The 119,998-nt window shown below is 43.2% G+C and overlaps 3 protein-coding genes across 11 annotated transcripts; all 3 read left to right on the top strand.

Moving 5' to 3' along the window:
* The first annotated feature begins 20,823 nt into the window (after positions 1 to 20,823).
* LOC110141276 (zinc finger protein 585A-like) lies at positions 20,824 to 37,634 on the top strand. The gene is made up of 3 exons (XM_020900115.2): positions 20,824 to 20,912; positions 24,836 to 24,962; positions 33,131 to 37,634. The coding sequence occupies exons 1-3, from the start codon at positions 20,880 to 20,882 to the stop codon at positions 36,226 to 36,228; spliced, it is 3,258 nt and encodes a 1,085-aa protein (XP_020755774.2). The 5' UTR covers positions 20,824 to 20,879; the 3' UTR covers positions 36,229 to 37,634.
* On the top strand, positions 20,824 to 76,550 carry LOC110141288 (zinc finger protein 418-like). Of its 4 annotated transcripts, none has more exons than XM_070451593.1 (5): positions 20,824 to 20,912; positions 39,931 to 40,333; positions 48,960 to 49,918; positions 53,319 to 53,445; positions 54,965 to 57,449. In XM_070451593.1, the coding sequence occupies exons 3-5, from the start codon at positions 49,877 to 49,879 to the stop codon at positions 57,010 to 57,012; spliced, it is 2,217 nt and encodes a 738-aa protein (XP_070307694.1). In that variant the 5' UTR covers positions 20,824 to 20,912; positions 39,931 to 40,333; positions 48,960 to 49,876; the 3' UTR covers positions 57,013 to 57,449. The 4 variants fall into 4 exon arrangements, with proteins under 4 accessions (XP_070307694.1, XP_070307695.1, XP_020755820.2 ...); XM_070451594.1 differs by lacking the exons at positions 20,824 to 20,912; positions 53,319 to 53,445; positions 54,965 to 57,449 and adding exons at positions 24,873 to 24,962; positions 67,663 to 67,789; positions 72,611 to 76,550; XM_020900161.2 differs by lacking the exons at positions 20,824 to 20,912; positions 39,931 to 40,333 and adding an exon at positions 24,882 to 24,962.
* A 93-nt stretch (positions 76,551 to 76,643) lies between these two features.
* LOC110141093 (zinc finger protein 154-like) lies at positions 76,644 to 114,636 on the top strand. Of its 6 annotated transcripts, none has more exons than XM_070451588.1 (5): positions 76,644 to 79,906; positions 81,220 to 81,346; positions 111,804 to 111,912; positions 112,398 to 112,536; positions 113,801 to 114,636. In XM_070451588.1, the coding sequence occupies exons 1-4, from the start codon at positions 79,862 to 79,864 to the stop codon at positions 112,462 to 112,464; spliced, it is 348 nt and encodes a 115-aa protein (XP_070307689.1). In that variant the 5' UTR covers positions 76,644 to 79,861; the 3' UTR covers positions 112,465 to 112,536; positions 113,801 to 114,636. The 6 variants fall into 6 exon arrangements, with proteins under 6 accessions (XP_070307689.1, XP_070307687.1, XP_070307686.1 ...); XM_020899850.2 differs by lacking the exons at positions 76,644 to 79,906; positions 81,220 to 81,346 and adding exons at positions 99,760 to 103,023; positions 104,781 to 104,907; XM_070451586.1 differs by lacking the exons at positions 112,398 to 112,536; positions 113,801 to 114,636 and adding an exon at positions 106,197 to 107,940 and having other exon boundaries at positions 111,804 to 111,893.
* Positions 114,637 to 119,998: the final 5,362 nt, after the last annotated feature.

Here is a 119,998-nt window from a genome sequence, read left to right as displayed (position 1 = left end):
CTGATGTGAAGAGCCGACTCATTGGAAAAGATCCTGATTCTGGGAAAGATTAAGACAAGAGGAAAAGAGGGTGGCAGAGGATGAGATGGTTGGATGGCATCACAAACTCAAGGGACATGAATCTGAGCAAACTCTAGGAGATAGTGAAGGACAGGGGAGCCTGGAATGTTGCAGTCCATGGGTTCTCAAAGACTGAGTGACTGAACAACAACAAACCTTATTAGCACAGAAAGGCCACACTGGAAAATGGCTTTAGAGTCCAGGGAATATGCTATCTCCTTGTTCACCCTGACAACTCCCCGGAGTAAAGATCTGAGCATGGGCTTTGTAAGAGAGCCATCAATCAGAAGTGACACTTTATACATATGAACACTCACAACAGGAAGGCTCTCGACGAGCACCCTACGTGTGAGTTGCTTTCAGGAGCTGTGGTGCACATTCTATACTAAGTGCCTTTGCCGGTGGTAGAGGGCATCCTGCATATGGGACAAGTCCCACAATGTGCGTTGGTTACAGGCTCAGGCAGACCGACTTCTGCTGTCTCCCCAGTCCCTGGGAGGAGTCAGGAGTAGCCTCAGGGGCCCACAGGGGGCCTTATTTTCCCCTTTTACTGCATTCAGTATGGAAAGGATCAGCACGTGTGTTCTCCAGAAAGCCTGCAGAGATTTACCTTTGGGATGTCTTGGTCTCGTTAGGAGTGTAAAATACAGTCTCCAAGTTCCCCAGCCTTGGAACCATGAGCCCCACACCTGCTCATTTTAGAACAGTAATAAAGTCCCTACTCTGAGCTACCTGTAATCTTGAGGGTTCTGTTTACTGTGTGGAGTCTGTTAAGGACACAGTTGTGTTCTACCAGTGTGAAAGGGTAAACAGATTTCATGAGAACCCTCAGATTTCTGTGCTTCAGAGAGCCCAGTATGATGGCAAAGAATAGCTGTCCACTTTTGGCCCAGTTTGCATTGCTGTCAAGGTATTATAGGACTGACTTCTGGGTCCCATCAGATACATGTGGCCTCAATGCTAGTTTTATTTGTGAGTATGAAGAGAGCCATATGGTCCCTTGTTCCTGTAGAATGTTCTCAAGCATTAGTAAGAAGCAGTTGGTCTCCGGTATCTGCCAAGGAGTCTGAGTTCAGAATTTGGGAGGTAAGTGTCACTAGCTGGGTGTCCTACAGGAACCACATTGGTTCAGAAACACTGAGTATGCATAATAAGTAGTTGGAGAGATTACAGCACCCTAGAGGGATGTACTTGCTAAAGGTACCTCCTCAGATATTCCCATACTATAGCTATACAGGATGAGAGGGTAGAGAAATTGTCAGGACCTCCAGTGCTATGTTTCTTCTATAGTCAAGTTCATTTACATGACAATCTATAAACATTCTGTGGATTTGCTTAAACTTGATGAATCAGTATTTTTTTCTTTTTCAAAATCACACCATGCAACATGTGTGATCTTAGTTCCCTCACCAGGGATTGAACCCACACCCTTGAAGTGGAAGTGCAGTGTCTTAACTGCTGGACCTCCAGGGAAGTCCCTAGACTCGATGAATCAGGTCAAGTCTATTGCTGTGCAGCCAGGAAAATGGGGGCTGAGAGAATGAAAATCTAGAATTCCAGAGATATGGGTTTTGTGACTTACCCAGTGTTTTTGGTAACTCCTGTTGAAAGAGGTTTAATCGGTTGTCAGTTTGCTGCCCTGACTCCCAGGGTAGGAGGATATGGTGGAATAATCATACAGCTGCCAAACATAGGATTTAGTTTGTCCTTTCTGTTTTCTTAAGGTGAATAGTGTCATTTATTCAAGAACTTGCACCTAATGTAGTCACTTGTTCTATCACTCAGGCATGTCCAACAGTTTCGACCTCATGGACTGTCACCTACCAAGCTCCTCTGTCCATGGAATTCTCGGGCGAAAATGACTGGAGTGACTATATTCCAGCATCCCAGAAATTTTGCTGTATTGGGCATTTGTTTTCATGTAAGACAAAATTTGTTTTAAAACTGAACCAAAACAGTTCTAGCTTTGTCTCTAGGGACTTCTAAATATCTGGCTTTGACATTTTGCTAAGATAAGAATAACAGGATTTATTATGTGTTGTTTAATGTTAAAAAATCCTGTGATAGTGACTTCCCTGGCAGTCCAGTGGTTAAGACTCAATGCTTTCAACTTGGAGGTCACAGGTTTGATGCCTAGCTGGGGAACTAAGGCCCCACACACCACACAGCATGGCCTAAAATCCTGTGATAACACTAAGGTCAGTTTGATTACTGATGGTAATGGTTAGGCAGTCTGGCTTGACTGTTATCAGAAAGGCATAAAAGTCCCTGCTGATATCTTCTGACTTGAGCCTTCCGAAAGTCAGGAGTCATCACCCAGATATCTATGGCTTAATTTGGAAGTGTATCACAACACTGTGTGGGTAACAGTCTGTGAAACTGCCTGGAGGTCCCTGACCCCCAATGTAACTGCATTTTCTTTGTCTTTTTATATAACATGCTGTGCTTTTTTTTTTTTTTTTTTTAATTCTTTGGCCATGCCAAAGGGCATGCATAATCTTAGTTCTCCCATCTGTCGTTGAACCCACACACCTGCAATGGAAGCCCAGAGCCATTTTAATTGCTGGATCGCCTGGGAAGTCCCTCAGACTGAACTTTTAAGAGGCCTTTCAAGGCAAGGGAAGCCATACCAAGGGACTGATGTCAGAGATCTATCTAAACAGTTGGATGAATTCCTCTGTTTCTTATTCAGATGCTAAGTTGTGTCCAACTCTTTGTGACCCCATGGGCTGCAGCACGCCAGGCTCCCATGTCCTTCACTATCTCCCGAGGTTTACTCAAACTCATGTGTGTTGTTGGTGATGCTGTCTTTACAGCACTGGACTCTACTTTCACCACCAGTCACATCCACAGCTGAGCATCCTTTCCCCTTTGGCCCAGCCACTTGATTCTTTCTGGAGTTATTAGGAATTACCCTCCACTCTTCCCCAGTAGCATATTGGACACTTTCCGACCTGGGGGGATTAATCTTCCTCCTCCAGTTGACCAGATTTTGTCATAACTCTTCACTATGACCCCTCTGTCTTGGGTGGCCCTGCACTGCATGGCTCCTAGCTTCGTTGATTTACGCAGGCCCTTCACCACACGGCTGTGATCCACGAAGGGGGAATTCCTCTCTTGTCAAGGTAACCAATATCATGTGATTCCTGAACTTGCCAGGAGGTGGCAACACTTACCTGTGAATCCTGTAAGCAGAGTGTATAGTCGTGTGCTCTGTAGCTAAGTAGTGTCTCTTTGTGACCTTATGGCCTGTAGCCCGCCAGGCTCCTCTGTCCATGGGATTTCCCAGGCAAGAATACTAGAGTGGGTAGCCATTCCCATCCCCAGGGGATCTTCCTAACCCAGGGATCAAACTTGAGTCTTCTGCATTGCAGGTGGATTCTTCAGCATCTGAACCACCAAGGAAGTACCATAATGCCATGAGAATAAGATTCACTAAGAGTGTCCAAATTTTGGAGGGATCAGCTGGGGAGAAAAGATTTATCAAGTTGCTTTAAATCACTATTAGCTTAAAGGTAAATATTTGCTTTTATCTGGGAAACAAAGATTAAAAGCTAGTAATACTTCAGACAAACCCATAAAATTATATCTGTATTCATCAGTTCACTGGGTCCCATGTAACTAATCTTTGATCTTTTGTTAACAGCTTTATAAAGCCTTTAGGAGTCCCACTAGAATTTAATTTCTTACCAAGTTCAGTGGCATGATCTGAAAGTTATTGGAAATCTCGATACAGATGTGCACAGAATCAGTCTAAGGAGAAGACCACTATCTACCAGCCAAAGAGAAAGGGCTCAGAAGGAACCGAAACTGAAACAAGTTCAGATTTCCTGACTCTAAATTTGTGGAAAACGAAATTTCTTTTGTTGAAGCCACCCAGTCTGTGGTGCTTTGTTATAGCTGCTCTAGCAGATAAATACAACCAGTAGGATACATATCTGGGCTTCATGGTCTTAATTTGTGGTTTCAATACCAGAATATTTTGCGGGCTCAGAAGTCGTCCTGTGACTTCCCTGGTGGCTCAATGGTAAAGGACCTGTCTGCCAATGAAGGAAATGTGGGTTCGATTCTTGATCCAGGAAGATCCCACCCACCTCAGAGCAACTAAACCCCTGTGCCACAGATACTGAGTCTGGACTCTAGAGCCCGTGCTCTACAACAGGAGAAGTCACTGTGATGAGAAGCCCACGCACTGCAGCTACAGAGTAGCCCCTGCTCTCTACAACTAGAGAAATGCCCGAGCAGCAGGGAAGACCTGGCACAGCCAAAAATGAATAAATTACTTTAAAGATCACTCTGAAGAGGGAGCAGTTGCCACAAGCTCCAATGCTTCAAAACACCATGAATGTTTTGCTTGTTCTGTTGACATCACATCGTGCTCAGGCTACTGAGTGGAATCTCCCCCAGATCCTGCAAAGGAATCACCTGCCCTGAAAGACAGAATTCACTGGTAACACTAAGGGGCGGGGGGACCATAATTAGCAATCCAGAGGCTGGATTAAGAGGGAGTAGAGGAGGCTTCAGCCATCCAAATGGAGTGCACCTCTTCTAAAAGTGTGTCCACAGGGCTTCCCTGGTGGCTCAGTGGTAATCTGCCTGCCAATGCAGGAGACATAGGTTTGATTCCTGATCTGGGAAGATCTCAAGTGCCTTGGAGCAACATGTACATGTACAGCAACTACTGAGCCTGTGTTCTAGAGCCCAGGAGCTGCAACTACTGAGCCCACACCCTAGAGGCCTTGGTTCACAACAGGGGAAGCCATCGCAATGAGAAACCTGCACATGCACACCACAACAGGGAGTAGACCACACAGCACTGAAGGCCCAGCACAGCTGAAAATAAATAAAAAAAGATAAAAATGTGTCCACAGATGTTCTGGTGACTATGGCTATGCAAGATCATCGTGCACAGAAATTCTTCAACCTTCGGATCCATGGAAAGTGTGACAGAGGTCACTGTGAGATAAAATAATCTAAATTTTTTTAGATTCCCATAAGGCTATTGCTGTGCAGGCAGGAAAACAAGAATGAAGAAAAGGGAGATCTCAGAGTCCAGGTGTATGGATTCCGAGGCCTGGTCCAGCCAGCATTGGTGTTGATACAAATGAAAACACCCTTCATTGCTTCCAGCAATGGACATGAAACTGACCTGTCTAGGGGGAGAGGTTATATAGAATCAATATCGGGTTACCAAAGCTTATTTTCTGAAAAGAGTGGGAGATTTAGGTTTCTATTTTGAACTACTTTTAAAGGACTGTTAAAATATAATTGATAGAAATTAAAGTGTGCATGTTTAAAATTTACAGTTTTGAAAAAAAATTTACAGTTTGAGAAGTTTTACCATACATATGAACCTGTAAAACTATGATCATAATACCTGTCGCTTATGCATTTACCTCATGCACTTTTAAAAAAAGACTTATGTATTTTATTTTTGGCTGTGCTGGATCTTTGTTGCCACCGGAAGGCCTTCTTCAGTTTCGGAGAGTGGGGGCTACTCTCTAGTTGTGGTGCACAGACTTCTCAATGCAGAGGTGTTTCTTATTGTGGAGCCCAGGATCTAGGCATGTGGGCTTCAGTAGCTGTGGCTCACGGCTCTAGAATGCTGGCTTATTAGTTGTGGTGCACAGGCTTAGTTGTGCTACGGCACGTGGTGTCTTCCCAGACCAGAGATCAAACCTGTGTCCCCTGCATTGGGAGGCAGATTCTTGACCCTTGAACCACCAGGGAAACCCTACCTCATGCACTTTTATAATCTCTCTCCCTGCATTTTCTGACCCTCCCAGCAACCATCAACTTACTTTCTCTACAGCAGATTAGCTTGCATTTTCTAGACTTTTATTTGATTGGAATCATGAAGTGTTTACTCTTTTTTCCCCTAAATTCATCATGATGCTGTCTTGTTTTGAGAGTGATCAATATGCCTTATATTAGTAATTCATTCTTTTTCTTGTTAAGAACTGTTTCATTTTCTGGATATGTGTTCATGGTCCGTCGTGTTGGACTCTTTGCAACCCCATGGACTGCAGCCCATCAGACTCCTCTGTCCATGAGATTTCCTAGGCAAGAATACTTAAATGGGTTGCCATTTCTTTCTCCAGGGGATCTTCTGACCCTAGGGATCAAACCTGGCTCTCCGGCATTGGCAGGCAGATTCTTTACCACTGAGCCACCAGAGAAGATTACATGTTAACGTTCAGCCTGCATTATTAACCATCACCATCTTACATCCAAGTATTCAGTAATATCATTCAGTTCAGTTCAGTTGCTCAATCCTGTCTGACTCTTTGTGACCCCATGAATCACAGCACGCCAGGCCTCCCTCTCCATCACCAACTCCCAGAGTTTACTCAAACCCATGTCCATTGAGTCGGTGATGCCATCCAGCCATCTCATCCTCTGTCATCCCCTTCTCCTCCTGCCCCCAATCCCTCCCAGCATCAGGGTCTTTTCCAGTGAGTCAACTCTTCGCATGAGGTGGCCAAAGTATTGGAGTTTCAGCTTCAGCATCAGTCCTTCCAATGAACACCCAGGCCTGATCTCCTTTAGGATGGACTGGTTGGATCTCCTTGCAGTCCAAGGGACTCTCAAGAGTCTTCTCCAACACCACAGTTCAAAAGCATCAATTTTTCAGCGCTCAGCTTTCTTCACAGTCCAACTCTCACACTCACATCAGTAATACCATAAATCTAGCAAATTTCCAAGGTATAAATGCTCCCACCATAAAAGTGGGCTGTGTTCAAAGAAGGAGCTGAAAAATTCGATTTGGGGTCCCCTGGATGTTTGGTAGAAAACTAAGCTTAGCATGTGCAGGAGGAGACTTTACAAGGCTGGGCAGATATCAGCATCTGGGCCTGCGAGCTGTTTGGAGGTTTCGGAAGCCTCACCAGCTGGAAAGAAAATCTCAGCCAGAGGCGAGAGCCCTCCCTGAACAGGTTGGAGGATCAGCAGAAACCCAGAGCGGCCTCACCTTAGCAGCCTCAGCAGCCATCTGGTGCTGGAACACATACGCAACCTCCCCAGAGGGACAGTGGGTGGAGGGTCGGGAGAGACTGGAGGGCTGGAAAGGTGCCCGACACAGCCACAGTCCTTGCATTTACCGGGTTCATTGGAAGGGCTTCTCACCCTCTGAACATCTTTCCTCAGCGTTCTTTTCATCTCTCTTTCTGTAATTACTGACTGATGGTCTCTAACAGGTAGCTACCCTCCATGGACCTCACCACCGTTTGGGACTGCTTTCCCAGACACCTCAATTGCTGGTCGGGGTCCCTGTGGGCCTCCGGGCCCCTGGTGAGGTTTCTCAGGAGGGCTGGCGCCCAGAGACACCCGGTGGAAGGTGCTGCAGGAGCCCAGGGAGAAGGTTCCCGGCCCCTGGGCCACATCTGACTGGAGATCGCATCTTACAGGGGACCTGCAGGAGGAAGTTGCGAGTCTGGTGGGGTGCAGGGTCGGGCTGAGTCCTTTGCCGGGTGGGAGAACAGGGGTGGCGCGGGGACCCGGGCGACACACAGGAGTGTCCGGACCCTGCCAAGGCGATTTATCAATAGGTAGGACCTTCCAAGCTGAGTTCTCCCTTCTTCTGGGTCGAATTTTCTACTGCGTGGCCCAAAGGCGATGCCCTGCCCAGAGTTCGGGCTCACTCTTTTCTGGGGAGGCCCTGGAGGGTCTCAGCCCGGTCCTCGCCATCTGCGGACCCCTCCGCCCTCCGCCCGCCGGAGCGCCGGGAACTCTGGACCAGCCCACGTCGCTCCCAGCTCAGGCGCCTCTAGGCGGCAGTCTGTGCAAGTCAGGGCCAAGCGCTTCAGCAGGCGGGTAATCCATGATTCACGGTTAATGGGGAAAATTACAGTGCAGTCGGGTAAAGAACGACTTTCCTGTACTAAGAAAAATACTGTGCATAAGGACATGTTGAACACACAGACACACATACAGCCATTAGTCCAGGGCAAAAGATATTTTATTGGCAAATATTGTTTTCCTGTACCAAGTATAATGATTAGAGGTTTTTCACTTTCTATGGTTATAAAGGAGTAATAATCCAAACTCGACATTCTGCACTTCAAATTTTTTCTTTTAATTGTGCAGCTGGTGATTCAGGATCCTAGGTTCCCAGCCAGTGATCAAACTCTTGTCTCCGGGGAGTGAAAGCACAGAGTTTTAAGCACTGCCAGGGAAATCCCTACACGTTAATTTAAAAAAAAAATTAATTGGAATATAATTACATCTCGTTGTGGTTTCTTCTTTATGCCTTTAGCTGTAGATATTTTTCTGTAGGTTACAGTTTTTTTTATCCATAGTTGTTCAGCAGTTAGTTGTGATTTTGGTGTGTTCCTGAGAGGAGGTAAGTTCAAGGTCCTTCCATTCTGCTTCCTTGAAATTTAGCTTTTTAAATTAAGATACCAAATGTGCACTAATAAACTTTTGCAACCACAGTTCTAAAATTCTGCAGCTATAGAAGAGGTTTGGGCTTCCCTGATGGCTCAGTGGTTAAAAAATTCACCTGCAACGCGAGAGACCCAGAAGACCCAGGTTTGATCCTTGGATGGAGAAGATCCCCTGGAAGAGGAAATGGCAACTCACCCGAGTATTCTTGCCTGAAAAATCCATGGACAGAGGAACCTGGCAGGTTGCAAAGAGTCTGACAAGCCTGAGGGAGTAAGCGCAGAGTAGATTTATACTACTGACAGGAAGCTCAGGCACCCTGGCCACGGGAAACTCAGTGTGAGAATGGAATGTCTTATTGAAACAATTTACCACAGACTGGGACTTGAACCCACATGGCTGGGACTGGAACCCAGCCAAAACCCATGGTACCTGGTTTCAGGACCTAATGGAGCTCAGGTTCTTGATGTCTCCTCCCAGAGAGAATTCAGTGAGAAACAAAGTGATAGGTAAGAAGTGGATTTATTCAGATTCAGAGAGAAGCACACCCCTCAGACAGAATATGGGCCACAGCAGAGTGCAGTGTAGCCTCAAAAATGCGATCTAGTTAGTTTTTATAAGCTGGATAATTTCATATGCTAATGAGCAGGAGGATTATTCCAACGATTTTGGGGAAGGGAAGGAGACTTCTAGGCTCTGGGCCACTGCCCGCTCCTTGGTCTTTTAACAGTGTCTTGGAACTGTCGTGGCACTCTGTATGTGCCATTTCACTTGCTGATTGAGGATCAAGGTCTAGTCTTGCCTGCCATCTTGGTCCCATTTGGTTCTAATCAGTTTATGTTGGATCACTTGGGCTATGTCATTCTTTCAAAAGTTGTCCCCTGCCCCTTTCCTTCCTGTTATATTACTACTTGTGTTAATAAACACAATTCTTCTTTGGAGATCTAATTGGTTTTATAAGGCGATCATGACCCACGTAGCAACTAAAAGGATACTCAGATGGGTTGTACAAAAAGGAACATGAGAAGAAGGATGATATTAGCAAAAGAAAAAGATTACTTTAGAGACAGAGTATCTTGGGGGTGGAATGGGAGGAAGGGAATGGTGAAGGTTTTATCAGGTAGATAGTTCTTCTTCCTGTGGGGGATGGAGAGGGCATTAGTGACAGATTGCCTCGTGGCTGCCAACCAGAAAATTCTGGAGTCATTGGTTAAGATTCTTCAGAAGGCCAATACTGCACTTAAGTCATGGTTTACTGCCATAAGGAGTAAATGACTCTACTTTATGCCTGTTCTTTTTTAACATATGCGTCTGTGTCACCTGAGGTCTTCTTAAAACACTGATACAAAAACAAACAACAACAAAACTGATACATGGACCTTGCTCCCAAGGTGTCTGAATTTGGGACTGAGAATTAGCTTTTCTAATGGGTCCTTAGGTGATGCTGGTGTACAGGGTCAGTGCAGAAAGGAAACTGTGAGAAGTTGTTCAAGGAAGGCTGCCTTCCTCCCAGCCCCAGACCATGGGGCTATTGATCTGCAGACTCAGAGAGCAGCAGGGTTAAGGTTTCTAATGGACATCCCCTCCTCCACCCCCAGTCTCTGCAGTGATCCAAGTGGACTCAAGGCTAAAATGACTGGAACTAAAAAAAAAAAAAAAAAAAAGGACCAGACCTCTACTGCTGAGGACAACTGTGTGAGCCCCACACACTGAAGGTATGTAGCCACCTGCTTCTTTTGCTTGGAAGTGTAATTAAACAAGAAAGCCATGAGAAGGAGTTGGTTCCAATGCTTTAACAGCCTTGTAAGCAAAACAAAACTTGAGCCAGAGTAAATTCTTGTAAATGCCTCCAAGGAGAGAAATAGAAACTTAAGAACAACCAATCACAAACACCCCCTTAGACTTTCCCAAATAAGACTATTCCTTAAGCTACAACCAATGGGATTATTTCCTTACTTTGCATCCCTTCCTGCTCTCCAAAATCCTTTCCATCAGTTAGGTTTGGAGCTGTCCAGTCTGAATTGATGTTTGCTCAAATGATCTCTTCAAAATCTTAATGTAGGACACTTATCTTTTAACAGACAACAATGACATAGAAACCCACAGGGCTTATCCTTGCTCAGTGCTGCTCTTATTAAGGAGGACTCACTGTTCCCTGTGCTATTACCTCCCATCCCTTCTGTTCAGCAAAACCACCTCTGTTTCCATCGCACCTGCCATATTCCAACATACTATGTAATTTATATCTCTTATGTTTCTTGTTGTTTTCTTGAAACATAATAGAAGCTGCACCGAAGCAGGGCTCTTTGTTTCTCCTGTGCCTGAATTTCTCCCATGCACCTAGAAAAAATTCCTGAAAATCAAGTGTCTGCTCAATGATCATTTGTTAGAGCAGTAAATAAACATGATGTGGTGACCCAAAGATGAAGGAGCAGATAACCACGGAGGGTTGGAGTGCAGGAATGGAAAAACCAGACCCTTATTGTCCTTCCCTTCCCCATGTTGTAACTATTAATGGAACAGTATAACCCATTTCGCCTCCTACCCCATAGGGAGAAGATATTTGCAGTATCCCCCCCAACCACCGCCACCAACTCAGTATATGTGCCTCATCTAATCAGCAAATGACCTGCAAGGCCCCTACCCCACTCCTTGTACCCTGGGTGTAAAACTGGACTGAGGACGTTCAATGTCGGCTTTCCCTTGACCTGGCCCACTATTCTAACAGCACCTCCCACTCCAATAAACTCTATTTTCCCTTCATCCTGTCTCATGTCTGGAAATTCTTTTCCAACCCATGCCCAGACCACGACACATGATGCCTCAGTTTCCTTCTTATTTTTACCATTCCAAGTACTCTTAATGTCCTCTTTAACTCTCACTGCAAAGTAGTATTGCTCCATGTTTTCAGGGATGAAGAAGAATCACGTTTTGAAGACAAAATTCACACAATGACCAAAGTTTAAGACAATCACATGCTTGGCTTGATTCTGTATTTCCTGACTTCACAGAGCCTCCTCCAAACCTTGAGGTCTTAATTTTTTTCAGCCTTTGTTATAGCCATGCTTTCCGGAAAACAAACTCACTCAGAAGGACAATGCAGATAGTGGAGTACAGTTTATTACACCGGCGGGCCCAAGACAGAGTCTCCTCTTAGCCAAGGATCCCAACCAGCATTTGTGAAAATCTCTTATACCCCATGTGTACGTGTCCAAACCCACCACCCCAATTCCCTTGAGACTTACATAAACAAAGGAAGGGTAAATACAACTACAATAACCCCATCATTCAGGTGTTATGTGTTCAAACAGACAATAATTAATAACCCCGCAGCTACATTCCAAACAGTTAATAATCAATAAGGTTGTGGTCACGTTGCAACCAGTTAATAATCGATAAGCCTGTGATTACATCCCGATAGATACGGAAAAAGTTTATGACCTGTCCGGAGACAGGGGTGATTACGGTATGTTTCCTCTTGGGCGATGAGTAACCTGGATGTGATCTTCAAGATTCCCCTGTCGGGAGGGGGTCTTATCCTTTCACTGTCGTTCCCACAGGCACTAAGCAGAGAGTTCAGAGTCCACTGGAGAAGCAGCCGAGCATAATCCGCACAGATAGGACTGAGATGGAGTCCTGGCCCTATGAATTCCTTCTTCATTCCCCCCTCTTGATGCTCTTAGTTTCCGTAATGAGCATCATTCATTGAGATATGTTGTACCTTAGCCCTCCTGCCACCCACATGAGAGAATGCTATCAACCTCTGGGTCACAAAATTCACAAGGCATTGTGGGAAGCAGGGCCCACAGAGCAGTATGATCAAGGTTACCATAGCAACAGTTACCATGGTTTCCCACCAGTCTCCCTTCACCCAGGAGAGGACTGAAGTCCAAAAGGGAACATTTTCATTAGACATGGCTTTCACTTGATTTTGCATATCCTCCAAGGCAGTAGATATATTTCCAGACAGGTCAGGGATGTACACACAGCATTCGACTTTAATTATGGCGCGAGTCCCTCCTTGGGCTGCTGTGAGTATGTCTAGTGCCATCCTATTTTGAATTACTGCCTTCTTCATCTGAATCTGTTCTTCGTTAACGGTTTCATGCCTCTTGAACTCTCTCTTCAAAGTTCTTTTCAACTTTCCCTTACGGTACTTGTTGACTATCAGTCTTGTGCCGGTATTTAGCCTTAATGGCTTTAGTACTGTCTACGAGGGCCTGTTTAGTGAAATTAGTTAAGGCCTCTACCTTAACCATGTTATCTGTTGTCCCTACAGAGGGTACAAATGAGGCAGCAAGATAGTCATCGTGTCCATCTTGCATGCAGATAAGGCAGGTTACTGGAGGCTGGTGTAGGCTAGGCTTAATCCTAATGTGCGATGCCCCACCCAGCCAACTGGTAACCATGGCCATAAATTAAGCCCACAGAGCCACTGGGTCCCATTGGGGGCTACCCAGCGGATTCCAGGCTTATAACCGGGCCACCGAGCAGACTGATTGGGATGATAGGTAACTTCCAAGATTTCTTTACATTGTTTAGGGGACAAATAACAATTCTTTTGGGTCTAGGGGATGGTCTCCAAATCCAACTTTCTGTTCTTTTAGTTCCCAGCAAATAGTAGCAGGGGCAATCAACTGTACTTTCTCAGGAGTCATCCAGAAATATTCATCCCAGACCTGGTAGTATTGCTCAAGGTACCGGGAGACCTGTCCCCCTTTTGTAAGGGAGCCCTTTTCCTCTTTAAGTTTCCTATATGAGGTATAAGCCTTTGTTATCTCCTTAAGGCTGGTGTTCATGTTAAATGTAACCCTATGTCCCTGGCCCATTGATGGCTTCTTCTTACACCAGGAGAGCAAAGAAAGGTTATGGTTGGTGAGAGAGAGGAAAGTTCCTTTCTGTTGTTAAAGTCCCCATAATGGAGTGGTGATACCCACCAGGGAAGTCTGTCCACTACTGACAGGGGCATAGCCCCACATACCCAAGTTCAGAATTTCATTGAGGAGGCCGAGCAGCAGGAGTCGTTTACCCAGCTCCATCCTGTAGAGGGCTTGTCTGGGACCTCGTTTTCTTCTTCCTCCTCAGAATGATCTTGGTTTCCCGTGAGTCGGTGGGGTGCTTCTGGGTGGTCCACTCGGCGTCCTCCTCGCTCTGGTGTGATGGATCAAGGGACAATACCTGCAACTTTAACTGCAGTGGGGGTAGTTGGAATAATATAAGGGCCCTTTCACCAAAGGGCTAGCAAATCATGTTTCCAATCTTTGACCCATACTTGGTCACCAAGTGTAAACTCATGAATCTGTTCCCCAAGGAGGGACGGCACCCTTTCTTGTACAAACTTAGTTACCCGATTTATTACCTTACCCGGTTCCATCTGCTGTGAAATCCTATCCCCCCTTACCCGAGGCAAATTTGTTGACACCTGTTTTATTATGGGAGGAGGACTCCCATACACAATTTCGTATGGAGAATAGCCTTGGGACTGTGGGGTCATCCTGAGTCTGAGCAGAGCCATCGGAAGCAAGTCCACCCAGGAGCAGTCAGTCTCTCTGATCCACTTGGAGAGTCTCTTTAAGTGTCCGGTTGGTTCATTCCACCATCTCAGAACTCTGGGCCTATATGCAGTGTGCAGTTTCCATTTGATGTTTAAAGTTTTGCTTACTTGTTGTACTAAATCAGCTGCAAAAGCCGGGCCATTGCCTGATCCAATGCTGGTAGGAAATCCAAATCTGGGAACCATTTCCCTAAGCAGGCACCGGGCTACTTCTGATGCTCTTTCAGTCCAGGTAGGAAAAGCTTTTACCTATCTCAAGAACACACATACCATGACCAGCAGGTAACGGTAGTGTTGGTGAGGTTTCATTTCAGTGAAGTCCACTCCCAGGTGTTCAAGGGGCAGTTTGCCTTTCAGCTGAATACCCGGAGGTTTTTGTCTGAATACCTGAGAGGCAGCATTAACCTGTGAGCAGGCAGCATGGCCTAGGTGGGTCGCTTGGTGTGTTTGGCTTACCAGAGTGTGTGCCAGCTCCTCCGGTACCAGTAATTTGCCACTTGACAATTCCCACCATCTCTTTTCAGTCTTGATGGTCCCTTCCACTTTGCCTAACCTGACAGCCATTGTCCTTGTTTTATCAGGCTAGTGCCATCAGTATATAGGACCCAATTAGGGTCTGGAACCTTGAGCCCTTCTTTAAAACAAACCCCAGATACCTTACTTCCTCTTTGTAGACTGTGCCTTCTTCTTCGACACCCGGTGACCTGCTTCCATCAACAGCTGGAGCAGCGCATTTGTCCCTTTCCAGCATTTTTCCTTGGTCTCAGGCAGCTAGCAGCAGGTCATCCTCGTATTGTAGGAGCTGACATCCATACTCTTCCGGATGGAATGAGTCCAGATCAGAAGCCAAGGCTTCCCCAAAGATGGCTCTGGAGTTAGCCTTTGTTATCTGGTGCTCCTGACTGGATCTTCCCATTCAAAGGCAATGATGGGCTGTGATGCTGGGGCGAGGTGTATGCAGAAGAAGGCATCCTTGAGATCTAGGCAAGTGTAAACTTGAGTCCTCGGCGGGAGGAGGCTAAGCAAGGTGTAGGGGTTTGGAACAGTGGGGTGTAAAGTCACAGTAGCCTGGTTGACTAGCCTGAGAGCTTGTACAGGCCTATAGTCCTGTCCTCCTTCCCTTTTGACTGGCAGGATTGGCGTGTTCCAAGCCGACTGGCACTCTACTAGAATGCCTGCTTGTTTCAATCTATTGATGTGGGGCAATATGCCAGTTCAGGCCTCCATCCATAGCGGGTACTGGCACCCTCTAACCGGGATGGTGCTTGGTTTGAGTTCTATTATCACTGGGGCGTGATGTTCAGCCAGCCTAGGGGGAGGGGGGTTGTCTTCCACCCAGACCTCAGGGAATAATTGAGTTAGCTCCCTCATGCTCTTCTGGCCCACCCGGCTCTGCCTTCAGAGGCTCATGCAACCTCCACTCATCTTGGGTTGGTGTTGAGAGAGAGGGCAAATAAGTCACAGAGTCCGTCCAGAAGGTGGGCCTCTCCTCAGGGGAGAAAGTCACTGGTGCTCCTAGTTTGGAGAGCAAGTGTCTTCCCAACAGGGGTGCTGGGCACTCAGGAATGTAGAGGGATTCACGAATCACTTGGTGCCCCCCATCTGACATTTTCTGGGCTGGCAAAACAATTTAATCATCTCTTCTCCCGATACCCCAGTTACAGCGGTAGTCTTTTTGGACAGGTGCCACAGGTTTTGTTACTACTGACAGTTCTGCTCCTATATCCACCATGAAGTCAATGTTTTGGTCCCCCACTTTTACGGTTACCATGGGCTCTCGGGGACCTGATATCTCTGAGCCCCAGCAGTCCTATTTAATTTCCAAGTCAGCAAGCCCCACAACTGCGGGAGCTTCCTCTTCCTTCCTTGCCTTAGGACATTCATCCTTCCAGTGGCCAAAAGCTTGGCACCGGGCACACTGGTTTCGCTGTAACGGGCCCAGGGCCTCCCTTGGGACCGGCTGAAGGACTGTCCTGTCCCTGGGGCAGATGAGGTTTTCCGGAGGGCCCGAGATAGACTTTCCCAGAGCAGCAGCTTGCACTGTAAGTCTCTTGTCTGTTCTCTTTCATTCCCTCCGGCTCTCTGGCAGAGCGCAGTCTCTGCTTAATTCCAACGTCCCCCTCCCCTTCTTGTCAGTACTCACCGGGAGAGGCGGGTATAGCTTGGGCGGTTCGGTTGGAGCCGGATCCTGGAAGTGTTGGCCAGAGGCTTCTGTCACCGGGATCGGAGCCTGCCCAAACGGCGGCTCTACGACCTCCGGGAGAGCTGGCGGAGGAGCAGCGGCTGCTGCAGGAACTTCCCCTGGCCCTGGATCGGGCATTAAGGCGGCCTCCGGTCCTGGTGAAGCACTGGGAGGCAGGCGCATCATTATCCAGCATGGGGGAGGGGGCAGGCCATCCCCGTCCAAATCCTGTAGAGTTTCCTTTTTCATCATCAGTCAATTTTTGTGCCATTAATATTTTTCCCTTTCCCTTCTGGATACAGAACCTTGTCCAAGTGGGAGGGTCTCAAGCTAACCCTAGCCGTGAGTCAGTAGATGGATATTGATCCATGTGTCCTGGCTCTCCTGTGACTACTGTATAGACTGCTTCCACTGTTTTTGAGTTCATGGTGTTCTCTGGTGGCCATCCTACTCCCATAGGGGGCCATTCGACCTCACAGAGTCTGTGGAGGTGGTTAGGCTTCATCTTCACCCCATAGTCTCCTCCTAATCCCTTCTTTAAATTTTTAATCATGCACTCTAATACAGTTGCCTTAGATTCACTTCCCCCCATCTTGCTTACCTTCTCGGACCTTCTTCTACTTTTCCTTTTCATTCTGTCTACGAAGTTCTCAGTACCCTATGTACTTCTGATATTTCCACTCAGTGACACTTAAATTGCCATTCTGCCTCCTTCCTAATTGGGGTGAGAAGAGCCTTACCTGCCAGATCCCAGAGAGAGAAGGGGGATCAGCGTGTCTTCACCTGCCGGTCAGCACAGCTGAATCAGAACATCACATGGCCCAAGACTGTTTCTCCCTTAAAGTCCATTCTGCCTTGGTGGGCTTGATCAGGTGCCAGTGAAAACACAGATGGGTTAAATATCGCATGTCCCAGGCCATCTCCGGAAAAGCCAATTCATACTCACTTCTGTATCCCCCTCCTTCTAGCCTAACAATTCCGAGGAGGTCAAGAATTTCACAGCAGACAAGACACCTCCTGGAGGAGGGCAGAATATGAGCATACAAGAACCAGTTTCCTATCCTAAAAATCCCCTGGTGATCGCTTGGTAATAACTTTCCCTGAGACGGCATGGACACACCTCCTAAATGTCCTTCACAAATTTCCTTCCTAAACCCTAGCACGCTCGTCAACCTGTGTACCAAGCAATCGCCGCCTGCCTATTCCAGGCTCCTGTGGGTCCCCGCTCCTTCTAGTCCCTCCCAGGGGGGTGATCAGGCCCCCTCTTCCACCCTGCTGGGTGGGTTCCTCCTCACCTGAGCGCTCAGTTCCCCTGCTGCCGTCCACTACCTGCTGACGTGAAAGGTCCGGGCGTTGAAAAGCAGAATCCTTCCAGAGGGGCGAGGCGTCTTCCCCCCTCTAGGAGATTCAAGCTACAAAGCCTCGGGGTGGCCTCAAATGAGACCTGTCTCCTCAAAGCGAGGCATTTCCCCATGCACCAAATGTTATAGCCATGCTTTCCGGGAAACAAACTCACTCAGAAGGACAATGCAGATAGTGGAGTACAGTTTATTACACTGGCGGACCCAAGGCAGAGTCTCCTCTTAGCCAAGGACCCCAACCAGCATTTGTGAAAATCTTTTATACCCCATGTGTACGTGTCCAAACCCACCACCCCAATTCCCTTGAGACTTACATAAACAAAGGAAGGGTAAATACAACTACAATAACCCCATCATTCAGGTGTTATGTGTTCAAACAGACAATAATCAATAAGCCCACAGTTACATTCCAAACAGTTAATAATCAATAAGCTTGTGGTCACGTTGCAACCAGTTAATAATCGATAAGCCTGTGATTACATCCCGATAGATACGGAAAAAGTTTATGACCTGTCCGGAGACAGGGGTGATTACGGTATGTTTCCTCTTAGGCGATGAGTAACCTGGATGTGATCTTCAAGATTCCCCTGTCGGGAGGGGGTCTTATCCTTTCACTGTCGTTCCCACAGGCACTAAGCAGAGAGTTCAGAGTCCACTGGAGAGGCAGCCGAGCATAATCCGCACAGTTAGGCCTGAGATGGAGTCCTGGCCCTATGAATTCCTTCTTCACCTTTACTGATGTGTCCTTAGAGCTATTTCTGCTACTTTCTTTGTTGTTGTTTACTAAGTTGTATCTGACTCTCTTGTGACCCTGTGGACTCTCATCAGGATCCTCTGTTCATGGGATTTCCCAGGCAAGAATACTGGAGTGGATTGCCATTTCTTTCTCCAGGGTATTTTCCTAAGCCCAGGATCAAAGCCAAGTCTCCTGCAGTGGCAGGCAGGTTGTATACCACTGAGCCAACAGGGAAGCCCTGCTGCTATCTTTAAAGAACTACATAAACATTATTAACTACTTTCTGAAGTGCACATTTTGCGGCAGTTTTTCTGATATAATCTCAACCCCACATACAAAATGTTACACCAAGGCTTGCAGAAATAATGATCACTGCCTAGAAGATGAGATCCAGGGGTTCAGAAATGCTTTTTTTTTTCAGGGTTCAGATGCTCCCTTTTGCACATGCACTCCAACTGAAAATCAAAGCTTCTATGTAGTGCCCAAAACTTCAGTCAAGTTGCTTTTTGTTTGATTGCTCAGAGCAACTGCATGTATCTGGAATATGAATTAAAAGTATTACAACAGATAAAAGTGTTCGTCGATGAGTGAGAAAATTCCTAATTGTGCGGGCAAGAGAGAGGTTTTGTGTAGGACCAGAAGCAGACCTTGTTGTTTACTTCAGGGTGACCCACCATCTGTTCACAAGAAAACCACAGGCTGAATACGAAATTACTTACAATAGGCCGTGACAGCAAACCGTGACTTAATACCTAACCTAATCGACTCTTCCACTTTCTCTGGAAATGTAGCCTTAATGAATCAGTTAAGAATTTTCTGGTTGAAATGAAGACCTACTGTATAGCACATGGAACTCTACTCAATGCTATGTGCCAACCTCGATGGGAGCAGTTTTGGGGGAAAATGGATACATGTATATGTATAGCTGAGTCCCTTCACTGTTCACCTGAAACTACCACAACATTGTTGATCAGTTACACCCTAAAACAAGATAAAAAGTTTAAAGTTTGAAAAAAAATAATTTTCTGGTTGTTACCAATGAGGTAATATGTCACATGGGGCCCTCTCCATCTCCCTCAAAGGAAGATGAGGTAATCTGCTGCCTAGACCCCTTCCATTCTCCATAGGTAGGTTATCTAAGCCTGCAGTCATCCTATCTATTGACGACTTCCTTTTCCTACTTTAAAAAACGTTTTCCTCTCTGTAGCCCTTCAGAACTCCCCCTTGCTCTGTAGAAGGGTTGATGCTTAATTCGTGAACCAATCAATAAAGACTGTTAAACTTTTAAAATTTACCCAGTTGATTGTTTTTTTTTTTCTTGCCAGTCGGGACCTGAAAGGGATCTTTCCTATTGTTCCTAATGATTCACACTGAAACTCACAAAAGTGATGCTTCAGGCTACAGACATTTGAGAGCAATAACCAATTTTCTAGCAATCCATGGACTCATTTTTGCCTGAATGGCTCTATTGAATGATGCCCCTCACACCTCAGTTGTGGATAGAAGTAGAAGACATAACATAAAAGTTGCAAGTTGTTCTATTCAGGGATGTTACTAAAAATTTTAACTCTAGTAACAATCTCTCATACAGCTTTGAGAAGCTGCTCCATAGAGGTAAGGGAGAAGCTGGGATATAGAGAAGGTGGTTTTTTTTTTTTTTTTTTTTTTTTTTTGCTGGAAAAAACAGGCAGTTGACCATTAAAGGATCACTGATAATCACAAAGAACAGACAACTCAAGTTAATGATTTTAGTGCTTTTCTTCTGTGTATGAGAGGATGCAAGAATCTGGGCTTCTTAACATTAGTCCTTAGATATGCATCTTAACTATTAAGGGTCATTGTCCCAGGCACAGAATGCTTCCTGTCTGTCTGCATCCTGATTTCCCCTCAGGGAACACCTCTGGGGAACAGCAGTAGTGGCTGTGGCTTTGATTCTTTTAGAACTGGAATGGGATCTGGATTGCGGGCAGCATTGCCTTCCCACAATAACAGAATTTGGAAAAGTCTAAAATAATAGACTTGTCCTCTGAGAGCAGGTTGAGCTTGGGAGGAGTCTAAATTAAAGTCTCTTCACGTCTTTAAGGAGTAAAGCTCCTCGCTCTGGGGAGGAGAACCATTTCCCCGCATTCTTCCGGGTAGCTTACAGGAAATGCTCTGGAAATTAAGGATGGCAAAACACCCTTTCCTGGGGTCTCCAGAGGACCCAGAACCTCACTACCAGGAAGAGCCTAGGCAGAGCGACACCAGTTGTTGAACCAATGAGGGATGAGGATGACGACTTTCCCCCAGTGAGCATGCGTCAGGGGAGGGATTTCTGAGGGATTTCCGGTCTCTCCTAGCGCCCAATTTGCTTAGAGGATCCGTTGGAGCAGGGTACGCTCCCGGGGAACTGTTGTGCTCCGTCCGGCATGGTTGTCCTCACGGAACGGTGAGGGGAGAAGGGGACACCCGCCTAGCCAGCCTGGTTACCCCCCTTGCTTGGCGTCTCTCCTGTTGGCCCCCCGGTTGGGGACGGGAGGGTCCGAGAGGAGGCTCTGTCCTCGCTGCACAGCGCCAGACCCGGGATAAGGACCGACACTCCCGTCCCTCTCAAGGCAGAGTCCGATGGCTGCGGCGGCGCTGCGGGACCCACCTCAGGTAAACGCTAGTCCTCCCGGCCCTCACCGCCCTTGCTCCGTGCTTGCGTGCTAAGTCGCTTCATTCCTGTCCGACTCTTTGCGACCACATGGACCGTAGCCGTCCATGTCCTCTGTCCATGGGATTCTCCAAGCAGGAATACTGGAGTGGGTTGTCATGCCCTGCTCCTGGGACCCGAAGCAGGGATCGAGCCCGCGTCGCCTGTGTCTCTTGCATTGGCAGGCGGATTCTTTTTTGGGGGCGGGTGGATCCCTGATATATAAATTGTGCATCAGTTCTAGGGAACAAATGGAGAAGAACTTGTTCTCCAGGAACTTAGTGGGGAGGAAGGAGGCAAGTGTGTACTGGCGTTTGGCATTCAAATAGATAATTTCAGTATAATTTTGTTAATAATTATAGATACAAAGATTGTTATGAAAGCACTGAAAAAGGACATTGTTTTAAAAGTTCAGGACAGTTTTTTTGAGTCAGGTTTTGAAAAATGAGAAGTATTTTGCCAAGTGAAGGAAGAAAGAAAATACATCCTGAGCAGAGGGACTAGAATATGTAAATAACAATGGTGTTAATAACGGTCACAAAAATAACAGTAAACACACAGTGCTTACCAAGAACTATTTTAAACCCTCAATATATGTTATTTAATCTTAATAGTAATCATGTGAAGTAGGTGGTAACTTTTATAGAGGAGGAAACTTTAGGACAGAGGTATTAAGCACATTGTACAGGCTCATAGCTGGTGTACACTACCCTAGAATTTAATCTCAAGCAGTCTGCCTCTTAATAGTAATCATGTGAAGTAGGTGGTAACTTTTATAGAGGAGGAAACTTTAGGACAGAGGTATTAAGCACATTGTACAGGCTCATAGCTGGTGTACACTACCCTAGAATTTAATCTCAAGCAGTCTGCCTCTTACTCCATGCTGCTGTTCTAAGGAAGGAAAGCAAGAGGCTACATTTAATACATTTTTTTTTTCAGTTCCAAGCTTCAGACATAGAAAAGGCTTTCTGAATTATAACACATTTTTAAAAATTTATTTGTTTACTTTAATTGGAGGCTAACTACTTTACAGTATTGCAGTGGTTTTTTACCATACATTCACGTGAATCAGCCGTGGGTGTACATCCTGAAAACCCCCTCCCACCTCCCTCCGCATCCCCTTCCTCAGGCCATCTCAGTGCACCAGCCCTGAGCAGCAGAATTCTTGACCACTGTCGCCACCTTGGGAAGCCCATGCTGCACCAGACAGTTAAGTCTGGGGCCCATGCTCACTTGCCCGCAGCTCAGGCCCCGGGATTCAGGATGGTGAGGCGGTCGTCAGGCCGTTTCTGACCGCATGGTGGAGAGTGGGAGAGCATGACAGATGGAGGGACCCCAAAATGCAGAGGCTTGTAGGTCAGACTAACCAGAACCACGTACAACTTCTCTGCTTTCATTTAGAAGCCAGATGCGGCGGGGCCAGATTCAGGCATGCAGTGTTGCCGCCTGAGAAGTTGGCAATTTGTTACACAAGTAATGAGAGGTTTGAATCGCAGGTAGGAGGTAGTCTTTCCGAAATCAAAAGAAGCTCCAACAGGTTGCAGAGACCAGACTATAGAAGTAAACAGTGGGAGGGGCAGCAGGAGGCATGGAATGATTAATTGTGATTGCCTAGTTGAGTATTCATGGACCAGAGGGACTGCCCTCGATGTCTCAGGAATTCTGGATCCATTTTTGGAGACGGGCCAAGCCAAATTGTGGGTCTGTTGGTGACAGAAAGGAAGTAGCGAGGGATGACCCTCAGGGTTTTGGCCTTAGTTGATGAAGGGATGGAAGGCCCATCAACTGGATGGGGACCTTAGCAGCAGATTAATTTTCCTTGGAAATATTATGTTTGTTTTCGCTCTGTTAAGAGTCTGAGATGTTTCAGAGAAGACTGAGTGTAGGCAACGATTGGACAGTTGACTAGGCAGGTCTGGAAAACTGGGAAGGTGTTCAGGAATGGAAACTTTCAAAAGTGATGACTGTTGTGTGGAGCAGCGTGGAGCTGTGGATCACATTTAGGAGGGGAATGCAGGTTATAGTAGGCATGATATTAGTAGGTCAGAAGACGGGTGTGTCTTGAGGAGTGGTTCTTTTGCTCAGGGCCTGGATATGTTTGTGGGCATTGCAAACCCAAGTGAGGTAGCGAAGTAGCAGTGGGAACTGTGTAAAAGAGGTCAGCCTGGCAGGTGGCGAAGGCTTGTGTGGGATGAGTGGAGGAAAAATGGCTGAGGAGACCAGGAGTAATTGAGACAAGAAGGCAGTGAGGCTGGGGCTGCTGCTTATTTAGTACTATATGGCTTCTTCAAGATTTTGTGATGAATTTTGATGGGATCTGGGATGTTTTAGTCTTGCTAGTGGATGAGGTCTGGGGCAGATGTCAATTATGAGTTACTATGTCTGGCTGAAAACTCAACATTCAGAAAACTAAGATCATGGCATCAAGTCCCATCACCTCGTGCCAAATAGATGGGGAAACAATGGAAACAGTGACAGACTTTATTTTCCTGGACTCCAAAATCACTGCAGATGGTAACTGCAGCCATGAAATGAAAAGACACTTGCTCCTTGGAAGAAAAGCTATGACAAACATAGACAGCATATTAAAAAGCAGAGACATTACTTTGCCAACAAAGGTCAATCTAGTCAAGGCTATGGTTTTTCCAGTAGTCATGTATGAATGTGAGAGTTGGACTATAAAGAAAGCTGAGCAGTGAAGAACTGATGCTTTTGAACTGTGGTGTTGGAGAAGACTCTTGAGAGTCCCTTGGACTGCAAAGAAATCAAACCAGTCAATCCTGAAAGAAATCAGTCCTGACTATTCATCGGAAGGACTGATACTGAAACTCCAGTACTTTGGCAACATGATGCCAAGAACTGACTGACTGGAAAAGACCCTGATTCTGGAAAAGATTGAAGGTGGGGGAAGGGGACGACAGAAGATGAGATGGTTGGATGGTATCACCAACTCAAAGGACATGAGTTTGAGTCCACTCTGGGAGTTGGTGATGGATAGGGAAGCCTGGCATGCTGTAGTCCATGAGGTCGCAAAGACCTGGACATGACTGAGCGACTGAACTGAACTGAAGTGATGTCTTGTGGGGAGATTTTTAGGGCTGGGTTTTTTACAAAGCTTGAGTGGAGAGACGAGTGTTGTGGTGGTTGAGGGCAAAGCTGGCAGTAAAGAAGTTGAAAAGAGTTGTGGGAATGTGAAATTCACGTATGGTTTTAGGGTGGCAAATATGGAAGGAAGGACTGGTGGCAGGTGGTGAGATTTTCTAAGCAGTATTTGTGGCTTAGTTTGGCATTAGAGTTATCAGGGGAGTGAGGTTGTAGTGAATCTTCCTTTAATTTCTCAAGCATTTTCTGGATGCCAAGCGCCAGATGTACACATATGTTCAGGAAGAATTCTATGGTGTGGTGCAGGGAGATGGCAGTGCTGTGGAAGTGCAACTGTGAGGTCTGAAATTGTGAGAGAAGTGCCACCTACAGAATGATGTGCACATAGAACGTGTGAACTGGTGCCCCCCCTGCCCCTACCGCCAGGCCCTGGTGTTGAGGTTACAGGTGAAACATGAGTTTATCTTTGTCTGTGTCTGGTTTCCCACAATTTGAGAGTCTCCAGGGGAATCGCTTGGCTGGAAGGACGGGACATTGCACACCAAGCCCAGAGTTTAGATGGCATCTGTGTGTACCACCACCCCCTCCACCCAGTGACTGCTGAGGGCTGAACACATTGGTTAATGGCTTTGAGGAGTCAGCAGCATCTGTTGCACCAGGGCCTGGCATCTTCTCTCAGGTTGGGAGCTCTGGTGGACAGTGTCTGGAATGAATGTGTGCAGAGATGGATTGTAGGTTCTCAGAGGGATAATGTTCGAGCTTTCATCTGTCCCCTTCATGACAGGGTGGTGTGACCTTTCCAGATGTTGCTGTGTGCTTCTCCCAGAGGGAATGGAGGCTCCTTGATGAGACTCAGAGACGCCTGTATCTGGATGTGATGCTGGAGAACTACACACTTATATCCTCACTGGGTAAGACTCAGCCTTCCCAGTGACCTGGGCTGGGCTCTGTATCCTGCCTCACCCTACCTTTCTGAAGGAGGTGCTCTGTCCTCACGTGGTATAGGCACTGCTAGTTTCCCCAGTTTTCTGTATAGTTGTTGTGGTAGGTAGAAGGCTGGGGTGTGGGCACTGCCCTCTTTTCTCTCCAACCCCAATCCTTGCTGTACTGGACTCTAATAGGGCAAGTGGTTTGGTTATACATATATATGTATACATCCATGTGTTTTCAGTTCTTTTCCATTAAATAGTTTACCATAAGTTATTGAATATGGTTCCCTGTGCTATACAGTAAATCGTTGTTTATTGTATACATGGTAGTGTGCATCTGTTAATCCCATATTCCCAATTTATCCCTTCCTCACTTCTCCTTTGGCAACCATGAGTTTGTTTTATCTGAATCTGTGTCTATTTTGTAAATAAAGTTCATTCGTATTTTTTTTAGATTCCACATATAAGTGATAGCACATACATTTGTTTTTCTCTTATTTACTTCACTTAGTATGATAACCTCTAGGTTCATCCATGTTGCTGCAAATAGCATTATTTCATTCTTTTTATGACTAGTATATAATCCCTGCCCCCGCCCCACCACTCCCAAACACACCTCAAGGCTTTGGGATCTTAGTTCCCTGACCAGGGATTGAATTTAGGCCCCAGCAGTAAAAGTGCCCAGTCCTAATCACTGGACCTCCAAGGAATTTGCTGTAATTGCTTTTTGACCATTTTATTATAATATGCTTCAGTGAAGTTTTTGATTGAACCCATGAGCCTCATGTATCTGGATATCTAATCTTTTCTCTCTAGTTAGAAAGTGTTCAATCATTGTTTCTTTAAATCTGCTTGCTACCCCTTTCTCTCTGTCTTCTCTTTCCAGGACTCTGAAAATGCAAATAATGTTTTGCTTTATGTTTCATAATCCATGTATGCTTTCTTCACTTCATCTTTCTCTTTTTTTTCTCCTCATTGAATAATTGAAACACCTGTTTTCAAGTTCCTAGATTTTTACTTTTGCGTAATAAAATTTGGCTGTTGATACTGTCTTCATTGTGCTTTACTTCATTGTATTCTTCAGCAACAGAATTTCTGTTTGGGTCCATTTGTTTGTTTGCTTTCTTTTTAAAAACACATTTTTATTTGGTTAGTTTTGCCTGTGTGGGTCTTTGCTGCAGTGAGTGGGAACTACTCTTCCTTATGGTGTGTAGGTTTCTCATTGCCGTGGTTTCTTTTCTTGTGGAGCAGACTCTAGGAGCATGGGCTCAGTAGTTGTGGTGCAGGGGCTTGGTTGCTATGGGCCATGTAGAATCTTCCTGGACCAGGGATCTTTGACAGGTGGACTCTTAAAGACTGGACCACTGGGGAAGCTCTTGTTTGTTTGTTTGTTTTCAATGAGTGTCATCATTGTATACTAAGGTAAACATAATACCCAGCAGATGAAGGTAATTCTACCAACTCAGAATTTTTGCAAGTACATGAAATTTCCATTTTTATTGTACAGTTTTCTCAGACTAGTCAAAGCATTTCTTACATGTATTCCAGTGTAGCTGCTTTGGAGTGATTTTTAATAGCTGTAACATAAAAATATACCAAGGACCTTGAATCTAAATGGAATTCCAACTGACTGATTTTTAGTTAAACAAGGTAATAAATAGAGAGGCTCAACAGGGAGGGGATATATGTATACATATGGCTGATTCACTTTGTTGTACAGAAGAAATTAATACAACATTGTGAAACAATTCTACTCCCCCAAAAAAGATTGTTAAAATCTTCAGGTTATTGATACTATCCTTTTTCAAGTTTTGCCTGTGTGGGTCTTTGCTGCAGTGAGTGGGAACTACTCTTCCTTATGGTGTGTAGGTTTCTCATTGCCGTGGTTTCTTTTCTTGTGGAGCAGACTCTAGGAGCATGGGCTATATGCTCATATAACATGAGTTATATGTTTGAACATTCAAAACACAAAGACAGCACAAAAAGACAATAAAAGCTTAAGCCCATAGTCATAATTTTTTGACAGAAACTTAAGTATCTTTCCTGCAAATTGACTGGTTCTCTCGTATTTCCATCTAGTTTTCACTTAGTTAAAAATAGATGCCTAAGGGATATACATTGCAAAGAAACAGAGGAAAACAATAGAATGGGAAAGACTAATTTTCTTCAAGAAAATTAGAGATACCAAGGGAACATTTCATCCAAAGATGGGCTCAATGAAGGATGAAAATGATATGGACCTAAGAGAAGCAGAAGATATTAAGAAAAGGTGGCAGGAATACACGGAAGAACTATACAAGAAAGATCTTCATGACCCAGATAACCACGATGGTGTGATCACTCACCTAGAGCCAGACATCTTGGAATGTGAAGTCAAATGGGCCTTAGGAAGCATCACTATGAACAAAGCTAATGGAGGTGATGGAATTCCAGTTGAGCTGTTTCAAATCCTAAAAGATGATGCTGTGAAAGTGCTACCTTCAATATGGCAGCAAATTGGAAAAGTCAGCAATGGCCACAGGACTGGAAAAGGTCAGTTTTCATCCCAATCCCAAAGAAAGGAAATGCCAAAGAATGTTCAAACTACTGCAAAATTGTACTCATCTCACATGCTAGCAAAGCAATGCTCAGAATTTTCCAAGCAAGGCTTCAGGAGTACATGAGCTTCCAGATGTTGAAGCTGGATTTAGAAAAGGCAGAGGAGCCATAGATCAAATTGCCAACACCAGTTGGATCATAGAAAAAAACTAGAGAATTCCAGAAAACATCTACTTTTGCTTTGTTGACTGTGCCAAAGCCTTTAACTGTGTGGAGCACAACAAACTGGAAAATTCTTCAAGAGATGGGAACCCAGACAACCTTACCTGCCTCCTGATAAATCTGTATGCAGGTCAAGAAGCAACAGTTAAAACCAGACATGGAACAATGGACTGGTTCCAAATTGGAAAAGGAGCACATCAAGGCTGTATACTGTCACTCCGCTTATTTAACTTCTATGCAGAGTACATCATGCAAAATGCCGGGATGGATGAAACACAAGCTGGAATCAAGATTGCCAGGAGAAATATATCAATAACTTCAGATATTCAGATGATACCACTGTTATGGCAGAAAGCAAAGAGGAACTGAGGAGCCTCTTTATGAAAGTGAAAGAGGAGAGTGAAAAGGCTGGCTTAAAACTCAGCATTCAGAAAACAAAGATCATAGCATCAGGTCCATCACTTCATGGCAGACAGATGGGGAAGCTGTAGAAACAGTGACAAACTTTATTTTTGGGGGCTCCAAAATCACTGCAGGTGGTGACTGAGCCATGAAATTCAAAGATGCTTGCTCCTTGGAAGAAAAGCTATGACCAACTTAGACAGCATATTAAAAAGCAGAGACCTTACTTTGCCAACCAAGGTGCGTCTAGTCAAACTATGGTTTTTCCAAGAGTCGTGTGGATGTGAGAGTTGAACCATAAGGAAAGCTGAGCAGTGAAGAATGGATGCTTTTAAACTGTGGTGTTGGAGAAGACTCTTGAGAGTCCCTTGGACTGCAAGGGAATCAAACCAGTTAATCCTAAGGGAAATCAGTCCTGAATATTCATTGAAAGGGCTGATACTGAAGCTGAAGCTCCAGTAATTTGGCCATCTGGTGCAAAGAACTGACTCACTGGAAAAGACCCTGATTCTGGAAAAGATTGAAGGCAGGAGGAGAAGGGGATGACAGAGGATGGGATAGTTGGATGGCATCACCGACTTGATGGACATGAATTTGAACAGGCTCCGGGAGTTCATGATGGACAGGGAAGACTGACATGCTGCAGTCTGTGGGGTCACAGAGTCAAACACGACTGAGTGACTGAACTGAACTGAGCTGAAGGCGTATACCTCATATATATACTACCTTGGTTCTCCTAACTTTCGTTATTCAAGTTTTTAATACTCAGAAGTCCAAAGGTACTTAAAAAAGTAACAGTAGGAATTGTCGATCTTGAGTATGTTTCTGGAATTTAACTTGTAACAAATATATTCTGTTATGTAAAATGTTTTTACCTTATTTTGAAAGCACTAAATATGTAGGGATGTAAAAAAAAAGAAGTCCAAAGGTGTAAGAATACATAAACTGTTCTGGTAATAGGTAAGAGCAGTCTGTAAAAGTGTAAGTTGTTTGTGCTATTTCAGCTCAGTAGAAAGTTTTCTTTTGGAGACCAAGTAGAATAATTCTGCTAAAAGATCAGTGCAATACAGTCAATGTAGAAACAGCCTTTCCCACATATTAGTTGACACTGTACTGGTATTAAGAGGATATATTTGTTCTGTGTCTGCATGAAAGTGTTTGATTATAAATATATGTAATGATCTTGTTCCATTTCTTATTTTGATATGTCTTCTTAGCTCCCTGTTGTATCATAATGTTAGGTAGTTAAAGAGGGAAAAGGAGTCCAAAATGGCGATTGCTAAAAGACAAGGGAGGGACAAGCCCGTGAAAATAGAACAAAGGAAGGTCAAAGAAAGGAGTGAAGACCTCAGGCAGAACAAACAGCACTTCTGGCTAAGCCCAATTTACATAGGGCAGGCCCAGGGGGAGGAAAAAACATAAAAGGAGGAGCCAAAGTACACCCCCCCCCCCCCTGCTCACTCTATCTCCCAGGTGTGTGCGCTCGCGCTACCCCCCCCCCTTTGTTCTCTCTCTTTCTCTCTCCTGCACACTGTCATGCTCCTCCACTCTCTTCTCTCTCTTCTCTTTGCCACTTTGGGTTGGCATGCCCTCACACTTTGAGGATGGATCCTCCCACTATCTTGTAAATAAAATAGAGCTATAACACTGATTTGTCTAAGAGCTACAGCATGGTTTGCCTAAGACCCGAGAGCTGTGACGAGCCGAGGGCTTTAATGTCCATCGCTCCAAATCTTTGTTGTGATGAGACAGAACTAAGGAGCATATACTCGCCTGACAATATTAAGAATCCCATCAATGATGTGATAGGCATTTCCCACATATTCATTTATCAGTTTATCTGTTGATTCTTCACATCTGAGTGCCTTTTTGGAGAGTGGGCATACCAGAACCTCTGGTATCACTGGTTGAAAGTGTGGGGTGATTCTTCAGTCCTATTCCTCTCAGCCAGCCTTCATGAGTTCAGTGAGTGATGGTATCGTTAGTCACTTAGTCATGTCCGACTCTTTGTGACCCCATGAACTGTAGCCCACCAAGCTCCTCTGTGGAATTCTCCAAGCAAGAATACTGGAGTGGGTTGCCATTTCCTTCTCCATGGGATCTTCCCAACCCAGGTACTGAACCCAGGTCTCTTGCATTGGAGGCAGAATCTTTACTGGCTGAGCCACCAGGGAAGACCTGTAGACAACTGTGGAAGATGGTGTACCTGTCCCCTGCAGCTCTTGGGTGTGGCAGCCAGAGACTGTCCCTTTGGGCATCCTTGGCCAGTCTGTTTTGTTCTTTTTCATTTTTGTCTCTTTGTTAAACAACTTGTTTGGTTTATGTATTATTTACCTTACTTTGTTGAATTGTCTGTGCTTTGTTGTTGCTTCAATGAACTGTGGTGAAACAATTATTTTGAACTCTTTGACCCTTTGTAGGTCTCCATTTCCTTGGGTGTGGTTTCTGATAAATTATGGTATTTCTGTGTTGGTTTCATGTTTTGATTTTTTGTGTGTTTCCTGTAGCCTTGTATTTCTTTATGCTGATTTGATGGTGTAGTCATTTCTTCCAGGCTTCACATTACAGTTTTTGGTGTGGGAAGACCTCAGTCTGTGGTGGGTTCAACTTTGGGCTGTGGCTATTCTGGCTCTGGAAAGCCCAGCTATGTTCTCTGTGCCGTCCCTTCACCTGAAGTCAGTGTCAGTAAAGATAATCAAGATTATCAAGATTCCTCAATCAGCAAGGCTGAGGGTGTCCAAAGTGGTGGAGAAGGCTGCTAGGGAACTCCTGATCTCTTTTTCTCCCGGAGGACTTTGTCACCAAGGGGATCCTTCTTGGTGCCCTGTTGACTGTTGGTCACCTGATTGGTTGTGGTAACACTGGTGTCTGAGATGTATGTATCTGTCGAGGATCTACAGACCTGGGGTGTTGTATACAGGCACTTTCAGAGTGACAGTGATTATGGGGTCTGGGTCATTGGATAGCCTCAGCAACCTTGGCTTTGGTTTGAGATATGTGGCTGTGCAGGGATCAGCCATGGAATCTGCCTGGCTGCACATGTAGACAGTGGCTGTGATTCTGTCAAACTGGCATGTCTATAGAAAAGTTGTTTCTAGTGCCTGAGACACAGGAGTACATGGTGTAGTGGTGGAGTCAGGGTCTGGAATGCCGGCACAGGTTTGGGGGTTGTGGCAGCCCTGCTTCTGGATCAGCACAACAGCTCCTACTGAGGGTGTTGACCAGTAGCTTCATACTCACCAGGGCATCCACTCTGACCATGAGTGTCAGATAACTCAGTGGCAAAAGTTCCAGTGTCCTCTGTAGAGCAGGCAGCTATGTCTTCTGCAGCAGAGGCCACTGGGACTGCAGTGGCCCTTGTCTTGTGGCTGAGAGAAATAGCCCAGTGGCAGCCCAGCCCTCATTTCCTAGTCATTTCCAGATGTCTCTTTTAAGACACTTTCCAGTGATCTTTTCTGTGTGCTTATTTTTTTTATTATGTTCCACTGTGGTGGTGGTGGTGGTGGTGTTCAACACTTAGGTTGTATCCTACTCTTTACAACCTCCTGGACTGCAGCACTGCAGACTCCTCTGTCTTTCACTGTCCCCGGAGTTTGCTCAAATTCATGTCCATTGAGCCAGTGATGCTATCTAACCATCTTATCTTCTGCTGCCCCTTTCTCCTTTTGCCTTCTATTTTTCCCATCATCAGGGTCTTTTCCAGTGAGTTGGCTCTTTGCATCAGGTGGCCAAAGTATTGGAACTTCAGCTTTAGCTTTAGTCCTTCCAATGAGTATTCAGGGTTGATTTCCTTTAGGATTGACTGGTTGGATCTTCTTGCAGTCCAAGGTATTCTCAAGAGTATTCTCCAACACAAATCAAAAGCATCAGTTCTTTGGCATTCAGCCTTCTTTATGGCTCAACTCTCACATCCATACATGAATATGAGAGTCAGTTCTTGACTGGACTCTTGTGTCTTCCAAGGCTGATTTATGTCCTTCATGGACAGTTGTTTATTTTTCATTGGTGGTAAAGGGTGGTATCTCCTATTCTACTATTTTATTGATGTCACTCAACTTGTGCTTTTTCCTGGGTCTGCTGTAATGCTGAGTTGCTCTAGAACAGTACTGGCCTTTCTCTTTTTCTTTTTTTGCCTTCAGTGCTTCATGTACCCAGTAATTGCAGTTATGACTTTCTTAGGGAAAGGAATCCTTTGTGTATAATGGGATGGACATGACTCTGGCCATGGCACAGTGAGTTCAGTGGGCCTGGTCCTGCTGAATTATAGCTGGGGAGACTGTGACATCAGGGCATTGTTAAAAATATACCGGGGGGGGGAATAAATATATATATATATATATATATACACACCAGGAAACTGTCTTTGTTCAATGAAAACTTTGGTATTATTGCCAGTGACCACACCCCATTTCTACCTTTACTCCTCCACTGTTGACTTTTTGCCGACCTGTCATTTCTGTTACTTTGTCATTTCTGCTATGACTTCCAGCACAGGGATCATCTCCACCTCTCTGGACTCAACATCTTACCTATTTCTCTTACCTCGCTTTCTCTATTACTCTCTGAACTTTGCCCATCATGCATCATGCTGTGAGGTATGAATATATGCTTAAATTGACCTTGAAAAGCAAATAAATTGTGATTGTGTTTTCGTGGCTGTGATCACACCCTTCTACTGAGCTTCTACTACCTGTAGAAAAGGTCCTACAGGAAGCTATGGACAGAGAAATAAGCACTAGACCTTGCTTCTCTTCCTTGTGTCAGTGACAACTGTATTTTTGCATCCTTTTCTTGTTGAAGTCTCCACCACTTTCAGACCCAGTAATGCACAGCAGCTGCTGCTTAAACTGATTTCCAACTCCCTAGTCTTAAAAAGTATCCCATTTCTTTGAAGGTCGTTCTTATATGAAATGGCTATACATTTATGGTGAACTAGTTCCCTCCCTAGGAGGTCAATGTGCACTTGACTAATGTTTCTTTGCATTCAGGTTGCTGCTGTGGAGCAGAAGGTGAGGAGACACCCTGTGAAAAAACTGTTCCTGTAGGAGTCTCATGGACTGGATCTCCCACAGCAGCTCCATTTTCTCAGAAGACCCATCCCTGTGAGAAGTGTAGTTCAGTCTTGAGATATGTTTTCCAGTTGGTGGAGCAGCAGGAAACACAATACAGCCAAAAACTGTTGAGTTGTGGGGCGTGTGCAAAAAAATTTTATATGCCTTTGAGAAGCTGTGTACATGAGGCTTTATCTTTTAAGAGCCCCAGATTCCATGTGTCAGGGAAGCCTCTTACTTCTGGGAAAATCCTGGCCAGCATGGGACATCTGCAGGCCACTTATACTGTCGAGAAGCTGAATACAGCCACCCAGTGCAGATCAACTTCACCAAGTAGAAGTCATTATACCTCAGGAGATTGTGAGAAAGCCTTCAGCCCTGAACACACACTTGTTCAGGACTGGCGTGTCTACACTGAAAGGCCATGTTTTGTGTGCAGGGAATGCGGGAAAACATTCAGGTACAAATCAACATTTATTATGCACCAGAGAGTTCATCCTGGGGAAGGTCTTCATTTGTTTATCAAAAGTGGCAAATCTTTTAGACAAAACTCAACTGTCAGTCAGCATCAAAAAATTTATACTCATTCAGGATCGGAGAAGTGCAGCAAATGTTGGAAATCCTTAAGCCACAAATCAGTCCTCGTTTCTCCCCAGAGATTGTACAGTGGAGAGAACAGTTCTGTGTGCAGTGAGTGTGCAGAGTCTTTTTACCACAGCTCTGTGTTCATTGGACATAAGAGAGTATTTCCTGGAGAACGTCCTTATAAGTGTAGTGACTGTGTGAAATCTTTTACATGTAGATCTGCCCTCATTTATCATCAGAGATCTCACACAGGAGAAAGGCCTTATCAGTGTAGTGAATGTGGGAAATCCTTTACCACTAACTGCATCCTCCGATCTCATCAGAGATCTCACACTGGAGAAAAGCCTTATAAATGCTATGAATGTGAGAAATCTTTTACCTCTGCCAGTGCTCTCCAATATCATCAGAGATCTCACACTGGAGAAAGGCCTTATAAATGCTATGAATGTGAGAAATCTTTTACCTCTTCCAGTGTTCTACAATATCATCAGAGATCTCACACTGGAGAAAGGCCTTATAAGTGCAGTGAATGTGAGAAATCTTTTACCTCTTCCAGTGTTCTACAATATCATCAGAGATCTCACACTGGAGAAAGGCCTTATAAATGCAGTGAATGTGGGAAATCTTTCATCTCCACTAGCACTCTCCAATATCATCAGAGATCTCACACTGGAGAAAGGCCTTATAAATGCAGTGAATGTGGAAAATGCTTCACCTCTAACGTCAACCTCCGTAATCATCAGAGATCTCACACAGGAGAAAAGCCTTATAAATGCTATGAATGTGGGAAATGTTTTACCTCTACCAATGCTTTGCAATATCATTGGAGATCTCACACAGGAGAAAAGCCTTATAAATGCTATGAATGTGGGAAATCTTTTACTTCTACCAGTGCTCTCCAATATCATCAGAGATCTCACACTGGAGAAAGGCCTTACAAATGCAGTGAATGTGGGAAATCTTTTATGTCTAGATCCTCATTCATTTGTCATAATAGATCTCACACAGGAGAAAGACCTTATGAGTGCAGTGAATGTGAGAAATCTTTTACCTCTAGGCCTTCACTCAGATATCATCAGAGATCTCATCCAGGAGCAAGGCCTTATAAGTGCAATGAATGTGGGAAATCTTTTATTACTAGTTCCCATCTCCACCGTCATCAGAGAATTCACACTAGAGAAAGGCCTTATGTGTGTGGTGAGTGTGGGAAATCTTTTACCAGTAGCACTAGTCTCCGTTATCATGAAGGCACTCACACTGAAAGGCCTAGTGAGTGCAGTGAATGTGGGAAATCTTGTATTACTCCTGCTGTTCTTCGTTACCATCAGAGAATTCATTCTAGTGAATGGCCATATAGGTGCAGTGAGTGTGGGAAATCTTTTACCTCTAAATTCAACTTTCATTATCATCAGGGGATTCATTCTGGACAGAGGTCTTATGTAAGTTGCAATGAATGCAAGAAATCATTTACTACTGTCAGTTCTCTCCGTAATCATCAGAGAGTTCATTCTGGAGAAAGACCTCATGAGTGCAGTGAATGTGGAAAATCTTTCATGTCTAGGTCAGCCCTTAAGCGTCATCAGAAATCACATGCAGGGGAAAGGCCTTTCGAGTGTAGTGAATGTGGGAAATCCTTTATCATTAGGAGTACCTTAATTAAACACCAGAGAGTTCACACAGGGAAAAGTGCTTATGTGTGTAGTGAGTGTGGGAAATCTTATAATAGTAAGTGTAGGCTTACTGAACACCAGAGTATTCACAAAGGTGAAAGGCGTTATGAATGCAGGGAATGTGGAAAATCTTTTAAATTTAACTCCGCCTTTTACTATCATAAGAAAACTCACACTGGAGAAAAGCCTTACAAATGCATTGAATGTGGAAAATCTTTTATTACTAATTACCTCCTCCGTGTTCATCAGAGAGCCCACACTGGAGAAAAGCCTTTTGAGTGCAGTGAATGTGGGAAATCTTATACTCTTAGTTACCTCCTTCGTTGTCATCTTAGAGTTCATACTGGAGAAAGGCCTTACAAATGCACCAAATGTGGGAAATCTTTTACCACTAATTACCAGCTCCATATACATCTGAGAAGTCACACTGGAGAAAAGCCTTATGAGTGCTGTGAATGTGGGAGATCCTTTAGCAGCAAATCTGGCCTCCGTTATCATCAGAGTGCTCACACTGGAGAAAGGCCTTATGCGTGTGGTGATTGTGGGAAAGCCTTTGTCCAGAGAAATCATCTCATTGTACACCAGAGAGCTCACACTGGAGAAAGGCCTTATAAGTGCACTGAATGTGGGAAATCTTTCACTCATGGCAACAGCCTCTATTATCATCAGAGAGTTCACCTTGGAGAAAGGCCTTTTAAATGCAGTGAATGTGGGAAATCTTTTATTAACACCACTAAGCTGCACTGTCATAAGAAAGCTCACACTGGAGAAAGGCCTTAGGAATGCACTAAATATAGGAAATCTTTTACAGGCAAATCACTTTGAAAATTTGAGAGTTTACCCTAGAGGAAGGCATAAATGTACAGGGAATGTGCAATTTCCTTGTTGAGTATAGGGACACTGGAGGAAATTGAGGGCCATTGGTCTGAATTGAATCTCATTTCAAGTGTTTCTGAATCTTTATTCCTTATTCAGATTAGAGATTATAGGGTATTGAGGCACTATTGAAAGGTATGTATTCTCCAGGTCTAAAAAAAACCATGTTTCCTGATGTCCACAAATCTTTGAGCTAATCTCATTATTTGTATGACCATTGGGTCCAGGGGAAACCACAATTGGTACAGAAACTCTGGTTTAATAGGGAGTGGGGGAAATTGCAGGCAACTTGATGGAATTTACCTCTCCTAAAAGTGCATCCTGATGTTTATATGACATTGACTGTGCAGGATCAGTTTATATGCTGATTCTAGTGAATTTCACTTCAAGAACCTCATTACAGAGGCAAGAAAGGAAAAAGGGATGTGACTCTTGTGATCTAGGCAGCATTCCTGCTGACTCAGGTAGAAATGTACTTCATTGTCTCCATCTTCGCTACCACTGACAGAAGACTGATCCCCAGAGGACATGAGGAGTGTGTTAGTGGGTTCAGCATACAGTTGCAGAACCTATTTTCCAAAAAGTGTAGGACATACATGTTGTTTCCATTTTGAGCCAATCTTTAAAGCTATATCAAAGTATAATTTACATTCACCAAACTGCAGCCATGAAGTCAGACCATTGTTTCTTGGCAGGAAACCAATGACAAATCTAGACAGTGTTCTGAAAAGCGGAGACATTACTCTGCCTACAAAGATGTGTATAGCCAAGGCTATTGTGTCCCCAGTGGTCACTTTTGGTTGTGAGAGCTGGACCATAAAGAAGGCAGAATGCCAAAGAATTGATGATTTCAAAATATGGTGCTAGAGAAGACTCCTGAAGGTCCTTTTCACAGCAAGGAGATCAACCTTGAATATTAGCTGGAAGGACTGATGCTGAAGCAAGTCTTCACCTAGGTATGAACCTTGAGTCCTGATAATGCTCATATCTGTCAATGGCATGTTTACCTCTCCTTGCCCTTCCCACCTCTCCAATAACCATTGATGTAGTTTCCCTTAGAATAGATAACATGTGCGTTTTCTTGAATTTATCTGATTGGAATCATAAATGGCTATTTTTGTTTTCCTTTGTTTCATAATTGTTTCAGATTCATCCATGATGTGTACAAGTATCTCATCTCTTTAGTTTTTGATGACTAGCATTCTTATATTTAGATGTACAACTGTTTATCCATTCATCTTTTTCTGAGTATTCAGGTTACTTCTAGGTTTTCATTCTTGAAAATAAAGCTGCTCTAAACATTTGTGTCACTTCTTTATGTGGATGTATGTTCCTTTTATTGATAACTCAGGGCAATGTCTGAGTCACTTTGGTAGATGAATTTTAACACCTGATGAAACTAAGAAACTCATTTAAAATGACTGTTTCCCTTTGCATTTCCATCTGCATTGTAGGAGTTCCAGTTCCTCAACATCTGTACCAGTCATTAATATCAGTCCTTTTAATAAGTGAGTAGTGCTGTCTCAATGAGCTTTCAATTGGTTTTACTACATTTCCCTAGAGATTCATGATTTTGAGCATTTTTAATGTGCTGTTTACCAGCTGTATATCTTCTGTATAATTGCTGATCATATCATTTGCCTTTTTTAATATGTATCATCCCTGTTCCCATCACTTAAGTCTAGGCATTCAGTGAAACAATAAACCTAGCCCTGCCTTGTAGCTTTTGCCAATTTTTAAAATTCTTAGGTTGTGAAAGTGGGATGGACTCAGGGAAGGAACTGATAAATTCTGCTTGGGTCCTCTGGGTGTTTGGTGGAAAACTAAACTTAGCATCCAGTCTTTATGTTGTTCAGTCACTCAGTCGTGTCCAACTCAAACCCCGTGAAGTGCAGCACGCTAGGCTTCCCTGTCTCACCATCTCCTGATATGGGCTTCTTATGCTCTGAACACTCTCTTCAAGGTTCTTGTCATCTTTCTCTGTAATTATTGACGATGGCATCAGGTATTTTCCCTCCATGAGGTTCACCACCACTTGGGGTGCTTTTTTCAGACACTCCAGTTGGTTGATGGGGCCACTGTGGGTCTCTCCATCCCTGGTGAGACTTCTCAGGAAAACTAGAGCCCAGGAGGTTCCCCAGTGGAACCTGGTGTGGCCTTTTTGTCCAAGGCCTATATTCTCCAAGCCACTGGCCATGTTTGATTGGAGCTGGCATCTCAGGAGAGGGAAAGGGGTGAGCCAGGTGTGGTGCAGAGCAGGAGGTGGCAGGAAGGTAGTGTTGGTAATGAGGACCCAGGAGAAACCTAGGTGTGTTGGCATCCACCAAGAGAATTTAGATAGGACCATTCAGGCTGAGTAACCAATTCTCTTGGGGTGAGGTTACCACAGCTCATCCCTAAGGTGATGCGCTGCCCAAAGTCACAGACCCCTCTTGCCCTTGGAGGTTCCTGAGCAATGCAGGACAGTGAGGGCAGGATGCAGTCTTGTTGATCTGCTGGCAGGCCCCACCTTGTGCCCAACATGTATGGTGTAAACCTCAAAGATTTCCTCAATGAGGCAAAAAACCAAGGCTTAGCCTCTGAGGCAAGAATCAAGAGTTTCAGTCTTTGGAGCAAAGTGGAGCGTCAATATTGGTATTGATTAGGTTGTCCAAGCTACATCATTAAGGGGGAAATTAATGTCAGACAAGAAAGCACAAATCAGGAACTTTAGTACTAAGCAGGATAAATGGCAATGAAAAACTACATGTAGTCATCAGTTTGAAACTCCAGTAAATCAAGGATTAAAGATTAAAAACTACATGTAGACATCATTTTTAAATTAAAGGAAATCAAATATTAATAAGTCCTGAAATGATTTCTTGTGGTACAGTGGTTAACAACTCACCAATTTCAGATGGGTGAAATTGATCCTACAGTGTAGGTGGCATGGGGTGGATTCCCTGGTCCTGGAAGATCCCATATGCCATGGGGCAACTAATCCTGTTCTCCAAAACAAGAGAAACTAATGAGAAGCTCTCACCACAACTAGAGAGCAGCCCCTGCTTGCTGCAACTTAGAGAAAGCACGAAGCAACAAAGACCACCATCACAGCCGCCACCTCAAAAGAAGAAAGAAAGAAAGTTCAGGGGGAATTCCTTGGTGGTCCAGTGTTTGGGAATCTGCCTGTCAATGCAAGGGACATGGGTTCAATCCCTGGTCTGGGAAGATTACACATGCCAGGGGCAGGTAAGTCCATGGGCCACAACTACTGAAGCCTGAATGCTTTAGAGCTTGTGCTCTGCAACACAAGAAGTCGCCATAATGAGAACCCTTCCCACAGCAACTAGAGAGTAGCCCCCACCGGCTTCAACTAGAGAAAGCCTGTGTACAGTAATGAAGACCCACAGTAACCAATAATAAATAATCTTCAAAAATTGTGCAGGGAAAGCAAAGCCTTTTAAAGTCAATCAGCTATACTCCAATGTAAAATAAAGAGTTTTAAAAAATAAAGAGAGATAAAAACTGAGGGAATTTTTTTTTCCCAGTAAAACTACCATCTTGGTTCATATGGGGTGTTATAACAAAATACCACAGCCTTGCTTATTTTTTTTTTTTTTTTTTTAGTGAACGTTTCTTTCTCATTAAGTTGGAGACTGGAGTACCAGATCAAGATACCAGCATGGATGAGTTTTCTGATGGTAACCCACTTCCTGGATCTTAGCTGATGCTTTCTTGTTGTGTCCACGTGTGATAGAAAAAACTAGGGGTCTCTCTGGAGCTTCTTATAAAGGCACTAATTCCACTTCCGAGGACTCCATCACCCTATAGCTGAAGCATTTATTAAAGACCCCATTCCTAATACTAGCACCTTTGGGACTGTTCTTTCAACACACAACTTTTGGAGGAAAAACTCAAACATTCAGACCATAGCATCTGCCTTGCAAGAAATGTGTAAATTTCATTAGAGATGAGCAAAACTATAGGTCAAAAAGTCCAATTAAAGAAGAGCACTGAAGAAGGAATAAAGGTAAAGTTATTTTTCTTGTTCTTAATTGATCTGATAACAATTTGTTTGAAATAGTAATACTAACAACACATTCTATTATGTATGCTTATGTGTATACATATTCTGTATATGTAGCTTTTATGTAAGTAGAATTGTTGTTCAGTCTCTCAGTGTGTCCGACTCACTGGTTGGATTGCAATACACCAGGCTTCCCTGTCCTTTACCATCTTCACCAGAGCTTGCTCAAACTTGTCCATTGAGTTGGTGATGCTATCCAATCATCTCATCCTCTGTCGTCCCCTTCTCCTGCTATCAATCTTTTCTAGCATCAGGGTCTTTTCTAATGAGTCAGCTTTTTGTATCAGGTGGCCAAAGTATTGGAGTTTCAGCTTCAGCACCAGTCCTTCCAGTGAATATTCAGGACTGATTTCCTTTCAGGTGGACTGGTTGGATCTCTGCCATCCAAGGGATTCTCAAGAGTCTTCTCCAATACCACAGTTCAAAAGCATCAATTCTTTGGCACTCAGCTTTCTTATACTCCAACTCTCACATCCATACATGACTACTGGAAAAACCATAGCTTGGACTAGATGGACCTTTGTTGGCAAAGTAATGTCTCTGCTTTTTAATATGCTGCCTAGATTTGTCATAGTTTTTCTTCTAAGGAGTAAGAATCATTTAATTTCACAGCTGCAGTCATCATCTGCAGTGATTTTGTGGAATCCAAGAAAATAAAATCTGTCACTGTTTCCATTGTTTCCCCATCTATTTTCTATGAAGTGATGAGACCTGATGCCATGATCTTTGTTTTTTGAATGTTGAGTTTTAAGCCAGCTTTTTCACTCTCCTCTCTCACCTATGTTAAAAAACTCTTTAGTTCCTCTTTGCTTTCTGCCATAAGGGTGGTGTCATCTGCATAGCTGAGGTTATTGATATTTCTCCTGGTAATCTCTTTTCCAGCTTGTGCTTCAATCCAGCCCAGCATTTTCCATGATGTACTCTTCATGGAAATTAAGTAAGCAGGGTGACAATATTCAGCCTTGATGTGCTCCTTTCCCAAGTTTGAACCAGTCCTTTTTTTTTTTTTTTTCCATTTATTTTTATTAGTTGGAGGCTAATTACTTTACATCATTGCAGTAGTTTTTGTCATACATTGAAATGAATTAGCCATGGATTTACATATATTCCCCATCCCGGTCCCCCCTCCCACCTCCCTCTCCACCCGATCCCTCTGGGTCTTCCCAGTGCACCAGGCCCGAGCACTTGTCTCATGCACCCAACCTGGGCTGGTGATCTGTTTCACCCTAGATAATATACATGTTTCAATGCTGTTCTCTTGAAACATCCCACCCTCGGCTTCTCGCATAGTCCACAAGTCTGTTCTATACATCTGAGTCTCTTTTTCTGTTTTGCATATAGGGTTATCGTTACCATCATTCTAAATTCCATATATATGTGTTAGTATACTGTAACCAAGTTTGAACCAGTCTTTTCCATGTCTGGTTCTAACTATTGCTTCTTGACCTGCATACAGATTTCTCAGGAGGCCAGTGAGGTGCTCTAGTATTCCATATATTTAAGAATTTTCCACAATTTGTTGTGATCCATACCACCAAAGGCTTTAGTGTAGTCAATGAAGCAGAAGTAGATGTTTTTCTGGAATTCTCTTGCTTTTCCTATGATCCAACAGATGTTGGCAATTTGATCTCTGGTTCCTCTGCCTTTTCTAAATCCAGCTTGAACATCTGGAAGTTCTTGGTTCACACAATGTTGAAGCCTAGCTTGGAGAATTTTGATCATTACTTTGCTAGCATGAGAAATGAATGCAATTGTTCAGTAGAACATTCTTTGGCACTGTCTTTCTTTGGGATGGGGATGAAAACTGACCTTTTCCAGGCCTGTGGCCACTGCCGAGTTTTCCATATTTACTGGCATATTGAGTGCAGCACTTTCACAGCATCATGTTTAAGGACTTGAAATAGCTCAGCTGGAATTCCTTCATCTCCACTAGCTTTGTTCATAGTAATGTTTGCTAAGTCCCCCTTGACTTCACATTCCAAGATGTCTGGCTCTAGGTGAGTGGTCACACCATTGTGGTTATCTGGGTCATTAAGATCTTTTTTGTATGGTTCTTCTGTGTATTCCTGCTACCTCTTCTTAATATCTTATTCTGTTAGGTTCATACTGTTTCTGTCCATTATTGTGTCCATCTTTGCATGAAAATTTCCCCTAGTATCTCTAATTTTCTTGAAGAGCTCTCTATTCTTTCCCATTCTATTGTTTTCCTCTATTTCTTTGCATCATTCACTTAAGTTTCCTTTTCTCCTTGCTGTTCTTTGGAATTCTGAATTCAGATGGGTATATCTTTCCTTTACTCCTTTGCCTTTCACATCTCTTCTCAGCTATTTTTAAGGCCTCCTCAGACAACCACTTTGCCTTTTTGCATTTCTTTTTCTTGGGTATGGTTTTGATCACTGCTTCCTGTACAATGTTACAAACTTCCATCCATAGTTCTTCAGGCACTCTATCAGATCTAATCCCTTCAATCTATTTGTCACTTCCACTGTATAATTGTAAATTATATAGGGTTATATATTATCCTATATAATTATATATAATAATATATATTATATAATGATATTTTATATAATTAAAATATAATTATATATTATCCTATATATAAATTGTGTAGGATTTGACTATAAGTAGAATAAATGATAGTAATAATTCAAGGGACTAGAGGGAAGAACTGGGATTGTTGTATTATGAGGTACACTATCTGTGAAATGGAGAATATTATTTGAAAATGGACTTGGTTTAGTTGTCAATGTTTACTGCAAACTCTAGTGTCCATGTGCTAAGATGCTTCAGTCGTGTCTGACTTTGCAACCCTGTGGACTCTAGCCCACCAGGCTCCTCTGTCCATGGGATTCCTCAGGCAAAAAGACTGGAATCTATTACTGTGCCCTCCTCCAGGAGATCTTCCTGACCCAGGGATCAAACCCATGTCTCTCACATCTCCTGAATTGGCAGGCAGGTTCTTTATCAGTAGTGCAAAGAAGTATAACCTGGTATGCTAACAAGACAGAATGGGAATCTTGCATGATACCACTACACCAGCGGCGCGGCTAACAAGACAGAATGGAATCATAAAATAATGAAAACCACAAAAGCAGGAAAAGAGTGGAAAACAAAAATTGGAATAAAGGGGCTTCCCTGGTAGCTCAGTGGCAAAGAATCTGCCTGCCAATGCAGGAGATCACTGGTCCAGGAGGATCCCACATGCCACAGAGCAACTAAGCCCGTGTGCCACAACTATTGAGCCTGTTGCTGTAGGGCCCGCGAACCACAACTACTGAACCTGTGCACTTCAGCTACTCAAGCCTGTGCAGCCTGGAGCCCGTGCTCCACAACAAGAGAAGCTGCTGCAGCGAGAAGCCCACACACTGCAACCAGAAAGTAGCCTCTGCTTGCCATTACTAGAGAAAAAGTGCATGCAGCAACAAAGACCCAGCACAAACAAACAAATTTACATTTTTTTTTACTTTAAACAAAGGAAAATGGCAACGAATACAAATTAGTAACAAATATGCTACAGTCCATGGGGTCGAGAAGAATTAGACATGACTGAGTGACTGAGCACAACACAGCAGAGTAGATATTAATCCAACAATCCAACTATCTCAATAGTCACTTTAAACAGCAAAAGACTAAATACAAGAGATTTCCAGGGTGGGTAGAAAACCAAGATCCTAAGTATTATCTACAAAAATGGTCTTAATCTTCTAAGTTTGTAATAATTTGCCACTGGGGCAATAGAATATGAATAATGGAATTCCCTGGCAATCCAGTAGTTAGGACTCCACCCTTCCACTGCTGGGGCCCCCGGGTTCAGGCCTTGGTGGGAGAAATAAAATCCTGCATGCCCATGGCTTGGCCAAACAAAGAAAAGAAAATGCATAATGGGATAGAAGTGAAAGAAATGAAATAACTGAAAAAGACAAATTAGCAAACCAAGACAGGACTTACTTCTGACTTTGTGACATTGGTGTGGTCATGTCACATGGTAAATATGTGGTAAATAAGCCTTTTTATTTACTATGGATTCTTTGCTTAACAGTGTCCATTAGATATCTGTCATCAGACAAAATAATAATGTTATATTAATATTTCAATATACATCAACATTAATAATGTCATATTAATGCTTCCCAGGTGGCATTAGTGGTAAAGAACCCACCCACCAATGCAGGAGACATAGGAGATGTGGTTTCAATCCCTAGGTCAGGAAGATTCCCTGGAGGAGGGCATGGCAACCTACTCCAGTATTCTTGCCTGGAGACTCCCATCGACAGAGAAGCCTTGCAGGCTAAAGTCCATAGTATCACAAAGAATTGGACACTACTGAAGTGGCTTAAGAGAATTTTTCATCATAAAATTATTCAGTTATGACTGGGTTAGAAATGACTTTATGACTAGTGGTGGCAAAAGTTAGTTGGTGAACTGCTTAGCTAATTGGAAATCATTCAAGTCTCTGATTTACTGCAATATACCCTTGACCCTATTGTAAAGATTCTGTTAATGGAGGAACAGGAAGGACACAGCCTCATTACAGCTTATTGTGAAGTGCCCAGTTGGTTAGTCAGGTCGAACTCTTTGGGGCCTCATGGACTGTAGCCCACCAGGCTCCTCTGCCCATGGAATTTTTCAGGCAAGAATACTGGAGTGGGGTGCCATTTCCTCCTCCAGGGGGTCTTCTCTACCTAAGGATCCAACCCAAATCTTTTGCATTTCCTGCCTTGACAGGCAGATTCTTTACCACCTGAAACTTAATCCCAATAGATACTTACAAAGTGTTTAGAAGTTTAGAAACACACAGCTATACCCCCAGTATAGTATGAGGGTTTAGAATTAAGCTTTTAAATCCATCATTGGAATAGAGGTAGATATGTAGACCAATGGAACAGAATATATAGCCCAGAAATGAATAGGTCCACATATGGTGAATCTGCTTACATTAAAGTCATCAAGAATAGACAATGAGGAAAGGATTGTCTTTTCTAAAAATTGTTTTGGGGAAAACTGGAGAGACACATACAAAAGAGTGGAACTGGATCCCTACCTTACACCATACACAAAAATCAACTCAGAATGGATGGAAAATTTGAACACATAACCTGGAATTATAAAGCTCCCTGAAGAAAACATAGAGTGAAAGTTCCTTGTCATTTGCCTTGGCATTGATTTGGGGGGGGGGATTAACAACAAAAGCAACTAATAAAAGAAAAATATTAATAAGCAAGTGGGACTACATCAACCTAAAAAAGCATCTGCACAGCACAGGAAACCAAAACTATCAACAAAATGAAAAGGAATGTACAGAATAGCAGGAAATATTTGCAAATCATACATCTGATAAGTAGTTAATAAGTAAAATATAAGAAGAACTAATACAACTTAATAGCAAAGTAAATAAATAATCCAATTAAAAAATAAACAGTGGAACTATATAAACATATTTTCCAAAGAGAGCCTACAAATGGGCAACAAGTACATGGAAATGTGTTCAGTATTACTAAATACACAAAGAAAATTGTAATGAGATATCACCACACACATTAGAAAGGCTAACATCAAACAGACAAAGGATAATAAGTTTTAGAGAGGATGTTGAGAAATGTGAAATTTTTGTGCATCAATTCTGGGAATGTAAATTAGTGCAGCCACTATGGAAAAAAGTCGAGTTTTCACAAAAAATAAAAATTAAAAAAGAACTACCCTAGTATCCAACAATTCCAGATACAGTGCTAGAGAAGACTCTTCAGAGTCCCTTGGACAGCAAGGAGATCAAACCAGTCAACCTTAAAGGAAATCAACCCTCAATATTATTGGATCGACTGATGCTAAGGCTGAAGTTCAAATACTTTGGCCACCTGATGTGAAGAGCAGACTCATTGGGAAAGACCCTGGTGCTGGGAAGGATTGAGGGCAGGAGGAGAAGGGGGTGACAGAGGATGGGGTGGTTGGATAGCATCACCAACTCAATGGAGATGAGTTTGAGCAAACTCCAGGAGATAGTGAAGGACTGGGAAGCCTGCAGTCCATGGGGTTGCAAAGAGTTGAACATGACTGAGTGACTGAACAACTTAGCCATAAGAATGAAGGAACTCTTGCTATTTGTGACAACATCAACGGATCTTTAATGCATTGTGTTAAGTAAAAGAAGTGAAACAGACGAATACTCTGTGGTATCACTTTTATGCAAAATCTTAAAAAGTCAAACTCATAGAAATAAAGAGTATAAGTGTTGTTACTGGTGTGAGGCAGGGTGGAAGAAATAGGGAGAGGTTGGTGAAAAGGAGCAAACTTCCAGGTATAAAATGACTAAGGTCTGAGGATCTAATGTAAAACCATGAGTAATGTTGATAAAACCATATTGTATAATTGATACATGTAAAGAGAGTGTAACATAAATGTTCTCTCATATACACGATGACTATATGAGGTGATGATGTATTAATTAACTAGATGAAGGAATGGTTTCACATGGTATACATATGTCAAATGAGGAAGATGTACACATTGATATCTTACAGTTTTATATTATAACTCAGTGAAAGTGAAGTGAAGTCGCTCAGTCAAGTCCGACTATTTGCGACCCCATGGACTGTAGCCTATCAGGCTTTGCCGTCCATGGGATTTTTCAGGCAAGAGTACTGGAGTGGGTTGCCATTTCCTTCTCCAGGGGATTTTCCCAGGGATCAAACCCAGGTCTCCTGCATTGTAGGCGGACGCTTTACCCTCTGAGCCATTATAACTCAGTAAATCTTATTAAAAAATAAAATAACAAAATAAAACAATAAGTCAACCTCCTAGACATGTCTTTATTTAAGGCTTATTTTTAATTGAAGGATAATTGCTTTACAATATTGTGTTGGTTTCTGCCATACATCAACATGAATCAGCCATATACATATGTCTGATAGCTATACATATGTCATCTCCCTCTTAAACCTCCCTAAAACGCATGTCTTTCTTGATCAAACTAACAAATACCAAATCTCTTTGATACTTGCTGATACTTGATATCTGACAGATTTGCAGAAAGACCCTGATTCATAGGAAGGGAGTTACACGAATCATTTGCTGAAACGAGGAATCTAAGCTTATTCTAAATCTTACAGAGATTCATATTCCTCAACTAATTTTATGGTACTAGAATAGCAGTCTCATAAAACTTATTAAATTCATCTGTGTTTCCAGAATGTAATACAAGTTGAAAGCATCTCAGTAACTCAAGAATGGTTTAGTATTAGAAATACATTAATAGCATTCAACATAAAACTAATGAATTATAAAACATGTTCATATTAACAAGTGCAGAAAAATAGATCCATTCATGTTAGAAAACAACACAACTATGCAAATATATACATCATTAGTCAAAATGTACCAAAGAAAACACTACAATAAATTAGCATTCTAGTAATATAAGAAAGTTTGCTTTAAAATTATCAAGGAGACAAGACTCTCATTATTGGTGCTATATCAAATATACTATACATTGTAACTGGTGCTTTAACATAGACATTAAAGAATTAAAGTAACTGAAAACCCACTTGGGCTTCCCTGGTGGCTCAGCTGGTGAATCAAAGAGTCTGCCTGTAATGCGGGAGACCTGGTTTCAATCCCTGGGTTGGGAAGATTCCCTGGAGAAGGGAAAGGCTACCCACTCCAGTATTCTGATCTGGAGAATTCTATGGACTCTATAGTCCATGTGGTCACAAAAAGTCCAATACGACTGAGTGACTTTCACTTTCTTTCACTTTCAAGCCTATCTGAAAAATCTATGATTACATAAAAGAATTTAAAAAATAACTAGTATCTGGCATATTTATGACACTTCCACAAGTTTGCTATATTTAAGATTAGTATCCAAAAAGAAATTACAATTCCACAAATGAGAATCATAAGGGCATAAATCCATACTGGATTTATGGATTTATGGAGGTTGGCTACCTCCAGAAAATCTAGATGCCCGTCATGGAGGACTCTTTTCAGCTTCTTATCCCATCCCCCTCTATCTAACTTCCTCTGTAACTCCATTGGGATCTTGAAAGCTATACTGCCTACACTCACTCTATATCCTGAATATTTCTATCTTCTACTAGAACCCCCATCCCTAAGACATGGCTACGCTTACTTGTGCAACCCATAGTGTACTATCCAGTTCCTGTGACAAGGTTTGGAAAATCGCATGGTTTAGATTTCTTTGAAACAGGTAAATTTTACTTCAGTGTAACCAGTCCGACCCTACATAAAGTGGTTTATTTGGTCTGATAAAGACTCTGGAATAAAATTCCCCCAGTGATTCTGATTGAGGTAGACTGGCATGAGCATTTTCAATGATGCCCTTATGCCCAATGGCATAAATAGCATGCCATTTCCTTCTCCAGGGGATCTTCCCGACCCAGGAATCGAACTCGGATCTCCTGCATTGCGGGCAGGCACTTTACCCTCTAAGCCACCAGGGAAGTCAAGGGCATAAAGGAAACTTTTTAAAAATATTTGCCTTATAACCAAAAACATTTACAGATACTCAAGATAAAATGTATGTTGTCACCCTGTTTATTTAACTTATATGCAGAGTACATCATGAGAAACACTGGGCTGGAAGAAGCACAAGCTGGAATCAAGATTGCTGGGAGAAATCCATCCTAAAGGAGATCAATCCTGGGTGTTCATTGGAAGGACTGATGTTGAAGCTGAAACTCCAATACATTGGTCACCGGATGCGAGGAGTTGACTCATTGGAAAAGACCCTGATGCTGGGAGGGATTGAGGGCAGGAGGAGGGGACGACAGAGGATGAGATGGCTGGATGGCATCATCAACTCGATGGACATGAGTTTGAGTAATCTCCGGGAGTTGGTGATGGATAGGGAGGCCTGGGGTGCTGAGATTCATGGGGTCGCAAAGAGTCGGACACGACTGAGCGACTGAACTGAACTGAAGATAAAATTAACAAAGTATTTCGTGCCAATTTCTCTGGCGCCCTTGGCGTTCTGGGAAAGACGTGTCTTCTTAATTCATGGCATGGATTCCTTGGCGGTCAGTTGCAGAACGCATCCCTACCAATGGTGTTTGGCCCCTTTAAAGGCGGTTACTCACTGCTCGGGCGTGGCTTGGGAGAGGTCATTCCCTGGAGCCTTCTGAAGTTGACGAAGGCCTTTTCTCCTGGCAACTGGGAACTACAAGACCCAGAGTGCCCAGCGTCGAAGGCGACGCTGTTGAGGCAATGATGGCGCAGAAAAAAGCTATTTCCGCTGGGGAACAATCCTAAGGGGAGGGACTTCTGGCCTTCTCCTTAAGGCGGACATTTTAACTCCGCCGGTTCTGTTCTGTATGAGAGGGCTGTCAGGACCCGAGTGACGGGAACAGGAAGGTCCGAGAGGGGCTGCTGTCGTTGCTGCAAAGAGACGGGTCTGAACCTCGGCGACACCGCCTGGGGTCCGCCGCTCCCGGGTCTCCCCGCCTCTCCTAGCCCCGCTACCTCCAGAGTCCGATGGCGGCGGCGGCGGCGGCGGCGCTGAGGGAGCAGCCTCAGGTAAATGCTCGTACTCCGCGCCTTCACCGCCTTCATCCCATCATACCATAAAGCCCCGCGCGGCGGCTGCTCACGTGCGCGCAGCCCAAGCCCGGGGGCTCCAGGATGGACAGGCGGTGCTGGGTGGGGCCCTGCGTCTGACAGACAGCGTGATGACGCAAGGGAGATGGGGACTGGCGGCGGGGCCGTAGGTGCAGAGGCTTGGAGGTCGGACTGAGGCGGGAGGATTCCGGAAACCTAGCATCAGCCTTATGCTTACCGGAAAGAAGAATGTTAGTGCAGTCAGGCCCGGGGTAGTGCGTTATTGGGATGTAATCCCCAAGAGCTGTTGAAAGGAAAAACAGGGTAGAGAGGGTTCATGAGGACATTGAGGTCCTGGGAGGTTGAATCTTTGTTCAGGGCCCCACAGCTGGTAAGAGGCAGCACTGAGCATTGAGCCCCGGAGGTTAATCCGCCAGCCTGAGGTAAGCTGGCTTCCATGGCCAGGCAGGAGTACAGACGGTGAACGGTGGAATCCCACATTGGACGCATTCCTTCCTCTTCACACAATTCTCAGGGTTAAAGAAGTGCTTATGGAACCTGAGCAGGGAGGTAGGGGGTGTCCCATTGCCTTACTCGCCCGCTCTCACTCCCATGTTCCCTGGAGTTGTTGTCGCCCTGAGATGCTTAATTGGCTTCCCTGGTGGCTCAGCGTAAAGAATCTACCTGCAGTGTAGGAGATACAGGAGACGCGGGTTTGATCCCTGGGTTAGGAAGATCCCCTGGAGGAGGGCATGGCAACCCACTCCAGTATCCTTACCTGGAGAATCCCATGGACAGAGGATCCTGTTAGGCTACAGTCCATGGGGTTTCAGAGAGTCAGGCACGACTAAAGCGACTTAGCACACACTCACACAGGAGATGCTTAATGTCCTTTATCTCCTCCTTGAGTCCGAGGTTCCTGAAAAACTCCAAGCCTACCGTCCTAAGTCTATGCTAGAGGTTATATAGAGAGGTGTTCCCATTTCTGGCAGTCATGGTAAACGTGTGTAAGGTCAACCTAACCCAAGATGTGCAAATGCCAAGAGTTAAAACTGAGCTCAGGAATATTCAGGACCCACAGGTCTCCTCTCTTTTAGGTAGGAATAAATAGCAGGTGGGTAGGAGTCAGGAGAGGAACAACTGTCTGAGATGTCAGTTTTTGTGTTCTAGAGGAAACTAGAAGTTTGGGTCATGGGATGGAGGTGATGTGATTAAGGTTTCATTTGGCTTTAGAGTGGAAAACAAACTGTGGGCTTGAGAGAGGAAGAAGGACCATCATTGTGGAGGTTACTACCATAGTCCAGGTGAGGGTTAATGGAGCAGGGGCATGCCTTGGGAAATGTGGCTGTATTCTGGCTGCATGTTTTTATTTTTATTTTTTTGCCATCCCATGCAGCATGTGGGATCTTAGCTCCACAATCAGTGATCTTGCATGTTCCTCCTGTGCTGGAAGCACAGAGTGTTAATGGCTGGACCACCAGGGAAGTCCCTGGCTGCATGTTTTTAGAGGAGGCAGCTAGATTTTGTAAAGTGGGTGGTGAGGGAATGAAACGCAGGTACCAGAGATGAGCCCTGGCTTTGCAGCTGTAGAGATGGAAGCTGCATCAGTGGAGATAGCAGGTTGGTAGTAGGTGTAATATTCATTGTTTATCTGGAGCTTTGTTTTAACCATGTTAAGAGTCAGATATTTTAGACACCAATGAGTGGAGGCATCAAATGAACATCTGACATACAAGTTTGGAATTCTTGAGAGTGATTCAGCTTAGAGACATCTAAAATGTAACTACAATGTATACCAAACTGAATGACCTGTGTCTCAACATTTGGAAGAGGCAAGCTTCAGGTTGTGGTGGCAGATCTTTTAGGGAGGAGGTATGGAAGAAGCAGGCAGAGGATTGGGTTTCTTGCTTGCTTCCATGTGTGATGGTGTCATTTACTTCATGAATGTAAGTAAATGCCCAGGAAGTTTTGCTGTATGAGACAGGATAGTCTGGCAGGCAGCCAAAGCTTCCAAGAGAAGAGTTAACATGAGGTGGATGTAGAAGCAAGGGATAATTCATCCATATGACACTCAGGCCAGAACTGGTACTCCTTTACCACTTTATCAGCTCACCAAGTTTTGTGAGAACTTTGGTGGTGCCTGGCGTGTTTCATTCAACCTAGTTATATGGCCACGAGCAATAAGGTCCTCTGTAAGAATCACTAGGCTTGGGGTAGGCAAGTAATGGGGCTGGAGTTTGAATGAGGGTAAGGGAACAGAGAAAGGTTGTCATTGCTGACTTACATCAAGGACTGCACAAAAGTACCATGGGACTATGTGTATCTGAGATCCACACACGGTTCTGTTGTTTTAAATCTGAGACAAGGATCAGAGTCATGCAGTAAGGCCCTTATAGATGATTTCTGATGCTGCCTTTGGGAATTGTTGAGAGTTCTGTAGTCATATTGGGTTCTGTTTGATTTTGCCATTTGTATTGTGGATACTGCCTGCCAAGTTGTGGTATAAGGCCTAAGTTCAGTGTGATGTGCTTCTTTGACATTTGGTGAAACTTGGGTGCCTTCAAATGACCTGAGTGCAAGTTCCTCTCCTCACAGTGTTCCTGTGGATAACGTCTCTTAGCCTAACAACCATTTTTACAAAGGAAACCAGATACTTCTAGGTAGCACTAGCCCTCAGAATTATTCAAATAAGGCAGTCACATCCTCCTTGGAGCATCCAAACTCCTTCATCCCACAAAGATTCCTTTACACAGACCCTGATTGTGCTGTTTTTTTTTTTAAACTACTCCCTGTGGGCCTTTGTGGTGAGTGGTGAGTTTATGTGATCAATAAGCTACTGTCAGTTGCATTTGTGCAGTCTCAGGTGTCATGTGTTAGGTCACCATCATAGCCCTATGCTGGGGTTAGGAGACAGTGACTTAAATACAGATAAGGTGTGGGAAGGGTAAGGAGATGTCTGTGGTGTGGGAGAGTGAGGTTTTGGTGGCCATGGTCATGTATGGTTATGGGATACAGAGACTGAGGATGTGCAACCCAAGGAGTGATGTGTGCTTGAAGAGGGAGCATGTCTGATGGTGCTAACATGTCCAGAACAATGCCCATACCAGGGAAAAATTGCTTGTCAGCAGAGGGTGGATCCCTCTATGCCAGGCCTATAGTTGAGATATATGTTCATCCACCTACCTCTTGTTCCTGGTGGCTATACCTAGTGGTCAGTGAGCCTGTGGGGAGACAACCACACCAAGGTGCCAGGGTGTGATAGCTTCTCTGAATTGGAAGGGCTGGGCGATAGATAGTCAAAGGGTAGATGTGTGGGGAAATGGACTGCAACTCTTCAGAGGTGTACTGTTTGTTGTTTCATCTGTCATCATCATGGCAGGTCAGTGTGAACTTTGAAGATGTAGCTGTGACCTTTTCCTGGGAGGAATGGGGTCTCCTTGATGAGCCTCAGAGATGCCTGTACCGTGATGTGATGCTGGAGAACTTGGCACTTATAACCTCCCTGGGTAAGAACCTTAAACCTTTCCTCATGACCTGAGCTAGTCGTTTTCCCCAGAGACAAGCTTGTCCTTCTCATGTCAGGACCATGATCACTGCTTTTTTTTTTCCCCAGTACTCCAGGTTGGTGCTGTGGTTGGTTGGGCTGAGGTATTTGCACTGCCATCTGTTTTCCTTGAAAAGGCCCCACATCTGCTACCCTGCAGCCTCCCCTGGAAGGATCCAGGGTCAGGAATCTTCCATTCAGCCTAATATATCCCACCATACTTTCCCTCTTCCTACTGGATGACATCCAGATGCAAGTTATCTGTGCTCCTCAGGTTCTACTTCTTTCTTCTCATAAACATTTCCTTGTAACTGCCTTTGCTGGGAATTAATTCTCTGGTGTAGACCATGCACTTCTTGCAAGAACCTTTTCAAAGTTCTCTTAATAGTATTTAAATGTTTTCCTCTGGTTTATGATGTGATGAATATGGGTCAGCTTCTCCTATGTGGTGTCTTTCCCCTTGTATTTGCATCATCCAGGTCCCATACACTTGTTCATTTTGGAAGTGGAGTGGGGAGCTCTTATTTGTCCACAGCTGGATATTAATTTCAACTCAACCAAGTAGGCCCAAAGGGCTGCTGTACAGTATCACCCTGTGGGAGTGCATGATGCTAGTTCAAGTGATACCAGGAATTTGTTCTGTTCGACTTCAATTTTGATGGCTGTTTCCAGGACCACACCTTATTTCTCCTTTTTTTTTTTCCTCCATTCTTAATAGTGCTGACTTAATTCTGCATTGTGGTTCTTCTACTTGTAGTTCAACCTGTGGCTAATCCTTGTATCTCTGAATCTCTATCACTCATTTTCCTCCCTGCTTTATCTGTTCATTCTGTAACATTGGCCCATATATTTTCTATAATCAAACATATACCCGTTCTTAAAATGTTCCTGACCAAAATCTACTTTTCTGCAGTCCTTTTTTCTTGGCCCTGGAAATGCTCATCTACATTGCAGTCATGTGTTATAGCAGACACAGTCCTGCTGATGTTGTTTGCAACTAATTTATATATAAATTTTTCCTTTTTTTTTGTAATGGCTGCACTGGGTCTTCATTGTGGCACATTGACTTCTCTAGGTTGCAGCTCATGGGCTTGGTTGCCTGTGGCTTGTGGGATCTTAGTTTTCAAACTAGGGATCAAACCCATGTCCTCTGCATTGGAATGCAGATTCTTTACCACTTGACGACCAGGGAAGTCTCTGTAACTGATTTTTTAACTGTCAACAATTAAGTAATTTTTCACCCTGCTTTTCCTCTCTGTGACACATCACATGGTTATCTTTTTTCTCATGTGGTCTTCCCCCATCCTGTGGCCTTTATAGCCCAGTATTGCTCATGATATTGTCATCAAGAAGCCAACTCCCTGTTCTTATAAATAATCACACAGACTTATTCATGAGTTTATCAGACACACACTGATGTGTGGGCTTCCCCCTGCCCCACTAAAGTCAACATGTGCTTCACCAACATTTCTTACTTTTAGGTTGTTGCCATGAAGTGGAGAACGAGAAGACTTCTTTTGAGCAAAATGTTTATTTTCAAAGAATGTCACAGATCAGGACTCCCAGGGCAGATCTATCCTCCAAAAAGGCCCACCCCTGTGAACTATGTGTCCAAATATTGACAGACTTTCTGTACTTGGATGAATGTCAAGGAATACATTCAAAGCAGAAATTACATAGGTCTGGGAAACAGTTGTATGTCAGAACAAACCTTCATCAGCCTCAGAAGCAGTGCATTGGGGAGAAATTCTTCAGAAGAGATGTGGATAGAACTTCATTTGTGATGAGCTGCAAATTCCATGTATCAGGAAAGTCATTAGTTTTCAGGGTGGTTGAGAAGGACTTCTTGACCAGGTCTCAATTTATCCAGCAATGGGCTACTAACACCTGGGAGAGGTCAAGCAGAACTGAGTGTGAGGCAGCCTTTCAGAGGGGAAAAACTTATCCTAACTGGGGAGAAGTTAGCAAGAAGTCACACCTCATTGTATACCAGAGAGTTCACACCAGGGAAAGGCCATATAAATGCAGTGAATGTGGGAAGTCATTTAGCCGAAACTCTACGCTCCTTCAACATCAGAGAATCCACACTGGAGAAGGACCTTATGAGTGCAGTGAATGTGGGAAAACTTTTAATCAACGTTCTGCTCTTCATCAGCATCAGAGACTTCACACTGGTTCAAGGCCTTATAAGTGCACTGATTGTGGGAAATCCTTTGCCGATAATTCCACCTTCATTAAACACAGGAGAATTCACACTGGAGAAAGGCCTTATGAGTGCAGCAAATGTGGGAAAGCATTTTCCCAAAGTTCTTCACTCCTTCGACATCAGAGGGTTCACACTGGGGAAAGGCCTTATGAATGTGGAGAGTGTGGAAAATCATTTAGGCAAAAGCCCAACCTTATTCAACATTGGAGAATTCACACTAGAGAAAGACCTTTTAAATGTGAGAAATTATTTAGCAACAAGTCCCATCTCACTGAACACCAAAGAGTTCACAGTAGAGAAAGGCCATATGAGTGTGGGGAATGTAAGAAATTCTTTAGCAAGAGGTCCCACCTTATACACCAGAGAGTTCACACTGGGGAAAGGCCATATAAATGCAATGAATGCGGGAAATCATTTAGCCAGAACTCTACGCTCCTTAAACATCAGAGAATCCACACTGGAGAAAGGCCTTATGAGTACAGTGAATGTGGGAAAACTTTTAATCAACGTTCTGCTCTTCATCAGCATCAGAGACTTCACACTGGTTCAAGGCCTTATAAGTGCACTGATTGTGGGAAATCCTTTGCTGATAATTCCACCTTCATTAAACACAGGAGAATTCACACTGGAGAAAGGCCTTATGAGTGCAGCAAATGTGGGAAAGCGTTTTCCCAAAGTTCTTCACTTCTTCGACATTGGAGAGTTCATGCTGGAGAAAGGCCTTATGAATGTGGAGAGTGTGGAAAATCATTTAGGCAAAAGCCCAACCTTATTCAACATTGGAGAATTCACACTAGAGAAAGACCTTTTAAATGTGAGAAATTATTTAGCAACAAGTCCCATCTCACTGAACACCAAAGAGTTCACAGTAGAGAAAGGCCATATGAGTGTGGGGAATGTAAGAAATTCTTTAGCAAGAGGTCCCACCTTATTATACACCAGAGAGTTCACACTGGGGAAAGGCCATATAAATGCAGTGAATGTAGGAAATCATTTAGCCAAAACTCTACACTCCTTCAACATCAGAGAATCCACACTGGAGAAAGGCCTTATGAGTGCAGTGAATGTGGGAAAACTTTTAATCAGTGTTCTGTTCTTCATCAGCATCAGCGACTTCACACTGGTTCAAGGCCTTATAAGTGCACTGTTTGTGGGAAATCCTTTGCTGATAATTCCACCTTCATTAAACACAGGAGAATTCACACTGGAGAAAGGCCTTATGAATGCAGCAAATGTGGGAAAGCGTTTTCCCAAAGTTCTTCACTCCTTCGACATCACAGAGTTCATTGGAGAAAAATCTTACAAGAAAATTTGAGAAGCTGATTAGCCCAAGCTGTTTTTCAACGTTAGAGAACTCACACTGGATCAAAGCCATGTGTGAGTGCCATGAGTGTTGAAAGTACTTTGCAAAAAGCTTCAGATTCATTAAACACTTCAGTGTTTATACTGCAGAAAGGCATTATATTGTAGGAAATGTCTGAATTCCTTTACCTACAACTCTAGTCTCATAGAACACCATAATGTTCACACTGGATAATAGCCTTGCAGATGTGACTAATGTGGGAAATTTTTTTTTATCTGAAACTCTAGCCTCATTACATACTGGAGAGTTCACAGACTTCACTCTTATTTCATTGAATACCACAAAGTTCAGAAACAAGAGTTGTACAGGGATGAATTATTGGTCAGTATAACACTAGGGAGATCCCTTATGAGGGTGTTGACCTCATACATGCAATAAACCACTTATATTCCAGGTTTATGGGAGCTTCAGTGCAATTCTTAACCTGCCCAGAACCCTTACCAGATTTATGTCATTGCCAGTTCCATAGCAAAAGCCATTTCACCACTGTTGTATGGCCAGGTGTTCATGATGTACAGTTTTGAACCACCCTGAGTCCAGGGAAGAACACTTTGATGTTGTCCCATTTATGGGAGCCTTTGTAATAAGTCTGAGCACTCATTCCTTTCTAATTCTTTTGATGGGTTACATCTCTGAGTTGACCTATTTTTGTTCTAGGCTACTATGCTGGTGACTTGCAAACTGAGCCTACTTTTCTCAGTGTCTATTGTGACTCCTGTGATGAGATTTTCCTCCCCTTCATGCCTCAAGCCCAGGAATAGTCTGTGTCCCATTGTACTGGTTTGTGTGAAAAATGAAGACCTTACTCTTTTTTAACAGCTCAGCTTTTTATTGAATATGTTACTAAAGAGATTTAGTCCAAAAGGCCCATGTCATCACCAGATTCTTCTTTCTTTGCTTTTACTTTCTTCTCCTCAGCTGGGGCAGCAGTGGTGGATGGGGCAAGACCTCCTGCTGGTGCAGCAGGTCAGGTCCACCAGCCCCCACATTGCAGATGAGGCTTCTGATGTTGACATTGGCCAAAGCCTTTGCAAACAAGCCTGGGCAGAAAGGCTCCACATTTACACTGGCTGCTTTAATGAGGGCATTGATTTTACCCTCCATGACGATGCAGAATGACGGCAGAGTAGATGCAGGTGAGCTCTGAGATGGAGGCCATGGTGAGGACGAGTGCTAGGTGGGGGCTGCCAGGCACGGTGCTAGTCACCGGATGAAGTGAGGGCCTCACCCCCAAATGGCAGGTTCCTCAGAAGAACTGAGCACCTTAGCAGCAGAGGAGGAAAAAGCAAGACCTTACTCTTAAGTCCCTTCAATCTTGGGATTTTATTCACTGTGGTGACTTGAAAACAACTGGGTTCTAGCAGCAATCAGGGTTGAAAAGCTTTTTTGTGGAATTGCACACTCTGTGCCTCAGAGAGAACAGTATGCTGTGAGTGTACCTCTTTCTAGTTTTGTCCTAGTTGCCATTGCTGCCCAGGGCCTCCAAGAAAAGACTGCAGGGATTTGTGGTTCTTTTTTGCAGCCTGGATGCATTGGTATTTTATTGGTTCAGATGTCAGTCTTTAGATGGGCAGTTGTGATACCTTTGCTGCTTCCTAAATCAAGGAAATTTTCTTGTTCATGGGGTCATGGATTATGTCCAGTCAGTAAGAGAAGTCTGTTCCCTAGGTCCTGTAGTGGAGCCATGTATCCTCATGTCTAGAATTCCAGATAGTGGCAGCATAGATTATACAGTCGTACAGGCAGGGGGAATCACCTGTTAAAGGAACACTGGATCTGTAGGGAGGGGAAAAGGCTGCCACAAGTTTGTGGAAATGTGCCTGTACTGAAGGGGCCTCTGCAGTATTCCAGTTACTACCTGTGAAGGATGAGCCAGTGCAGAAATTGTCATGGCATCGAGAACTATGTATCTTTTATAGGGAGGCTGTTGTGAGATGAAAAAATTATCAGTGGTTTTGTAGTATCTATGTGATTTCACTTCAGATGTGTTGCTGTGCAGGAAAATGAGGATAGTGAGGATGTGCTCTCCCCACTGTAGCCCCCCCCCCCTGCATTCCTATTGAATTTTGGGGGGATTTCCTAGCAATTCAGTAGTTAGGGTTTGGCACTTTCACTGTTGAGGGCTTGGGTTCAGTCTCTGGTACAAGCTGCAACCAAAAAAATATTTAAAAATTCTTTGGGGAAGTTTCTGGTTTTTTCCTAACAAAAAAGATAGTGAAACAGCAAAAACTTATGTTGGAATTTTATTCATTTTTCAGTGATATGACCTCTCTGCTATGAAAATAATTGTTCTTTAATGTGGGAGTATTTCATAAACACTTTGTGTACTGTACACAATGCAGTAGCCACATACAGCATATACTTTTAAAGTTTAGTCATTAATATTCTTGCTCACTTAAAAAAAATTTTTTATTATACTATGTGCCAGTCTATGCTGTACACACACAGTGAGTCAGTTATATGCATATATACATTCTTTTTTTTTTTTAATATTCTTTTCCACTATGGTTTATCACAGAGTATTCAATATAGTTCCATGACCTTGTTTCTTGATTAGTTCTTAAATCTAGATACTCAACATTTTTAAGCCATGATTTGTAGCTCTGAATAAATAGGCTTTGAGTGTTCTCATTTGGTTGGCCATCTTTATTTCCACAAGTCTAAGTAAGTGTAGTCAAAATTCTATGTTATGAATTGATTTGAAATAGTTTTTGACTATGTGATTATACAAGTATTCATTTTATACAGCATTTAGTCTGTTGTATTTCATTTTCCATTTTAGGTTATTGACATTTTAGCAACAAATGGATCTAAGATGATGCCTTAACTAACATCTTTCAAGGAGGCATTGTTAGTCAAAATTGCATTTGGAAGCCTCATCACACCATGCATGGAAAGTGGTCCATTGGTTAATCAGAATTTTCTTTTGCTTGTGAGTAAACAATACTGTAGGATCCACTTAGGGGGACTTGGCTATAGATAATTTATGAATAAGTTAAAGCTTTCTCACTGGTGAAACCACCTAAATCCTGCCCCCTTTGTGTTACTTACATCCCACCTTTCTTTTCTTTTCCTCTTCTCTGATAAGCTGGTTGGAGTAGCTCAGTGTCCTTTTTGTGTGTGTGTGCTGAACCATGTGGCTTGCTAGATCTTAGTTCCTTGACCAGGGGTCAAACCTGTGCCCCCTGCAGTGGAAGCAAGTCTTAATCACTGGACCACCAGGGAAATGCCACTCAGTGTCCCCTGAATTTGCAATTTCCACATGGAGGAAACCCTCCATGTATATTCAGCATGGTTGTGTTCAAATCTCTGGCATTGTCAAAGACTTACTAAATCCCAGGTTGGAAAAGTTTATTAGAACATTCATTTCTCTTCTGTGTGCACACAGTCCAGGCAACTTGTGACTGAGACAAGAAAAACAACATTGGTTGAAAAATCTTAGACCTTTCCTGAAAAGGCTTTGAATATTAATAAATCTTGTAGACTTTAAAGGTTAAAAATAATACAAACCCCCCTTTAAAAAAAGTTTTTAAAAAGGACACTAGAAAATGTAAGAAATTATACTAAGCTAGTAAAGGAAAGATAAATATTAGGCTTATAATGGTTTGGATGGAGTCAGCACGTTACATTGCTAAACATAATCTTGCTCAAAGTTGTTTTCTCAAAAGTTTAAAAGGTATAATTTCTAATAATGGTTTCCCCTTATAGGTTACCAGGTGAGAAGAAACAGGAGACTCTCAGAGCTTTTACATAATTTGAAGTGTCTTTAAGCATTTGATTTGTGTATATAGATATTTATAAATATATTTTTGAAAGTTTCTATAGTAGCCCTACCAGGATGACTTTTTGAACAAATAACACTTCATAATTTTAATTTTAAAACAGAAACTACATTTTCTACCATGGAAAAAATATTATCACATTATTGTAGTTTATAGAAGACTAAAATTTAGTATCTAAAGATTTGAAACTTATGAATATACTACACTGGGTTTATGGGTCAGCTAACTTGTTAATATTTCCACAAATAATTGTATCTGCTCAGTTCAGCATCTTAATGAGAAGGGCCCTTCATTCTCTTTCCACCCTTTATCTCAGCTACCTGAATGCTCACGCCCCTTCACATACTTGTCCTTCATATGTACTTTTCTCTCTCTGGAATATTCTTCCCAACACTCTACACTTAGTAAATCACCAAAAAATAATCATTGCAAACATTTAAAAAATAGCTTCAGAGAATTTCCCCAGAGACTTCAGGTAAAATTCACTGAAGTGGTGGTATGGCTGTTTCTGCTTGTCCTGAGCTATGTAAGGGGTGTAAGGACAATGCTTTCCTCCCAGAGGAAATAAATGAACCATAGTTGATCAATGTTTTACACCTAGTTTGTGCTTATGATGAATGGCATCTGTCATTATTCTTGTTTTCTTGCCAGAAAAAAATCCCATGGACAGAGGAGCCTGGCTTAGTGACTAAACAGCAACAACAATAGAACCTTACATCTTGAGCTTCCCTGGTGGCTTAGTGGTAAAGGATCCTAACGTGATGCAAGAGACTTGGGTTGAGAAGACCCCTTGGAGAAGGAAATAGCAACCCATTCCACTATTCTTGCCCGGGAAAGCCCAGGGACAGAGGAACCTGGTGGGCTACATTCCATGAAGTATCAAAAGAGTTGGACATGACTTTCTGACTTAACTTAGATCTTGAGGTACAAAGACATTATGCAGTAGCTGCAGCATGTGAGCTCAGTAGTTGTGGCGCACAGGTTTAGTTTCACTGAGGCACGTGGAATCTTCCCAGACCAGGGATCGAACCTGTGTCTCCTGCATTGGTAGGTGGATTCTTAACCGATGCTCCACCAGGTAAGTCCCAAGAACCCTTACATTTTAAAAACAGTCTGAAGAGTTTATACATTAAAATACATGCTATCTGGGATTCAGTTCACTTCAGTCGCTCAGCCGTGTCCGACTCTTTGCAACCCCATGAACCGCAGCATGCCAGGCCTCCCTGTCCATCACCAACTCCCGGAGCTTATCGAAACTCATGTCCATTGAGTCAGTGATGCCATCCAAGCATCTCATCCTCTGTCGTCCCCTTTACAGGTGAAATAATATAGTAAGGTGGGTGGGGTAGATGAAACAAGACCAACCATGAAATAGCAAATAGTGCCGAAACATTGCAAAATACTGCAGCCATTGTCGCATGTCAAAATGGCATTTTTTTTGTTCTCTTTTTGAGATTGACATCAGATTCAGAAAGGAATATATGTGAGGATATGAAGTAAGATAATAGATGAAAGTATTGCTCAATGAATTGGACAGTGTCAGTTTGGTTCAGTTCAGTCTCTCAGTTGTGTCTGACTCTGCAACCCATGGACGGCAGCATGCCAGGCCTCCCTGTCCATCACCAACTCCTGGTGTTTTCCCAAACTCATGTCCATTGAGTCAGTGATGCCATGCAACCATCTCATCTTCTGTCATCTCCTTCTCCTCCCGCCTTCAATCTTCCCCAGCATCAGGGTCTTTTCAAATGAGTCTGCTGTTCACATCAGGTGGCCAAAGTACTAGAGCTTCAGCATCAGTCCTTCCAATGAATATTCAGGACTGATCTTCTTTAGGATGGACTGGTTGCATCTCCTTGCAGTCCAAGGGACTCTCAAGAGTCTTTTCCAACACCACAGTTCAAAAGCATCCATTCTTCAGTGCTCAGCTTTCTTTATAGTCCCAACTCTCACACCCATACATGACTACTGGAAAAACCATAGCCTTGACTAGATGGACCTTTGTTGGCAAAGTAATGTCTCTGCTTTTTAGTATGCTGTCTAGGTTGGTCATAACTTTTCTTTCAAGGAGTAAGTGTCTTTTAATTTCATGGCTGCAGTCATCATCTGCAGTGATTTTGGAGCCCTCCAAAATAAAGTCTGCCTCTGTTTCCACTGTTTCCCCATCTACTTACCATGAAGTGATGGGACCATGATCTTAGTTTTTGAGCTTTAAGCCAACTTTTTCCACTCTCCTCTTTCATCAAGAGGCTCTTTAGTTCTTCACTTTCTGCCATAAGGGTGGTGTCATCTGCATATCTGATGTTATTGATATTTCTCCCAGCAACTATAAAGGCAGGATTTCTGTTGTCTTGGGAATCGTTGTCAGAGACCTATCTTTGTATTCCTTCCTCAACGTGGCGCAGCATCCTTTTCCTTATCTACACTTTCGTGTACAGATGTACAGTGCACTATTGTTTATTAGCTTCAGTTTCCACTGTCTCCATTCTGTGTCTAAGTGACTCGGCTTAGGTCATTTGGGATTTTTGTTTGGTTGGACGTGCTGTGAGATTTGTGGGACCTTAGTTCCCTCATCAGGGATTGAACCACGCCTCCTGCCGTGGAAGGGAGGAATATTAATCACTGAATCGCCTGGGAAGTTCGGGGATGCATTTGGATTGATGGATTTGAGAGCATCTGGAAAGGTACTCTTAGCCTCTAGGAACACGCTGAGCTTCGAAGAATTTGAAAAACTGTCTCCAAACACTTGGGTGATCAGTTACAGATAGTAATCCTCAAACATCTGAATGCATTCTCTTTAAGAAGCAACGCCCCACCTCAGTCTCTGATTTCGGTTGTTATTTGAGCAAACCTCACAGTGTAGCTTCGCCTTTTCTCCTGCAAGTCAGGGATCACTCAAACGACCTTGGCTCGTGGATCTGTGGGAAATACATTACCCAGGCGGCTGTGCGATGGGCGGCTGCGACGATCAGCCAATTAGGACGAAAAGAAGCCGCATTTTCTTGTGAAGCAATAGTTTCTGGGCGGGACTTCCGGTGGCGACGCTAAGAGCGTTATTTTGAATGTGCTCGAGTTTTTTCATAATTCAAGCGCTTCGGTTACTTGTGCTGGGAAGCGGGGATGAGACTGAGAAGATACCAGCTGCAGAGAGGCGGGTGTGAGGCCCGGTGACTCCGCCCAGGGTGTGCCGCGCCAAGACTGGGAGAGGCCCCGCCGGGCGGGGTACTGCAGCCGCTCCCGGTCCCGCTCCGCCCACAGAGTCCAATGGCGGCGGCACTAAGGGACCCGCCTCAGGTAAACGCTGGTCCCCTTGGGCCCTCACCGCCCTCATCCCACCAGACACTAAAGCCCCGAGCGTCGGGGGGAGTCGGCGGCGCCTGTTCACGTGCCCGCAGCCCAGTCCTCGGGATCCAGGCCGGTGAGGCCGACTTGGGTGGGGGCTCTGTGTCTGTGAATGCGCATGGGAGAGGGTGACGGGCGGAGGGACCTGCAGGCGCAGAGATTTGGAGGTGGTACTGATCAGGGACTTAGGTATAGCAATTCTCCACCCTCCTAGCAATTTCTGATAGGAGCAAGTTGCAGCTGGGCCAGTCAAGGTTGCAGTGTTGCTGCGAGAAAGGTTGGCCATTTATGGAAACTTCCTGGCATCCCAGTGGTTAGGATTCCGCCTCTCATGGCTGCGGGGCCCCAGTTCAATCCCTGCTTGGGGAACTAAGATCTCACAAAGTACCACCGTGCGGCCAGAAAAAAGAAAGGACCATTTATTTCACAGGTAATAGAGGGTTTGAATCGCAAGCGGGAAGTGATCGCATGCAGACCAAAATAGGCTCCCTCTGACTGCAGAGAAGAAAACAAAGTAGGAGAGGGAGGAAGGAGACAGGAAGCACAGAAGTATTAATTGTAATAGCCTCGGTGTGTATTGATGGACCAGAGAGACTACCTTGGATTTGTGAAAAGTGATTGAATTCTGGATCAATTTTTTGAGAAGGTGTTATCGAAATCGCAAGTCCTTGTGCCCCACACACAGTCAGGCCCATCCATACTAAAACAGAGTTTGAAACAGAGGTTTATTACAGATTTGTACAAGGAGATGGGTGGCTCATGCCCTATGAGCCCCAAAATTACTGAAAGCTTTCAGCAAGGCCCTTTAAAAGCAAAAGGTGAGGTATGGGCGTAGTTAGTTGTTGTAGATTTCCCATGTCAGATCCTTTGTTCTTGGGATCAGCTCATGGTCAGGTAAGGATGTTCCTGTAAGTCTCTACCAGATGAATGTTATTCTTTGTCCTGACAAGGAAGAGCAAAGTCCCAAGGCACAACTTTCACCCCCCAATGTCCCAGTCCTAGCTAAGAGGAGGCAGATTGCAGTTGGCAGCTCCTTCAAGGCCAGGTCCCCAGACTTGCCCAGCTGTCATCCCTGAGGGAGCCAGGCACCCAACCCAACTGGCCCTCAGTCTCCTCAGGTCAGTTCAGTTGCTCAGTCGTGTCTGATTCTTTGCGACCCCATGGATTGCAGCACGCCGGGCTTCTCTGTTCATCACCAACTCCCAGAGCTTACTCAAATTCATGTCCATTGAGTCATGATGCCATCCAGGCATCTCCTCCTCTGTTGTCCCCTTTTCCTCCTGCCTTCAGTCTTTCCAGCATCAGGGTCTTTTCCAGTGAGTCAGTCTTTCGCATCAGGTGGCCAAAGTATTGGAATTTCAGCTTCAGCATCAGTCCTTCCAACGAATATTCAGGACTGAATTCCTTTAGGATTGACTGGTTTGATCTTCTTGCTATCTAAGGGACTTTCAAGTCTTCTCCCAACACCACAGTTCAAAAGCATCAATTCTTCAGCACTCAGCTTCTTTATAATCCAACTCAGACTCCTCAGGCTGCCCAAAAGTGGGAAACCAGTTCTCACAGACTGCAAACCATGCAGACAGCCACTGCTGTTACATCGCAGAGACAGGGATGGGAGAGAGGTTCACTACTGCCTCAAGACCTGGGCCATGGCTAGTAGAGGGCCTTATGAGGGCACTGAAGCCCTGCAGGACATAATCCCCAGCCTGTTTCCTGGACTCTTCAGGTGACCCGCTGGCCTAAGCCTGGTTGTGCTGGAGGGTCTCCAGGAGAAGGCCTGAATCTGCCTCTTAGCTCACTCTCCTCCTGATGATCACCACACCACTGACCCTGGACTGAATCACTTCCCTAACGGTCACTCATTGACAGTTGGTTGCTTGTGGGGAGGGTCCTCTGAGGCACTGACCAATGGCTGAGCAAGACTTGTTGCCTAGTTACAGGGTGCGGAGTAACGAGGCACAGCCATGGCTGCCTGCTAACGGCTCTTCTCATCCTGCTCTGTTACAAAGGGACATATAAAATTGTGGGTGTTGTTGGTGACAGGAGAAAAGCAATTATAAGTGATGACCCTTGGGATTTTGGCCCTAGTAGACAAAAGGATGGAAGACCCATCAACTGGATGGGGACCTTAGCATCAGGTTAATTTTCCTTGGAAATATTATGAGTTTGTTTTGGCTCTCTGAAGAGTCTGAAATGTTTCAGAGAAGACTGAGTGTAGGCAACATGGGCATTTGACTAGGCAGGTCTGGAAAACTGGGGAACGTGTTCAGGAATGGAAATTTTCAAAAGATGACCGTTGTGTGGACACAGGTGGAGCTGTGGATCACATTTAGGAGGGGAATGCAGGTTGCAGTGGCCATGTTATTAGTAGGTCAGAAAGACTAGGGTGTGTGCTAAGGAGTAGTTCTTTTGCTCAGGGTTTGTACGGCATTGCAAACCCAAGTGAAGTAGAGAAGTAGCAGTGGGACCCATGTAAGAGAGGTCAACTTGGCAGGCGGCCAAGGCTTCAGTGGGGTGAATGGAGTCTGAGATATGGCTGAGGACACGCAGGAGTAATTGAGACGAGAAGGCAGTAAGGCTGGGGCTGCTTCTCATTTAGTACTATATGACTTCTCCAGAATGTCGCAATGAACTTTGACAGGGTCTGGGATGTTTTAGTCTTGCTAGTGGATAAGGTCTGGGGCAGACGTCATTTGTGAGTCGCTATGACTGGAGGGGAGATTTTTAGGGCTGGATTTTTTTTTTACAAAGGTTGAGTGGAGAGAGGAGCCTTGTGGCTGTTGAAGGGGCAAAGCTGGCAGTAAAGAAGTTGAAGAGAGTTATGGGAATGTGAAAATCATGTGTGGTTTTAGGGTGGTGAATATTGAAGGAAGGAGTGGCAGCAGGTGGCAAGATCTTCTAAGCAGAATGTTGCTTAGTCTGGTGTCAGATCCATCAGAGGACTGGGGTTGTAGTGAATCTTCTTTTAATTTCTAAAGCAATCTCTGGATGCCAAGCACCAGGTGTGCATGTATGTTCAGGAAGAATTCTGTGGTGTGGTGCAGGGAGATGTCAGTGCTATGGAAGTGCAACTGTAGAGTCTGAAATTGTGAGAGAATGATGTGCCCACTGAAAGGAAGTGTGAACTGATGGCCTCAGGTTCCTGATGTTGAGTATTTACAGGTGAAGCATGAGCTTATCTTTGGCTGTGTCTGGATTCCCACAATTTGGGAGACTCTAGGGGAATTGCTTGACTGGAGGGACGGGACATTGCACGCCAAGCCCAGAGTTTAGATGGCATCTGTGTGCACAAAATTCTGGAGAAGCCTTGTAGTACCGCTCCCTGCACCCCGCCCAGTTACTGCTGAGGGCTGAACACAGTGAGTAAAGCGGGTGATGGAGAGAGAAGGCATCAGTGGCACCAGTGGAGGATGGGAATGGCATAGGTGTTTGGAGAGATTGTGGATTCTTAGAGAATGTTCAAGGTTTCATTTGTCCCCTTCACCACAGGGTGGTGTGACCTTTCCAGATGTTGCTGTGTACTTCTCCTGGGAGGAATGGAGGCTCCTTGATGAGGCTCAGAGACGCCTGTATCTGGATGTGATGCTGGAGAACTATGCACTTATATCCTCACTGGGTAAGACTCAGCCTCCCTACTAACCTGGGCTGGCCTCTGTATCCTGCCTCACGCCCCAGAAGGTGCTCTGTCCTCACATGGAGGCACTGCTTGCTCCCCCAGTGTTCTGGGTAGTTGTGGTAATTAGGGCTGGGGTGTTTGCGCTGCCCTTTTTCTCCTCTGCAGCCGTAATACCTGCTATACTGCACTGTCACAGGGAAGGATTTGTGGATCATAGTCTTGCAATAAGGCCTTTGGGTGCAGCTTGCTCGCCCTTTCCCTTAATGGGTCAGTGTGTCCAGATCCATGCAGTTTCTGTGGCCCCTCCTTTAGCTGGCAATTCTGTTCCTGCTTGTTTATGGAATTGCAGCCATTGTCATGGGGACTACTTACATGAGCATTGGCTACTGTTGATCTCTCCTATATAGTTCTTTTTATGATGTTTAGACCTCTTATTTCCGTTTCATCCTGTCGTCCCAACTTTATTGAGGTATAACTAATAAAATTATATGTACTTAATATATATAATGTGATGATTTGATATATATATATATTACGAAACAATTATCACCATGAAATTTATTAACACACCTATCACCAGACATAACTTTTTTTCTTTTGTGTGTGTGAGAATACTTAGGATTTGTTAGCAAATTTCCAGTATACAATATTAATGACTGTAGTCACTATTATGCACTTTCGGTTCTTAGAACTTACTCATAACTGGAAGTGTTTTTGACCATCTCCCTGTTTTCCTAGCTCTCAGTATTTGGCGTTCTACTTTATGCCTCTCTAAGTTTGACTTTTTTAAAGATTCTATATTTAATACAGTATTTGTTCATCGCTCTGTGGCTTATTTCATTTAGCATAATGTCCTCTAGCCTCCTGATTTTTGCAAGTGGCAGTTTTTCCTTTTTCTTGTCCAAATATTCCTGCACACATAATCGTGGGAAAGTTGGTGCATGTTTGTGTGTATACCGTATTTTCTTTATCACTTCATCCAGTAATGAACACTTTAAAATGTTTCTGTATCTTGGCTGTTTTGAATAATGCTGCAATGAATATGCACGTGAACCTGTTTCATGAAGATACTGGTTTTGTTCCTTGGGATGTATACCCAGAAGTGGGTGTGTTTGATCATATGGTAGTTCTACTTTCAATATTTTGATGAGTATTTGTGGTATTTTCCATTACTATGTTAATTTACATTCTTTGCAACCATGTGCAGTGGTTCCCTTTTCTGTGTATCCTTGCTAGCATGTTACCCCTCATATTAAAAAAAAAATTATTTTTGGCTGCACTGGGTCTTGTTGCTGTGTGTGAGGTTTCTCTAGTTGAGGTCAGTGGGGGCTACTCTAGTTGTGATGCATGGGCTTCTTTTTTTTTTTTAATTTTATTTATTTATTTTAATTGGAGGCTAATTACTTTACAATATTGTAGTGGGTTTTGCCATACATTGATATGAAGCAGCTATGGGTGTACATGTGTTCCCCATCCTGAACCCCCCTCCCATCTCCCTCCCCATCCCATCCCTCTGGGTCATCCCAGTGCACCAGCCCTGAGCACCCTGTCTCATGTATCAAACCTGGACTGGTGATCTATTTCACATGTGGTAATATACATGTTTCAGTGCTGTTCTCTCAAATCATCCCACCCTCGCCTTCTCCCACAGAGTCCAAGAGTCTGTTCTTTACATCTGTGTCTCTTTTGCTGTCTCGCATATAGGGTCATCGTTACCATCTCTCTCAATTCCATATATATGCGTTAATGTACTGTATTTGGTGTTTTTCTTTCTGACTGACTTCACTCTGTATAATAGGCTCCAGTTTCATCCACCTCATTAGAACTGATTCAAAGATGCATGGGCTTCTAATTGCAGTGGCTTCTTCTGTTGTGGAGCACAGGCTCTAGGGCAAGTGGGCTTCACTAGTTGTGGCGCATGGGCTCAGTTGCCCTGCAGCATATGGAATCTTTCTGCACCAGGGATCAAACTTGTATCCCTTGCATTGGCAGTTGGATTCTTTACTACTGGACCACCCTGGGGGGCCGGGGGGCCTTTTTAATTTTTTTAAAGATTCATTCATTTTTGGCTGTGCTGAGACTTCATTGCTGCATTTGGGCTTTCTCTAGTTGCAGCAAGCAGGTCAACTTAGTTGCTTGACCAGGGTTTGAACCTGGGTCATTGCAGTGAAAGCACTGAGTCCTAACCATCAGATCTCTAGGGAATTCCCCTAGCTTTTTTTTTGTTCTGTTTTGTTTATTTTATAATAATCCTTTGGCTATCTGCTAGGTTTTGTGGTTTTATATATAAATTGTCAGATTTTTTGTTCTATTTCTGTGAAAAATGTCCTTGGGATTTCTATTGAGATTGCATTCAATCTGTAGGTTGCTTTAGGCAGTATGGACATTTTAATAATGTTAATTCATCCAGTCAGTGAGCATGTAATATCTTTCTGTTTGTATCTTTTTCAGTCTTTCAACAATGTCTTAGAGTTTTTCATGTATAGGTCTTCATCCTTCTTGGTTAAATATTCCTAGGTATTTTTTGTTGTTGGAATTGTAAATGGGATTGTTTTAATTTTTTTGCTCGCTCACTATTCAGGTTTAGAAGTTGAACTGTTTTTTGTATGTTGATTTTGTACCCTGCAACTTTGTTGGTTATTTCTAATAGATTATTGGTGGAGTCCGTCAAGTTTTCTATGTGTAAAACCATGATATCTGCAAATAGTGAAAGTTTTACTTTTGCCTTTCCATTTTGGATGCCTTTTTTCCCCCTTGCCTGACTGTTCTTTGCTAGGACTTTCGATGTTACATCAAATAAGGGTGGAGATAGTGGACATCCTTTTCTTGTTCCTGATTTTAGAGAGATAGGTTTTGACATTTCACCATTGAGCTTGATGTCAGCTGAAGGATTTGCCATCTATGACTTTTATTATGTTGAGGTATGTTCCTTCTTTACCCACTTAATTCAGAGTTTTTATCATAAATGGATGTTTAATCTTGTCAAAGGCATTTTCTGTATCTATTGAAATGATTAAATGGTTTTAATCCTTCATTTTGTTTATGTGGTATATCACATTGATTGATTTGTAGATGTTGAACTATTCTTGCATCTCTGGACTAATCATGATGTATGATTCTTTTAATGTGGTGTTGTATTTGGTTTACTAGTATTTTGTTGAGAATTTTTGCATCTGTGTTTATCAGAGATGCTGTCCTATAATTTTCTCTATGTTGTCTTCATCTGGTTTTGGTGTCTGGTGATGTTGCCATTGTAAAATGAGCTAGGAAGCATTCCTTTCTCCAATATTTTGGAAGAGTTTGAAAAGGGTAGGTATTTAATCTTTTTTGAATTTTTGGTAGAAGTCACCTGTGAAGCCAAGATTTTTATTTTCCTATATATGCATACAGTAAGCAGTTATTGCTCTAAGTTTCCCTCTTTGAACTACCAAGGTATTTTTAAATTTCTTTTGAGATCGTTTATTTTTCCATGATTCTGTTGTTTAATTTCCACATGTTTGTGAATTTTCCCAGTTTCCTACTTGTTACTGATTTCTTCCTTCAATCCATTGTGGTCAGCAAAGATAGTTTATATTATTTCAATCTCCTTAAATTTGTTAGACCTGGTTTTATAATCTATAACATATGATCTGCTCTGGGCAGTGTTCTGTATGCAGTTGAGAATGTGTATTCTGCTGAAGTTGGACGTTTTGTATATATGTCCATTTGATCTAAAGTATGTGTTCAAGTCCAAAGTTTTCTTACTGAATTTCTGTCTGGATGATCAACCTATTGTTGAAGGGAGAATGTTGAAGTCTCTAGCTCTTTTTTTTTTTTTTTCCAAATTGTATTTATTTATTTGATTGTGTCAGATCTTAGTTGCAATACACAGGATCTTCTTTGTTTCATCATTTGGAATCTTTTGTTGAGGCACATGGACTCCCTAGTTGTGGCTCATGGGCTTCAGTATTTACAGCACGCAGGCCCTCTGTTGTGGTGAGCTGCTCTGGAACTCACGGGCTCAGAAGTTGTAGCATGCCAGCTCAGTTGCTCAGCAGCATGTGAGATCTTAATTACCTTACTAGGGATCGAACCCCTGTCCCCTGCCTGGCAAGGTGAATTCTTAACCACCAGACCACCAGGAAAGTTCTATGAAATCCTTTGTTATTGGGTTGTTGTTTCCGCTTTCAGATTGGTTAATATTTGATGCAGACATTTTCATGCTACAATGTTCAATGCATATACGCTAGCCATTGTTATAGTCCCTTGATTAACTTTTTTTCATCATTATATCATGAACTTCTTTGTATTTTGTGGCAGTTTTTCACTTAATGTTTGTTTTATCTGAAGCTATACAGTACTTTTTTTTCTCCTTTTTTTTTTTTTAGCTATACAGTACTTATGCTGACTTTCAGTTTTCCATTTGATGGAGTATCTTTATGTTGCCTTCATTTTGAACTCTGTGTGTCCTTAGTACTGATGTGAGTCTCTTTTTGACAATATAAGATTCAGTCTTGTTCTTTTATTAATTTGGTTGCTGTTTTTGTTTTAAGATTTTGATGTGGACCATTTTTAAAGTCTATTGAATTTGTTACAGTATTGTTTCTGTTTTCTGTTTTGTTTTTTTGACAGAGGCATGTGGGATATTAGCTCCCTAGCCAGGGATTGAACCCACACTCCCTGTATTAGAAGGTGAAGTTTTAACCACTGGATCTCCAGGGAACTTGTGGCCACTGTTTGTTGTTTTCTGACTGTTTTGTTGTTGATGCAGATGCAAATTTGTGATGAGCTTGACCCTTCCCCGTAGTCAATAGTACTTGACGTGCATTTCTTTCTGTTCAGGTTGCTGCTGTGGAACAGAGAATGCAGAGGCGCCTTCTGAACAGATCACTTCTCTAGAAATGTCACAGGCTAGGACCACGAAGGCAGCTTTGTCTTCCCAGAAGATGCACCCATGTGAGACCTGTGGTCCAGTCTTGAGAAATGTTTTCCACTTGGCTGAGCACCATGAAACACAGCACGTCCAAAAACTGTTGAGGTGTGGAGCATGTGGGAAACAGTTTTATTTTAGTACAAACTTTCAGCAGCACCTGCAGCAGCACATGGGAGAGAAAACCCTCAAAAGCAGTGGCGACAAGGCCTTGTTTGTGAAGAGCTGCAGCTTCCTTGTGTCACAGAAGCCATTTACATGCAGGGATTTTGAAAAGGACTTCCTGACCATCATGGTTCATCTGCAGCAACAGGCTGTGAAGAAGCCAAACACAGTCACCCAGTGCCAGTCAACCTTACATGGCAGGAAAAGTCATCACACATGGGAAGAATGCAAGAAAGCCCTCAGTCCCCCATGTACACTTGTTCAGGACCAGGGTGTCCGCACTGGAAGACCTTGTTTTGTGTGCAGTGAATGTGGGAAAGCATTCAGGTACAAATCCTCATTTGTTGTGCACCAGAGAGTCCACGCTGGAGAATGGATCCATGTGTGTGGTGAATCTGGAAAATCCTTTAGGCAAAGCTCAACCCTGTGTCAACATCAAAGCATTCATACTGGGGCAGTGCAGTACAAGTGCAGCAAATGTGGGAAATTCTTAAGCCACAAATCTGTCCTCATTTCTCCCCACACATGGCACAGTGGAGAAAATAGTTACGTGTGTGGTGAATGTTCAAAATCTTTTACGTCTAGCTCAGCCCTCACTTACCATCAGAGATCTCACACAGGAGAAAGGCCTTATGAGTGTAGTGACTGTGAGAAATCTTTTGTCTCTAGGCCTGCCCTCAGGTATCATCAGAGATCTCACACAGGAGAACGGCCTTATGCATGCAGTCAATGTGGAAAAACTTTTACCACTAGCTCTAACCTCCATTATCATCAAAGAGTTCACACTGGAGAAAGGCCTTATGAATGTAGTGAATGTGGGAAATCTTTTAACAATAGGTGGGTTCTCATTCAACATCAGAGAGTTCACACAGGAGAAAGGCCTTATGAGTGTACTGAGTGTGGGAAATTGTTTAAATATGGATCCCAATTGAATCAACACCAGAAAGCTCACACTGGTGAAAAGCCTTTTAAGTGCACTGAATGTGGGAAGTCTTTTAACAATAGGTGGACACTCATTCAACACTGGAGAGTTCACACCGGAGAAAGGCCTTTTGAGTGCAGTGAATGTGGGAAGTCCTTTAATCGAAGAAATAACCTCATCTTACACCAGAGAATTCACACAGGAGAAAGGCCTTACGTGTGCAGTGAATGTGGGAAATCTTTTACCTTCAGCTCCAGCCTTCGTTATCATCAGAGAGCTCACACTGGAGAAAGACCTTATGAGTGCAGTGAATGTGGGAAGTCTTTTATTTCTAGGTCTGACCTCCATTATCATCAAAGAGTTCATTCTGGAGAAAGACCTTATGAGTGTAGTGAATGTGGAAAATCCTTTATCCAAAGAAATAACCTCATAATACACCAGAGAATTCACACAGGAGAAAGGCCTTATGAGTGCAGTGAATGTGGTAAATCTTTTACTTGTAGTTCCACTCTGCATTATCATCAGAGAGTTCACACTGGAGAAAGGCCTTACGTGTGCAGTGAATGCGGGAAATCTTTTATTACCACATCCAAACTGCGTTGTCATCAGAAAGGTCACGTTGGAGAAAGGCCTTAAGAGTGCACTGAATGTGGGAAATCTTTTATAGGAAAAATCTAACCCCTTTCAACATCAGAGTTCACACAAAGGCATAGATATGCAGGAAATGTGGTTTCAGCATTCAGTTGAAGGGCACTGGAGGAAACTTTCTGAGGAGCCATCTGTCTGAATTGACTTTCATCCATCTGCGCATGCATAGTGGGAGAATCCCTGGTTATGTGTGAAGCGTGTGTGACTATGTTGCACTCTCCAACCTATCCAGGGTTCTTCCCAGATTTATGTCACTGCCATCTCTGTGGTCAAGGCCATTTCACACCTACCACCTAGCAGGTCCACGTAGTGTGCTCAGGGAAATTTAACTCTGTCCTCCCATATATTGGCCAAATCAGGAGTTTACCTGAGCCCTAGGGGGTCTTTCTCTCCTCTTTGGTGATGTTGGGCATAGACCTAACCCAATATTGATCCATAGAACATCATTTGAGTTTGCTGGTGGCACTCCAACAAAGATGACAGTTTTAAGGGACATGTTGGTGTCATGTGATACTTGTGATGAGTGTGTCCAGCTTGCAAGTCATGGACTCCAGAGCTCAGCTACACATTGCTTTGAACAGTAACAAAGGCCCTACCCTTGAAGTCTTCATTAATCTTGACAGTTTTGTTCCTGTGTAGGGTAGTTTAGAAACTAGTACAGATTTCTAATCTACAGGCAGGAAGGAGGGGAGAAATTTTTATAGGTCTTACATGCTGTACCTGAGGAGGGGCAGCATCATGGCAGAAAATAACTTGGTGATTTTGACCAAATTTGTGTTACTGCCCAGAGCCTCCTAGGAAAGACTGCAGGACTTTCTCTTCATTTGAAGCCTGTATGCTATATTTCTCATGAGTCTCAGATGACTCCTAAGGAAGGGGAGTGGTTCTGAGAACCACATCATTTTTTTCTCTTACTTGGAGTAAAGATCACAGGTGTTTCCACCACTGTTGACGGAATGTCTTCCCCAGGTCTGCAAAGATCCACATTCCTTGATGGCCACAATCCACTGGTTGTCACTGGTTGTAAGAGAACTGTGATAGATACGGAACGGTTATAAGGGGAACCATAATAAGTATGGAAACTCTAGTATATAGTGTAGGAGACTGCAGCCAATTAGATGAAATGTACCTCTTCTAAAAATGTAGCTAGAGGGAATTCCCTGGTGGTCCAATGGTTAGGACTTACCCGCTTTCACTGCCAAGGGCCCTGGTTCAACCCCTGGTTGGAGAACTAAAATCCCATAAACCTCAAAGTGTGGCCAAAATAAAACAAAGTGTAGCCAGCAATGTTTCTGTGACTCTGCAGGATCACAGATCATGCAAATCTCAGGACTTGTGGGCACGCCTATCTTGTGTAGCTGAGGATGTTGTCAGGGAAATTAGTCAGGCTTTGAGGATCACTGTAGCCTCTCAGTGATGTTCACCTCCAGGCCCTTACTACACAGGGAGGAAAAAAGGGAAGAGGTCTCATATTCTGAGGATGTGGCTCTTGGCCTGTGCAGCACTCTTCCTGATGGATAGAAATGTTCATTGCTCCCTGTATTTGCTGCTATTGAGACAAGACTGACCTTCCAGAGGGCATAAGGAGAGAGATGCTGGAGTCAACACAGCGTTTCTCAGCCTATGTTCCATAAAGAGTGGGACATGGGTTTTGTTTGGTTTTTTTCTTGAGCCAATTTTTAAAGCTTTATAAAGATATAATTTATATGTAATCAGCAGCTTATAACTAAAATATACAGTTTTACAAATTTTGACATATGTACAGACCTCTGAAAACAGCATCCTACTCTTGATAATGACCAGATCTGTCATGGTGTGTTTACCTCATGTCTTTTTATAATCTCTTCTTGCTTTCCCACCTCTCCAGGTAACCATTTATTTACTTTCCCTTATAATAGATAACCTTTGCATTTTCTTATATTTATATGATGGGAATAAGCTGTTCTTTTTTTCCCCTGGTTTTCTTTGTTTTATAATTACTTTGAGATATGAGTATCTCTTTTCTGAGCAATATTCTTATCTTTGGGTATGCCACTGTTGACTTACTTATCCATCTCTTTATGGTTCTTTAGGTTATTTCTAGGTTGTGAGTATTGGAAGTAAACCTGTTACAAACATTTGTGTTAGTTTACATGGATGTGTGTTTCTTTGATCTTGTGTCAATAACTTAAACTGGGATGTCTGAGTCACAGGATAGATCTAAAATGATTGTTTTTTTGGCATATTAACTAGCAGTGTGTTAGAGAGTTCCTCTCTTCTACATCCCTGCTAATGCTTGATATGATTTATAGCAGCCCTTTTTAAAACTGAATAGTGCTATTTCAAGGCTTCCCCAGTGGCCCGGTGGTAAAGAATCCACCTGCAATTTGGGAGACATGAGTTTGATCCCTGGGTTGGGAGGATCCCCGGAGGAGGAAATGACAACTCATGCCAGTATTCTTGCCTAGAGAATCCCATGGACAATGGAGATTGGTGGGCTGCAGTCCAGTGGTCACAAAGAGTTGGAAATGACTGAGTGACTGAGCATGCACACATACAGAGTGCTATCTCAGTGTGATTTTAATTGCATTTTTTAATGATATGTGGTTTTGAGCACTTTGCAGGTCTTTGCCACCTGTATATCTGTTTCTGTGCTGTTTCACTTCTTATTCGCTATTTTTTAAATATGCATTATGACAGTTTCCTGATTCATTTACAAATAAGACACGGAAACAGCAAAGACATGAGGAATTTTACTCTTTCTTAAATGAGTAACATTTGCCATATGGAATCATTGTTTTTAATACAGGTAGGATATTTCCTCATTTTTCCTCAAATTTTCTGAGTTATGCACAATGTCATGACCATATCCCACACGTATTTAAAATCAGTCTGCATTATAAACATGACCTCCATTACTTAAATCCAGATATTCAATAATACAATAAATGTAGTCTTACTTTATAGTGTTTCCCAATCACCACTAATTTGGAATGTGGTCAGGGAAGGAGCTCAGAATTTCTTTGTATGTATGTGTGTTTGTGTTTGGCTGTGCCGTGTGGCCTGTGGGATCTTAGTTTCCTGACCAGGGGTGGAACCCGCACCCCCTGCATGGAAGCATAGAGTCTTATTTTGTTGAACTTTCTGTTTTGTAGTAGAGTATAGCTGATTAACAATGTTGTGATAGTTTCATGTGAACAGTGAAGGGACTCAGCCATGTGGTATACATGTATCCATGCTCCCCCAAACTCCCCTGCCATCCAGGCTGCCACATGACATTGAGCAGAGTTCCTTGTGCTATAGAGCAGGGCCTAACTGTCCTGGAAGTGTGAAGCCACTGGACGGCCAGGGAGGTCCTTGTGAAGCTGAAAAATTCTACCCAAGTTCCCCCAAGCTTTTGGTAGAAAACTACACATGTGCAGGAGGAGACTTTACAAGGCCAGGCAGGCAACAGCTCGGGGCACTGTGACCTGACTGGAGGCTCTGAGGCCTCAAAGACATAACTTACTGACCAGAGGGGAGGCATGTCCCTGAACACACTGGGGCATCCCTGGAAATCCTCACTGGCCTCACCTTTTTAGCATCAGGGTATCTGAGTGGTCATGCTATTCTGAGTTGCCCTGTCTGACTCACTGGTTACTTTGCAAGGGCTTCTTAGACCAAATTCTCCCAAACTCTTTTTTTATCTCTCCCTTTCTGTAACTGTTGATTATTTGCAACTGCTTTTACCTTCTGTGGATCTCACCATGTTTGGCTGCTTTTTCAGACACTTGGACTTCAGGGCCACTACTCACTTCTGGTTGGGGCAGTGTCTCATAAGAACTGGGGTGGGAATGGAATGTACAGGGCAGGCGCCTGGGGCGTGCACTCTTTGCTCTATACCTTAAGAGGGCCATGTGTCAAGTCTGCGGGGACACCAGTGATCTAAGGTTGTATCTCAGACGAGGAGGAGTACAGGTGCAGTGGTAATGGAGGAGCACAGCAGAGAGTGCCAGATCCAAAATGTCAGTCAGGGAGGCTGGGATGGTACAGGGACTGCAGGAGACACCTAGCATGTGTCTGCCCATTGTGGAAAACTTCTCCCTCTAAAATCACCAAAGGCTAGGCCCTGCCCAGAGTTCCTGGCAGATCTGTCCCTGGAGGCTTCTGAGGGAGGCAGAGCAGTTCATGGGGATCCACAGGCTCTCCAACCTACCCAGTAGCACCCCACCATCCGCCACTCATGCATCCGGTGGTGGTTGGTTCAGTCGCTCAGTCGTGTCCAACTCTTTGCAACTCCACGGGCTGCAGCATGCCAGGCTTCCCTGTCCTGTGTCAGAGAAACCCGTGTCCATAACTTTGATGCACCCTGGTAGCAACATGCACAAGTTGGGATTCTGCCTCTGAAGTGAAAAGGCAGGACTAAGCCTCTGAGTCAAAAATCTCATATTTGGCCTCTGGAGTCAACTAGGGACTAAGTGATGGGATTATCTAGGATAAATCATATTGTGTATTGGTGCTTCCCAAGTGGTGGCGCTAGTGGTAAAGAATCCACCTGCCAATGCAAGAAACAAGGGTCCAATCCCTGGATCAGGAAGATCCCCTGGAGAAGGGCATGGCTACCCAGTCCAGTATTTCTTGCTTGGAGAATCCCTTGGACAGAGGAGCCTGGCGGGTTACAGTCCACGGGGTCGCAAAGAGTCGGACACGACTGAAGCGAATGAGCGCACACATAGGAGCTGGGTGAGTTTCATGGAGTCTGAAACAATGTCTTTTCGCCAACAAACAAAGCCTCTCCCTCCTTTGAGGGATAAGAACCACCGTCCAGCGTTCCTCCTTAGTCCTTTTAGCTTACGTGCGTGCTCAGTCGCCTCCGACTTTTCGCAATTCCTTGGACTGTAGTCCGCTCCAGGCCCCTCTGTACATGGGATTTCCCAGGCAAGAATAACTGGAGTGGGTTGCCATTTCCGTCTCCAGGGGATCATCCCGACCCAGGGATCGAGGCCTGCACTGGTTGGCCGATTGTTTACCACTGTGCCACCTGGGAGTGGATGCCACGGTCCCTTGGGGTTGCAAAGCCAATGCTTCCGATGAACAATAACTCCGTTCACTGCGCCGCTAGAGCGCAGACACCCAGAAGAGGGTAGGCCGAGAAGCTTCAATTAAAAGGCAAAGACCAATCAGGGCGAGGGATTCCTGCGCCGGCGTATCGCTTTGGGGAGGGACTTCCGGCCTCTCCGTGGTGGCAGTGATTTTTTCGCGCCCGTTGGGTCCTTTCCGGCTGCAGACCGTTGTGTCGGGATCTAGGTGACCGCACCAAGAGGGTCCGAGAGGAGAGCCTGTGCCCGCTGCACAGAGGCAGATCTGAGACTCGGCGACGCCGCCCGGGGTGACCCGCGCTAGGCCCAGTAGAGGTCCTGCAGTGCCCGAGTTCTCAGGCCGCTTCCGGACCCGCTCCGGCCAGAGTCAGATGGCGGCGGCGGCGGTGGCGGCGGCGCTGAGGGACCCGCCTCAGGTAAACGCGTGATCTCCGGGCCCGCACCGCCCTCACCCCACCAGGCACTAAAGCTCCGAGCGCGATGCTCCTGCTCAAGTGCCCGCAGCCGCGGGATCTAGGACGGTGGGGCGGTCGTGGGTGGGGTCCTGTGTCTGACAGTGTGATGGCTCGTGGAAGAGGGTGACAGGCGGAGGGACTCCCAGGCGCAGAGGCTTGAAGGTCGTACTGAGGCAGGAAGATGGGGAAACCTCGGTCCATCTTATATGTGCAGTAAACAAGAGTGTGAGGTGAAATCAGGCCTGGCCTGGCAGAGAGAGAGGTTGTTCCTTTATTCTGAGGGACTTGGGAACCATGGAGAGTTCTGAATGGACAAGGAACACTGTCAGGGCTTTAAAAGTTTTCAAAAAATCTGCTCTGAGAAGGAACATACTGGAATGGGGTGACAGAGAAAGGCACAGGAAGTTGAGTCTTGTCTAAGGGCTCAGGATCTGATAAGAGGCAGCACTGAGGACTGAAGCGCAGAGGTTAGTCAGGTTGACTTCACTAGGTTCCAGTGCCAGGTCGGGATACAGGCGAGGTGATACACATTGAGCCCAGACATGGTTGCCTTCCTTTCCCCCTAGGTTCTGAAGGTTGAAAAGGCACATATGGAACTTACCTAAAGCAGGAAGGATGTCCCAGCCCCTCACTGGTTCTGGGTGGCTAATACTGAAAGTTCAGAGGGAAAGTAGGCAGTGCTGCAAAACAGCCTTCAGGACTTCTCCTGGGTATGGGACCCCTCAGAGATCTGGGATAATACTAGATCATGTTTGATTTTGTTAAGCACTCTCTGAATGTCATGTTCCAGGTACATAGGTGAGTCCACAGAGATGCCTGTGATGTGGGGCAGGGTGGTGGGAGAGCTGTGGGAGTGCAACTGTGGGGTCTGAAGATGTGAAGGAGGTTTGGTCAGCTGATGTGCACATCAAGAGGAAGTACGAATTGAGGACCCACAGGCTCTGGTGCTGGTGACTTAAGGGTAGCAATGAGACCACGTTTGGCTGTCTTGGAGGCGCAATATGGGAGTTCTCAGGGGAATTACCTGGTGGGAGGGATGGGGCCCTGTAAGCCAGGCCCAGAGTTTAGGTGGAGTTTATTCCTCCTGGGCACCGCCTTTTGTGGCTGAAGGCTCAACAGTGATTAACGGGACAGTGAAGAGAGATCAGGCATCATTGGCACCATAGCCTGAGTTGGCGAACTCTGGGGGAGGATGACTGGAATAGATGTGTGAGATGAATTGTGAGTTTTCGGAGAGAGAATGCTTATGGTTTCATCTGTCTCATTCATGACAGGGTGGTGTGACCTTTGAGGACGTTGCCCTGTCCTTTAGTTGGAAGGAATGGAAGCTCCTTGATGCGGCTCAGAAACGCCTGTACCATGATGTGATGCTGGAGAACTATGCACTTATATCCTCATTGGGTAAGACTGTCACCCACCCCAGACTGACCTGGGCTAGGCTCTATATCCTGCCTCACCCTCCTTTCCTCAAGGGGTGCCCTGTTCAAACACATGCACCTTGGGCACTGTTTGTTCCTCAGCTTTCTGGCTAGTTGTTTTGATAGATAGGGCAGGGTTGTTTGCACTGCCGTTGTCTCGCCTTGTAGCCCCAATTATTATTATTATTTCCAAAACGAATAAAATAATATTACTGTTTTCCTTTACAGGGTCATTGTAAGGATTAAATGAGATGCTGATATAGTTTCAATACTAATAATTGAATAAGCATAGGGATTTCTGTGCTCAACCCTAATACGGATGTATTTGAAGTCAGCAATCTTGCAGTGAGGCTAATGGATTGCATCTTCCTTCCCTTTTCCCTGACCAGGTGGTGTATCCAGATCCATGGCACTTCTATGTCCCTGATTTTGTTCCCTTTTATTATCTCACGTTTCCTCATGTCTCTGTATGCCACGAGTTGAAGGCATTGTCATGGTCATAACCTGGATCACGGGCTGTTTTTCAAGGATATCCTTTATGGTTCTGTCTGTAGTGTTTAGATCTCTTCTTTTCCTTTTCTCTTATTGAGTTATAATTAATAATACTGTATACATTTAAAGTGTACAGAGAGTTCCCTGATGGTCCTGTGATTAGGATTAGTTCTTTCATTGCTGTGGCCTGGGTTCAATTCTTGGTTGGGGAACTGAGATCCCACAAACCTTGAGGTGATGAACTCTTGGGGAGGATGACTGGAATAGATGTGAAGATGTGAGATAAATTGTAGGTTCTCAGAGAATGCTTATGATTTCATCTTTCTCATTCATGACAGGTGGTGTGACCTTTGAAGATAGCCAAAAAATTTAAAAAAAGATTGTATACAATGCTATGATTTTATACATATACACACATATTATGAAATGAGGACTATAATAAATTAACGTATCCATTACCTGATATATTTACCTTTTTCATATGTGTGAGAACACTTAAGATCTACTCTCTTAGCACATTTGAAGTGTACAATACAGCATTATTAACTATAGTCTCCATGCTGTATTAGATCCCCAGAGCTTATTCACCTTATAACCAACCACCATTTTCTGTAGACCTGAGCCCCATTCTTTGTTTCTCTGGTTTCAACTCTCTTTTTTAAGATTTCATATATAAGTGATGCCATACAGTATTTGGGCTTCCCTAGTGGCTCAGATGGTAAAGAATCTGTCTGCAATGCAGGAGACCTGGGTTTGATTCCTGGGTTGGAAAGATCCCCTGGAGAAGGAAATGGCTACCCACTCCAATATTCTTGCCTGGAGAATTCCATGGACAAAGGAGTCTGGTGGGCTGTGGTCCGTGGGGTCACAAAGAATCAGACATGACTGAGCAACTTTCATTCATTCAGTCATACAGTATTTGTTTTTTTCTGGCTTATTTTACTTTGTGTTAAGCCTTCCAGGTTCATCAGTGCATGCTTCCCTTTTTTATGACTGAGTGATACTCCATTGTGTATAAATACCAGACTATCCATTTATTCATATACAGACAGAGGCAAGGCATACCTCACAGACATTGCAGGTTTGGTTCCAGACCACCACAATAAAAAGTGAGTATGACCCTAAAGCAAGTGACAAAGTTTTGTTTCCCAGTGAGTGTAAGTGTTATGTTCATGCTGTGCAGTAGCCTAAGTATGCAATAGCATTATATATAAAATGACAACAAATATACTTTAGTTAAAAAAGAAGTCTTCATTGCTTGAAAAATGTTAACTGTCATATGAGCTGTATCTTTTGCTCTTCCCTTAATTTTGGCTGATCAACGTGCTGATTAATCAGGTTGCTGAAGGTTGGAGTGGCTATGGCAATTTTTTCAAATAAGACGATGAAATTTTTTGCATGGATGGACTCTTCCCTTTACGAATGATTTCTCTGTAGTATGGAATGCTGTTTGATAGCATTTTACACACAGTAGAAATTGTTTCAAGGTTGGAATCAATCTTCTCAAACCCTATTGCTGCTTTATCAACTAAGTTTATGTAATATTCTGAATCCTTTGTTATCATTCCAACATTCTAAACAGCATTTTCACCAGTATATTCTGTCTCAAGAAGATGCTTTCTTTTCTCATCTGTTAAAGTTTTATTCTGAGATTGCAGCAATTCAGTTCTCTTCTAGCTCCATTCTAATTCTAGTTCTCTTGCATTTTCCACCACATCTACAGTTACTTCCTTCACTGAGGTCTTGAACCCCTCAAAGTCACACATGAGAGTATTCTTCAATCAACTTTTTTCCAGATTCTGTTAGTGTTGATATTTTGATCTTTTCCCATGATTCATAAATATCCTTAATGGCATCTAGAATGATGAATCCTTTCCAGAAGGTTTTCAATTTACTTGACCTGGATATATTAGAGGAATCAGGCCTTCCCAAATGCTCAGTGGTAAAGAATCCAAGTGCCAATGCAGGAGACATGGGTTTGATCCCTGGATCAGAAAGATCCTCTGGAAAAGGAAATGGCAACCCACTCTAGTATTCCTGCCTGGGGAATCCCATGGATAGAGGAGCCTGGTAGGCTACAGTCCACAGGGGTCACAAAAGAGTCAGACATGACTTAGAGACTAAACAACAACAACAGTTAGAGGAATTACTATCTATGGTGTCTATAGCCTTATGAAATGTATTTCTTAAGGTTGGCAGTCTAGTCTACTTGATCCATGGGCCACAGAATGGATGTTTTCATACTAGGCATGAAAACAATATTAATATACATCTCCAGAAGAGCTCTTGGACAACTGGGTACATTTTCAGTGAACAGTAATATTTTGAAAACAATCTTTTTTTCAGAGCAGTAGGTCTCAACAGTAGTCTTAAATTATTCAGTAAACCATGTTATAAATATATGCGCTGTCATCCAGGCTTTGTTGTCCTGTTTATAGAGTATATGAAGAGTAAATCTAGCATAATGCTTAAGGGCCCAAGATTTTCAGAGTGATAAAGGAGCATTGGCTTCAGCATCTAGTCACTAGCTGCATTAGCCCCTAATGAGAGAGTTTAGCTTGTCCTTTGAAGCCAGGCATTGACTTCTCTCTCTAGGAAGTCCTAGATGATATCTTTTTTCAACATAAGACTATTTCATCTACGTTAAAAATCTATTGTTTAGTGTAGCAATGTTTATTAATTAGCTCAGCTAGATCTTTTGGATAACTTTGGTGTAGCTTCTACATCAGCATTTGCTGCTTCACCTTGTGCTTCTGTGTTATGGAGACAGTCCCTTTCCTTGAACCTCATGAACTAATCTGTGCTAGCATCAGATTTTTTTTTTTGCAGCTTCTCACTTCTCTCAGTCATCACAGAATTGGAGAAGGTTAGGGCTTGACTCCCTTAGGCTTTGGCTTAGGGAATGTTATGCCTGGCTTGATCTTGTATTGTTGTTGTTCAGTTACTAAGTTATGTCTGACTTTGCGACCCAGTGGACTGTAGCACACCAGGCTCCTCTGTCCTCCGCTGTCTCCAGGAGTTTGCTCAAACTCATGTCCATTGAGTTGGTGATACCACCCAACCATCTCCTCCTCTGCTGCCTCCTTCTCCTCCTGCCTTCAGTCTTTCCCAACATCAGAGTCTTTTCCAATGAGTCAGCTCTTTGAATCAGGTGACCAGAGTATTGGAGCTTCAACATTGGCCCTCCCAATGAATACTCAGGGTTGATTTCCTTTAGGATTGACCAGTTTCCTCTCCTTGCAGTCCATCTGACTCTCAAAAGTCTTCTGCAGCATCACAGTTCCAAAGCATCAATTCTTTGGCACACAGCCTTCTTTATGGTCCAACTCTCACATCCGTACATGACTACTGGAAAAAATATAGCTTTGATGATACAGACCTTTGTTGGCAAAGTGATATCTCTGCTTTTTAATTAATATGCTATCTAGGTTTGTTATAATTTTCCATTCAGGGAATAAGTGTCTTTTAATTTCATGGCTGCAGTCACAATCTGCAGTGGTTTTGGAGCCTAAGAAAATAAAATCTGTCACCACTTCCACTTTTTCCCCTTTGATTTACCACAAAGTGATGAGACCAAATGCCATGATCTTAGTTTTTTGAATGTTGAGTTTTAAGCTAACTTTTCACTTTCCTCTTTGACCCTCATCAAAAGGCTCTTTAGTTCCTCTTCACTTTCTGCCATTAGAGTTGGGGCTCACTATTCAATTCCGTTAATCTATGTGTCTTTTTTAATGCCGGTACCATAATGTGTTGGTTACTGTAGCTTTGTAATACTTTGAAATCAGGCAGTATGATGCCTCTCGCTTTGTCCTTCTTTGTCAAGATTGCTTTTGCTATTTGGAATTTTTTATGGTTCCCTATGAACTTGAGGATTGTTTATTTCTGTGGGAAATGTCTTTGGAATTTTGATATGGATTGTTTTCTATCTGTAAATTGCTCTTGGTAAAATTAACAATATTATTTCTTGAAATCCTAGAACACTGGATATCTCTTCATTTATTTACGTCTTCTCCACTTTCTTTCATCATTGTATAATTTTCAGAACATAGATTTCTCAACTCCTAGGTTAAATTTATTCCTGAATATTTTGTTCTCTATTCTATTTAAAATAAGGTTATTTTCTTAATTTTCTTTTCAGACAGTTTTTACTAGTGTATATAAATGCAACTGAAACAAATTTGTATATTGGGGTTTTTTGTCCTGCAACTTTACTGAATTCATTTAGTAGGGTAGAATTTTGGGGTTTTTACATATAAGACTGTGCTACCTACAAACAGTTTTGCTTCTTCTATTCTTGCTGTTAAAGTGCTGGACTCAATATGGCAGCAAATTTGGAAAGCTCAGCAATGGCCCCAGGACTGGCAATGGTCAGTTTTCGTTCTTCTCCTAGAGAAGGACAATGCCAGAGAATGTTCAAACTACTGTACGACTGTGCTTATTTCACACGCTAGCAAGGTAATGGTCAAAATCCTTCAAGCTAGTCTTCAACAGTATGTGAACTGAGAACTTATAGATGTACAAGTTGGATTTACAAAAGGCAGAGGAACCAGAGGTCAGCTTGCCAACATTCATTGGATCATAGAGAAAGCAAGGGAATTCCAGAAAAACATCTACTTCTGATTCATTGACTATGCCAAAGCCTTTGACTATGTGAATCACAACAAAGTCTAGAAAATTCTTAAAAAGATGGGAGTACCAGACCACCTTACCTGTCTCCTGAGAAACCTGTATGCACGTCAAAAAGCAACAGTTAGAACCAGACATGCAACAATAGACTGGTTCAAAATTGGGAAAGGAGCATGACGAGGCTGTATACTGTCACTCTATTTATTTAACATACATGCAGAGTACCTAATGCAAAATTCCAGGCTGGATGAATCACTAACTGGACTCAGGATTACCAGCAGAAATATCAGCAACATCAGATATGCAGATAATACCAACCTAAGGGCAGAAAGTGAAGAGGAACATCTTGATGAAGATGAAAGAGGACAATGAAAAAGCTGGCTTAAAACTCAACAATCAGAAAACTAAGATCATGGCATCTGGTCCCATCACTTCATGGCAAATAGACAGGAAAACAATGAAAACAGTGACAGACTTTATTTTCTTGGGCTCCAAAATCACTGCAAATGGTGACTGCAGCCATGAAATTAAAAGACACTTGCTTCTTGGAAGAAGAGCTTTATGACAAAGCTAGACAGCATATTAAAAAGTAGAAACATCACTTTGCTGACAAAGGTCCATATAGTCTAAGCTGTGGTTTTTCCAGTAGTCATGTATAGATGTAAGAGTTGGACCATAAAGAACGCTGAGCACTGAAGAATTGATACTTGCAAATTGTGGTGCTGGAGAAGACTCTTGAGAGTCAGTTGGACTGCAGGGAAATCAAACTAGTCAGTCCTAATGGAAATCAGCCCTGAATGTTCAGTGAAAAGACTGATGCTGAAGCTGAAGCTCTGGTACTTAGGTTACCTGGTGCAAAGAACCAACTCATTGGAAAAGACCCTGATGCTGGGGAAGATTGAAGGCAAGAGGAGAATGGGGCAACAGAGGATGAGCTGGTTGGATGTCATCACCAACTTTTTGAACATGAGTTTGAGCAAATTTGGGGAGATAGTGAAGGATGGCGAAACCTGGTGTGTTGAAGTCCCAGGAGTGGCACAGAGTCGGACGTGACTTAGCAACTGAACAATGACAGCAATTCTGGTTTGAATGCCTTTTCTTTCTTTTTCTTCCCTACTTACTCTGGCTAGGGCTTCCTGTACTGTGTTGAATAAAAGCAGAAGTGATGGGCATCCTCGTCTTGTTCCTGATGTTAGAGGAAAACCTTTTTAGCTTTTGAGTGTTGAATATAATATTGTTGTTGTTGTTTAGTCGTTGATTTGTGTCTGACTCTTTTGTGACCCCGTGGACTGTAGCCCGCCAGGCTCCTCTGTCCATGAGATTTCCCAGGCAAGAATACTGGAGTAGGTTGCCATTTCCTTCTCCAGGGGAATCTTCCTGACTTAGGGATCAAAACTGTTTCCTGCTTGGCAGGTAGATTCTTTACCACTGGGCCACCTGGGAAGCCGGGAATGTGATGTTAGCTGTAGCCATATCAGATGTGTTGAGGTGCATTCCTTCTATATCTAACTTGTTGAGAGTTTTTAATCTTGAAAAGATATTGAATTTTATCAAATGCTTTTTTCAGCATGTATAGATATGATTATGGGTTTGTTTTATCTTCCATTGTGATAATGTGTTTGTCACATTTTTCGATGTTGCACATGATGTTTAACCTTGTCAGCATCCCCAGGATAAATCCTCCTTGATTGTGATGTATGTTTCTTTTAATGTGCTGTTAGATTTGATTTATAAGTGTTTTGTTGAAGAGTTTTGTATCTATGATTATCAGGGGTATTGCCCTGTAATTTTCTTCTCTTGTGTTATGCTTAAATAGCTTTGATATCAGAGTAATGCTATTCATATAAAATGAACTTGGAAGTGTTCCTGCTTCAAGTTTTTGGAAGACTTTGAGAAGGATTAATGTTAAGTCTTTAAATATTAAGTAGATTTCCCAGTGATTCTGTCTAGTCCTGGGCTTTTCTTTGTTGGGATTTTTTTTATTAGTGATTACGTCTCCTTACCGTCTCCTTACCTCCTTGTAGATCTGTTCAGATTTTCTATTTCTTCATGATTTAGTTTTGGTTGGTTTTATGTTTATAGGTATGTTATTCATTTCTTGAGGTTATCTAATTTGTTCAAAATTAGAACAAATTGTTCATTGTAATTTCTTCTGATTGATTGTATTCCTGCAGTATCAGTTGTGATGTCTCCTCTTTTATTTCCGAGTTTGAGTCCTCACTCTTCATCATCTAACTAAAGGCCTGTCAATCTAACTAAAGGCCTTGTATCTTCTAAGAAACTGACTCTTGGCAATTCCCTGGTGGCCCAGTGGTTAGGACTCTGTACTTTCACTCCAGGAGGCCCAGGTTTGATCCTTGGTCAGGAAACTAAGATTCTTTAAGCCGCACGCTGTGGCCAAAAAAAGCCCCCTTAATTTCATTGATGTTTTCTATCATTTTCCTAGTCTCTGTTTAACTTTTCTGCTCTGATCTTTGTTATTTGCTTATTTCTGATAATTTTAATCTTAGTTCTTTTTTTCACATCTTGAGGTGTAAGCATACACTGTTTATTTGAGATTGTTCTTTTATTCTTAATGTAGGCATGTATTGCTCTAAACTATCCTCTTACAGTTGCTTTTGCTGCATCCCACAAATTTTGGTGTGTTGTTTTCATTTTCATTTGTCTAAATTTTTTTTTTTAAACTTCTTATTTAATCTGTAGGTCATTCAAGAGTGTGTCATTTAAATTCCAATATTTGTGAATTTTCCAGGTTTCTTCCTGTTAATGATTTCCAGTTTCATACCATTGTAGTTTGAAAAGATACTTGATACGATTTTCATCTTTGTAAATTTTTTAGTATTTGTTTTGTGACCCAACATGTGATGTCTCCTAGAGAATGATACATGCACTTGAGAAGAATGTGTATTCTGCTATAATTGGATAGCATCTTTTGTACATGTCTATTATGTCCGTTTGGTCTTAGGTGCAGTTCAAGTCCAACGCTTTCTTATCCAGAGTGGGATATTGAACCCTTAATATTATTGCAGCTATCTATTTCTACCTTCAGATTTGTTAATATTTGCTTTATATATTTAGGTGCTCCAATATTGGGTACATATGTATTTGTAATTTTTATCCTCTTGATGAATTGATTGCTTTATCATTATGTAATGACCTCCTTTGTCTCTTGTGACAATTATTTACTTAAAGAGTATCTCATCTGACATAGTATAATCACCCTGCTTGTGTTTTTTAACCACTGCTTTTGAAAAATATTTGTTTTTCTATTTATTTTTGGTGTGGTGGATCTTTGTTGCTGTGTGGGCTTTTCTCTAGTCCTGATGCGTGGGGGATGCTCTCATTGCAGGCTTCTCGTTGTAGAGTATGAGTTCTAGGTGCATGGGCTTCGGTGGTTGTGGCACATGGGTTCTCCAGTTGCAACTCCTGGACTCGAGCACAGGCTTAGTAGCTGTGGCACACATGGGCTTAGTTCCTCTACAGCATGTGGGATCTTCCCAGACCAGGGATCAAACCTGTGTCTCCTGCATTGGCAGGTGGATTCTTTACCAGTGAGCCACCAGGGAAGCCCCATACGCTGGGTCTTAATTGTGGCTCATGGGATCTTCATTGCCACATGCAAGATCTTTTTTTGTTTCATTTGCATGTTTCTGCAGAGAGTTGCCCCTTCCAATAAAGTGAATGTGTACCTCATCAGCATTTCTTTCCATTCAGGCTTCTGGAGTGGAGAGGAGAAAGTTGAGACTTCCTTTGAACAGACTGTTTCTGTGGCAGTGTCACAGGCAAGGACTTCCAAGGAACCTTCATCTTCTCAGAAGACTCACCCCTGTGAAGTGTGTGGTCCAGTCTTGAGAGGCATTTTCCATTTGGCTGAGCAGCAGGGAACACAACACAGCAAGAAATTACTGAAGTGTAGGGCATGTGCCAAAGGATTTTCTTTCAGTACAAACCCTCAGCAGCACCAGGAGCAGCACAAGCAAGAAAAACCACCCACAGTCAGTGTGGACAGGCCATCATTTGTGAAGAGCTCCAATTTCCATGCGTCAGGGGAGCCTTTAACCAGCAAGGAAGTTGGGGATGACTTCCAAACCACCTCAGAACATCTGAAGCAACAGGCCAGTCACACTGGGGAGAAGCCAAATACAGTCACCCACTGCATGGAAACTTTACAAAGCAAAAAAAGTCATTGTACCAAGGGAGAATGCAAGAAAGCCTTCAGCCCCAAACACACACTTGTTCAGGACCAGAGTGCCTACCCTGAAAGACAGCGTTTTGTGTGCAGTAAATGTGGGAAAAAATTCAAGTATAAATCCTCGTTTATTGTGCACCAGAAAGCTCACACTGGTGACAGGCTTTATGAGTGTGGTGACTGTGGAAAATCTTTTAGAGGAAGCTCAGCCCTCATTCAACATCGAAGAATTCATACTGGGGCAAGGCAGTACAAGTGCAGCAAATGTGGGAAATCCTTTAGCCAAGAATTTGTCCTCATTTATCCTCAGAGGAGTAACACTGGAGAAAATTGCCATGTGTGCTATCATTGTGCACAGTCTTCTGGCCATAGCTCCATCTTTATTCAACAACGGACTGTTCACACTGGAGAAATCAGTTATGAATGCACTGAGTGTAGGAAGTCCTTTAAACGAAAATCTGATGTAATTGAACACTGGAGGGTTCATACAGGAGAAAGGCCTTATGAGTGCAATGACTGTGGGAAATCTTTTACTTCTAGCTCTGCCCTCCATTATCATCAGAGAGTTCACACTGGAGAAAAGACTCATAAATGTGGGGAATGTGGGAAGTCTTTTACCTCTAGCTCTGGTCTGCGTTATCATCAGAGAATTCACACAGGAGAAAGGCCATATGAATGTACTGATTGTGGAAAGTCTTTTACCCAAATAAATCACCTCATTATACACCGAAGAATTCACACAGGAGAAAGGCCTTATGAGTGCAGTGAATGTGGGAAATCCTTTAGCCATAAATCTTACCTATCTCAACACCAGAGAGTTCACACTGGAGAAAGGCCTTTTGAATGTAATGAATGTGGGAAATCTTTTACCTCTGGTTCTGCCCTCTGTTATCATCAGAGAGTTCACACAGGAGAAAAACCTTATGAGTGCAGTGACTGTGGGAAATCCTTTACCAATGGACCAATACTCATCCGACACCGTAGAGTTCACACAGGAGAAAGGCCTTATGAGTGCAATGAGTGTGGAAAATCCTTTACCCAAAGAAATCATCTCAACATACACCAGAGAGTTCACACAGGAGAAAGGCCTTATGAGTGCAGCGAATGTGGAAAATCTTTTACCTCTGGCTCTGCCCTTCGTTATCATCAGAAAATTCACATTGGAGAAAGGCCTTATGAGTGCAGCGAATGTGAGAAGTCTTTTACCTCTAACTCTGCCCTCCGTTGTCATCAGAGAGTTCACACAGGAGAAAGACCTTTTGACTGCAGTGAATGTGGGAAATCTTTTAGAGATAGTTCCCAGTTGAATCAACACCAGAGGGTTCACACTGGAGAAAAGCCTTATGAATGTACGGATTGTGGGAGATCCTTTAGCCAGAATTCATACCTCTCTAAACACCGGAGAGTTCACACTGGAGAGAGACCTTATGAGTGCAGTGAATGTGAGAAGTCATTTACTTCTGTCTCTGCCCTTGGCTACCATCAGAGAGTTCACACTGGAGAACGACCTTATAAGTGCAGTGACTGTGGGAAATCTTTTACCAATAGCTCAATACTCGTTCGACATCGGAGAGTTCACACAGGAGAAAGGCCTCATGAATGTAGTGATTGTGGAAAATCCTTTACCCAAAGAATTCACCTCATTATTCACCGGAGAGTTCACACAGGAGAAAGGCCTTATGAATGCAGTGAATGTGGGAAGTCTTTCACCTCTCGTTCCACCCTTCATTATCATCAGAGAGTTCACACAGGAGAAAAGCCGTATGACTGCCTCAAATGTGGGAAGTCTTTTAGCCGAAAATCTAACCTCTCTCAGCATCAGAGAATTCACACTGGAAAAAGGCCTTAGATGTATAAGAAATGTATAATTTCCTTGTTCAGTGTAATGACACTGGGCCAAACTGTGAGACACTAATTGCCTCACAAATCCAAACACCAAGAGTAAAGAGATTCTTCATCATAATTTCAGTTATGTGGGAAGCACATGTAACTGTGTTGCACACTAATCTGCTCTTGATAGATTTACATCACTTCCAGTTTCCTTCACCATATTCATTTCACCTCTAATCTGGCAGGTTTCCACAGTATGCATCAGTCACTACCCCAGCATGCTCAGGGAAGTGTACTCTGTTCTCTCATTTGTTGGAGGAAATTAGCATTAGCCTAAACCCTTGGGATGTCTTCATTCCCTTTCTGAGCAGCTTATGCCTGGGCCTGATGCAGTATTGGCCCAGAGAACATCAAGAGTTCATCTGGCAGCTTGCAGAGGAGGACCACCATTTTCAGGAACGTGTTGGTCTGAAGATACTAGTGATTAACTTTTTTCTAGCTTTCAAGTCACCAATTAAGAATTGCCAGCCATTGCTGGCAGATCTGCCTGACCATTGCTTTGGTTTGTACAGTAACAAAGATGTTACTGTTTAAATCCTCCTTAATCTTGGACGTTCCATTTACCATGTCATGTGTTTTATAAACAGAATTGGGCTCTACAAGCATGAAGAGGTGTGCAACTTTCATGGGGGTTTCAAACTTTCTGTGCTTCAGAGGAGACAATACAGAGGCAGAAGTTAGCTTACTAGTTTTTGCCAAATTTGCATTTATGCCCATGGCCTCCTGTGAAAGACTGCAGGGCTTTCTTGTCCTCATTTCATGCCTGGATGCTATGGTGAGTTTCAGGAGACTTAGATCACCCTGAGGAGGGGTTGGCTGTGACAACTGTTTCTGGGAGCAGCATAAATATTTTCCCTTGTTTACAGGGAATGTCAGCAGTGCTGAGGGGAATTTCTTCCCCAGGTCCTACCAAGAGCAAGGCAGGTAAAAAGTAAAGATAGAAGAAAGGAGAATCTCATCCACAAATGCATCTGTGACCCAGGCCACATTCCTGTTGACTCAGGTGGAAGGTCATTCATTGCTCATTCTATTTGTTGTCTTTGAGGTAAAACTGATCCACAAAGGGCCTGAGAAAGTGGAATGAATATAGGATTGCCAAACCTCCTTTGCAGAAAGTTGGACATAGAAGTTTGTTTTTTGTTGTTGTTGTTGGTTTTTTTTCAATCTTGAACCATTTCAAAAGCTATTTGATGAGTTCTGACATGTATGGAAGTAAAACCATCATCATAGTCATGGTAATGACTGTATGTTACTGTATATTTATCTCATGACCTTTTATACTCTTTCCTTGCCCTTCACAGCCCTCCTTGTAACCATTGATTTATTTTCCATTATTATTGTAATAATAATCTCTTTGCATTTTCTAGAATTCATATGATAGGAATCAAAGTATTTACTCTTCTGCTTTTATTTAAGTTGCATAAATCCTTGAAGAGTCATCAATAATGTATGAGCAGCTCATACTTTTTTTTTTCTAAGGAATATTCTTGCTTTTGAATATACCACTATTATCCATTCATTTGTTTATGAACATTTGGAGTTTTTCTCATTTTTGACTATTGAAAAAAAAAAGCTGGTAAAATACTTGTATAATTCTTTATGTGGATATATGTTTCATTTATCTTTTATTTCAATAACTCAGAGTGCAAAGTGTGAATCATAAGATAGGTGGGTGTTAACTTAAACAAATTATCAAACTATGATCTGAACTAATTCCACCTTTTCTTCTTTTTTTGGTCACACTGTATGGCTTGTGGGATTTTAATATCCCAATCAGGGATTGAACCTGGGCCCTAAGCAGTGAACACCTAGAGTCCTAACCACTGGACTGCCTGGGAATTTTTTTTTTTTTTTTTTTTTTCATTCTTATCAGCAGTGTTTGAGAGGTCCATTTCCTCCTGTATCCTAGTGAATACTTCATTTGGTCAATCTTTTTTTCTTTAAGGAAGCTGTCACTTTAATCTATTGTGTGTATATATATATATATATATATATATCTTTCTACACAAATGGGGTAGAGGATAACCTTCCAGGATATTAGTGTTTTTATTAGGAATATGCTTATCTTTTTTTAAAATTTTTATTTTCCTTCTGATCAGTTATTCTTAATTTTAACCCTTTTGATAAGTTTGTCATACTATCTCACTGTTGTTTTATTTGCATTTCCCTAAGGATTCATGATCATTTTTCAGATATGTATTTGCTATCTCTATATCTTTAGTGAAATGTTCATATTTGCCACCTAGTCTCTGAGTTTTGGCTATTTTCTTCCTTTTACAAAAGAACAGTGAAACAACCAAGTCATACTGGAATTTCACTCATTTTGTGACTTTTTAATTTATGGAGTATTTTAATAACAGAATAATGTGTTCTAATTTTTTCAGTTTTTTTATGCTATGTGCACTGTAATGGACACGTATATCATTCACTTTTAATCTGTGTTACTAATGTACTCTCCATCACTTTCTAAAGTCCAAGCATTTAATAAAACCAGAAACCCTAGCTTAATAGTGTTTGCCTGGTTTCCTGATCTATTATCATGGGGTTTGGGTTGGAGCAGAACTCTAGAGGAAGGGGGACAAGATGGCATCAGAATGAAGAATCTCAGAGCCCAGCTGGGCTGGAAATAGGGCAGTAATCAGACTCTCCAAGCACTGGCTCAAGCAGCCTGGGTTTGAATCCTGATCACAAGACATCATTATGACTCACAGGCAAATGATTCCCCTCCTCTGGGCCTCAGTTTCCCCTTGCAAAACAGGTATAAGATGTGGCTCTACCCATGAACTGTGGGAGGTTGAGCTGGAGCACCCATCTGCTGCCCCGTACTGTACCCACAACCTCACTGGGCCTCCCCACCAGCCTGGCCAGGCACCCCTCGTTTCCCCTAAAGTCCCTGAGCCCCACTGGTGCTGAGTGCATTTGAGAAAGAAATGGGGCTCCTGATAAGCCACTGACACACTCACCTGAAGGAGGCAGAGGCTGCAGAGGGCTGGTATCAGTATGGGTTCACCTGGGAATCTCGAGGCGACTCACTAGAGCTTCCTGAGCCTATTTGCTGAATGTCCTGGAGGTGATGAAGGTGCTTAGCTTGGTCCCTGTGAGAATCAATAAAAGCAACAAAACACTGACTACTTAAGTGAGTGTTACACTGAGTGCCAAGATCCCAGGGTTTGCTTTATAAACATATTCTCTTTAATTCTCACAACTGAGAAAGTAGGAACTTCTGTTTTACTACTGGCAAAATCCAGGGTCAAAATGATGAAGTGGGTTCCCCAAGATCACACAATGGAGAAGTGCCTGAGTCGAGATGGATTCATACCCCTCAGTCTAGCTCCAAAACTTGAGATGTTTAATCTATTTACCTCAGTACACGAAGCCTTCAGCCTGAGGCAGACACACAGAGAATTCCAAGGAGTCCCAGCTGCCTTTAGCTTTGTTGGAATCATCAACACAGCCATTTACCCATGTACCATCTGCCCTTGTAATTCTCACTGGAATACCCTTGTCTGTTACCGCCAGTAGCTTCCCCCACTGGAGGCTTTTCTCTTAGCTGCAACTGATTATATCCCAAGGCCACATCTTCCATTTGAGCACAGCAGAGAGCTCAACCTTTGAGAATCAGTGATTCTGAGCTGGGTCTCTCCACTCTCAGCGGCTGAGTGATAGATAGCCTCTGACACCATCTAACAACCAGGTAGGAGGTTTAACTTTCTCAGGTGTTTGTAACCTTCAGCTTGGAAGAGCAGAGACAGCCCAGAGGACCCGGTACCAGAAAGTGATAATGGAGATCTTTGTGCTCCTGGTCTCACTGGGTAGCAGCTTGCCTCTGCTCCATTCATGGACCCACTGCCTGTTGGGGCAGGTTGAGAAGACCATTGGCACACACCAGCCTTCTTCCCTGCACTCTGCACGTGTTCTGAACCTGCATCCTCTCTTTCAACCTCTCTGTGTCTGCACCAAGGATCTTTTGGTAAAAAAACACACTCCTTAACACGAATCCTCACTGGAGTGCCTGGCAAGCTCTGGCACATCTGAGGTGCTTGTTCCAGATTCCACAGAAGAGGAGCTGAATGGCCCAGCCTGCTCATGTTCCAGGTTTGCAGGGCCATGGATGATATATGTGTCAGCAAATAGGGTGATTCAGACAGTACTTCTTGGCAGCCATTTGCTATCAGTTCACCAAGGGCATCTTCCTAAACCATACAATCCCAGTTAAAATGGGCTCTGGAATGCTACACCATTGTTGCTTATTGCTTAAGGCCTGGACCACACTCTTGTGCTGCCTGAGGAGATAATTTTAGAGTGTGCACAGATATGACATCAAGTAGCATGGCTGGATGCTGAGAAAGCTGCTGATCCTTTTTCCCTGCTCTCCCTTGCTGCTGTCTGAAGAAAGTTTTGATACAGTATCGTGGTAGATCTCCATTTCCCCACTGTTACTAATATCCCCCACTTTTTTGGGGGGGCATCCAAACATGGACTTGAAACTAATGTCCCTTTTTAACAGAGGGAGCAGTGTTGAGCATACCCCATAAGGTTCCTGGGACTTCATTATTTTGATTTCATTTTTCATGTTAAACTTCTGCTGTTGCAAGTCAAATTGGTTTTTCCAATTAGCAAACAAAGAGATATAAATATTCTTTTTAAGATACAGTCTATATAAGAAAAATAAAAAGTAGGTCATTTAAAAGAGAATTACAGCAGTGGCCACAGCCAAGTTCCTTAAACACAGACGAGGTGTTGGGTTTGTTGCAGGCACTGTTAAAACTCTGTTCCTTCAGTTCAAACATCCTGTCCTTAGCAAAGTAAGGCTGCATGAAAACACATTTCTTTGGTTGCTGATGTGTATAACTCACTATCTAGATGAGCCTCTGAGGCAGATGAGCTATTTAATAAGTGATTACCAATGGAATATAACATGATGTGGCTTTCCTTCTACTCTTCTACCCCTTTCTGGTCTATTTTTCTTCAAGTTAGTTTTCCTCAGAGATGTCATAAATGGAAAGGATTCATACTTTGTGGAAATAAGAACTTCATGGTAGCCATGTTTCCAGCATAATCATGGACTCAATTCTGTCAAATTTAGAACTCATTGTCCTTCATTTACCATCCATTGAAACTTAACCTTTCCTCAGGATTCACAAATCCTTTTTCTCTTCTAGTGATTTCAAGAGTGCCCAATGGATGACTCAATTAATCAACATTAATAATGTAATTTGCTATAATTTGCTCACTCTACAGCTATTTTCCCAAGATACTCTCATGGACCCTTGTAGTCACAACCACTCCTTTTATAGGTAAAATGATAATCACTTCCCAGCAAGTAGATGAGATCATGGAATTAACAACTTTTATCTCTTGTTGGGTGCTCACTTTTTACCGCTACACAGATGCTGACATTTCAGCTATCCTGACAAGTATAAATTTGGTAAGTAGCCAATATCCACAGATCCATGTCACATTCTTAAAAGAAATAGAGCATGTCTCAGAAAATTCAGAGTCACAGAGAAAGGATGCATTCTGAGGAACCAAGAGGCATGGTGCCACCTTATCTATTATACTTGCCTTAACAAACTGTCTGGATTATATTTGCTCTTATTGCTGACCAAACACATTGAACCTCACAATGTCCATTCTAAAAGCTTTGTTCCCCGCAAAGCGTAAGAAGGCTGTTTTATTCAGTTTTTGAGTGGATATTTATGTCAATTGTTGTATATGCATTGTTTATCTTTTGGAAGCATGATTTGAAAATGGAATCTGTAGGAGTGTTTTACTAAGATGTCTCTGATGAGTGCCAGTGTTAAAATTTCTTGTCAGTTTTTTTTAGTGAAATCAAGTCATGCAACTTGAATAAGATTGTAAGATACAGATAACAAGATAATCAGGGATATAAAGAATCTCAAAGCCTAAGATTATCTAAGTATGATGTCATGTTTTGTATATATATATATATAATATCTTCACTGTTGTTAATATTTTGCTCTCTTCTCTCTGGAAAGATCTCTGATGATTCAATGGTGAATCAGTAGGTTTCTAGTAGTCATGAGATGGCTTACTGTAAGAAATCATACCCTGATCACACACTGATAGGTATCTTTCAATCCATTGTGGAGGGTGAGATTTTTTTCCTTCTCTTACTCTAATTTCTTGGCATATTTACTGTACTGCCAATTTCCTAATTTTGTTCAATTTTATAAAATGCTATATAAATCAAAATAATCACTGAGAAAATTTTTACTCAGTCCATACAGGTATGATTTTTCATGTATAGATTTGATTATTTTCCAATTCGAGAAAATTTTTTCCATTTCAGTTTTCAATACATTTTAATATTTTATTGCATTATATATTTTATCTCTAAATTGATAGTCAAGTTTAATACATGTATGCATCAATAAATTATTCAGTATGTACATGTCAGTAAGGTGTGTTCCCAGGCACTCTGCTATGTACTATTAACTCACTATGGTTTTCTCTTCCAGAATAAGTTATTGGATATATTTCAGTTCAATTCAGTTGCTCAGTTGTGTCCTACTCTTTGTGACCCCATGAACCACAGCATGCCAGGCCTCCCTGTCCATCACCAACTCCCAGAGTCCACCCAAACCCATGTCCATCAAGTCGGTGATGCCATCCAACCATCTCATCCTCTGTCGTCTCCTTCTCTTCCTGCCCTCAATCTTTCCCAGCATCAGGGTCTTTTCCAATGAGTCAGCTCTTCGCATGAGGTGGCCAAAGTATTGGAGTTTCAGCTTCAACATCAGTCCTTCCAGTGAACACCCAGGACTGATCTCCTTTAGGATGGACAGGTTGGATCTCCTTACAGTCCAAGGGACTCTCAAGAGTCTTCTCCAACACCACAGTTCAAAACCATCAATTCTTTGGTGCTCAGCTTTCTTTATAATCCAACTCTCATATCCATACATTTAGTTTATTCTAATAAACATTTCTTTTAAGTAAGCTTTAATAAGATCTGCAACAATAGAATTTTGTTTGAAATGCATAAAGTAAGTGACCTCTCAGTATTTTTATTTGTAATAGCCTTCTTAGATAGAAACTTGGTTTGTATCTATTATCACTTAGAAGTGGTTTTCATAATTTCTGTTTAATTTCAAAGGTTTTGACTTTTTTCCATTTTTCCATCACATTTCTTAGTGTTCATGTTTTTCAAATTTTTGTTTGTATTTCAGTAACACTGCATTTAAATTTTAAAATAGAAGAAAGCTTCTTAAAAAATTAATATTGATTTTTAATTTTATTGCATATATGCATGCCCATCATTTCTTGTTAATTATAATATTTTAAATGATTTTAAAAGGATTTTTAATTATATATGGGTCAACTTTGAGTATGAAGATGCACTTCTTCATTTTCTCAAAATATATATATTCCTAATATTATAGCATTGAAAATGCTAGGCACATCACCACTCTTATAAATCTTTTGAATATGTCTATAAAGTACAAATTCTCTTTTATTATGACAATTGCATTAACATTTCACACTAACAAATACCAATAACTTAAAATTCAATGTTTCTACTTTTTATAAAATTTATTTTTCATAATCGTCTTTAAATCTTAAGCAGCATACTCCCATTTTATATTTACATTATGCATCTTAGTTCTCTTTATTTCAAAGATTTGTCTTACATCCTTGTGTTGTATTTGTCATATATGTGTATGTGCTAAGTCACTTCAGTCATGTCTGACTCTTTGTGACCCTATGGACAACAGCCCACCAGGCTCTTCTGTCCATGGGATTTCCCAGGCGAGAATGCTGGAGTGGGTTGCCATTTCCTTCTCCAGGGGATCTTCCTCACTCAGGGATCAAACACGCATCTCTTAAATCTCCTGCACTGGCAGGCGGATTCTTTACCACTAGCGCCACCTGGGAAGCCCCATTTGTCATCTATATGATGGTGTAACTAGGTCCTTTGGGATAATTTTCCACGTTTTCTAATATAATTGTGTTTCTTCTATAGCTTTAACATGTTCTCCATTGCTTCCAATAAATGTATAATTACAGCCCGGGCCATTGATCAAATTCACTCTGGTCACAGTTCTCCATAGGCAGGGCTGAGTCTTCTTTTTTTTGGTTGCACCAAGCAGCATGTGGGATCTTAGTTTCCTGACTAGGGATTGACTCTGCACCCCATGAATTGGAAGTGTGGAGTCTTAACCACTGGACTGCCAGGGAAATCCCATGGACTGAAACTTTTGACTGCGACATCAACAGATGCCCTAAAGTCTGAGTGTCTGTGTTTTTCAAAGTTAATGACTGATGCAGTAAAAATTTGTATTCTAAGGCAAGTCAAGGATAATTTAAATATGAAAAATTTTCTCTGTCCTTTGACCTCCCTTTCCCCTCTACTGTATATCATATATCTGCATTATGCACCCCCCAAACCTCCCCATTGGCAGAAATACCTGCTTAACCCATAAACAGCAACATTTTCCTAGCACCAACAAGACAATGCCTTAAAAGATAATGTGCCTGGGCTTCCCTGGTGGCTCACCGGTAAAGAATCCTCCTGCTAATGCAGGAGACAAGGGTTCCATCTGTGATCCAGGGAGATCCCACATGCCTCAGAGCAACTAAGCCCATAAGCACAACTGTTGAGCCTGTGCTTTAGAGCCCAGGAGCCACACTACTGAATAGTTGTGCCGCACTACTACTGAAGTCCCTGTGCCCTAGAGCCCATGCTCCACATCAGGAGAGGCTACTTCAATGAGAAGCCTGCACACCTCAACTAGAGAGTCGCCCCTGCTGGCCACAACTAGAGAAAAGCCCAAGCAGCAAGGAAGACCCAGCATTGGCAAAAATTACATAAATTATTGTTTTAAAAAAAAGATAATATGCCTCCTTGATGGTGTAAGTGATCATGATAACCTACGACTTTGTACTTACAGATCTAGATTTTGCCAATTATCTATGGCATTTAAAGTAGCCTTCTGGGATTTCCCTGATGGTTCAGTGGCTAAGACTCTGGGCTCCTAATGCAGGGAGCTCAGGTTTGATCCCTGGACAGGGAACTAGATGCCACATGCCACAACTAAGGACTGGTGCAGCCAATAAATAAAATTAAAAAGAAAACATTTAAAGTAGCCTTCTGTCACAAAAACCTACATAATGCTACATCATTATGCTTTGATCTTTAACAATCTTTAACAGTTCTTGGAGGTTTCTGAGAGCATGTTCCTGGGTTATAATCCTGTTTGGCCTGAGTAAAATGTTCCATTTCTTTCTTAGATTGATTGTTTCCTTTTATGAAACCTTAGTTCCCCCACCATGGGTCGAACCTGCACTCCCTCCATTGCAAGCGCAGACTCTTATCCCCTAGACTGCCAGGGAAGCGCAGACCCATTAATTTTTCTAGGACACAGTGGGTTAAATTGTAATTAGGGTTTTTTCCATCCATTATCTTTTTTACCCCACTGAACTTTTCTCTTTTGTGCCACTGTCCTCTGCAGCTAATTGGATTGAGGTAATTGATTGATGGGGCTTCCCTGGCGGGTCAGTGTAAAGAATCTGCCTGCCTGCCAATGGAGGAGACACGGGTTTGATCTCTGGGTCAGGAAGATTCCCTGGAGTAGGAAATGGCTACACATTCCAGTGTTCTCGCCTAGAAAATCCCATGGAAAGAGCAGCCAGGTGGGCTACAGTCCTCGGGGCAGCAAAGAGTCAAGTAAGGCTGAGCACTCTTTCTGCATGAAAGTCAAAGAGTTCGTCGCTCAGCCGTGCCCATCTCCTTGCAACCCCATGGACTGGGGGTTGCCTGCCAGGTTTCTCTGTCCAGGAGATTTCCCAGGCAAGAATGCTAGTCTCCGCGCATGGAATTCTCCAGGCAAGAATACTGGAGTGGGTAGCCATTGCTTTCTCCAGGGGATCTTTCCGATCCAGGGATCGAACCCAGGTCTCCTGCATTGCAGACAGATTCTTTACCGTCTGAGCCACCAGGGAAGCGTTTCTGCATGTTCGTCAAAGGGAAATGCTTGATACCTTCTCTTTCTTTAGCCTTAGATAGTTTGCGCACAATTTCCCCAGCCTCCTCGTGGAGGAGCTCAGCATTTTGGCCTGGAAACGGGAACTACAGGACTCAGAATTCCTTGCGTCGAAGGTAGTGTTCTTTATTGGCTCAGGAACAAGGAGTTACCGTTTGGGCACAGAGAGTGGGGGCGGGACCGCCTAACTCCGCCTCCAGGCGGCCATTTTAACTGCCCCAAGCTCGTGCCTGGTCCGGAACGCTAGGCTGGGACGGAGGTGATGCGGTTGAGGAGGCCCGAGAGGAGGTGCTGTCTCCGCTGCACAGAGGCGGGCCCGAGGTTCGGCGCCTCCCGAACCTCGCGCCAGGCCCGGGGGCGAGACCGCGGCGCGGGTATCCCTCCGCCTCTCGAGCACTGCGGTCCCCTGCGCCTAGAAGTCCGATGGCGGCGGCGGCGGCGTTGAGGGACCCGCCTCAGGTAAGCGCTCGTCCTCCGGGCCCGCACCGCCCTCAGCCCAGTGGACACTAAAGCCCCGAGCGCCAGACGCCTGTTTCCGCTCCCACAGTTCAGGTCCCCGGGTTCAGGACGGTGAGGCAATCGTGGGTGGGGCCTTGCGTCTGACGGTTTGGTGGCGCTTCGGAGAGAGTGCAGGCAGAGGGACCCGCAAGTGCAGAGGCTTGGACGTGGGACTTAGCTGGGTGGACTCGGGCATCCTGGGGTCCATCTGATGTCTGCAGGGAATAAACAACATGAGGCAGCTGTTAAGCCTGGACTACTAGAGTGCAAGTTGTCCATTACTGTGAGAACTCTAGAAGCGACGGGTAGTTTTAAGAAAGAAAGTGCAGAATCCACGTCAGAGGTTAAAGTGTTTTCAAAAGCTGTTCAAAGGAAAAAGATGCAGAGACATCAAATTGATGACTCCGGGGTGCTCTGGCCTGTTTCATTTAGCCTGGAGAATAAGATCAGGGGGAAATGTGGTCATTTGTGAGCATCAGTAGGCCTGAGGTGCGCCACCGATGGGCTAGGCTTTGGATGAGAGTTAGGTGGACAGAAGAAGGTTGTGACAGATAAGGGAACAGCAGGTACAGCCTCAAAGTGGAGTAGGGCCGTGGATGTCGGAAACGAACAGGCGATGTGTGTGGTTGAGTCTCAGGTAAGAAATGGAGCCTCTCAGGGAGGCCTTTAATAGAAGATTTTGGCGCTGCCACCGCTACTGGGAGCCATGAGAGGCCTAGGGAATTACTGGATCCTGTATGAATTTGCCAAACATATTCTGGATGCTGTCTGCTAAATTGTGGTGTAAGTCCAAAAATTAAGTCCCAGTATTATATGCTGCCTGGACATGTGTTAAAACTGGCAGGACCTCAAATGACCGTAGCACCAGTTCCCCACCTTGCTCTGCCCCAGTGGATAGGGTCACCTTAACTAAACAACCCTTTTCATAAAGGGGCTGAGGTATAATTCCTGCTTATCCCTCTGTAGTGGGTGCTGTCAACCAGCCCTTTGGGGTTATTTAGAAAAGAAACTTGCATCCTCCTTTGGAGAGCAGGGGCACCTTACCTTCTTGGTACTATAAAGCTTATGTCCCACAGCTCTTGGTTGTCCACTGTTTTCCAGAGTAGCCCTGTGTGGTGTGTGGTGTTCTCCTATTCTGTCTGTGGATATATAGGATTAATAAGATGCTACTGATAACATCTGTCCAGTGTTAGTTGTCCTATGTTTGGTCATCACTATAACTCTAGGTAGGAATCCCATCCTCACCAGTGGAGTGAAAAGGATGTGACCAAAATACTTCAACATGAGGGGAGGCCAAGGAGAGGCTTATAGAGTGGGATGGTGAGGTGGTGCTGGCTGTGGCCACGTGCCTGTGGTGTCTGGAGATAAGAGGGATGTGCAGTCTAGAGAGTGATGTGTACATGGAGAAGGTGTATGTCTGATGGTCCCAGGTCTCTGGTATTGTGATTTACATGACCTTGACCATACCAGGGTTATTGCCTGGCAGGAGTGTTGGATTCCTCTATGTCAGGCCCACAGTTTTAAGTATCTGTTTGTGCACCTGTCTCTTGTCGCTGATGGCTGGACCCCATAATCAGTGGGCCTATAGGGATACAATGGCACCAGGGCCTAGTTTCTCCTCTGACTGGGGAGATTGGGAGGAGGATGGTCATAGAATAGATATATAGGTCCTCTTGAGAGGAGCTTGTTTGTGATTTCATCTGTCCCGATTATGACAGGATAGTGTGACTTTTGAAGATGTGGCCGTGAACTTTTCCTGGGAGGAATGGGGTCTTCTTGATGAGTCTCAGAAACGCCTGTATCATGATGTGATGCTGGAGAACTTGGCACTTATAAGCTCCCTGGGTAAGAACCTCAAACCCACCCCTCCCCTGAGCTAGTCTCCGCCCTTTCTCTTTGTCCATTGGCAAGTCTCCTTTCTCACGTCAGGACCCTGGGCACTGCTTCCTTCATCAGTTCCCTGAGTAGGTGTTGTGGTTGGTAGGGCTGAGGAATGAGCACTGCCCTCTTTTCTCCTTAACAGATCCAAGACCTGCTTCCCCTTGCCTTGCAGGGATGGATCCAGAGTCAGGAGTCTCTCCACCTTGTTTACCCTCTCCATAGCCAGGTGAATTTTCCAGATCCAAGGTACCAGTCTACCCCAGGTTCTATTTCCTTTCTCTGGCTAACATTTCCTCATTCTTGCTTGTTCCAGAAATTGCTGTCATTGACCTGCTCCTTTTATATGGAGCATGGGCTATTCTTGCAAGATACTCCTCTGAAATTCTTTTTGTAATATTTAATTTTATGTCTTGTGCTGAGTTATTTTTGGCCAGTGCTAGCTGCTTTTCTGTCCTGTCTTTATCATAGTCCTTGAATCATCCAGGTTCTTCATAGTTACTCATCAAGAGGATGAAGTGGAGAGGCTCACAGAACAGAAAGGACTCCAACTACAGCACATGGAACTTGGACATAGTCTGGTCCTGATAAGTGGCCCCTGGGGGAGGGTGTAATGTCAGGGCTATATGCAAATCATACCAGAAAGCTATTCTCTGACTAGCCTTTGGGTGCCAATCACAATGGCCGCCATACTTTCTCCCTGCACTTCCCCATTCTTCGGTTAGCCACCTTCTCAACACTGTTACTTGTCACTTCTTATTTCCAACTTAGGGCTAATTCTTACCTCCCTGGACTCCATTCCTCAGTGCTTTTTCACACTGCTTCTTCTGCAGTGCTGTCCAACATCAGCCTATACCTTTTGTGTCATAAGGTATGTACATTTTTAATCCTTCAACACCAGCTGCTCTGTTACAGTTGGATTTTCCTGAGCCTGAATATAACCTACTACATAGTATTCATGTGTCACTACCAGTCAAGGTCCTACTGAAAATTGTTTGCAGAATGAGCTGTAGACCCTGCCTCTTCTTGTGTCACTCTCCATGGTTGTGTCCTTTACTTTGTGAGGACTTCCCCATTCTGTAATCTTTAAAAGCCCAGTGCTGCTAAGCAGCCCCATCCTTAACTTGAATGCAACCACCTTATCTTACAAACAATCCCATTGAATCATTCCTGGATTTATAATGCCCACATTTGTAATGGGCCTTTTTCTTTGAACAAAGTCAGTATGTATGTCACCAGCATTTCTCTGCTTTCAGGTTGTTGGCCTGGAGAAGAGGATAAGGAGGCATTTTCTGAACAGAGTATTTCTGATCAAGGATACTCACAGATCAAGATTGTTAAGGCAGGTCTGTCTCCCCAGAAGGCCAACCTCTATGAGATATGTGGCCCTATCTTGAGTGACATTTTTCACTTGGCTGAGTACCAGGAAACACACTGTGGGCAGGAACTCCATGTGAGTGGGATATGTGAGAAGCCATTCTATTTTAGAGTAAACTTTCATCAGCACCAAAAGCAGCATATTGGAGAGAAACCATTGAGAAGTGATGTGGGGAGAGCCTTGTTTGTGAACAGCTGCAAAGTCTATGTATCAATGAAGCCCTTTACCCTTGGGAATATTGAGAAGGACTTCCTGGGCAACTCAGGATTTCTTCACCAACAGGCCACACACACCTGGCACAAGTCACACAGTGGAACTAAGTATGAGACTCCCTTTCTAAGGGGAAAAAATCATTATAATTGGGGAGACTACACAAAACCTATGAGTGGCAAACACACACTTGTTCAGCACCAGAGAGTCCTCACTAGAGAAAGATGTTACATGTGCAGCGAATGTGGAAAATCATTTAGCAAAAGCTCTCATCTCATTAGACATCGGAGCGTTCACACTGGAGAAAGGCCTTATGAGTGTAACGAATGTGGCAAATCTTTTAGCCAAAGCTCAAACCTCATTCAGCATCGGAGAGTTCACACTGGAGAAAGGCCTTACAAGTGCAGTGAATGTGGGAAAGCCTTTATCCAAAGATCACATCTCATTCAGCACTGGAGAGTTCACACTGGAGAAAGGTCTTATGAGTGTAAAGAATGTGGGAAATCTTTTAACAAAAGCTACAGCCTCATTCACCATCAGAGTGTTCATACTGGGAGAAGGCCTTATGAATGTGGTGAATGTGGGAAATCATTTTCCCAAAACTCTGTGCTCCTTCAACATCAGAGAGTTCACACTGGAGAAAGTCCTTATGAATGCAGTGAATGTCAGAAATCTTTTCGACAAAGCTCTTCACTCCTTCAGCATCGGAGAGTTCATACTGGAGAAAGGCCTTATGAGTGTGGTGAATGTGGGAAATCCTTTAGATATATCTCCAACCTCATTACACACCGGAGAGTTCACACGGGAGAAAGGCCTTACGACTGCAGTGAATGTGGGAAATCCTTTAAGAAAAACTCTTCACTCCATCAACATTGGAGAGTTCACACTGGAAAAAGACCTTATGAGTGCAGTGAATGTGGGAAATCATTTCGCCAAAATGTTGTCCTCCTTCAACATCAGAGAGTTCACACTGGAGAAAGGCCTTACAAGTGCAATCAGTGTGAGAAATCCTTTAGATACATATCCAACCTCACTACTCATCGGAGAGTTCATACTGGAGAAAGGCCTTATAAATGTAGTGAATGTGGGAAATCATTTAGCCAAAGCTCTAACCTCATCACACATCGGAGAATTCACTCTGGGAAAAGGCCTTACAATTTGGGGAATCTGTTGAGTTCTTTACCTACAACTCCAGTCTCTTAAAACACTGGATCAAGGCCTTATGAATGCAATGAAAGTGATAAGGCCATTAACCCAAAGTCTTGACTCTTTGGAACCACAGATTTCAGAAGGGAAAAACACATGTGTAGGATCGTACAATTTCCTTTTTCAGCGAATCTACTCTTGAGATCCTTCCTGGTGGTACCATCTGAATTGAACATCATACATCCAAACATCTGCAAACATCCCAGGTATGTGGGAGCTACATTGTACTTTTTAACCCGGCCTCTTGTCAGACTTCTGTTGCTGACAGTTTCTGTGGCCAAAGCCATGTCACTTCTCCCACCTGTCAGGTTTCAGCCACCCCAGAGTGTTCAGGAAAGGAACCTTGATTTTTCCCATTCATGGGAGGGACTGTGAGAAGCCAGAGAAGCACTCATTTCTTCTCATTGCTTTGATGAGTTATGTCACTGACATGACCCATTTTGGGTCCAGAGGACTCTGCTTGTTGCTCAAGGCTTCCCAGGAAAGACTGCAGAACTTTCTGGTTCTAATCTGTGGCCTGAGTGTGTATTTTCTGGGTTCAGAGGTCAATCTAAGGAAGGAGTAGTCATTGTGACAACCATCAGTGCTTCTGAAAATAGCATGAAGTTGTCTTGTTTACAGGGGATATTGCCTTGTGTGTGCGCACTGGTGAGGAACATACTCTCAGGCTCTGCAGTGGAGCCATGTGCTCTCACATGCAGAATTCTGTAGGTAGTATCACTGATTCTAAGATTATGGTGGGGATGGTAATTGTTACAGAAAGCACTAGATTAATGGTGGGAGCAGGACACTATTACAGACCGGTTGGATGTGCCCATTTAAAAGAGCCTCCACAGTGTTCCCAGTCATTGTGGCTGTGAAGGATGAACATGTACAGAAATTCTCAGGCCTCCTAAATTGTGCATCTTGTATTAGCAGTGAGCATTATAGGAGAAAATAATCCAAAAGTTTTGTGGTTTCTGTTATCTCTCTGAGCTGTCCTCAAGGCCATTTCTGTGCAGATAGAAAAGTGAGGATAGAGAGAAGGGATATCTTTTCAGTGAGTAGCAGACATTGTGACAATATTCCTGTTGAGTCACGTTGGGAACAGTCTTCATTGCTTATATTTTTGACCTCTGAGGCCAACTGCCCCTCCCAAAGCATGAGGCAGAGAGTGGTGAAGTCAATATCGGGAATTTATTTAAATGGTGAGAAATCCAGATTTGTATTTTGAATATATTTTTATGTTTTAATAACATAAAAATACTTGCAGTAAAATGCACATAGTTAAAGTATACACTTTGATAAGTTTTGACATTTATATGAATCCATGAAACCATCATCACATCCATAAAAAAACTGACCTACTTTTATTTTTACCTTGTTTCCTTTTTTGATGTCACTCTGACCTCTAGTCAACCATTGATTTGTTTTTCTTTAGATGAGTTTTAATTGTCTAAAATTTTATATGATTAGAATCACAAAGTGTTTATGCTTTTCCTCTCAGGTACCCTTATGTGAAATATTTATCAGTGAGTAGTTTGTTTTTTTATATTGATGAGAATTCTATTCTGTGGATATACCACTATTTGTCCATTCATCTGTTTATCTGTATTTGAGTTCCCAGTTTTTGACTGTTGCAAGTAAAACTGCAGACATTGGAATATATGAAAAGTTCTTCACATGGTTATGTTTCACTTTTCCTGTATTAATACTTTGGGCTGCAATGCCTGAGTTACAGGCTTAGTGAATGTATGACTTTTTAAAGAACATTATACTATGTTAAGGTAGGAGAGGTTACACAAGAAAAAGATGAAAACCCAGCAGTCTTCCTGATCCAGGTGATAAGAGGCATTAAGGAATTACATCTGTACAGACCCTGAGTCCACAGAGGGGAGAACACTATTTGCCATGCATTTTATCATGCAGGCTACTCCTGATATCTGTAGAAAATTACAAAAGCTTGAGCTGGGCCCCAGACCCCATTGTCAACCTTGGTAGAGGAGGCCTTCAAGGTCTAACTACCAAGACTCGATGGAGGAGGCCAATAAGCATAAAAGACTAATAAAGAAAATGCAGCTCTTGGCTGTTTTGATTCAGCCACCACCTCGAGGGGACCTTGAAGGACTGAGAAAGCTGGACAGACTCCCAGGAAGCCACCTGGGCCTGAACCAATGTGCTTTTGTCAGAAAGGGGGACACTGGAAGGGGGGATGTCTTGAGTGCCCTCCTGGGGGACACCCAAGGGGCAACCCTGACCAACCCCAGTTCTTTGTGAATAAGTTGGATGAGAGAGCTCACACAGTGACTGATGGGGCCCGAGTGCCTGCCTGGATACAGATCCTGCTTGATCCATTTTCATTACCTCAGCAGAGCCTTGGGTCAGTAAAACTGAATTCCTTGTAGACACTGGAGCTGCCTGCTCTGCTCTGACTTGGCCACCTGGCCCTTTCTCCGTCTGTGGACTGTACTGTGACGGGAGTTGGTGGACAGCCAAATGGAAGGCAGTTTAATCTCTCCATGGCTTCCCAGGTGGCACAGTGGTAAAGAATCTGCCTGCAATGCAGGAGACTTGGGTTCAATTCCTGGGTCAGGAAGATCCCTTGGAGAAGGAAAAGGCAGCCCAATCCAGTATTCTTGCCTGGAAAATTCCATGGTCAGAGGAGTATGGTAGGCTTCAGTCCATGGGGTCGCAAAGAGTCAGCCACAGCTGAGCACATCAGCACATACTGTAATCTAATATGGTTGTTTCCTTTTGTATTCTTAAAGAAGAGTTTGGGACTTCCAGTTCTTCCATATCCTTGCCAATATGTTTAGTCTTTTTAAACTTTTGACTTTTAAAATAAATGTGTAGTGTTATCTCACTGTTGTTTTAATTGCATTCCTCAAATATGGAGTGTTTTTTCATTTTTTAAATTTCCCACTAGTGTGTGTCCTCTTGGTAACTTTCATCCATTTTTATAGAAATAATTTTGACTGTTTCTCTTCTTATTAGCAAGATAATGAAACAACAAAGACTTAATTTGAAACTTCATTCTTTAGGGATGTAATTCCTAGCCATAAGAAATAATTATTTTTAAATTCTGAAATACTATCTTCTAATTTTTTTCTGCTGTATACTGTGCGGTGGCCACGTACAGCATATTTTAAGTTTAATCTGCATTACTAACATAGTCCCCATAATCAAGCCAAGAATTACATTGTTTGCAGTTTCCCCAATGTGAATATTCCCACTGCTGTCAATTTAAAACTTCTAATGTGGTATCACTGAACATGGAGTTTGAGAGTGGACAGCATACCAGTATGTTGTGTTTCCTCTGTAGTGATATTTTATGGGCTTCCTAGGTGGCACAGTGGTAAAGAATCCCCCTGCCAGTGCAGGAGACACAAGAGACACGGGTTCGATCCCTGGGTTGGGAAGATCCCCTGGAGGAGGAAATGGCAACCTACTCCAGTATTCTTGCCTGGAAAATTCCATGGACAGAGGAGCTCTGATTCCTTATCCTAAAACCTTTGAAGTAGGTCTACTCGAAAGGTAAGAAATAGGCCCAGAAAACAAACCAAAAAAAGTTGAGAATCTGACAGCACCACTTGTCACACATGTTTCTTCCTAAATTTATTCAGCCATTGGGGTTACTATTGTGAGAGGAAAATCAAAATGGAGTCTATATTGAGCAGGGCTTTCTAAAATGGGGTCCAGAGGCTATTCAGGAAGTGTGATTTATGCAGCTCTCAGCCTGGATGGAATCTGTTCTTTTGACTACTTACTGTCCTAATGAAGCCATCTAGAACATCTGCCAGGAACTTAGGATGCTTATCAAATCATTAGTCTAAAGTAACTCATGATCACCTATCTATACCTGTTGGACCCCAACCCTAAAAAACTCCTGATTGCTTAAGGACAAATATTTCCTAAATCCCATCAGACTCGATCACAGTTCTCACTAGGCAACTTGAAGAAACTCATGGCTTTCTGTCTTTGTAAGCCCCTGAGTCTCTTCTCCCGGAACATTCTTTTGGGGTTACCTGATTCTGTGTCTCCTGAATTGGCTTTTCTGAAGACTCCAAATAAACTCTTTTCTTACTTGCAGCCTCCTGTGTTGTTTTTTGGTTGGCATTACGTGGTGTCAGAAGCAGGATACAGGATGCAGACCTGCCCAAGCCCTCACCAACTCTGACACTGCCTTGGATTCAAAGCAGGTGCCTAGAAGCCCTTTGAGCTTTTCATCTCCTTGGTAATCCCAGATCATGGTGGTGAGTCTTCCTGTACTTAAGCCACCTACCTTGGTAGAAGTTCCAGTTTCAACAAAGGGTGTCCTTCGTTGCTGACTTCTGTCCTCTAGGATTTTGTTTCTGGTTTTGCTTGAGTGGCCTCCACTATTTTTAAAAATATTTTATTGAAGTATAGTTGATTACAGTGTCATGTTAGTTTCTTTTGTACAATAAAATGACTCAGTAATACATACATTCTTTTTCACTGTTTTCCATTATGGTTTGTCTGATGATATTGAATATAGTTCCATGTGCTATACAGTAGGACCTTGTTTATCCATCCTATATATAATATAATAGATGGCCTCTGCTAATCCCATATTCCCAGTCCTTCCCTCTCCTACCCCTATTCTGCCATGGCAATCTCAGGCAATCTCTCACTATATATCTGTGAGTCTGCTGTTCTTTTATAGTGGCTCCATTCCACAGACAAGGAAAATGAGGCTCCAGAACCAGCGGGCAGCCCTGCTGCTGGGATGAGGCAGAGCAGTGACCTGAACCCCGAGGCAGAAGAGTCTCAGCGGGGCGGTTATCTGTCTGCTGAAGACACAGGTGCAGCCTCCAAGTGGGACCCACAGTAGGGATCCCAGCTACTTTGGGAAGAGCTCCCTGACTGGCCAGAGCCCCGTGGCCCCTGGAACTCTGCTGTCCCTGCAGCCTCGCTGTAGGCCCCACCACCTGCCTGCAGACTCTCAACTCACAGCTGCCCCCTTGGGGGCCTCCCTCTGGGCCCAGCCCTGTCTGTCCTCTAAGAGCCCCCAAGGCAGCCCCATCATTATCCCCCTTTTGCACTAGGGGAAATGTCATGTGTGAGACTGGAGGGGCATCGCTTGCTGTGAGCCCGGCAGAGGTGGGGGTGTAGACATCAGTCCAAGGCTCACCCACCATGTCCCCCCTCCCCTCTGGCCTGGTTGCACCCCAAGAAACCTCTCCTCCTTGTTCCCTCGGGCTCCTCTTAGGGTCCCTCTCAGCCTCCCCTGGGGCCCTGAGATTCTCTCCAGATGCCGCTGGTCCCTGTGTTGATGTTCTCAGGTTGCCTAAACAAGGCCCCACAGTCTGGGAGTTTTAAGCACCAGAAGATTACTTCCTCACATTTCTGGAGGGTGGAAGTCTGAGAACAAGGGGTTAACAGTGATTTTTTTTTTGAGGCTTGCAAATGACTGTCCTCCTCCTCTGTCTTTACATGGTCTTTCCTCCTACATGGTCCCTACCCCACAGGCCCAGAACGTCTTCCCCAGGTGTCACCCCAAACACATGACTGGCCCTTGCTGCCGCATGTGAGTCATCCCAAGGTTGTTGGTCTTCCTCCTCACGTCGCCGCAGGGTGTCTCCTCCAATCAGTGCCCCGCTGCTCAGCTGTCACCCAGTAATCACTCTCCCTGTTGTGGACCCTGGAAGAGAGGCTCAGGACTAAGAATGCCCACTGTAACCTTCACCAGTCCCTGTCCCCATGGCGCTTCTCTCACCTCCTCCAGCTAGTGAGTTTAGTTCTCACCACTTAGAGGTAAAAAGAAGACCAGTGACTGACAATGAACATTCCTTAAGAACATTCCTATTCCCTGCTAGGGAACTAAACTTGACCACTGTCCCTGAATGCACTAGATGAGGTCTGGCCCGTCTTGTACATCTGTGCCTTTCACATAGGATAGGATGACAGTGCCCCACGCTATCACACTATATCCCTAGATACATGGAGGCAGGTTGTATCTAGTACATGAAGTGTTTGTATCCAAGCTGTGTCATGGTGTGGTACCAAAACACAATCACACTGTTCATGTTTCCAGATGTGTCACATACAAATTATTTTATTCCACAGATACACACTTAAAAAGACAAGAGATTGGACTTCCCCGGTGGCTCAGTGGTAAAGAATCTACCTGCCAATGCAGGAGAGCCTGGTTTTACCCCTGCTTCAGGAAATCCCACATGCTGAGGAGCAGCTAAGCCCGTGTGCTGCAACTGCTGAACCCGCATGCCCTAGAGCCCGGGCTCCGCAACACGAGAAGGACACTGCAATGAAGAGTAACCCCGGTGCGGTGCAACTTGAGGAAAGCCCTCTCAGCAACGAGGACCCAGCCCAGCCAAAAATAAATAAATAAAAAACAAAAGAGATTACTTCTTGTTGAAAATGGGGAATGAGATTTCCTTCCTCTCAGCATTTACTTTAGAAAACTTGTAGGAACTGTCTCATCTTTTTAAAATGCATGTCTTTGAAGACTTCTAAGAAGGCCTTTTTTCAGCTGGTCTTTTTTTTTTTTTCCTCCAGGTTTAGGATTCCTATGTCTTTCTCAAGAACCTGGCTCCCATCTCCTAACACTGAAGATGGGGAGATAGCTCACCAGGCAGTTCTGTTAGGAGGATAGGAGTCGCATCTTAGTGGATGCCGTGCTCCGACTTTAAAAACTACCTTCAGTTATAGAGATGAGAATTTTGTGTTTCCTCTAGATAAAACCAGTAAACTACACAGTCACCCCAATTACCAGGTAAAATTAGGACTCTGTGTGACAGATGGTATTGTCAACTCCTCTTTCTCGAGGACTAGGGGAGTTAGATTTTTTTTTTTCTGTCTTTACAGTTTCCTAGTGGATTGCCTGTGATGCACTGTAATCCTTTAAAACTTATTTTAACAATAAAATTGATTTTGTCTCTTTACTACCTTGTGGAAAAGATTTCTTGATTGGGAGAAATTTTTGTTTTCATTTCCCTAACAGTCATCATCACGCATCTCTCCACAGGGATCAAACCTCATCACCCATCTCATCGGCATCTAGTATACAGGATATATGGGGGAAGGGTGGTCAGTATCAGTTCAACAGTATCAGAGACACATCTAGAATATGCCAAATTCAGACAAACTAATGACAACAAACTGTAAGAAATGAGAATTTTACAAGGTAAGTGCACCCCATGTGTTAAGAGATCTGTGAGAGACAGTTAATGAATGCTTCCAGAATACACTTTGGATTCTGATTGCAACTAATCTGATTTAAGAAACACATTTTGAGACAATTCAGCATTGATAAAATACTTACATTTTTATGATTACTGAGTTATGAAAATACCTTTTAAAAAAGTCAGTTCTGCAGAGATTATACATTAAATGATGCTGTATGTGGAATTAGTACTAGGCCCCCCTTATCTGCAGCAGGTAACATCCCAAGACCTCCAAGTGATTGCCCGAAACCAAGCGCTACATGTACTGTTTTTCCCTGTACGTATGTACCTGTGATAAAGATTAACAATAGCTGTAATAAAAGTGAGGGACTTCCCTGCTGGTCCAGTGGTTGGAACCCCAAGGTCCCAATGCAGGGGCACTTGGTTTGATCCCTGGTCAGGAAACTAGATCCCACGTGCCACAACTAAGACCCAGCACAGCCAAATAAATATGTATTTGTTAAGATGAATGTGGTCTCTCAAAATATATAATACTGTACTCACCTCTTTTGTGATGATGTGAGATGATAGAATGCCTGCGTGGATTACTAGACAAATATATATTCATATGGGAGAGATGAAGAGGGTAGTGAAAGATTGCATTATGCAGAAAGGTTTGCAATTTAAAACTCGTGAATTGTTTCATTTCTGGAATTTTCCATTTAATATTTCCTTGGGTCTCTGAAACCCCTAAAAATCAAGTTTGCGAATAGGTAAGAAACTGGTAAACTAGACCGCTGGTGTAGATGGGGATAGATGAAGTAAGAATAGCTATGAAGGCTTCCCTGGAGGCTCAGCAGTTAAGAATCCACCTGTCAATGCAGGAGACATAGGTTCGAGTCTTGATCCAGAAGGATCCCACATGCCATGGAGCAAATAAGCACATTAAAAAAAGCAAAGAATGGCCACGAAATGATGTATGATTGGTTCATCTGGCTTCATAATAGTCTCTTTTTTTGGTATATATTTGAAAATAGCCAAAACAATATACAATATGTCATTGTATCATTAATTTTATATGCTGAGTAGGAGAAATTTTAAAAAACAGGAGGAAAATTGGTTTTGGGGTTTTGAACATGCATCAACTCATCAAAAGTTACTTATTAATAAGTGTGTGTAACAAGTCAATTATACCTATACATTCAACTTTTAAAGTAAAATATTAAAACTTCCAACTCCCTAATCATATTAAATTCTATTACTGTGTTCTTGAGATTAATTGTAGCTACTCTATGTCCAAGGTGGAAATAGAATATATTGTTGGGCTGCTGGTAACTTTCCAACTCCCATCAACAGTGAAATCACACTGACTTTTTTTTTTTAATTGAAGTTTAGTTGATGTATATTATAGAAATTACAGGTGTGTAGTAATTAACACGCTTAAGATTATACTTCATTTAGTTATCACAAAATATATGCTGTATTTACCATGTACAATGTATCCTAGCTTATTTTATGGGCTTATTTTATGGATTTTCCAGGCGGTGCAGTGGTAAAGAATCCATCTGCCAATGCAGGGTTCGATCCCTGGGTCGAGAAGTTCCCCTGGAGTAGGAAATGGCAACCTGATCCAGTATTCTTGCCTGGAAAATCCAATGGACAGAGGAGCCTGGCAGGCCACAGAGTCAGACACAACTGAGTGACTAAGCACATAGCTTTATTTTATACCTAATAGTCTCTGCCTCTTTATCTGCTACCGCTGTAGTCTCTTCCCCACTTTTCTCACCCCTCCTCCCTCTCCCCACTGGTAACCACTAGTTTGTTCTCTATATCTGTGAATCTGCTGCTTAAAAATTCATTCAGTATCACTTGTATTTTTTAGATTCCACATGTAAGTGATATCATACAGTATTTGTCTTTCTCTGGTTGACTTGTTTCACTTAGAGTAAACCCTCTGAGTTCATCCATGTTGCTCTCAGTTCAGTTCAGTTCAGTCGCTCAGTCGTGTCCGACTCTTTGCGACCACATGAACCACAGCACGCCAGGCCTCCCTGTCCATCACCAACTCCCGGAATTCACCCAAACCCATGTCCATTGTGTCGGTGATGCCATCCAACCATCTCATCCTCTGTCGTCCCCTTCTCCTCCAGCCCTCAATCTTTCCCAGCATCAGGGTCTTTCCCAGTGAGTCAGCTCTCCACATCAGGTGGCCAATGTATTGAAGTTTCAGCTTCAACATCAATCCCTCCAATGAACACCCAGGACTGATCTCCTTTAGGATGGACTGGTTGGATCTCCTTGCAGTCCAAGGAACTCTCAAGAGTCTTCTCCAACACCAAGTTAAAAAGCATCAATTCTTCGGCGCTCAGCTTTCTTTATAGTCCAACTCTCATATCCATACGTGACTACTGGAAAAACCATAGTCTTGACTAGACGGACCTTTGTCGGCAAAGTAATGTCTCTGCTTTTTAATATGCTGTCTAGGTTGGTCATAACTTTCCTTCCAAGGAGCAAGCAAGCATCTTTTAATTTCATGGCTGCAATCACCACCCGCAGTAATTTTGGAGCCCAGAAAAATAAAGTCAGCCACTATTTCCACTGTTTCCCCATCTATTTGCCATGAAGTGATGGGTTTGCTCTAAATGACGTGTTTCTCTAAATGACAAAATTTCATTGATTTTTTTTTTATGACTGAGTAGAACTCCATTTTCCTTGTGTGTGTGTGAATATATATCAGTTCATCTGTTGATGGACACTTTATCTTAGTAATTATAAATAATGCTGCTATGAACATTGCGGTGCATGTGTTTTTTCAATGTATACATGTGTTTTTTTAAAGTGTTTTTGGTTTTGTGTTTTTTTGCACATATACCCAGGAGTGGAATGCTGGGTCATATAGTAGTTCTAGTTTTAGTTTTTTGAGGAAGCTCCTTGCTTTTCCCCACAGGGTATGCACCAGTTTACATTCCTAACAACAGTGCACAAGAGTTCCCTCTTCTCTACATCCTCTCCAATGTTTGTTGTTTGTGTTCTTTTGGATGATAATCATTCTGACAGGCATGCATTTCCCTGATGACTAGTGATGTTAAGCATCTTTTCTTGTGCCTGTTAACCATCTGTGTTTCCTTTGGGAAAAAAATGTGTATTCAATTCTCTGTCCGTTTTTTATTTGGACTGTTCCATTGATGTTGAGTTGTATGAGCTGTTTATGTTGGCTATTAACCCCTTATTTTGGTGGCTCAGACGGTAAAGCATCTGCCTGCAATGTGGGATACCTGGGTTCGATCCCTGGTTTGGGAAGATCCCCTGGAGAAGGAAATGGCAACCCACTCCAGTACACTTGCCTGGAAAATTCCATGGGTGGAGGAGCCTGGTAGGCTACAGTCCATGGGATCACAAAGAGTCAGATATAACTGAACGACTTTACTATATATATAACCCCTTATCAGTCACATCATTTGCATATATTTTTTTCCATCCAGTAGGGTTTTTTTTGATGGCTTTCTTTGCTCTGCAGAAGTTTTTAGTTAAGCCCATTTGTTTGTTTTAGGGACAGATCCAAAAAAATATCGGTACGATTTATGTCAAAAAATGTTCTGCCTATGTGTTCCTCTGGGAGTTTCATGATTTCTGGTCTTACACTTAGGTCTTTAATCCATTTTGAGTTTATTTTTATATATGGTTATAGAGAATGTCCTAATTTCATTCTTTTACATGTAGCTGTCCAGTTTTTGCAGCACCATTTATTGAAGAATTTCTCTATTGTATATTCTAGTTTCCTTTGTTGTAGATTAATTGATCATAAGTACATGGATTTATTTCTGGATTCTCTATTCTGTGTCAAAATCAGGGAGTGTGTAACTTCAGATCTTTTCAGAATAAGGTAAAATTTAAGTCATAAGGAAGCACACTTATGTATTGTTTCCTTTTAAGGTTGATAGACATCATTGTATTTCATCAAATGCAAGATTTCATCCCATTTTCAGAAGAACCATGATTATATGTACCACTGAAAAAATACACAGCCAACTAAATCATGTCACACATTCAATTAAAAACATCCTGATTCCAGAGATGGGAAAACAAATGTATGTCTTAAAATTGACAAGATGTTATGTATAAAACTGGGTTGGCTGGAATGGTCGGGAGTCAGCATTCAGGCGAGCTAAAGTTTATTCCAGCAGGGCTTCCACACCATGTCTGACACTCGTCCCCGCACTGTTTGTTGTTGCTGTGCACCTGTTTTGTAGGCTGACTCCCTCCAAAGGTGCTAGTTGGTACAGTGTCAAGTCCAGTTGTCTCAGCCAGAAATCTGCGTATCGTACGGGTCACCTTCCCTCCTATAGCTGACTCCTGTTCCTTGATTCTGCCTCTTCAATTCCTGTAACTGCCTCTTCCAAATGGCTGAGAGTCACAACAATTGCACTGGAGCAGGCCTCCGCCATCTGTTACAGGCATGTCCCAGGAGTCTCCTGACAGGACTCTGCATCCAGACTTTACCCTTCCACTTGATTCTCTCCACGACAGCCAGCTGAAACCTGTACTGCCTGATGGGAGCCTGTCTGTGCTCTTCACTGTCCGAGAATGACAGCCAGGCACTGGAGCCAGCTCCCTGAACTTATTTCAATCCAAAGCATGTGTGCCATAGGCTCTTTCACACCTGCCAAACAGTCTTCTTCCCAGGTGGTGCTAGTGGTAAAGAACCCACCTGCCAATGAAGGAGACTTAAGAGACGCGGGTTCGATCCGTGGGTTGGGACGATCCCCTGGAGAAGGAAATGGTAACCGACTCTAGTAACTTGCCTGAAGAATCCCATGGACAGAGGAGCCTGGGAGGTTTGTGGGTTCACAAAGAATCGACACAACTGAAGCAACTTAGCAAATAGGCTGAAGGCTTCAGCACTACCAACTGCACAGAACACAAAACCCACAAACAGACAAAATCAGGCCTGGCTAGACACCAGCCAAAAACAGACACCTGGCCAGAATCCTGGCTGTTGAGATGGTTAATCATTTGAATGCAGCTGTTTGTTTTTTACCTCTTTATGTAATGTGAGTAAAAATTTCTTATCTGGTGTGTGTTTGCCCAATATTTTTTCCTCCCACTTCATGGCTTAACTTTCGGCCTTCAGAAGGAGGTT

Source organism: Odocoileus virginianus, chromosome 20 (assembly GCF_023699985.2).
Source record: "Odocoileus virginianus isolate 20LAN1187 ecotype Illinois chromosome 20, Ovbor_1.2, whole genome shotgun sequence".
Taxonomy (NCBI): Eukaryota; Metazoa; Chordata; class Mammalia; order Artiodactyla; family Cervidae; genus Odocoileus; species Odocoileus virginianus.
The sequence above is the reverse complement of the archived record's forward strand: the minus strand, read 5'-3'. Positions and strand labels throughout refer to the sequence as shown.

What these genes read in the sequence shown, in the direction of transcription:
- LOC110141093 (XM_070451585.1), top strand. Translation starts at nt 79,862, where the DNA reads ATGGCGGCGGCGGCGGTGGCGGCGGCGCTGAGGGACCCGCCTCAG. An exon ending in CGCTGAGGGACCCGCCTCAG is followed by an intron (nt 79,907 to 81,219) that starts GTAAACGCGTGA and finishes CATTCATGACAG; the next exon opens with GGTGGTGTGACCTTTGAGGA. An exon ending in TGCACTTATATCCTCATTGG is followed by an intron (nt 81,347 to 90,195) that starts GTAAGACTGTCA and finishes CTTTCCATTCAG; the next exon opens with GCTTCTGGAGTGGAGAGGAG.
- LOC110141288 (XM_070451593.1), top strand. Translation starts at nt 49,877, where the DNA reads ATGGCGGCGGCGGCGGCGGCGGCGCTGAGGGAGCAGCCTCAG. An exon ending in CGCTGAGGGAGCAGCCTCAG is followed by an intron (nt 49,919 to 53,318) that starts GTAAATGCTCGT and finishes TCATCATGGCAG; the next exon opens with GTCAGTGTGAACTTTGAAGA. An exon ending in GGCACTTATAACCTCCCTGG is followed by an intron (nt 53,446 to 54,964) that starts GTAAGAACCTTA and finishes TCTTACTTTTAG; the next exon opens with GTTGTTGCCATGAAGTGGAG.
- LOC110141276 (XM_020900115.2), top strand. Translation starts at nt 20,880, where the DNA reads ATGGCTGCGGCGGCGCTGCGGGACCCACCTCAG. An exon ending in CGCTGCGGGACCCACCTCAG is followed by an intron (nt 20,913 to 24,835) that starts GTAAACGCTAGT and finishes CCTTCATGACAG; the next exon opens with GGTGGTGTGACCTTTCCAGA. An exon ending in CACACTTATATCCTCACTGG is followed by an intron (nt 24,963 to 33,130) that starts GTAAGACTCAGC and finishes CTTTGCATTCAG; the next exon opens with GTTGCTGCTGTGGAGCAGAA.